The 144,179-nt window shown below is 34.7% G+C and overlaps 1 protein-coding gene across 1 annotated transcript; it reads left to right on the top strand.

Moving 5' to 3' along the window:
• Positions 1–32,923: 32,923 nt before the first annotated feature.
• On the top strand, positions 32,924–106,889 carry LOC140154483 (guanylate cyclase soluble subunit beta-2-like). Its single transcript, XM_072177051.1, has 14 exons — positions 32,924–33,025; positions 36,777–36,850; positions 65,680–65,774; positions 79,108–79,371; positions 80,015–80,166; positions 84,227–84,277; positions 90,849–91,269; positions 93,380–93,700; positions 96,081–96,229; positions 98,886–99,032; positions 100,802–100,956; positions 101,647–101,876; positions 105,245–105,376; positions 105,658–106,889. Exons 1-14 carry the CDS (start codon positions 33,023–33,025, stop codon positions 105,837–105,839), a joined length of 2,376 nt encoding a protein of 791 aa, XP_072033152.1. The 5' UTR covers positions 32,924–33,022; the 3' UTR covers positions 105,840–106,889.
• The last annotated feature ends 37,290 nt before the right edge of the window (positions 106,890–144,179 follow it).

Genomic DNA, 144,179 nt, shown 5'->3' on the forward strand with positions numbered 1-144,179 from the left:
AACGGCCCATACAAGATATGTACAATATTATGAAATAAACTTTGTCCACGAGTAACGCTGTGTATATGTTATGTACACAGCGTTATTCGTGGACTTCATTTATTTTCAACAGTTTCAAGATTTTTATTCCAATGAGCATAATAACCTTATTCTTAATATGTGGCCAATTGTTGGAAATAAGGGCCAAAAGCATGCGTTTTTAGAGTGTTTTGCGTATGCTATGATAATCAAGCCCAAAGACTTGTACTAAGACTAATTTCAGTTTTATGCATTCTAATTTTTGGAAAAGACATGTTTCGTTCTTATAACCATTCTTTCAACCATTTAATTAAAGTAACACAAAATTTAGGCATATACTCAAGATTTTGAATGCTTAGACTTGTTCCAAGTCTTTAATTTGTGTGACTCGATTGTCAGAAAACATGCCAAAAATGCATGTTTTTGGCTCTTTCTTCAAGAAACTAGTAAAATAGTGAAGTTTTTCTTTTATCTCTAGTTAGGACTAAATGAATGATTAGGATTGAGCTATGTTTCATTTGGCAGAACATGATAATATTTTATAATCACAAAAAATTAGTGCTGTATTTTTCTAGAATGGGGAGTAGGTACAAATTGCTGTCAAAAGTGGTTTAAAGGACATTGAAAGTATATGAAAGGACATGGCTTATATTTTGATTTTATCGATGTAAAAGACAAAAGTATATGTCGAGAATGTTAAAAATCAATTTAAAGTAAGTCACTCTACCCAAAATAATATCAACTATATACATTTGCTGCGTCTTTCTTTGTAAGATAAAAACAGCAAATATAAAAGAAATGGACGAAATGGTAATAGTAGTAAATAGTCCTACCTTGACCTTAACCATGACGATCAATTGTTATTTTAATGTTAAATTTTACATTCATTCCCATTGTCTATGTATTCTAGAATGCCTTGGTAATACACTATATCATGAATATATGATTGGGACACTTCGCCTTGCAACGTGCCTTTGGTGGCCATTCACGAGTTTGTAATATGAACTAAATATCATGTAAAAAAATCTTTTAACGTAAATTGGTAAATTAACTTTCTAATGCGGCTTACAAAAAGTCAAAACTGATTGTTTTATCTACTGCCGTTAGGCATGCAATCCTCTTCCTATTATTAATATAACCGAGAGTTATTTAAATCGCCTAGACGTTGATCCGGTATCCACAAGCCTCATCACACTTTACAGGTTGTCGCTGAGCACTACGGCCCCACATCATTCCATAGACATTCCACAAATAACCTTCGCAACCAGGATCAGCTCAGTTTCGTACGGGTTACAACAAGACAATTAGCATTAAGTTCCTTGTCCAGGGGACTTTCAAGTTAACTCAATTTTTCCACGAGAGCGTACTAGGCACCACCAGGGTTCGAACCCGCAACCTCTCGCACCATAGTCGTACGCCTTAACGATTTAGCTAACTTGATAAACTAAAATACCTTCAACAATAAAAAATCTAATAAAAAGAAACGAACAAAATTTTAATTTTGGTTTTATACTTTGGTTTTATACTTTGGTTTTATACGTTGGTTTTATACTTCGGTTTTATTAAAATAAAACCAAAGTATAAAAACTGTCATACTACTATAACCAACCTTACCATAATGTGTATGAGAGTTACGTAACTCAGGCTAACATGCTCAATCGTTGAAAGCAGGAAATGCACTTATTTTAATGACCTTGACAATTGTGGTTCATTACATATACCAGAATATCTCCCGTAATGCTTTTTTTATTTATGCACAATTCCGAAGTCATTCCTTGAAAGTCAAAAACAATCTTAAGTCAACAGAGGAAACCAACCAGTTTTAAACATGACAACACGTTTCCGCTTGATGCTCTTGACTTTGACAGGTTCAGATGCCCGTTAAAGGTACTTTATCTAATGTCGCTAAGCAATAACTCAGTGATTCATAATAGTTAAAGGGTGATAATGCTAAACGCGGAGTGCAATCATTATGAGAGTGAACAGTAATATCGTCCTTTTTTCGTCCTTATTTCTATGCAACAGACGATAAATTTCATATAGTAGTTAGGTTAAATCCAAAACCAAAAGAAATAGAGAAATGACATGTTATGAATAATCTGGGATTTGGAATAGCTAACACTCCGCTTAGATACAAATAAAACAGGAAATCTGAATATTATCTCCGAAAAATGGTAAAATATCGATAACAGTTTTGACCATCGTTTGGGTAAGACGCATCATCTTATTTACAAGACATTCAAGTGTGATCAATGCATCTTGTAGCGTCCATAATTGCATACGTCATTCGCTCATCGCCGTTTGAAACAGTAGTTATCATTATTACACTTATTGCGCTCATTTGTTATTTCCCATCCAATAGAGCGAAGTAATCGTAAAAATATCAAATGATATAGTATGGAAATATAAGAAGGTTAAAACGTAATATAAGCATACAATCAATCAAGTAGGTTAGAGTTCAAAAGAACGGATAATAGCAAAATATCAGTGATAATTTCCATGAAATAAGAGAAGAGGAGGCACAATATTGATTTTTAATAACCGATCAACGATGCTTCTCATCATTGCTTCTTCTTCTTCTTCTCCTCCTCCTCCTCCTCTTCTCCTCTTCTCCTTCTTCTTCTTCTTCTTCTTCTTCTTCTTCTTCTTCTTCTTCTTCTTCTTCTTCTTCTTCTTCTTCTTCTTCTTCTTCGTCTTCTTCTTCTTCGTCTTCTTCTTCTTCTTCTTCTTCTTCCTCCTCCTTCTTCTTCTTCTCGCTCTTCTTCTCGCTCTTCTTCTTCTTCTTCTTCTTCTTCTTCTTCTTCTTCTTCTTCTTCTTCTTCTTCTTCTTCTTCTTCTTCTTCTTCTTCTTCTTCTTCTTCTTCTTCTTCTTCTTCTTCTTCTTCTTCTTCTTCTTCTTCTTCTTCTTCTTCTTCTTCTTCTTCTTCTTCTTCTTCTTCTTCTTCTTCATCCACTCACCCCACCCCACGCACACAACATTACTTCAACACACCCACAATCATTGGCTATTATCAGTAACATGCCACATACAATCATTATCATAAATAATATTCTTAGCCCTCTCCTATTTTCCCCTCTTCATCTCTTCCTTCTTTCATCCGGCATAAAAAAACGCTTGTAATTATACCCAAACGACTTAAGATAATCGTAGATCCACTCTCTGCCCTCATTTTAGTGATACAATCTTATCGTAGTAATAGCCATGCTTTTAATTTTGCTCTTGTGAAAATATCGCAAGAAATATCGACTTTCAATTTTGAAATAATCATTTCCTTTATTTTAATAATAAAAAGTAAGATGGTTACTTTAAAAATGGATATCTGTAACCGAACTAAATAAAGTTATTTTCAAAGGATTATTTGGTGTCACAAACTTGCTTAATTAATAATTAATCCGTAAGTACATACATATATGAACGAAAGGAGTGAGATCACTGCTGATGAAAATATTGGTAAGTCATTAAGTTGAACTCGTTTTGTTCGAAGCATCTGTTATTTAATATGCGTACGTAAATTTCATTGATATGTATTTGCAAACATTCTGAAAAGGGTAGGTTTGTTCAATTAACAACCTAATCCCAACACCATCCACACAGTCAAAAGCCCATATTGTTTTTAATTGACCTTGTGAAATAATATTAACTAATAGCGGGGAATGAAACAATTTTGTTTTTGATTTTGTAAGGCAAATTAGTGCGGGCTCAATACATGACTGCCTCCCCTGCCCTGGATAATGTTATTCATAAGTTGCATTTTTACACAACATTACACAGGGGAGCTAATGGCGATAAGCCAGTGTTGCACTGCACCATCGATGTATCTAAAGTGGATTAACATATCACACACTACAGTAAGCCAAAGAATAAAGGTACCAGTTATGTTCACCCCAGTATATCCTAATCAAAGACATATATCGTAATTGGAAGCAGCACCCAATAGCTGCATCTTTTAGCTCGAATTTAAGACCTTATTCGTTGATTTTGTGCAAGAAATAGAGACACTGCGATCATGCTGTGATCCAAAAACCCAAGGAAGATGCAAGTTGCAGTTTGCTCCATTGCATGCCCAATTGATTAGTAAACAAAGCGTCTGTGAACAAGAGAACTAGCGCCTTGCTTCCATTGATTAGCATGTTAAAACTATTGTCGTGCTTTCATTGATTAGACTTTTGATTTTATTTCTTCATTAGGGTTTAGATCACCGTTTCTTTAATTCTCAAATAATTCCAACAATTGAGGTCTTAAATCAGAGATAATGATTACAGGTATTGCTTGCTTGTCTTAATTTTGACACATGTGTCGTTATTTAGGATATACAGGTGTGAACACAACTGGTACTTTAATTCTTTGACTTATTGTACGAAATCTTTGCACATTCTGGGCTCTTATATAAAAAGATAAATCCTCATTAGGATCGTTATCATGATTACATGAAGAATCTAGTCAAGTGAGATTCTCATAAGAAATATATCAACGACACTGACAAAGTCAACATGATTATATTTTTCTGAAACTCAGTTTTCATTGCAAATATTGGACTTTAGTGTGATTCACGTTCCGATGAATGTACACGTTAGCATATCCATGTTAACTGTGATATTATGCGTGAAGTTGAGTGACTCGAGTTTGACTAAGTGTTTTTGCTGAAGCTTTACATTATTTTGCCGCTGGGTAAAACAGGTGTGTTTTAGCGTTTATGTGGTGTTTACAAAATTGTACCCCCAAGTATATTGCTTAATGGCGTATGCAAATGGGCATTTGAACAAGAGCAAATTGATTTTGTCTGCTTGCCTAGGTTTTATGAAGTCTGCATTCTATATAAAAATGGAATAAAGTACCCTTGCAGTTTATTTCTACGTGTCGATATTTTGGTGGTAACAACTAGATTCAATATAGTCAACATTATCAATAATATCCTCCATTTAATAATAACACGGCAAAGAAATGACTATTAAAATGATGAAAGGATGGTTATTGAATAAAGCAATCAGCATTTCTAAATTGAGGAGAGGAAAAAACCTGCATTGTACAATCAAGTATGTTTTAAAGTTCAGCAGTACTAAGAATTGACAGTCATACTCATGTCATATGTTTCAGGCATCACTGCTGCTTTAGACGCAGACTCTGAAGCACAAACGGTTTGTTAACCCACGAACGTCAAGTCCAGGTCATAGAATGGTTGACAAAAGTCGATAAGCTACACAGTGCAGTCAGAAAATAATGGAAGATAAGTAAATAAAAAAACCCAAAGAATCACGCAAACTGTTTCTACTAAAAATACAAATAACAGTGGAATAAGACTGTTGTAGCAAAGATCTCAAGGTCATTTATTCAATGCTAGAATCTGGATTTATACGGTCTTCTTTGCCATAGGGTGTTCTATGAGTTGCCATCGTTGGTTTCCTTCCAACAGTAGAACAATTTGAACAGTAAACTAAATGGTTTCCATTTTATGCATGATAAAGCCAACCAAATACATTTCAGTTCTAGAAATTACTGAAAACTATTGCCCTTGTTATTGTTTTCAAGCAATTTTAGTTGCAGTAATATGGTAATGTATAACTTTTGAGAGAGATGTTTCCTTGGAATGTACATAATCTTGCTGTATATTTTTTTCTAATTTTGCTGTCTATTTTTTAAAATGCCTAATGAAAAATAAATAAATAAATATATAAATAAATAAATAAATAAATAAATAAATAAATAAATAAATAAATAAATAAATAAATAAATAAATAAATAAATAAATAAATAAATAAATAAATAAATAAATAAATAATAAAACATATTTGAAATGGCAATTAATTTACTTCGTGTTTTCCACATTCTGCAATATATATTAAGGACAATGTTGTTTTAGATTAGTCGTGTTATATGTCATAAATGCCTTTCGTATTCCATCAGAATTGTTTATATGTTTAATATAAGCCAAGAGCTGTATCACTAACACTTTTCCATCATATGTGGGCCAGTTAAAGGTTTGGGGACGAACATAACACTAATTGCGCGAGTGTTATATGCACGTTACTGTTAAAGAACATAAGGAGTGCTCAAGTGTTAAATTTCAGTTACAATATAAGGTATTGAAAATAAAATGTATGCTTTCATATTGGGCAACATAAGAAGGCCGTATAACCCGTATTTCCTTACAAGAGCAAACATTTACTTATTCCAATGCTTTTGTGTTTGGTTTACCAACATTGAACATAAATTTATATTATATATATCTCCGATTGATTGCTTTCTCTGTGACCGGTCGGTCGTGCATTTGTGCGATGCGATTTTTGCTTCTCATTGGTACGCGTACCAAATGAACGCAATTTAGAGTCAAGCGGTAGCATGACCAGCAAGTTTTAAAAAAAACGACTGATAAAGAAGAATAAACAGATGCACCGCGGGACTATATTTACACGAAACAAAACGCTATTGTTCTATGATATTTTTCGCTGGGTACAAAATATATCTAAAACCATGCTAAATCTTATTTACTGTCCAAAGTGTAATATTTTAATAACTCATTAATTCAAAAAGTTACACCAATCTTACAGTTAATCCGATTGTTTGATAATAAACAAACATTCTTGCTTCATTTTACGCGGTATTTTATAGCCAAATTTAGTGGCAAATCATAGCTAATCATACTGATATCCAGAATCTTTCGACACTGCTACAGCCATACATGGCTGCCACTGTCGCACTACATTTTGAGATTCACTTCCAAATATACCCTAGCATTTTCCTGGATACCCTCCATACAAATTCTGGATCCCATTCGCCAAAAAATCAAGTTTTTCACAATTCTTTTATTCTTTCCAGACCACAGCATACATTCATATTAATAAATACTCCACTTTTACACGTCGTTATATCGAGACGTCCCCGTGGCGAAGCGGTTAAGGCCATGGACTTCTAATCCATTTATGAGTTTTTGCTCAAGTTCGAAACTTCCCACCACTTTTTTTTCAATGATTTATTAACCAATTTATTGTCATAAATCAAGAATAACACCATTTTGAACACCGATTGCTATGGTGATATTATTTTTTTTTCATCAAACAAACAATTTATCAGTGGCTCTGTTCACAGCTCAGACTGAAATTATATTTGGAATAAATGTTATAAATAATTGTCACAAATTAAAATCACAAACCGCGAAAGATAACCAACAACTGCCGCTAAATATTGATATCCAACTAGATTTCCCCACAGGGCTATAAAGAACCACAACCCGCGAAATTTGGATATCCAACTAGATTGCCCCGCAGGGCTACAAAGAATCACACACCACGAAATATGGATATGTCCAACAAGCTTAAATTATAAATTAGCTCCCGATAGAGGGCAGGGCTTGATAAGGGAAATTCAAATCACAAACCGCGAAAGATCGCCGACAACCGCCTTTTAATAGGGATATCCAACTAGAAAGAACAACAAACCGCGAAATTTGGATATCCAACCAGATTGCCCCACGGCCCTGCAATCTTAGATCGCCTTGATAAGAGTTCGAAGCCCTGTCGTCAACAGAGGGCAGTAAACTCGAGGTAAAGAATATCCCATATCGCGCTAATGAGCTGTGCAGTAACCGTAGAAAAAGCTCGTTTCTGGCGAAAATTGACAATTAACTTGCACAAATTTCTAGATACAGTTACTATAAGGTCGTGCGATGTATTCAAACCATTTGTTAACCATTTCTTTTTAGGGAGCAATAATTATTTATCATGAATATTATTGTCATGTTGATGACATCATAGTTACTCGCATTTTGTTCATTTTTAAATTTTGAAACATTTAACGCTCAAAAGTCACACAAAATCAATCACATATATGTTTCTTTATTTCACCAGAGTGTCCTTGCCAAGATTCTAGCATCAGACCATGCGCTTTCTCAAGATACAGCCTTCATAAGTGTTAGGTCACTTCTGTACAATTCTTATAATTTGTTTTATGCATACAAATAGCGATGCACGTTTTTGTTGTGTTTTTGATAGGTTTTCATGTCCGATTTTAACGATAAAACATTATTGCTTATAGAAAAACAATATGGCAAAACATACAACAGTTTGTAACATTCTCCATGAACTTAACCATCTATGTTTGGATTGTGATGTAATTAACGTGTGTAATGAGATTTTCTCTTTCTGAATCTGACTTGTAAAATATTATTTTTCATCACAATTTCTCATCAAATTCATACATTTCTGGATCAAAAGTCAGGTAAAACACTTTGTGGTTTTGAAATTTGGTTTAGAAATAACGCTTATAAAATCATTTGGGTTGATCAAGCAGTTGCTTTTTATGATTTTCAAGGCAATATGCATAAATGATGAATCTGCATGTACACAATTTTTCACTTCAGTAAGCTCGTCTTTTGACCAACGTTCATTATTGATCACGGGTTATATTGTATGCGATGACATCAAAGAACCACATGTGTATGAGCTTGTGCATTGAATTGAATTACACAATGGTTATTCAGGTTATTGATCGCTAGATGGAAGCGAACATGATACATATTACGTAGGATTCCATGCCTGTACGGGGATTTGAACCCTAGCGACCAGAACTATGAACACTTTGAATTGTGAGCACCATGCAGGGCCGTGGCCCGTAGGCCTATCGATTATAAAGAACCACAAACCGCGAAATATGGATATCCAACAAATTAAAACCACAAACCGCGAAAGATCGCCAACAACTGCCGCTCAATATTGATATCCAACTAGATTGCCCCGCAGGGCTGTAAAGAACCACAAACCGCGAAATTTGGATATCCAACAAGCTTAAACTATAAATTAGCTCCCGATAGAGGGCAGGGCTTGGTGAAAACAACAAACCACGAAAGATCGCCGACAACCGCCGCTTAATAGGAATATTAAACTAGATTGCCCCGCAGGGCTATAAAGAACCACAAACCGCGAAATTTGGATATCCAACCAGATTGCCCGTAGGCCTATCGTTTATAAAGAACCACAACCCGCGAAATATGGATATCCAACAAATTAAGACCACAAACCGCGAAAGATCGCCAACAACTGCCGCTCAATATTGATATCCAACAAGCTTAAACTATAAATTAGCTCCCAATAGAGGGCAGGGCTTGATGAGGTAAATTAAAACCACAAATCACAAAAGATCGCCGCCGATAACCGCCGCTTAATAGGGATATCCAACTAGATTGCCCCGCAGGGCTACAAAGAACCACAAACCGCGAAATTTGGATATCCAACTAGATTGCCCGCAGGCCTATCGATTATAACGAAGCACAAGCCGTGAAATATGGATATCCAACAAATTATGACCACAAACCGCGAAAGATCAACAACAACTGATGCTCAATATTGATATCCAACTAGATTGCCCCGCAGGGATACAAAGAACCACAAACCGCGAAATTTGGATATCCAACAAGCTTAAACTATAAATTAGCTCCCGATAGAGGGCAGGGCTTGGTGAAAACAACAAACCACGAAAGATCGCCGCCAACCGCCGCTTAATAGGAATATCCAACTATGTTGCGCCGAAGGTCTATACAAAGAACCACAAACCGCGAAATTCGGATAGCCAAGTAAATTGCCCCGCAGGGCTACAAAGAACCACTAACATTAAAACACGATTATCTTGCCTAGTCGGGGGATTTAGCCGCTTCCGTAGTATAGGCTTAAATATATGCGCATTAACCAGTTCCGACTTGAAGTAGGCCTAAATCGGACTTACTCTCTCTGTCTATCTGGCATTGTCTAAATTGGGTGTGTGTTGTTCATATTTACATTTTCTTTACATATTTACGTTGCCTTGAATAATTAAAGTGTATTAAAATGTATCTTAACATTACAGTCACGCGTGACGAGCCAGTTTTAAAATAAACGACTGATAAAGTTTTGTTAATTTATCTTTTATTGTCATGAATCAAGAATAGCAATCTCAAACATCTATTTTTCGTTATATTATTCGTTTTATGGAGCACTTCGTAACCTGATGACTTTCCAAGCTTGGAGCTGATTGGCTACATTCATAAAAAGAAAAGAAATCTACCAAAAAACGTTGACAACGTAAAGAAATCAGCAAGTTTAAAAAACCCACCTCGGCTCACTTTTTGAAACTTGGTCCCATTTTGAACACCAACAGCAAATCAGTGTTTTTATTTTATTTCAACAGAATACAGCGTTTCCAACAAGATTACAAGCCTACTTGTTATTTGTTTAATTCAATCATGAATCATGATTATTATAAAACAAAACACAATAGGATATTGGTTTACCATGCACGAACAAGATAATAATTAACCATGCACGAACAAGATAATAATTAACCTTTTAGGTCGTTTCAGAAAGCTTACAAATTAATATCGCATTTTGCTTCTTTTATCTTTTTGGTTTCCTGAAGTTGCTAACATTGTTAATTATACTTAGTTTTCTGTGTTAATAGGATGAATAAATTTTAATCTTCCCCCGAGTAGCCAGCGCACATACCCAGCAAACACACAAACGTTTTAAAAACGTTTTGAATAAGTTATATTTTGGCTTTTGGTTTAGGTAAAAACGTTTTAATAACATTAAAATGTCGGGTTATATAAAGGTCATGAGAACGTTTTAAAACGTTTTGTATGAAAACACACTACATCAATATTTTTTAATGTTTTCATAAAATGTTATTGTAGACTATTTTTGCAAACATTTTTGCCAAATAGTGTGTCAATACTTAAATAACATTATGTTAAAATATTTGAAGCCAGCAAACACAGAAATGTTCTGAAAATGTTTTTTTCAAAACGTTTTAATAACATTTAAATGTCGGGTTATATAAAGGGCATGAAAACGTTTTTAAAACGTTATTGAAAATATTTTGGGCAAACATTTTTCGCAAAATATTTTTTCAACCCCAAAATAACATTCTGTTTAGAATGTTTTGTATCAAGTATATATCAAGTATATTACCCGACATTTAAATGTTTTATGTAAAACATTTTTGCTTGCTGAGCAGTAGATCATCAAAAATTGTTTTTTAAGGTTATGAAAACGTTTTATACTCTTAATATACCCTCTATATAACCCGACATTTAAACGTTTTCTGACAACCTTTTATGGCCTTTTGCGAATGATGTCGAAAACCTTTTGTGTTTGCTGGGTAGTGACATACACTTCAGTGACACACACAAACACTCCCCTCTCGCCTCTATCTCGAGCTCTCCTCCCCTTCCCTTTTCACCTCCAATGCACTCTCCCATCTGTTTCTCTTTCCCATCTGTTACCCCCTCCCCCCCCACACACACCCTCCCCCACACACACTCTCTTTCCCCCTCTATCTTCTAATTGTTTTCCAGTAAAAATTGCTTCAGTATATTATTGGAAGTCATATAATGGCCTTCCATCGATTCTGGCACATGGGATTAAGGACATGAATCGATTTTGTTTGTAACACCTGGTCGCCCCTCTTGTAATGTCGAATGCAAATATTTCGATGGTCTATATTTTTTCACAGCTAAAATAGCCATAGCTTATTGGGTTTTCTAAACCACGTTCTTCAATGTAGATCGACATGCGAAATTTAAACATTTTTTAGATCTGGTAACTTCAAACCAAATGATTTCTTCTTCACACCATTATATAAGAAACTGAAATGAAAATCGAATCTCCGTCATACAAATTTAAGTTTTTAACAAAAGTAGAAACAACAATATCAATATCTTGTGAGTCAAGAGGTTAGGCAGGATAATAGGAAACCACGTGACCAAAACCAAAACCAAAACTAAAACTAAATATTTGAAATGAGGCAATGTATGAACTCCCATGAACCAGTATTTGATTGACAAATACAAATGAACTTAATACAACATACCTGTGCTGATTATCAAATAATTTATCGCAATTAGAATAGGAAGTCAAATGACTGTCATTCGTTATGATAGGAACTGACATTCTTTAATCAACATCGTAATGATATCAACCTTCACATTGGAATAGGAAATAGTAAAGATATATCGTGAAAGTGCAGTAACATTGAATACATACAATATTGTGTACACAGGTTTCAGCCCGTCATCAAGGATGCAAAAATCGATTTATAAAAGGTAGCTGACAAAACATCAACTTTTCATTCATTCAATTATTTTGTAAGGTCGTTCATGGAATTCAGAACAAAATGCACGTTTTCTTATTAAAATGAAACATAACGTGTGAATTACATCACGTTTTTACAATAGTTACAACAGAATGTTTGTGTCCGTTAGCAAAGAACACAACAGAAGAGGCATACTGCTCATCATTACTTAAGCAGAAATGACAACATTTTCAGCAACAGTCAACATAACCAGCAAAGATATGACAAAAAGTAGAATATTCTTTTTATTAGTAACATTAAGGTTTTGTGTGTGCTGGTGTAACGGGATATGCGTGCACGAGATTGGAGGGATGAGGTGTGGAGTGTATGTTCAATGTGTGCGTAGGGGCGAGTGGGGGTGCGTGCGTGTGGGTGGTGGTGGTAGGGTGGGGTGGGGGTGGGTATATTGGTGCGTGTGGGGGATTTGTTTTATCGATGCCCATTTATCTGTGTCTTAAAATCCTTGAAATAAATCGCAATTCGATGACATCCGGTATTTAGAAAATGCACACTAGTAGCAAGTTTGTTGTTTCCTTACTTGGCAAAGATAAACTTATTATTGAAATATTATGTTTCATAACCATCCTCTGGGTGCTTGCATGCTTGTGAAAAGGGCCTTGTCCGAAAACCAGCCTTTGCAGAGCGGGATCATGGGGGGAGTATTAATGAAATACCGATAACCACATGTTTAGTGGTTCTACTAAAAATCTCAGCAGCTTGCATCGATACTTGTCCATGGCTGGTACTTTTTAATTTAAAATAGTGCAAGAGTGGTATTTTTAATCTTGCATATTGTACCAGAGGTTGCTTAAAAACATTCCATAACCCAATTGGGTTTCTAACCTTGGTATGTCTGGCTTTTGTACACATGTGGTACAGTTGATCATACCTTGCATTGGGATAGTGTGCAAATATCTGGTGTTTTCATCCTTTTATTTAAAAGGGCATTTCGTGATCCATAGCATCATCCCCCCACTTTTCTCAAAAAAAAGTTGAGATTTTTATATCACTGGAAACCTTTGGCTACATAATGTTTATGTACAAAAAATTTCTTGCAAATTAATTCGTTTAGCAAAGATATCGTGAAATTTGAATTTCGTTCTGGTATACCAGTTCGTGGATATCTACTGAAAAATGAGGATGCTAGGATCACGAAATACCCCTTTAAAATTCAAAACATTGAGACTTATGAATACAATTTAATTCAGTGGGACAATATGAATGTGTCCTGTAAGAAAGTCAAATATAAGTTATAAATCTCAACTATTAGCTCGTTGGCTGCAGTTTTGAAATGACCATTTTTGTGTGTGTGGCAATGGGGACTTTGCCTTTAAAATTAGGTTATATTGATCAAATTTCCCAATCATAGTGCATTGTAGGAATGCCTTTAAGCCTCCTCTGATATTGTACTAAAAAGATTCAAACATTCTGCATATGTTTGCATTTTACTATAAATGAATGTTTACTATATGAATGAATAACAAAAATTTACCAACATATTAATGTATAAAAGCCTTATTCATCAACCTACATGGAGGAATGTGCATTAGGAAACCCTATTTAAAAAAATGTATAATGTATAACATTACTTTTAAATTCATCATAAACTGTTCTTATGTATGATTTGAAATTGCTTGGAAAATAAAAATGTAATATTTTAGTGCACATGATGAATATTTTGCATTGTTTGAATATTGACTAAATCACTTATTCCATTTCCTTTCATTACTATTAAAATGATGTTTTCTTTTTTCATAAAATAGAGTGCCTCAAAATATTTAATACGGAAGGCCACATTTTTTTTGAAGCTTTCATCAGCACAGATATATGATTGCACAATTGTTTCAGAAGTAGATTAATTTAGCTTCAGAAATTCAAACATGGGTGTATAAGCAAAACATTCAGCATATGACACATAAATTGTATAGTATTACTTATAAATTTTCAAACTGTTTTGTCGTCACTATATGAAATTATATTAAACCATGTGAACCAAGCAGGCCCGTACGCAGGATTTTTTTTGGGGGGGTGCTGATTTTGAAAAAGTGGACTTTTTTCCAAAGGGGGGGCGATTTTGTGAGAAGTGGACTTTTCCCCCCAAATGTGGACCTTTTTTGACCAAAAAACGTAAAAAACCTGATTTTTGTGCTCGCTATAGTCGCTACGCTCGCAAATTCTTACATTTTGGGACTTTTTTTTATACTTTTGCAAATTTGGGGAGGTGCGGTCGCACCCCCCGCACCCCCCCTGCGTACGGGCCTGGAACCAAGGTGGTGTACTCACAAACAAGCACCAAGGTGCCCCCACGAGGTGAACCCCTACAAACACGATGTTCCATGTACATTTTCCCTGAATGATGTTTGCTTACATAACGAAATTGCGTACTTGTTACCATAGGTTACCCATTTGGATAAAACTCATGAATTGTAATGTCTTTTGGCGGGCTAACAGTAACAGGATTAGGAATATTGGGGGCAAATTGTTTCTATGTGGTTGGTCAATGTTCCATTCACCTGCCCCAGCTGCTCACGATCTATTCTTTAATACTGCGAATTATACTTTGTGAGCTCATTGTCGCCCCTTTCGCGGTGATCATGACGTGATAAGAATGGGAATATGTAGGTTAGAGGTTTTCAAGTCTCTGCCCATTCTATCGACACTGTGTATGTACGTCGTATGTACGTCGGTGGAGTTGGATAAATATATCCACCAAGTCCCGTATTTGTCATTTATATATTCCTACGAACGATTCTGTGTATACTTCTGATTAAATATTTTGATTGGCTGCTTTCATTGATACACTTTTGGAGCATAATAAGATTTATCGGCGTCATACCAACAGACAATTATCCCAACAAGATATTTGAAATTCAATGTTTGATGCAATAAGAGAAGAAAAAAGTCCTTTATGGCGTAGAAGAAATGCCAGTGTTGGAATCTCAATGTCAGAACGGTAGTTACTGCTAAGAATATTTACACGATCCTAGTTAAAATATAATTCATTCATAATCATGTTAAAACATTTATAGAATAAATGTAAAATAAGTTGAATTAGCACCCCGTAAAAACCTATTACATAAGATTATGTGGCTCTATGTTTTTAATATACTCAATGACCAAATTGCATGATCAGTTTGATGTTATATATTATGACAATAAATAATTACAAAAGACGTTTACCTGAAGAAATCTTGAAGTAGATTGTGGTCATGGTCATGGGCTGTCACATTAATCTGGCAAATAAGCAATTGTTTTTAAATCAGAGTGGTCATACAATTTCGTCATAGGCTTCATACAAATGTCAACGTAAGAAATGAGATGTCCAGAGCATTATTGAAATGTAATAGCTATTGGTAAATCGCTGTGGCTGCGCTCGATTTGTGCAAAACGTCTATTATTACACATTTCAGTGATGTTTATGTTGGAGACATTCTGAAAGCAGTAAAAGGTTAGACCATTAACAGCCTAATCCATCGGCACAGTAGAAAGCCACAAATATTGTTTTCATTGATAAAATGAAATATTAGCGAGGCATGATTTTTTGTGTGTAAAATGTGTCTAAATTGGAGGGTGAGGGAGCCTCTTGAATCAAAAGAGATATTTTTATGGAAGTATCATGTCTCTGTATCTCCGTTTCTGTTTTTCCTCTCCTCTTTTTTCAGGTCCATGGTTGCCATTTTCTTAGGCTATTGGTACATATATTGTCTTGTGTTCTTGATAGATCTGGATCAGCAAAGGATCTATTCAAGTGGTATCTGCTATTGAAAATGAAATATTTTAATGATTTAATCATCAACATGATTATATTTTTCTGAAACTCAGTTTAGAAAGAACTAAATTGGACTTGGATATTAGTGGCGTAGATTTCTTTTTGACATGGGGGGGGGGATTCTTTGAAGTATAGTGAATTCTGCACCTTTTGGCGACATAAGAAGCTTACGGTAGAAATGCGCGCAGAAAATTTTGCCATTTCGAAGCTAAATTGTAGAAATATGGTGGGAAATGGAATAAATTCGCACGAAGCACGAAAAATGTTTGCACTTTTGGGCTAAAATGGCCAAATATAAAGTTAATTTGGTCAGAAACCCACATACAGGCGTCAACATTGGGGGATGATTGTATGGACCACCCCCTGGCAAAATATTGGGGGGATTTATCCCCCAATCCCCGAGATCTACGCCTATGTGTGATATTATGCGTGCATGCATTTGCAATTGAGATTTTCATTGATTTCACTCGAGTTTGTCTAAGTGTTTTTGCTGAAGCATTACACTATTTTACCGCTGGGTAAAACAGGTGTGTTTGAGCGTTTATGCGGTGTTTACAAAATTATACCCCGAAGTCTCTTGCTCAATGGTGTATGCAAATGGGACTTTGAACAAGAACAAATTGATTTTGTCTGCGTGTCTAGGTTGTGTTAAGTCTGTATTCGAGAAGAAATGGAATACATTACCCTTGTATAGTTTATTTCGCAGTGTCCATATTTTGGTGGTAGCCTCTAGATTCACCATAGTCAACATTATCAATAATATCCTCCACTTATTAACAAAATACTGACATTTAAAAGAATGATTAATATTATTTAAACAACATCAAATCATATTCATTCCTACAATTGAGAAGAGTTAAAACTCCGCGCAGTACAATCAAGTATGCTTTTAAAGATCAACAGTACTAAGCATTGACAGTCATACTCATGTCATATTTTTCCGGCATCACTGCTGCTTTAGACTCAAACTCTGAAGCACAAAGAGTTAATTTAACCCACAAATGTCAAGTCCAGCTGACAGAATGATTGCCCAAACCCTTAGGTTGATAGGCTGCATCAATGATGTGCTATTGCTATATTAGACACCGCAGTCAGAAACTGTTTGAAACCCGGTATACTATTGTATTTGGTTTAACAATTCTAATTCTCTGTTAAATATAAGATGTATTTTAATATCAGATTGGTTTCTGGTTTTCACTTTATAATAGACAAGATTAAAGAATGCACTGTCTTTGTTTGTAATGATACTAATAAATAAGAATCGCAAAATCGCATAACATGTGTCCATTAGAATTGTGTCATTTTTTGTCAGAATAAACTTCAAACACAACTGATATTGATTGCAGATGATAGATAGTGTAGAATATTATATTCTGACCAAATTAACAGCACATTTGGACGTAAGAAGAAATCAGCTGTCTCATTGGTCAATCACTATTGGTTACAGCTCTTAGCTGTAAAACCAGTTTCAGAATATTTTCTGAATGCCTCTTTAGTATGCTCTGGACTGTGTAATATCACGTTACCAATACTATATTTTGATAATTTCATTTATTTCTGCAATCTTGTTAAGACTGTTTTTTTTCAATTATAATTTTTTTTGGATAATGTTTATTTGACAATATCGCCGAAACCGGTGGGATAAGTTTGCTGGTATTGGTATCTTAGGTAATGTAATTCCAAAAGTATTCCAACGTTCTCATTATTATACGAGTGGATATTCATACGCAGTGGTAGATAAAATGAATTAAAATTTTAACTACACTATTTTTCACTCACCTGGTACGTTTTCACTAGTCCGACTAGCGTCTTCACCATCTGCTGAAGACGCTAGTCGGACTAGTGAAAACGTACCAGGTGAGTGAAAAATAGTGTAGTTTTGAAGTTAAAACTTTAATTCGTTCTCATTATTGTTGATGTCGGAGCAATTTTCAGGATGATAACCTTTTATATTTTGACTCGTGATCGATCTGAGTACCAAAGTCAAACTCCAAGATAGCAAGGTATCAGTTTGGAGTGGAAACTTTGTCATCCATTTGTTTCTGAATAAAGTAAGAAGTTAAGCATCAGTTGATGCCGATTGACAAGCAGAAGACAAGGGTTGTATTTATAACCAAGTTGCTCTTTGTGTTTAATCAACTTTATGACCAACCAAGTTGTGTTGTCAATTAGGAATAGGTCTTCTTAACATGTAGACATGTTTAATCAATTAACTGTTCTAGCTGAAGTTGAATAACATGAAGCACATTGCTGACCTTCGTTTCCGAAGATTGATTTTGAATAAATCAACTGTATTGGCCGAAGTTGTTACACGAATCAACTTGCTGTCTCATGTTATAATCAGTTTATGGAAGTTTAAGTAATTTAGAAAACGTTATATAATTGAGCTAACTTGAAACTCCCTGGGCAAGGAAGTAACTGCTTATTGTCTCAGCAGGGGAGCTGATCATTTGGGATGATAGAGTCAAAGCAGTGATTTCTTTGAATATTCAGCAAAATATTTCTCTGAACATGGTTCACACAGCAAAGACAACTTTGTAATTATGATTGTCAAGCTTTGTATTAATTTATTTCGTTGTACATGTAGTGTACTGCAAATATTTGATTTAATGATTAAAGTATGTCTATATGTGATTTTCTTAATATAATAATGTTAATGTTTATAATAAAGACTTATGCCTGACAACTCGTCAAAAATACACTAGAAAAAATTCCCGATAGGTTGTTCAATTTGCTAACAATGTATTAAGAATTTTTAATGCCAATATCGCTTATTCGATGTTTTTCATGTCATTTAGGCCACCGAATTGAGTTACAAGCAAATAATATGCGCCTTATCAATTGTCACCACGGTAATGCTCAAAGTCTGATGTCTAAATCCATTCCATGTGATTAATTGATTAGTTTGAGATCATTTGCTTTCCCAAAGCAACGAATCAATGAAATGGAGTGTTTAACTTCGCTAAATTAAGTGAACACATACTTGTTTAGCAATAAAATTGATTACTGTAAAGGTGACTCAGCAAAAATATGTGGAAAACTTTGTTTGAGCTCTTGCAAAATGATAAATCAGCTTGTTCCATCAATTCAGTCCAAGATGAAAATGGTGAGGGTTTTATTGAGCCGAAAGATATTGCTGACAGTTTTAACTAATTTATATTTGTACAACAGGTGGATGGGGTTTTTCAACGCTTGTGTTTACACCCAAATGACTTTAGGTAATCGTAGAACCATGTAGCGAAATTTGTTTTTACGATGGATTGAGTTTTGGGAGATTACATGAAATTTCAAATTTCAAAGTGTAATTTTAAAGAAAATTAATGAAACCTGAGTCAAGTCAGTTGAGTTCAATAATTTCTATTGTCTCTCTCGTCTCAAGTTCAGAGTAACGCCATGTTGGATTTCGCAGTGGCAGATTGGATTGCGCGCGCTAACACACGAGTAGAAGGGCGATTTGATCGCAGCCGCGTAAAGGCACAGATTCGAATCTGCACTGCAAAATCCAACATGGAGTTACTCTCAACTTGAGATGAGACATGTTATACAAGTATAATCTTCGGTTGTCCCCCACTTTAAAGAATGTACATGTATCTGGTAGAAGAAACAACTTGTATGTAGAAGAAAAAATGAAATAAAACAACATGTATAAAATAATATTCCATAACCTTCATGTAAAAGGGTTTTTTGGGACTTATATTTTATAAATATTTGACATGATAATGAATGAATTCTATTTTAACTAGGATCGTGTAAATATTATTATTAGCAACTGCCGTTCTGTCATTGAGATTCCCTCACTGATATTTCTACTACGCCACAAAGGATTGTCTTCTTCTCTTATTTCGTTAACCATTAAATTATTTTAAATCTTGCCTGTTGGTTGGTAAGTATGACATCGATGAATCTTACTATGCTCCAACAGTGTACCAATCAAAGCAGCTAATCATCAGAAGGTCTACAGAATCATTTGCAGGTATATTCAAATTGAAAAATTCGAGACTTCGAGTATGTATTTATGCAGATCTACCGACCTTACAACTAGATACATACTGTCGATAGAATGGGCAGAGACTTGAAAACCTCTAACCTACATATTCCGATTCTTATCACGTCATGATCACCGCGAAAGGGGCGACAATAATCTCACAAAGTATATTCGAAGTATTAAAGAATAGACCGTGAGCAGCTGGGGCAGGTCCAAATATCTCTAATCCTGTTACTGTTTAGCCCACTAAAAGACATTAATTCTCACTATATAAGTCTCATCTAAAAGGGTGCGTCCTAAGTGCACAATACTGTTAACCATGTAAGGAAATATATTTATACTATTATAATACAAACTTAACATGCAACTTATCGTGACTTTCTTATCGTGGGTCTGTTGTTGAAGATATCGCCATTACTGCTTTCCCAGCAAACACAAAACGTTTTTAAAACGTTTATAACAACTTATATTTCCGAATTTTGGTTTTGGTAAAATCGTTTTAATAACATTAAAGGTCGGGTTATACAGGGTGTATCAAAATTAAGTATACAGTTTGAAAAATGCCGCTAGATTAAAAAGTATGAGGTCTTTGGTCAAAATTCTGTAGTTGCTAACTTCATCAACATCATGTCCTCCTACAGCTTGAAAATCACTGGCGTGTGACCATTAATAAGGATTTGGTGGCTACTTTTGTGAGCCGAGTACAAAGAGCAGTTGCGCGAAGTCAATTGGGTTTAAATGCTCGTTAGGGTTCCATTCCTGTGCATGTGTGAGTTACATAACACGTGACTTTGGGTAAATCTGGGCAACTATCTCCTTACATATTCTAGGTTTTACTTGACAAGGAGAATAGCAACATTAAAATGGATACTCCACAGTACACGCCTGAGCAAAGGAGCTTCCTTGTTGCAGTGTACCATCGCACCCAGAGTCCAGCAGAAGTGCTTCGTAGATTCCATCAGCAGTACCCAAATACACGTCCCCCTTCACGTGGCGCTATTTACAAAAATGTTGCGAAGTATCAGATAACTGGAACGAGTCGTAATCTGAACAGAGAACATTGTGGTCGCACCCGAGCTGGAAGATCTGCTGCTAATATCCTAGCAGTCCGTAACACTCTGCAGGAGGTCAAATTAGCCGCCGTCGAAATGGACTTGGAATACCATCTGCAACCTTTGACAGAATAACTCGTTTATGACTTGCGATTTCATCCCTATCAGACGACAAGGAGACATCAACTTCAGCAACCAGATCACCAACGTCGCACTGTGTTCTGTCAGTGGCTTCTTGCCCGTCCCCTACGTTTCCTGGAAGATTTCATAATTGGCGATGAAGCAGAGTTTGCATTAAATGTTTTCACAAGTCCTCCTGCAGACCTTGATGAACTTCAGAGACGCATAATTGCACAAGTTGACATTCTCAGGCAGAACAGACCTCTCATTAGACGTGGTGTGAACGCCATGTTGAGATGAGCCGAAATCTGCATACAGAAGAATTGAGGGCATGTGGAAGATCAAGACTAAAACTGTCAATAACTGTAAACAGTAAAGAAAGTGGTGAGACTTTTTTGTGATTTGTATGTTGTTTTGATTTTTATTGATTTCGCGCAACTGCTCTTTGTACTCGGTTCACCAAAGTAGCCACCAAATCCTTATTATTGGTCACACACCAGTGATTTTTCAGCTATAGGAGGACAAGATGTTGATTAAGTTATCAATTAGAGAATTTTGACCACAGACCTCACACTTTTTAATCTAGCGGCATTTTTCAAACTGTATACTTAATTTTGATACACCCTGTATAAAGGTCATGTAAACGTTTTAAAACGTTTTGTATGAAAACACGCTACAAAAATATTGTTAAAATGTTTTCAAAATGTTATTGTAAAAATATAATATTTGCAGTAAGTCATCAAAAACGTTTTTAAATGTTATGAAAACGTTTTATTCCCTTTTGCGAATGATGTCGAAAATGTTTTGTGTTTGCTGGGAAAGGAACGTTTCTCTTAACGTAAGTCACACGTAATATCATACGTTTCACTTTAATAGCAAAACGTGCAATTTGTTATAAATTCATGAACGACCTTACAAGATAATTGAACGAATGAATAAGTATGTCAGCTACCTTTATGAATCGATTTTTGTAACCTAAAGGATACTTGGCCATCAATTTCATTCAGGGGCGTGTTTGAAAAGCCGTAGTAAAAAGAATAAAAAACAGCACCTTCACATCAGGATTCGAACCACTGCTAACCGTACGACGACATGTTTCGTTTAAATAAATGTGAACAAAAACGTAGTGATTTGTGGTTACCACATCGGAAGTGCATGTATTATCCTATGGTCATTGTTGCACACATTTCTGCTTCTCATATCAAAACCGCTGCAGCAATGCAACTGAAAATTTGGAAACATATTGCTTTAATGGTAGGCCTCAATCTAAGATAGAAAACAGAACATGAAAAATGATGAACTAAAACATGTGTACATAATATTGTCTGCATTCAATGTTACTGCAGTATCACTATTGATATATACCATAGTTACTGTTCCTATACCCAAGTGGAGGTTGATATCTAATGACAATCTTTTCACATCCTCTTTTAGTTGCTATAAATGTTTGGATATAAATCATTACATGTTATATGTTCTTATCAGACTTGGTTTCCGGATGTTGCTACCGTTGGTGGCGTGTTAAAAGCTGATTAAAAATATTTGGTAAGACATAATTTCCTTCATCTCTGTTCATGGTATTTTTCCAAGACCTACATTGGCGATATGTCACTTTTATTTGGTACGCGTTTCAAGGATCACCGAGAGTGACCAAGACGAAGCGGGAAAGCATCGCAATCAGCAATCACACACCATGTTGTGGAAATCTATCCTGTCATAGGCTGGTAGGAAGCAAGTATCCAACAGGAATAATTTACCCAAAATAGAGAGCAGACCCTGACATGTAATTCAATTCTGTTATAATGAAAACTTGTTAGAAAAATAATATGAATTAATAAGTGATTGTAAACCAAAATATGGTTCAGAATAGCCAACAGCGCCCCCACATGCCAGTTATTGGGGCTGACGACGTCCAAGAGAATTCTGGATGAAAGCTTCCTTTCGGTAAGCAATCATAGTTTGTGAGAAATAAGAAGTTAATCAATAGTGCAAAAATATTAAGTGATGGTAAACCAAACACAAAAGTTTTTTTATGCTACCATAACACATATATTCACATATATTTTTACAATGCCGTAGAATATAGGTAATAATGTTTTAAGCGGTCATATCAAAAGAAATATTGGCATGAAATACTATATAGGTTTGGAGTCAAGTTCAATCAACCAAAGTTAAAATATCATATGATAAAATCTGAATATCCTCCTTAAGATCGTTATCATGATACATTAACATTGTAATCAAGTAATATTTGCTACTTAAATGACAAAAAAGAAGAAGAACGTTTTCCTTTAAACGCATTATTTAACTGGGGTAAAATCAGTTTAGAAATAACGTAACATGCCGAAATGAATTGTGATACAAGTTCCGATGAATGTTCACTTTAGCATATCCCATGTTATGTGTGATATTATGCGCGCAGTTAAGAATTCCATTTATTTGACGCAAGTATTTTTGCTGAAGCATTACTCTATTTTACCGCTGGGTAAAACACGCCTGTTTTAGCGTTTATGCGGTGTTTACAAAATGATACCCCGAAGTCTATTGCTCAATGACGTATGCAAATTGGCCTTTGAACAAGAACAAATTGATTTTGTCTTCTTGCATAGGTTATACATGTTATACGAAGTCAGCATTCTAAGGAGAAATGGAATACAGAAAGTATCCTTGAAGTTTATATCATCGCGTCAATATTTTGGTGGAGTCCACATTATCAATAATACCCAACATTTAATACCGAATATGTTCAAACGGTAAAGACAGGATCCTGTAATATGATTTAAAAAACATTAAATTACTTAAGTTGAATGAATTAAGAAGCGATGCACCCTACAGTCAAGTATGCTTTAAAGATCAACACTTCCAAGAATTGACAGCCATACCCATATCATGTATTTATCGCATCATTGCTGCTTTTAAGACTCAGATTCTGAAGCACAAAAGGTTTATTAACCCACAAACGTCAAGGCCAGCTATTAGAATGGTTGACAAACTCCCCTATTTGATAAGCTGCATCAATGATGTGCTGTATTTATCCCGCTATTTTTCGTATTGCAGTCATAAATTGGTTGAAACCCGGTATACTATTGTATGTAGTTCAATGTGTTTTCTGGTTTTTACTGAGTCAAAATTAAAGAATTCACTGTTCCCATAAGAACACCATCTACAATATCTTAGTGTGTCTGTATTTTGGTTTTAACCTTTGTTTGCGTTTATTGAAGTATCAATATGATACTAATAATAACATCGCATAATCGCATAACATTATGATTCTATTAAAATATTATATAAAAACAGGGAAAATCTGTTCCAACTGACCAGCAGGGAACCAAAGGATGGATCCAAAAGGATACAGCAGTGTCACACTAGCAATGGATAAAATTAAAACAGGGAAAATATGACACAACATCCAATGGGGGAGTAACACAAAATATATAAACAGAGTTAAAAACCCGACGTTTCGAAAAGACAAAACTTTTCTTTTTCAAGGAGTAAAAAAGGAGACCTGCTCTCAATATAGTGGAGACCAGCTTTAATCATAAAAACAAGAAGATAAAAAGCTGCATTGACTCAAACATTGATTAAGCAGCAGAATTTATATATTTTGTGTTACTCCCCCATTGGATGTTGTGTCATATTTTCCCTGTTTTTAATATTAGAATATTGTCAGAAAACTTTCTGCCCATTTCCGCAAATGGAGAGATTTGATTGGTCATTTTGATGTATTTTTTTTAAATTATTGATGGCTGCATAATCTATTAGTATTTTTTTTCATCATTTCTTAATGGATAGTATCATTGTTTTATTTGTGCAATATTCCAATGTAATTCTTTTTTGTGTGATTTCTTGTAAAAATTATTAAAAAAAACCACTGAAATATAAAAAAAGAATATTGTCAGAATAAACCTAAGATGCAAATGACAGTGAGGTGAGTACAGACGATAGTGTAAAGTATTGAAATCAAATTATCTGCTTTACATTTGGATGTTAGAATTAATCATCTGTCGTAGTGGTCGGTGGTCATTTGCTATTGGTTATACCTTTTGGCTGTTCAGGCAGTTTCAGAATATCATCTTTATCCCTAATCATTATGCGTAGTGTAATATCACAATATTAATCCCTGTATTGTGTTTTGATAACATCATTAAATACGTTCCTGCAATCTAAAGCTGACATTGCCCATCGTTGCACGACATCAGGTTGGGATGGTATTGGAGAATAGAAAGAGGTATATCATATACAGATATAGATTAAAAAATTATCCCCAGCTGAACTTGTTACCTTAGTCATGACTGTGCACCGTTTTAATTCGGGATGGACGAACGAATTTTGTTGAGTTAATCGCATTTTGTCAACATGTTGGGGCTCAACCAGCCATAAATATCCGCGTCCTTTTGATATCATTTCCGATTGATACCAAAATTGACGATTATTATTATCAGGGTGTGGCAATATATTACAGTCACATAGTTTATTTGGATATTCAGCTCTGCAACTTTATACAATGTGTCTGAACCAAACAAGTTGACTATTGCATAGTGAGACAGTTTGCACACATTTTGGAATTTTGAAAGCTGACTAATTTGTTCTGTAAATTTAAAACTTTTAAATCACGCCTACGGATTCAAAATAGCAGTCAATGATGTACCTGAAGTTTCAAGTACTGGGTATTGACTGCCGTTGCATTGGTTCGATGCACTTTATTTTTGACTCGTGGACTGGATTAAAAATGAGGTGTGGTTTCAATATTGTTATAATTCCAGATCGGATGGGTCAATTGTGAGCTATTGTGTATTGTAAAAAAAATATCACGGAATGGCATACACTATGCAGTTCTGTTTCGATGTGACATTAAAATAATCAAAAATCGAAATTTCTTGCGCTCTGTAGGAACCATTTGTAACAGTAAGGCATTTTTTGGAACTCGAACATGTCGAAGGAATACACATATTAAAGGCATGTTATTCATCAGCTAGTAATTACATTTCACTTAATCTCGAACTAGCGGTTCTCGTTTGCTGTTCTCTAAGTGAAACCAAATTTAATTTCACTATCTGGGAAATCTGGTGTTTGTTGCAACTAATTCTTCTTAATTTTGATAATTGGGTAGAAGATCGAGGACCTTGACCTGCTCTTTTATAAGTTATACATTACGAATTCCACGTAATAGCCATCTATATGATGTATTTAGGCGGCAATGTACAAGATGAGGAATATCATTTAAAATAGTTGGTTAACATCCATATTACTTTGGTAGGGTTATCAGGGATTAATTGCATTTTAGGATTGACCTCATGCTGCGTATTACGTTAAATTTGAACACAATTGTTTACTTTAGAAATTGTTACTTCCCAGCAAACACAAAAATGTTTTAAAACGTTTTAAACAAGTTAGATTTTGTTTTTGGTCTAAGTAAAACGTTTTAATAACATAAAATGTCGGGTTATATAAAGGTCATGATAACGTTTTAAACGTTTTGTATGAAAACACACTACAACAATATTTTTAAAATGTTTTCAAAATGTTATTGTAAACTATTTTTGCAAACTTTTTGACAAATATTTTGTCAACACTTAAATAACATTATGTTAAAATACTTGCACCAGCAAACACAGAAATTTCCTTATGTTTTTTCAAAACGTTTTAATAACATTTAAATGTCGGGTTATATAAAGGTCATGAAAACGTTTTAAAACGTTTCGTATGAAAACACACTGCAACAATATTTTTAAAATCTGTTCAAAATGTTATTGTAAACCATTTTTGCAAACTTTTTTGACAAATATTTTGTCAACACTTAAATAACATTATGTTAAAATATTTGCACCCAGCAAGCACAGAAATGTACTTAAAATGTTTTTTTTTTCAAAATGGTTTAATAACATTAAAATGTCGGGTTATATAAAGGTCATGAAAACGTTTTTAAAACGTTATTGCAAAATGTTTTGGGCAAACATTTTTCGCAAACTATTCTTTCAACTCCAAAATAACATTCTGTTTAGAATGTTTTGTATCAAGATTTCAAAAAAAAAAATTTTTGGAATCATACTGCAGTTACTGTCCGTTTTCCTTACACAATACACAGTGCTCTCACCATTGACGTGTGACCTCAACAAATGATGTATATATGTTGGGAGAATGGACACTTGCCTAGTTAACATCACTGTGTGAAAATAACCAGCCAATATTTTATTTATTCTCCAAAACTTCTAGCAAATATATTTCTCTAACATGACCTAAAATTACAGCTAGGTTAGATGTTCAGAAATGGTCGCACTTTTGTAAAATATGAGGGAGAGCAAAGCATAGCAAGCCAACTCACAGAGTTAATTGAATGGAGATTTGACCGAAAATATTGGTATCGGACCGCTCACTTCTGAAGGATGTCACAAAAAAAAAACGGTAAAAGCTACATTTAAATTATTCTAAATAGGTTCTAGAAAATAAAGTTTTGTAACATGTCCTAAATTTTTAGCTAATTTAGATGTTTGGAGAGGGTCGCACTTTTGTGTTTTAGGAAGGATATGTAAACGACAGATAACACCAAAAATATGAAGAAATTATTTCCAAACCGTGTTAAGTCAACAATCATTATGTTGCTCATTTTGAAGAATGCTGGTTAACAAAAAGCAGGTCTTTGTCTCATTTCGTGAACAATGGTACACATACCATTGTTTCCTTTCGTTTCCTTTATAATCGGTTACCCAACTGAAGCTGTAATACCAGCTTTATTGCGATGTCGCACATTGAAAACAGACACTTGTACACAACCAGAGAAGATCTGATTTAATCAGTTGAGCTGCTTCAATGAGTGTTATCTTGGTTTAATAGCTTTTAATGGGGTTTAAGTCCTGCAAAGGTCGAGATGAATTCTACTGTAGACATGACTGCATCATGTGTTATTAAAACGTTTTTATACCCTTTATATAACCCGATATTTAAACGTTTTCTGTTAAACATTTTGGGCAGTAGATTATAAAAAAAAATGTTTTTAATTTTATGAAAACGTTTTATACCCTTAATATACCCTGTATATAACCCGACATTTAAACGTTTTCTGACAACCTATACTATAACCTTTTGCGAATGATGTCGAAAACGTTTTGTGTTTGCTGATTTGTTACTTAGGCGACCAAACTAGCCTGCAAGAGTAATATTAGACACAAATGATCAATTAGTTGCATAAAGTGTCCGTTTTTAGTTACTATTGTTCATCATTTGACAGTCTGATAACCTGTTACTGTGTGGTAAAATCATTTATTACCGGCGATTTGACTCTAAACACTGGTGAAAAGGCCCAACTTTACAAAACAATTTTACGCAATGACCTTGAAATTGAGAGAAACCCAAAGGTTCCCTTTGAAGGTTTTCCTTCTGATATTTGAAGGTATGATTAAGTCTGAGCGTGACACTGTACATGCGGGGGCGGGGTTCGTCGACAATTTTTTTGTACGGAATGCTGATTTTCTTTTTGTGTGTTTTAATTTTCTGTTTTTGTAAATCATCAGTAAACTAATTTTAACGGTACTTTTTCGCACCTATTGGTCCTTGATGAAAACCTACCCATCGATATACTGAAAGCGCTGAAAATGTACCCCAAAACCGTGGCGCATCCCCGTACACCTTCAACCAGGGAGAACCCTTGTACTTCTATAATAATTATGGTATGGCGATGACCACTTGTGAATTTCTGACTCTACCAAAGAAGGCGAGTCTTATGTAGTGATGGGTAAAATGATAATTCATGAACAATGAAAGTTAAACTTTTAATCCAAACACAAGAAATTATTCCTACCTTGGAATTTTCCGAAGACTCTCCATCTTGCATCTCTCTGATCTCTCTGAGTGAGATTCTGATGTGCATCATCAGGTCGTGACCTTTTTGACCTTAGACTTGATCACAGTCTTGTAGACTCCTGCCCACGTCTTTGCTGACAGGTGGCTGGTTAACTTTGATTTGCATTGCCTCTTTGAATCCTCGTTCAACCATCTGTGGTATCTATCCAAGATTCTTGACCTGTCTAAGTTCACAAAATGTTAACATGGTTAAGGTGAATCAAAATGAATGTGGTTAGAGACTGTATTTTAGATACACAAGAATGTGCCTCTGTGCGTGGGTTGGCCTAAAATGGATATCCATGTTTTATTAGCGAGAGTGACTGTGATCACCTGGTCAACAAAGACGGTGGCGGGTACAAATTTCCAGGAATCTACGAGACTGTGATCAAGTCTAAGTTCAAAGAGGACACGACCTGATTATAGATTCTTAACAACTTCCTTCAATATATCAACACCAGATGAACTTTAATGAATGAATGTGTTTTCGAGTCTAAATAAGTGTCACTGTGATCAAGTATTTTTGCAAAAATCGTCAGGTGTTTTAATAATAAAGAATCTTTTCATTGGGAAACGTAGCTTTAATAGAGATGGGTAGATCTTCAACAAAATTCCACAGGCACATACCTGTCAAAATATAAATCCCATCCCTGGAAGAGACTGTTGTAACTCAATATATCTCAAGGTCATTTATCCAATGCTGTATACGGTTGTCTTTGGAGTAGACATTATATTTGTAAAAGCTGTCATCTTTGGTTTCCTTCTAGCTATAGAACAATTTGAACAGTACTAGTAGACTCAACACTTTCATAAGAACTGGTTCTTGCTTATACATACTATAGACGAATCCAAAGAGCCAAGTGATGACCGCGTCATTGCACATTTCAGGTAGGATAGACCCGAAGAGGAGACCCAGCTATGGCTGCCATTGAGGTGTAGGAATGTGTGAAATTGGATTCGTCTATAGCCAAACAGATGTAACTTATTATCAGTATTATTTTATTTCTTACTTGTTACCCTTGTAATCGCTTTCAAGAGTAAGAGCCTCAGGGGCCCATGGACAAGGAGCTGTGCGGGGCACTTTTAACATCTCGTTTATCACCCCTTTCATTTTTGCTTTTGCCTGCATGATTCTGAAAGTCAATGTTGTCGCTCAGCACCGCTCTGCGCTCTCATTGGCCATCGTATCCTTTTCTCATAAGTCACAGCTGCACCGCTTCAGAGTTGACTTGAATCCTGTGCTTGAATTCAACTCCTAGCGTTGTGCCGCTTTGGGTAAAGCGGTGGAGTGATCGATATATTGGCATACCGCTGGTCACCGATAGCGTTTCTGTACGACTGCGCAAATTGCAGCAGAAAAGTATGAAACCAGCATTCAAATGTATTGCAAAATGCGTTCATATTCGGTAACATAAAGACTGTTATGTTTAATATACCCGGGCTCCCTTACAATGACGAAAAGTAAAACTCCAACGCATTTGTGTTTGGTTTAACATCACAAAAATTAAATTTCTACAATATGTTCTAATAATGACACGATTGATCTACTGGTTTCTTGACATGTGTCATAGTCGGCGCACTCTTTTGAAGGTGAAGGTAATTGTTTTCATTGATATGAAATAAATATATATAAAGAGACAAGTTCATATCGGGAGTACACATTTGTTTGATAAAATAATATTGCTGACACAATACGATATTGACAAAACAATTATGTAAACATTAATATAACATTCATATAGTATACGCTAACATTGAAACTAATTGTGTTGAGTTTATGTGATTGTTCTTACCAACAGAAACAACAACGACCTTTTCATTGCTTCTCTATGTTTTATCATTTGTTATTTTGATGAGAAGTCTTTATTTCACCGCCAATGGCATGCATACTTTATTATTATTATTATTTATAGCATTCGGCCGATGCCAGGCTAAGCCAAATAGTGCTCAGAGGCTCATATGTTATGGTCTGCTCATCTATGTGAACAGTCGCGGTAAAAAAATTATCAAGGTAAAAAATTATCAAGAAGATTGCTCTTCGGAAAAGAAAAGATAGTGTGAAGGACGAAAACAGAGAGTACAGAGGAAGACGATATATTATGAAACAATGAAAGCGATGAAGACAAAAAAGCAAACAATACTTGATCATTTGCCCAAGAGACTGTCTAATAATAATGAGCCCCAAAAGGCGTGTCAAGAATTGCTTTCCCCCTCTCGGCCTGCCAAAAATTGCTTGTCCGCCTCCCGGCTATAACCACCACGTAATAATGATAAGCGTTTGCAGTATTTGCCTGACAATGGAAATAAAAGTCAACTCACTTGCTTGATCATATATATAAGAAAGTTACACGATTGAAAAAACTTACATCGTGACGCATTTATGCCTTAATGCGCATATGCTGAGAGAGGGCAACGCTGACGTAATGAAGTGCCACAAGGACACACATTTTGAATATTTTACCGATCGTAAGTACCACGCTTTGATTCGTAACTGACGCTAATTGATTAAAATAATACTGTCAACCCTGACTAAATAAATCAAGCGTTACCTTTGTTTCAATACTACTTTATATTGCTTACGGGTGGGGTATCAATCTTAACTAATTAGATTTAGATCCCTAATGAAAGAATAAGCAACGGTGTTTACCAAAGGGCATCAGTCTGCTTATTATCAATTTATTTACACTTGCATGCAGACGGTGTTGTAGATGAGTTCTTAAATGTTATATTCCCGGTTATATTACTACTTTTCTTTAGATTATTTCTAAATTGATTTCATTGCAGGTATTCAGCATTTGTAAGTGGTTCTTGAATACGCTCGATCAATATTATATGGATATCATCCGCACCAACTCACCTGGGCGGTAATGGTAATCTGTAAATCAGTCAAATGAAGACCGTACCTGTCACTAAAATGGTACGGTCTGACGCTGTGTTAGCTACGTTGGTATCACAGAGCATTATAGTTAAGTCATACTGTTGGAGCGAACATATCTCATTAAGGTTCCACATAGTGGAATGCTCGGGGAGTTTGTGTAAGTTTGCCATGGAATTTTAGACAATAACGAATGGTGACAAAGTGAAATCTGCTGTATAATGATGTATATACCAGCAAGCCTCATCGTTTTGATTAGGACTTCTGCTACTGTCATATTATTTTTGTAAGCGAACGTTTTCATCCAGAGCAGCGTTTATGTGCTTGATACTTACTTTTGACAACATCTGAAGTTAAATTGCAGTATTTTTGATAGACTTGACAACGTTGTTATGAATATATCTAGTAATTACTTAGTTACCGGATATATATTGGATCTCACTCTTAAAAATATCTAAGCAACACTTATTGATACTCTATACCTAGGCTACATAATGGATATTAAGTATATATACTGAGAAATTGTGCCGATCAATTGGAATTTCAAGATGGTAAGTAACTGTTGCGATTATGAAAGCAAAACCTTAATTTGTTTAAAAGTGTCATAAATTAGGGGACTATTTGATTGATACACAATAATGTGTACGTAAATTGAAGGTAAATACTGAGAACTCTGTATTGGATGATTGTTATTCTATAGAGGAGTCTATGTCTTATGTTTAAAATTTCTCATAATATTATTTGGTCAAATCAAGTTCAAAGTGGCTCTAATTTCTAAACCCTCGGTAATTCGTCTCTTTCAAGCACGTCTTGTATTCATTATCTGATTCCTAGTAATAAAAGACCTATATAATATTCAGCCAGAATCTCTTAATACCAATGTAATTTTTTCAACTAAAGTCTACATTACCAATGCCACAAATCTCGTTACGAATTGTCATGATTTATACTCCAGCAAGCCTCGTCATTTTAATTTTGACTTCTGCTACTGTCATATTTTGTAAGCAAACGTTTTCATACAGAGCAGCAGCGTTTATATGCTTGATACACACATTTGACAACATCTGAAGTTAGATTGCATTATTTTTGATAGACTTGACGACGTTATATACGTTACGAATATATCTAGTAATTACTTATTTACCGGATATATATTGGATCTTACTCTTAAAAATATCTAAGCAACACTTACTGATACTCGATACCTAGGCTACATAATGAATATTAAGTATATATATACTGAGAAATTGTGCCGATCAATTGGAATTTCAAGATGGTAAGTAACTGTTGCGATTATGAACGCAAAACCTAAATTTGTTTAAAATTGTCATAAATTGGGGACTATTTTGAATGATACACAATAATGTGTACGTAATTTGACGGCGAACTCTGAGAACTTTGTATTAGTATGATTGTTATTCTATAGGAGTCTATGCCCTATGTTTAAAATTTCTCATAATATCACTTGGGCAAATCAAGTTCATAGTGGCTCTAAACACTCGATAATTCGTCGTTGAAAGGTTCTTGTTTCAGTTCAACCCCGTCTAGTATTCATTATCTGATTCATTAAATACAAGACATATATAATATTCAGCCACAATCTCTTAATACCAATGCCTTTTTTCAACTGGAGTCAACAAATTAGATTTCTACGTTAACAATGCCACAAATCCTTTTACGAATTGTCATGATTTATACACCAGCAAGCTTCATCATTTTCATTGCGACTTCTGATACTGTCATATTTTGTAAGCAAACGTTTTCATACAGAGCAGCAGCGTTTATGTGCTTGATACACACATTTGACAACATCTGAAGTTAGATTGCAATATTTTTGATAGACTTGACGACGTTATATACGTTACGAATATATCTAGTAATTACTTATTTACCGGATATATATTGGATCTCAATCTCAAAAATATCTCAGCAACACTTATTGATACTCGATACCTAGGTTACATAAAGTATATATGCTGAGAAATTGTGCCGATCAATTCGAATTACAAGATGGTAAGTAACTGTTGCGATTATGAAAGCAAAACCTAAATTTGTATAAAAGTGTCATAAATAGGGGACTATTTGAATGATACACAATAATGTGTACGTAAATGGAAGGCAAACTCTGAGAACTTTATATTTGGATGATTGTTATTCTAGAGGAGTCTATGCCCTATGTTTAAAATTTCTCATAATATTAATTTGCCCAAATCAAGTTCATAGTGGCTCTAATTTCTAAACCCTCGTAATTCGTCATTGAAAGGCCTTTCTTTCAGTTCAACCACGTCTATTATTTGATTCCTAGTAATACAAGACCTATATAATATTCAGTCAGAATCTCTTAATACCAATGCCCTTTTCAACTGCAGTCAACAAATTGGATTTATACATTACCAATGCCACAAATCCCTTTTACGAATGGTCATGATTTTAATTATTTTGCAGCAGCCACACAAGAGCCATTTAAAGACAATTTTAAACTGTTGGGCAGGGCTTTCTGTATTGATGTATTCATTCAGAATTGCGATATTCAAGGAAGAACTCATCTTAGTTTATTTATTTTTCAAAGTATTAAATTATACTTTTTGGATAACACGTCCCAATTTCAATCTTTGGTGTTTTATAATATATACCTTCTGTTAAAATTATTTCAGATATATGTATAATATATTTTCAAATCCGTACCATTACCATTCGTCAAAGAATCCTGCCATTGCAGTGACATAGCCAGTAGTGGGTGGGGGATAGGGCAAAGCCAAATTTGCGTCCCCTTCTGTACATTTCTTGTCTTATTTTTGGTCATTTTAATCTTTGCCATCTCCATTATATCCCTACAAATTGTCGAGGGGAATTCCCCCCGGCTCTTACAGGCTACACCACTGCCTGCCAATGTCGTCATTTTTAATAGGGACACCGTATTTGACACATTGATGGTGCATTATCATTCTGTTTCACGAGACATAATTCCACCAACCTCTCAGCTGGCCCGTGTGACTTCAACACTACCTTCATGTCCTGTTAGTGTTCATTTACTACGTCTCATAATGGCAGTGGCCTCATGAGAGAACAGTTGGTTTATTGAAAAAAAAAACTAAAATAAGTCTTAAAGGGGCATTTCGTGATCCACAGCCTCATCCCCCACTTTTCTCAAAAAAATTGAGATTTTATATCACTGAAAACCTCTGGCTACATAATGTTTATGTACAAAATATTTCTTGCAGATTAATTCGTTTAGCAAAGATATGTGTAATACACATAATCATGCATAACTCGCGAACGCAAAATCGGAATCAACTGAAATTTTGGGAATAGGTTTTTTCGTGGATATCTAATGAAAAATGACATAAATAGAGGATGCTAGGATCACGAAATACTCCTTTAACATAAACGATGCAAGAGTGTGATGTCAATATCAATTCTATTTCACTGAACATTTGTTTACATACAAGATACGCTTAATCTCTCTCATGAATTGCACATCACTGACGAATGTTATAAAGGTATGCTTGAAAGAGCGGCACTGAAATTAAATAACATTGTTTTTACTACAGATAATTTACTTTGATCATTGCATGAGGCGACTCGTATATTAATTACATCGTTGAAGCTAGGGTAGATACACAATTGTAACACGGTTAATCATTCACTAAGTTCTAAGTGTATTTATTTTATAAACTTCTAATATTGAATCGGCTTAACGTAAAACAAATATAAGAATTGATGTACATTATCGAACAATGTATTCTGCTTATTGCACAAACGCAATAATGAATGGTTTTATATTGTGGTGTATTATTTTGCTACGTAAGTGGAACTAATGTTTTTGACATCCTTACACCTCAAATGATAAAAGTAGGATTGGTTCCATTTTTGATATGCCCACTATGGTTCCCAGGAGGCAAAAGGTCTTAATTGGGCCAAAACTTAAAAATGAACTTAACAATGTAATGCAATTTGACAATGGACTTTTTTGTATCCCTAGCGATGAGAGAAACAATTTGAGATATAATTGCGGCCCATTATGGCCTTTGATCCCTCGTGGGAAACATCGAAGGATGTCAAAAACATTGATTTCACTAATGTAGCAAAAGACAAAGTGCTCATTCAAATAGTACAACACAATAACACAACACCACGTACTATTAAATCTGGTAAACAAAATAATATCTCGTATAATAGCTTCCGTTCGAGCAGGTAATTGGGTACTTACATTATGTTTCACTTAAATTAATTTCTAATAATGTATTATATCAACTCAAGCGTCACAAGTAAGAGTGAAAAAATGCAAACGAGCGAAAAAAAAAATGCTCGTAATTCATCATTGCTGCGATTGAAATTCTTAAAAATGAAGTAAGCACTGTAGTGCAATCTGACAATGGACTTTCTGTTATCTCTAGCTATGAGAGAAACAATTTGAGATATATTACAACATGAACCATTTTTAAATTATGGAATTTGATCCCTCGTGGGAAACATCGAAGGATGCCAAAAACATTGGTTTCACTAATGTAGCAAGACAAAGTGCTCATTCAAATAGTACAACACAGCACCTTGTACTATCTGGTAAACAAAATATTGTCTCGTTTAATAGCTTTCGTTCGAGCAGGTAATTGGGTACTTACATTATTTTGCACTTAGATTAATTTCTAATTGTGTGCTATAATGTATATTTCAACTCAGGCGTCACAAGTTAAGAGTGAAAAAATGAAAACGAGTGAAAAAGAAATTGCTCGTAATTCATCATTGCTGCGATGGAAATTCACATTCTCCCAATTGAATTTGGTATATTCTACCTATTAAAAACATAAAGTTATGGAAGGATCCGTAATATTGTTGGTTGTACTATTCTATTATAATCGCCGGCGGACTTTTCATATTACAAAGTACTCATGTGTAGAATTATAGAGGTGGTATCAAATATGATATCAATATTTATAAGCAAGTTCGTTTATTGTGTCATATTCCGATATTTGTTTTTTATTCGATCTACGTCATTATTTAATCGACACTTTTCTTATATTTTTCAGTATGGCTTTATCAATATATGTGTGAAGGCTTTGGTGATGGAAAAATTTGGCGAAGATGCTTGGAAAAAGATTTGGTAAATATTATTAATGTTATCTTGATGTTGATTATTCATCCAGAAGTTTAAGACATTATTTCTTAAATTGATCTAAACTGGAGCTAAAATTTGCAACTCACTTTGCTACTAATATTATTAATGTTATTAATAATTATTAAATATTATTAATGTTATCACTTATGTCAAAACAGTGGATTCATTTCAAGTCTTTGGTAATACTTCTCATTAAATAAGGAAGCTTTACAAAATGTATTCCGTGTCCCTGAAAAGGGTTAGCCTAAGTGATATATAGGCACGATTTCGTTGGCCCGGCCAGCAAAAGACCCATGGATAAGTTTCGGCGACCTAGTGATTGGCATGCGAGGGGTCTCGGGTCGAATCTCACCCAGAGCAAACAACTTCTTTGTTCTCTATCTTTGTTTCTTCCTTCTTTCCCTACCAGTTGTCGATAAAGCCCTTCGGGTGTTTGGGTTAAGATAATCCGAGTTCACAATAGAGCTGTTAATGAAATTCGGCATTTAACAGAAGGAGTTACAACATAATTATACTTCCCTAAATTGACATCCAATCAATTCGATGAACCTGTCTAGTAAACGGAACTTAACAATAGGAGTTGTTTTCTGATGGGCTAAGCGATAACAAAATATAAGACATTTTAAAATCGATCTGGATGGCACAGACGAGATAATAATTCATCTTATCACCATAAATTGGTTTATAGACCAAGCCTAAAGTAATGAAACTGTCTGCATGTTTAAACTTCCGTAAATATATATAAACACATTCAATTTCTTTTTGCAAAAACGTTGACATAGGTACATCAAGTGCTTTCATCTAAATTTCTTTCATATTCAGTGTCGTAAAGTATAGTTTCAAGCGACATATCGTATGCCAGTTGTACAAAATCTGAACTGTAGCTAATAGAATTGATTTAAATCTCTTCCAAATATGGAACGTAAAGAAGATATTATTCTCTTAGGCTTACATATTGAATGCTTTGAAAGTAAACATTCCTGGAGTCGGATCAGATGAAGTTCATATTCGTAGTCAGTTCACTGCTCGATAGGTAAGGAAAATGGTTCAGTAAGCGCATGACATACTACACTTCGATACTATCAATACAATAGGATGGGCACTATCTGAAGTGGTGATTTGCTACTTTGCAGGCGCAAGGAAAATGTATTAAGTTAAACATCAAAAGCTGACAAGGAAGAGTCATGTATATACCTGTACAAGGAGGTCTCCAGAGGTTTTTGAAATCTTCGAATCCTGCGGAATAATGTGTATTGTTGGTTGTAGAGTGTAACAGCTCTTATCAAAATAAATGCATCTGCAGTAGCGATATAATTTGTGCTTACAATAAGTGTTCGAAAGGTGTTGTATAAATTATAATTTTTTGCGTTTTTTATGATTTTCATTTCATTTTTTACGAGTTTCATGATTTTCTTGAAAAACAAACCCGATTTTTGGGTTTCTTTCGTTAAAAGACATAAATAAATATCAATATAAGTCTTAAAAATATAACAAATCAATTTAAGTAAATCATCAAAAATGGAAACAAATTCATCAAGAATAATGATATACATGTACAGCGTTAGAGGTTGACTTTGAATACGATTACCTTCTCAGTCATATGAGCTGCCTGTAGGAGGTATTACTCAATGGATATCATCGGTTAAAAAGAGTGAGAACAGATTTAACTTGTGCGCGACTGATGACAACAGATAACTCGAATTGTTATGAAAAGTGCTGCAATATTCCCAGCAAACACAAAACGTTTTCGACATCATTCGCAAAAGGTTATAAAAGGTTGCCAGAAAACGTTTAAATGTCGGGTTATATAAAGGGTATATTAAGGGTATAAAACGTTTTAATAACTTTTGATAATCTACTGCCCAACAAACACAAAATGTTTAACAGAAAACGTTTAAATGGTTTTATAAAGGGTATAAAACGTTTTAATAACATTCGAAAAAACATTTTTGAAATCGTTGAATTTGGAATCTCACTTTGGGTTTGAAAAAATATTTTGCAAAAATGTTTGCCCAAAATATTTGCAATAACGTGTTAAAACGTTTTCATGACCTTTATATAACCCGACATTTATATGTTATTAAAACGTTTTGAAAAAAAAACCCATTTCTTTGTTTGCTGGGTGCAAATATTTTAACATAATATTATTTAAGTATTGACAAAATACTTGGCAAAAATGTTTACAAAAATAGTTAACAACAACATTTTGAAAACATTTGAAATATTGTTGAAGTGTGTTTTCATACAACACCGAAACCCAAAATATGACTTATCTAAAACAAAAACGTTTTTGTGTTTGCTGGGATAGCAATAGTAGTAATATTACTATATATTACAACAATAATTGGAACAGTAATGGAAACATAAATTTTTCACCAAGAAATTTGAGGTTTTGATCATATTTTAAGAAAATTTAAGTTTTTAACTGCTAGTATATCAAAGGTTGAGTTCCTAATCAGAATAGGAAGGAAGATATCAAATAGAACAGTTTGCCAATACAATACAATATAATACAATACAATACATTACGATACAATACAATACAATACAATACAATACAATACAATATAATATAATAAAATACAATACATTACGATACAATACAATACAATAACACAATACAATACAATACAAAGAGCATCCGCGCCATTTCCAAGACTCAGAGTGGTTACAAAATAAAAAAGTACATCTTAAAATATAAATTACACCATGTACACCAGACAAGGCAAATAATAAAATGGTGATATATGGAGTAGAGGCCAGTAAATTCAGAAGAGTTAAAAAAAGGTGCATTTTAAAATATAAATATACGATGCAAATTAAATCAGGTTAAGGGAACAAATAAGTTTTAAGATCTTTTTTGAAAATATTTGTAGATAAAGATTGTCTAATATAGACAGGTGGCTTATTCCACTTTTTTGAATGCAGAAACTGTGAAAGTTGCGAACCGTATTGTCCGTATAGAAGGGTATAAAACCAGCAATGGAACAAATATAAAACCAAAGGGGGCAAATAGACAAAAGTAAACAAAAGACAGGATATTACACAATAATTTGTCTGGCTACAACCCTACTTACATAACAAATTGGTATTACTTGGAATTTACCAATCACCCGTAGTTGTGGTAACCATGCTACAATGAATTACACGATTTATAATTAAGGTGTCTCTACGTCAAACGTTTGTAAATAACACAGGTTTGTAAAGTTAAATTGAATTTTTGAATTGAGCTCTTTTATACTCATGTAAATACAGTTTTCTGAACACAATTTGCCACATATAGTTAAAACTAGTAAATAAGGTTTCCTTGACATAATATCAAGGTTTAGATAATGAAATAATTCAAGGTTTCCTTGAATTTACGAATATTCACAATCATCCATGTATTTAATTATAGTTATACTAAATAATAAATCTTTTCAACCCGACTTACAGTTTTTGTTTACTACAGTATCACGTCATATTCATGAGGCATCATCTGGCCAAGTGATGTTGAATTAGCTGTGTTATTGAACTAAGGTATGAGCGACGTCACACTAGAGTCGCTAATGAATTTTCCTCTAACCCGTACCCATCACCACGAGGAATTTTTCTGATGGTGTGTTCGAGGAAGTGTCGTCACAGTTCTATAACAAAAAGTCAATTCAACATCACAAGGCCAGCCTGATGGTGCGTCAGTAAATCCAGTTGAAAAGATGTATAATTTAATCTAACTATAAGGTTTCCTTGACTTTAATACAATAAAAAACAAAACATATGAATTATGAATTACAAATCAGGAAACATTTTTCTTAACACAACTCCAAATACCACAAAAGACCACTGGCTGGCTACCTCCCTTTTAACGGGGCGGGCGGGATATAAACATAGCACCTCAAAACATCACAGCACACTTCGATAAATCTCCCGGATGCTGGATGTTATCCTTCGCCAGACACTTTCTATAGTCATCAAAAAGTTGGAGTTGGCAGGAGACTCGTCGTGGCATGATGCTTGAGTCTTGTGTCTGTTACGCGAAAGACTTGGGTTCTATCCCAGGCGGCAATCCGACGTGAAATGTGTGTTCGTGGGTGAGGGAGGGGGGGGGGAACAACCGGCCACAGTTGTTAAAAAGTGACTGAAAAGACCGCAGGCCCGCCTGGGTAGGTGAAGCGCATTTCCTCCATCCACTAATTAAAGTAACCCTAACACCAGTGAATACCACATATTACTACAGGCTAGGTGCCCCCCTTCAGCGTGATGAAAGGAAAGACACAGGGCACCCCCGACCAAAATGGTGTTGGGGTTAAGCTAATTTCCCAATATAAATGTATCAATAATACAATTAACATTTGTATCAAGATTATAATACTTTTAAAATGAAATATGTGTGTACGTTATTGTTGTTGTGCAATATGACGGTATGGTGTTAAGCGATCTTCTTCATTTGAAATATTCAAAAATGTCTCGCTCTTATGCAGCTGAAATGCCTACAGCAAAGCATCATGTCTTGAGGATGTGATGACTGTAAGTTGCGCTAAATATTCAAGGGGTTTAAATGGGGATTTATCTATTTTGGTTCTTAGTGATGATGTTATTGACCTGAGATTAAAAAAACACCGAAATCTTACAATATTACATATGTGACCATCCAGCACAACTAAAGTTAGTTTTCACTTTTTAGATTACGTACCCTTTTGAGCCGAAGTAATGACAAAAATGAAAGATAATTTCATTCCAGATCGTGAATGCGTGTATCAGTTAGTCGATTGTTTATCGATAGGCTCAAAATATTATTCACTTAATTTCATCATAAGCTATCTTTCATATGTGGCCACTCAATTATGATTTATGAAAGTTTAATTCCAACAGTTCAGCAGTTTCTAAACAAATTCTAATCAGGTTATTTCTACCTATTTAAGCAATAAACCAACTAGAGTCGCAGCTAAATCAGCCATCGGGTTTCTAAACAAATTCTAATCAGGTTATTTCTACTAATTAATCAATAAACCAACTTGAGTCGCAGCTAAATCATCCACATTGATCGATAACATTTACACACATTCCTAACAATAAACTCACTCCAGGCCTCTTTTTTTAAACCATATCACTGGTATAAAAGTTCAATTGTATTTCCCTTTGTCAAGTTCATTCGGACACACCTTCCTGTTATTGTAGAAACACATATATAGGGTGTTCCATAATAATTTATACCGTGTTTGTATAAAATATATAGTCAACAGTGTCTCTAATTTTAATAAGTGCAATATAGTGCTTACAATGTTGAATAATTCTTGATATGTGATTTTTTATTTGATTTTTACCATAATTTTTACCCACAAATGTTATTATTACAGAGGATGTAACTCCCTCAAAGATCCTCCGCAGTTAGTTTTAATCTTCTCCATTACGTAGCTGTGGGTTTGCCAATATACCGTGGACATAAATACATGCTGTGATACTACATGTAAGGACCAACCTTCTCTGTACTTTTATGATATATCCATCTCTGCCGCCATTTCAAATGTTGAAACTCACACACCGCAAATTGTCTTCAAAACTGCCGCCAAAGAAAGAATAGTTTAAGGTCACTCAAGCGTAAAAATCCATTTTTTCCATACAAGAATTGCTTTGTAATATCATAAATAATCGATAGATATCGACTATTCAAGTTAGTAGAAGTAAGAAGAGGACACAACAAATATACTGCATGACATTTCCCAAATAACTTGAACGGTTGGTAGTTTTACAGGTTTCAAAATAGGTAGTCTGGTCAAAACTTGGAATTCACCATTTTTACGCAATAGCCTGTAACTTCTATTAGAAACGTCGTATATCTAAAATACGACGTTGAATAGAAACGTCGTATATCTAAATATATGTAAACTTTAGCATTTAAAACAATACTACCAATAGTAATGCTCTTCATGTCTAAAAAATATTTCCCGGTATAAATCATTCTGGTACACCCTGTAGTTGTAAGAAAATGTTTAGGCACGAGAGCAGAAATTGGCTGCGCTTCAGCACGGCCGCCCTGCTATGGCTGCGTTCTATTCTGAGCGGAGCCTGGCGATGCCAACTCAAGGTTGGCCCTGGTACTTAGAGTGTGTTGCTGTGCATGTTCTTACCATTGTCAGCAATTAGTGGCAAGCAATACCTGTTTTACATTTAACCTGTTTCGCGTATCCAAGCGCTTCAAGGAACTGTCTAGCAACTATGGAACATAATAATCGAAGTTACGAAATTCGTTACAAAACACTATCAATCGTTTTGCAATACGAAATATTTGAATGATTAACAAATATAATCATTTAAAAATCTATCTAGTCGGCATTGAAGAAGATTAATTCAGCAATGAAACATTATGTTTAAACTTCCGCAAGTTGATATTAAACACATCAAATTTTCCTGTTACAAAGACGTTGACAAAGGTATATTACATTATCAATACATCAGGTGCTTTCATCGAAATTTCTTTCATATTCAATCTCGTAAAGTATAGTTCAAATGAAATATCGTATTATTTTGTAAATTAAATACTGGAACTACTGGATGAATAACCTACACCAAGACTTGAAATATCGTATGTTACTTCTGCAAACTCTGAACTGTAGCTAATAGAATTGATTTAAAACTCTTCTAAATATGGAAAGCAAAGATATTATTCTCTTGAGGCGTACATATTGAATGCTTTGAAAGTAAACATTCCTGAAGCTTAAAGTCAGTCTGAACAGATGGAGTTCATACTCATAGCCAGTTCACTGCTCGATAGGTAAGGGAAATGGTTTAGTGAGCGCATGACATACTACACTTCGACTTTATCAATACAGTAGGATGGGCACTTTCTGAAGTGGTAATTTGTTGCTTTTCAGACGCGGGGAAAATGAATTAAGTTAAATATGAAGAGCTGGCAAGGAAGAGTCATGTATAAACCTGTAGAAGAATGTCTGCAGAGGTTTTTTAAATACCATATAAAGTGAAAAAGTTAAAGTTGTCTTTCTTCGTATCTAAACTATCAAACACATTTCCTGTTCTGAAAAGGATATATAGTCGAAGATTCAAACTAGATCTTTCATAATATTAAGAATTTCACGATTTCCTTGTCTACCTGGACATACCAAATGCCCAAAAATAAATTGCAACAACTGTAGAGGTTCTTGCGTTAAAAGATATGAACCCGTATGATAAGGCATAAGATCTATGTAAATACATGATCAAATATGGAACGAAATTCACTTAGAATAATGATTGACAGTGTGGACATGTTAACAGGTTGACTTTGATACAATTAGCGTATCAATCATATGGGTGGCGGCCTATAGGAGATGCCATCAATTAATCATTGTACTACGATGGTGGAGGGCAGGTTGTAACATCCGGTATAGATACTCGCGTATGTACGGCCAAACGGCTTGAGCTATATCGTAGTTCCATTCTTTGCGCTCATTTTAGTAATTAAACTGTTGTCCCATGATTTTCATTTTGCTCTTATAAAATTATTCCAAGAGACACAATATTAAATAATAATTTGCCTTGCAGCAACACTATACTTTATAATGAAATTACTTGGTAACCATGATACAACGAAACTAGAACTATTATTAGACGGTTTGTAATCATAGTCCACATACAATGTTTGTAAACAGCAAAAATGTGTAATTATACGAATTGAAATTTAGTTAGTCGCTCTTATAGTTACCAGTAGTAAATGAGGTTTCTTTGAATTCAATACAATGTGTCCCTGTTACATCAAAAAAAAATATAATTATGAATTATAAAACAGAAAAAATTAAAATCCCCATTCGTAACATTTTCGCTATTAATTGAAAAACAAACCGACCAAATATATTGCGTATTTGTGTAAGTTATTGCTGTTGTTCAATATTATACGGTAAGAAGTTTACGAGTGAAGCAATCTTATTAATTTAAAATATTCAAATATGACGTTTCTCTTATGCAGCTGAATTGCCTTCAGCCAAGCATCATGTAAGTTCATGTACGTGAGGCTAAATATTCAAAGGGTTTAAAGTGGATTGGAATTTTTTTGGTTCTTAGTGATGTTATTGACCTGAAAGAAAAAACGACCGAAAGTTATAACTTATTTTAATGCAATATTGTAAGATTTCAGAATTTTCCAATATTTTGTCCCAAAAGATATTTAAATTTAGTGAGAGGCTAATGACAAAAACTAAAATACAACAACGTATGCTATTTTATTCCAGTTTTATATAAGGCGGAAAAAATAAGACTCATAACATCGTGTATTGATATAGAATGGCATGCACGCGGTTGGGCGCAATGCTTACGCTAGTTGTGCGTTACGTAATGCGTGACCTGCGCACGCTTATGTGAATTTACACCTGCGTGAGTTGGGACTTTATTGACGTGCGCAGTAACAAAAGCCGATTAATTTCCGCCTAATAAAAGCCGAACAAACTTAAGATTGCGAATGCGTTTATCAGTCAGTCAATCGTTAATGAGGTCGATCCGTTGAATGTGTTATGTGCATCTCGTAGATTCAAACCCGCAACGAGACATTTCAGTCATACGCAAGTTTAACTAATATTATAAAAGTCCGCTAGTTGCCAATGTAATGTTTCTACTATGTTCCAGTGTACGATGCGTAAGCATCTTCCCATGTTTGACATCAATAGTTAATTGACTTGCACAAAGATGTGGTGTGTTTTGACATGGTTTTATCTGTATCAAAAGTGATATTTAAGTTCTTGACTGTGGAAGATATTAGTTCCGGTTCTTTTGAATTAAAGATAGGTATTGTGAATATAAAGTCCGCTAGTTGGCAATGTTTGAATGTTTCTGAATGTTTGAATGTTCCATTGTACGATGCGTAATCGCCTTTAGTTACGGAAGTACAACAGTTGTATTTTCCCCCTGTCAAATTCATTTCGACGCCCCTTCACGTTACTGTAACTTGTTATTGTTAGTTGTAAGAAAATGTTTACAAGTTGTCAGAATTTGCTTGAAGGGTTCTGCTGTATCATGTTTTAACCATTTACAGCGCTTTAATAGCGGTAACACCTGGTTTGCCACCCAACATTTGCAATACTAAGCACAATTTACCGAATTTAATATTTTGGTCAAGTACGGGTCTGAAGCATTATTTATACACACCTTCAGCATTCAGCTGTCAATGAGTGACGTCAGGAACAGGGTACATTAGAAACCTGAAGAAGGAAATATTAAGTAAAAATAAACTAAAAAAATGGAACACTTATTGCGTCCGCCAAATCGATTTCGCGATTGTGTATTCTTATGTCGAATACTAGTATATTGGACTTGTATGTTTTGGTTTAGAGATGTTTTGATCTATAGGTTCAAGTTTATGTAATTTAACACGGATAAATAAAGTAGAACGTAATTGCATAGGAACGTTGATTTTACCATATTTTACTCAACAGCTCAAAAAGTTTCGAATCGTTTGCGACTACTGAATTAGTTAATAGTTGATCTCTATTTTGTTCGCTAGGACGCTCGTGAAGGAGGAGGTTGGGGGTAGCGACCAATTAATTGGTTTGCCCCTCCCACTTTTTAGAACCTTAAGCGCACTGGGCAAAAAAAAATGATGTCAGCAATTAACAACTTCTGTCGGCAAAATATTTCCATCATTACATTATCAAGTGTGTGCCCAATCCCTCTCCCCCCGGTTCCGAAAACCTGGCTACGCCATTGTCGGTCAATCATATTCCGCAGAAGACAATATTTCAATAAGGAAGATAATATCTGGTTTGTAATACAAGTGCAACAAGTATTGGTTAATACAAGATTGCACCAATCAATCATGAAGTCCAAAGAGCTGCATACTGCATTACGTGAAGTAGTCTGTTAATAAGGTTAGTAACGGAAAATCTGCCCACTGTAAACACTTGTATACGGTTATTACTTATGAGCAACCTTTTATGATGCAGAACATACCGACAGTAACTACGAGTCTTTAATGCCCAAGATGTATCATTTTGCTTAAAGCTTATTTTTCTATACTTAGATTTTCAAGTTTGCAAAGTTACTCTGAAAGGTTGTTATTTGACTGTTAAAGAAATGATAAATGATATCGATTATAAAGTTAACAATTGCTTCACATAACACTGGGGAAAGGACCTGTTACGGTGTTTTCTAAGTGGCTTCATGCCAAAGCATTTGAAAGTTCTCTTACTGATATGAAACATCTCTCTGCTCTGAAATCAATAAGAAACAACTTGCTGGTAAATACAATAGTTCATCACAGAAAATGCACATGGCTTTACAAAATTACTATTTCAAATTACGTAAAGGCACCCAATAAGGCATCTCAATAAGGATAAGTCACCAAAATAATCATTAGGAATTTTTTTCATATCAGGAATGTGATGCCTTGAAGCATATGATTATCTTGGGCTGGTATCTGATGTCATCCAAGGGAAGATGAGCTCCTTAAAGTGCCAGCAATCTTTTTATTTGAGTTATTTTGCTAGGAAACAATGACGCTGCCTCATCGCAAGCTTTATTCTTCTCTTTTTTAAAAATATTAATCGTTGGCCGATCTTAGATTCGAAGTATTCACTTTACCTGTACTTGAAATAACCTTCCTAGTGTTCCTTTATTCTTTTGATGAATGTTTGGAGATAAACATCATTGATCTTTTAATATTTAAGTTCGAGTTAAGTAGAAGGTGGATGTGTCCACAAACATTGCGTGATACTCAATAGCAGCAAGTCATTCATCATATCAATGTACTTACCGGACTCGTGATCTATTCGCGATTGTGTATTCAACAATCGCATCCAAAATTGAATAAGCGACATTACAGCTGTTCGTGTAGTGCAGTGACATTTTCAAGTGTTAGAGTGAATACACACCGTATGTGTAAATAGTGCTAGTAAAGGTATAGGTTCCTGCCTGTATTCAAAGGCAGGAGCAATATGGGGCCAGAATCGTCCGTTTATGAGTCTTTTACATTACCAGCAAAAGTCGGTACACATTAATACCCCTGGGTAAAGTAAAACAAACAGGATCAAGTGTCTTGTTTAAGGGCCCAATACATTGACAGCGATATGATTTAAACCCACAGCCTTTTGATTAGCTAACCACTATGGAGACATTGTGCTTATGTGGATGGGGGCGGTGACGTGGGTGCGAGGGTTGAAAGGCTGTACGAGCAATGTATATTAAATTACAGATAATATATCGTTTTTATTACAAATACGTACAATGCTGCATATTTGAATCTGTTTAAACCAACCTTTGTGATGATGTTTAGCATCATTACTATTGGTTTATACTGTTAAAATAGTTTGACATTTTGACTAACTGAATCCCACAACATTGAAGCAAAACAAAATAAAATAAAGTTAAACAAAAGGAACACACACACAAATGAAGTAAATTGGTTGTCATTCAAGGTTATATACGAATAGATATTGCATTATCCAAATAAAATACTCATTTGAACATTTCAATTTCTTAAATGGCAAAACGTGAACATCTATCTCACTATTATGTTTACATTATTATCTATTTTGACATTCGGGCACACTTGTTCAATTGCCGACATATGTCTTTCAAATATCTTCAAATTATTTCAATATCATCAATTAAAGTCTGTTGGAAGAGATTGACTTAGAATATTGATGGACAGCGTGGACATGTTAAAAGGGTGACTTTATACAATTACCTTATCAATCATATGAGGCTGTTTGTAGGAGACGCTACTCAACGATTATATGTCATCGCTTAAATAAAGTGCTAATAGTTTTAAGAAATGAAGATATTGACGATTTGTAATCAAATGTAGAAAATTAAAAGCCTTAATTGTTCGTAACTGTGTCTCACCTATGCCATTGAAAAAAGATGTTATTTCTGATCAAATATCAAAGTACCATGTAGTAAAATTTAAAGTACAGTGTATACTTTTGATTGATATGTCTTACAATCACAGTAGTTGTGGTAACCATGGTACAAATGTATAGAGCTAGTAGTGGGTGAGTTCAATGTTTTGATTTTCTATTTTCTATTTACACAGGCCAGTTAATTTTTTTGAACACAATGTACAGAAATTAGTCTCTTTAGTTACCAGTAGTGAATAAGGTTTCTTCACTCATTGTATCAATGGTTATTATTAAAATACTTATGAGTTCAATGATTTGTTTTTCTATTTTCTATATTCGTATTTTCTATTTTACACAGGTCAGTTTATTTTTTGAGCACAATGTACAGCAATAAGTCTCTTTAGTTACCAGTAGTGAATAAGGTTTCTTCACACATTGTATCAATGGTTATTGTTAATATACTTATGAAAACGTTTTCGCGATTTATATAGAAACAATATAGTAATATAAATACTTATGTATGTTATTGTTATTGTGAAATATGACGGTATGAGGTGTAGAAATGGTTATGAAATTTGATTCAAAGATGTCCTTGTAATGAAATGTCAAAGATGTAATTTAATTCAAAGATGTCCTTTTATTAATGTTGTTGAGCAATAAAAAAAAGTAAATCGTTTGTTTGTTTACATGTAAACCAATCAGATGGGACACATTCATTACTGTTAAAAATATGTTTAGCCTCGGGGTGAGACCACATCCTTTCCACCATTCTCCCAGGTCCAATTGACCGCACTTTTAGCTGCGGACCTCTCTTTCCGTGGGACCTGGTTGCAGGATGAGGTAAATCATCACTAGAGAATACATCAAAATCTTCTCCCCCACGTATCCTGTACAAAAAATTCCACAGCGTCTTTGCTTGTATTTATAAAAATATTACGAAGTAATAAAGAAAAAAGTTCAATTCCTCGAAAGGAACAACGTCGAGAGTATTCACATTAATGTCGAGAGATTTTTTTAAATGAAATACAGTTAGGCCAATGTAAGGATTAACACTGTCCTATTTGTAATTTGTAATATGTGAACACATAATAATATATTCTTGTAAAATGCCTAAAAAACTTTGTTCGGAAAAAAGAACGATGATAAATCTATATTATGCTTTAGCCTATATGATGTTGTCCCTATTCGAAAAAAAAACCCACCCGTACTGATCATGCTCAAACTATTATGCGGTGCCTTGAAGCATATATGACAGCTAGTTATCCTGTAGTATCTGATGCCATTCAAGGGATGACGAGCTCCTTAAAGTGCCAGCAATCTTTTTGGCTAGGAAACAATGACGCTTCCTGATCGCAAGCTATATGCTTCTCTTTTTATAATCGTTGGCCAATCATAGATTCGAAGTATTCATTTGACTTGTATTTGGAAAAATGGTTAATCGTTCTCATAACCTTTCTAGTGTTCCTTTATTCTTTTGATGAATGTTTGTAGATAAACATCATTGATCTTTTAATATTTAAGTTCGAGTTAAGTAGAAGATAGATTTGTCCACGAACATTGCGTGATACTCAATAACAGCAAGTCATTCATCATATCAATGTACTTATCGGACTCGTGATCTATTCTCGATTGTGTATTCAACAATCTCATCCAAAATTGAATAAGCGACATTACAGCTGTTCGTGTAGTGCAGTGACATTTTCAAGTGTTAGAGTGAATACACACCGTATGTGTAAATAGTGCTAGTAAAGGTATAGGTTCCTGTCTGTATTCAAAGGCAGGAACAATTTGGGGCCAGAATCGTCCGCTTGTGAGTCTTATATATTACCAGCAAAAGTCGGTACACATTTACCCCTGGGTAAAATGAAGCAAACAGGATCAAGTGTCTTGTTTAAGGGCCCAATACATTGACAGCGATATGATTTAAACCCACAGCCTTTTGATTAGCTAACCACTATGGAGACATTGTGCTTATGTGGATGGGGGCGGTGACGTGGGTGCGAGGGTTGAAAGGCTGTACGAGCAATGTATATTAAATTACAGATAATATATCGTTTTTATTACAAATACGTGCAACGCTGCATATTTGAATCTGTTTAAACCAACCTTTGTGATGATGTTTAGCATCATTACTATTGGTTATACTGTTAAAATATTTGACATTTTGAATAATTGAATCCCACAACATTGAAGCAAAACAAAATAAAAGAAAGTTGAACAAAAGGAACACACACAAATGAAGTACATTGGTTGTCATTCAAGGTTATATACGAATAGATATTGCATTATCCAAATACATTAAATACTCATTTGAACATTTCAATTTCTTAAATGGCAAAACGTGAACATTTATCTCACTATTATGTTTACATTATTATCTATTTTGGCATTGGGGCACACTTGTTCAATTGCCGACATATGTCTTTCAAATATCTTCAAAATATTTCAATATCATCAATTCAAGTCTGTTGGAAGAAATTGACTTAGAATAATGATGGACAGCGTGGACATGTTAAAAGGGTGACTTTATACAATTACCTTATCAATCATATGAGGCTGTTTGTAGGAGACGCTACTCAACGATTATATGTCATCGCTTAAAAAGTGCTTATACAAATGAGGATATTGATGATTTGTAAGCAAATGTAGAAAACTAAAAGCCTTAATTGTTCGTAACTGTATCTCACCTATGCAATTGAAAAAAAATCCAAGAGACGTTATTTTCTATCAAATATCAAAGTACGATGTGCATACTTTTGATTGATATGCTTACAATCACAGTAGTTGTGGTAACCATGGTACAAATGTATAGAGCCAGTAGTGGGTGAGTTAAATGTTTTTATTTTTTTATTTTCTATATTCGTATTTTACACAGGTCGATTTATATAGAAACAATATAGTAATAGAAATATTTGTGTATGTTATTGTGAAATATGACGGTATGAAGTGTAGAAATGGTTATGAAATTTAATTCAAAGATGTCCTTGAAGTGAAATTTCAAAGACGTAATTTAATTCATAGATGTCCTTTTGTTAATGTTGTTGAGCAATAAAAAGTAAATCGGGTTTTTTTTTTTACATGTAAACCAATCAAATAGGACACATTCGTTTGTCCTTCCTTCAGGTACATCAAATATAAAAGAAATATTAAATTACAGATTGAGAATGATATAATACCTTTGAAATAAAAGTTAAATGATCGTGGTACTACATACATGCTTCGAGCTTTTCCACTTTATTTACGGTAAGGACATCATGTTATCAGATAAATTAAAACAAATATCATATTAAACAAATCTTGTTCCTCTAACAGCTTACAAGTAGCTCACTTTTGGGTAGCTTCCTGTCTGCAATTCGCTAGACTTTCTTCAGCCCTAATAAACACGTGGGGGCGCTGGTAAAACAATTATCTGTTGGACGGTATTTCCTACAAGTGATAAAACCATCGGTCAATCACATTCTTCAGAGGAAACTGTAAGAGAAAACTTCAGGCTGTCTGATAATTAAAAACAATTATCGGTATTTCCTAGACAAATAATAAAACAATCGGTCAATCACATTCATCTGAGGCAAATGTTTCAAATAGAAAAAAAAGTAGCGTATTGGATAATGATACAATCTGGCGTCAATCACATCACGAAGTCAAAGAGCTGCAAACTGCATTACGTGATGCACGTTGCTAATGATGTTAGTAACGGAAATCTGCCCACTGTAAACACTCTTACGGTTAACTTATTAAGTGCGACCTTTCTAAGATTCAGAAAATCCCGGCAGCAACTAAGTGTCTTAGTGTATAAGATGTATCATTTTGCCAATAGCTTATTTCACAAATGATATCGATTAATAACGTTAACAATTGCATCATATACCACAGGGGAAAAGAACTGTTAAGGTGCCTTTTCTAAGTAGCTTGATACGGCATTTAACTGAAGATGTTTTAAATCTATTTTATTGATATTAAGATGAAACAGTCCTTCGTAGAAGGAACAATTAATTGGCTGGGACATATGCTGGTGGAAACATTGTATGAATACAACAACAAGGTTCATTTCTGTTGGGCATTTCAACTTCTTCGATTGCAAAATGTGTATATTTATCTTAAATTACTGACATCAACCTTGTAGAATGATGGTGGTCCGATGATGGTCCAATCAACTTTTTCCAACTTTTCTACATGAAATTTCATTGAGGTTTTGGGAATTTGGTATCAATGGAAAGTTCATTGACACTGGGAAACATTAGGGCTAAAAGATGTTTGTTTGGGTTCTAATATCAAAAGGGAATAAAATACCGTGATGAAACGACAAGGTCATGTCGGTATGAGTTTGGGTCAAGAGCATTTAAGTTGGCAATGACATGTGATGAAATCAAACCATCCTCCTAACACCATCACATGGAAATGTTAATATTAGAATATTTAAAATTTACGTAAGTTGGTAGTAAATGCATCACAACGAGACTTTTAAGCGAATCTGACTCCACAATAGAGCTGTCAATCAAGTTAGGAATTCAACCAAATATAATAAATATGAGAACATCCTTCCGTAACGGATAAATAAAAACAATTTTCGGTATTTTATAGACAATAAAACAATTGGCCAATCACATTCATCTGAGGCAAATGCTTCAACAAGAGAAGTGGTTTGTATTATAGAGCAACAAAATATTGGTTAATGATGCAATCTTACACCAAGCCCGTAGTTTAAAGAGCTGCATACTGCATTGCGAGAAGTAGGCTGCTTATAATGCTAGTAATGGAAAATCTGCCTATAAACACTCTTACGGTTATTATGTGCGATCTTTCTAGATTCAGAAAATCCCGACAGCGACTAAGCTTCTTAGTGCACAAGATGTATCATTTTGCCAAAAGCTATCTTCCTATATTTAGCTTTTACAAGTATACAAAGTGTTACTCTGAAACTGTTGTTATTTGGCTGTTAAGGAAATGATAAATGACATCGATTAATAACGTTAACAATTGCATCACATACCACAGGGGAAAAGAGATGTTAGGTGTTTGAGAAATAGGGAATTTAACTGAATGATATTTGAAATGTCTGTTATTGATGTTATGATGTAACAGGCAGTGATCAAAAAAGCAACAATTAGCTGGGGCATTTGATAAGCGAAAGATTGCATGAATACAACAATAACAACAATGAACGGTCCGTGGGTTGTCCATGGTCAAAAGGCTAGGTGCGCTAGGAAATGCAAATTTTATCACCTATATTTTCTTATTTTTAAATATATGTATTAAAATATGTAAATACAGGGGAACGTGTTTAGAATGATGTACTATGGGAACTGTTACATTAGTGACTCGAACCGGGATCACCTCACACGCAAGCACTCAACTTAGTCGAGCGCCTAGCAGAGTGACATTATTTAACCCACCTTTTAAAAATCCCATAGGATTTTTCCTTGTGTTTTTTCATTTTACCCACTAAACTTTTGTTTTTCTAGGATATACTTGCACTTAATTATAATTGTGCAAGATAATTATGGGAATTAATTCCACAATTTTGTATGCGTGAGCGGTGAGTGTAATATATATTTCTATTCATTGTGTGTAACGCGTTTGACCGGGAGGAATAATCTCTCATGCTACAGAAATATGATGTAAGGCCAAATAATCAGTTTTTTGCCGTCAATGACGTTCAGAATGTTCAGAATTATTCAGCGTTTTTTGCGCTACATGCGAATTTGATACACTTCCTATGGTTTCTCCAATATATTGCACAGTAGGCATAAGTCATCCATGTGATATAAAATAAGTAGTTGACATGTTTGCCAGTATATTTCATGTATCAAAATTAAATACACTGTTGATTATATATTTTTAATATTTTTTAAACACGATATACACGGTATAGACCACCAGGAGTTAGAAACTGACTAATCATAATGATCATTAGCCTTTTCGAGATATGGCAGATACAATAGGCCGGCGCTGCACGAAGTGGGTAAAGTCTTTTGAATTTGCCGGGTTGTATCCAGATTGAAGACTGACCTCCTTTTGTGTACGTCATACTTCGAAAAGGCTAATTGCCTGAACTATCAGCATCAATATTTACTTTGTAGCTGTTGTTGTTTTGTTTCCAAGGTGATAATGTGGTGATGGTGCATCTTTACCACTTTTTCTCACTCAACATTTGCTAATGCTAACATTTACTAATAAAGCTTCTCAGAACAAAATAACTTAACATTACACAAAATGCACTTCATCTTAGTAAGTAGGGACACGCTTGGCTAATTCTTCTCCCATAGACGGTAAACCTAATTAAAATAAGTGATACTACATTTTACATTACGCTACTTTCAGTTTTCGGTTTATAGAAGTAAAAGAGTCATTATAAGTATTGTTAAGGAATGCACAGAGTTTTGGTATATGTTTTGATGACAACACTTCATCCAAATGTGGATGGCAACTGACGCCATTTGTGATGGTCATTGATAGATAGAAGGTTGAAAGTTGTGCCATTTTCTTCACATAAGATGTCAAAATATGTTTTTAATGACTTTTAACCTGTACATTACAAATGGCAGCCATTTTGAATATTTTAAGGTCAAGTGATAAGACATTGACAGAAATTAATAAATTTGGGTATTTAGTTTACATCTGGATATATTTTAGGCGAAAATTGAGGCATTTGCTTCACAAAAAGATGCCAAAACAAGTTTTTATAATGATTTTTTGCACACTTGGTGATTTTGGGCGCCATCTTGGATTTAAGGAAAAAACGAGGTGACATCTGGGCTTATTTTGTTTGTATTATCCCAAGTAACATATGTGCCAAGTTTTGTTCTGGTAGGAAATTGCAGTAGTTTTTTCATGTGATGTACCTGTCTATTTGGCTTGTGATTATTTGTTAACAAAATAATGTTTCTCATGACTCTGTTGAGTATGTGGTGTGGTCCAAAGAGAATTTTTTTGACATGTATGCATTACACAATCAATACATTAGGTGCTTCTAATCTAAATTAATTTGATTTTCAAGGTTGTCAAGTATAAACTGTATCTAATAGACTTGATTTTATGATCAAAATATGGAAGGCAAAGATATTATTCTCAGAGGCGTACACATTAAATGCTTTGAAAGTAAACATTCCTAGAGTTAAGTGAGTCTGAACGCTGAGCAGGTGGAGTATACATACTCCTTGCCAGTTCAATGATTGATAGCTAATGAAAATGGTTTAGTGAGGGCATGAAATACTACACTATCGAGTTCATCAATAAGATGGGCACTTTCGGAAGTGGTGATTTGCTACTTTTCATTGATGTCATTAAAAGAAACAAAGTTTCTATTCTTGGCAGACTTGCCTATGCTACAAACAAAATCGGTTGTTAAAAAACACATGTCTTCCATTCTGTCTAGGGATGATAAAATTGGCGATGCGACTTTAAAATCTGGCACGTCATCCTGTCATACTTTGATTATTTTGAGAACGTTGCATGCACACGAAATAAAACACACCTCGTGGTTGGCGTATCTTATTATAAATCATAGCCATTTTGGTATTACTTACAAGATATATACTAAAGCCAGTTGTTGTGGTAACCGTGATTTAACGAGACAAATGTAGAGCGACTGCAGTAGTAATGTCTTAATTTTCTAAAGCGTAGTTTACACAAATACAGTTTTTTAAACACAATTTAATTAGGTGCCTTAGTTACCACTGAGCTCCACTGGTACTTAATGTTTCTTTTACAATGTCTCCCGCCCACATCAAGATATTTCAACGATCCATTAAAAATTGTAAATGCATTATACCATTGGTAAATGCGATTTTATCTCATTATCGGTATACATTTTCACATCTACTTTTTTCCAAATCATAAACTATTAGTTTTTATTAAAATCAGAATATGTGTTACTGATGCTGTAGCATACTTACGGCATGTCACTTCTCTTTATATACAACTGTGCTGCCTTTTTAAAGTATCATATCTTGAGGTTGAAATAACTGTACGTCGCCCTATAGGAGTTTATAGAGCTAGAGGACTTAAATATTTTGGTTATTAGTGATAATGTTATTGTCCTGAGGGAAAACGGACGCGAAAGTTACACTTATTTGTAAGTACCATTTGCAAAGCTTATATACATAAAGTATTACTGGTTAATACATGAAGATAAAAATCTTTTAAGATGGTTATGATACTCGTATTAAAATACGAGTATCATAACTCATTTTACCCACTAGAACCTGAATCAAAATGTGATGACGATTCACGTAAGTCACATTATCGATATACCGTAAACGTTCGCATAATGGCGCACATATGGGCATCTTTGACTTGGGATAAATTCATGTACAAATAGAGAGCTCCCTCAACTGAAAATCAAGGGTACGTGTTCTTATTTGCTGTTGGAATTTTTACTAAAGGGCACTTTTAGATTGCACCTAAAATTCCAGTCATGTCAAACGTCTACTGTAAAGAGACGAATCTTTACAGTAGACGTTTTAGGTTGCGGTGAAATATTGTACTTTAACATGCGCAGTGATACAAAATAGCTGCATTTGCCAGATGCACCTTTCTGTTATCGTTAAAAAAATAAGTTCAAAGAAAATGTTTTATAAAATCTCCAATCCAACTGTATTATGTTACAAAGTAAAATCTCAATCAACTCTGACAATGCATAGTTTTATGTTTAAAGGCTTACGTATAGGCCCTGTGTAATGTTTTCGTCAGGTACCGTTCTGTATCATTTTTCTTGTCATGTTTATTTACCTCTTTTATTCTAGGTGGATTTAACCCTCAACCGTCAATAATTTTTTATCTTTGTCTTGAGATATATGTGAATAAAGCATATTCTTGAATCTTATAGATCAACATTCCCCCGTAAGGCAAAAAAAAAGTTGTTTGCTTGCCCTCGTCCGACCGACCGTCTCGGCAGTCCCGACCGTAGTTTTTTTAATTTTTTTAAAAAGTTTGGTTTTTTTGCGATTTTCCCAAAAATGGCATGTATTTTTCGTCTGAAAAACCGATGATTTAAAAGAAACGTTGTAAAATACCATATCCTGCATGTTTACGTGTCCGGCTGTACCTGACTGTCGGGTTCCGCAATTTCGTATACCACCTCAGCGTCTAAGCTCCAATACAATTTGCTATCCACCTGCACATTTCGGACGGCGCATCTAGGGATGAGTTTATTTACAGGCAAAATATAACCGTGCATATCGTGCAAGAATGGATACAATATAGCAGATGTTAAAATATGGTAAAAGTAGATAAAATTTGAAAACAGTTGTACCAGATATTCATTTCTTGTTTATAAATATTTAGATTCATGGTATTTGTTCGTATCGACTAGGAAGTAACATTGCACTATTTTTTTCAACATATTTGTTGGGGCTACTTTTATTAAGAGCACAAATCGCTCGGTATAAATATGATTTCACTTTAAACATGGCGGACACAACACGAGTAGCGCTAGCTGTACAGGTGAAGCAAGGGACCGAACACGCTGATTAATATGATAGTTTTGAAAAGCAGAAAACACTACATGTAGGAGAATTGTACACTTCATTAAACGTAGGCCTACATGTAGAAGAGCTACAATTGTTTAAGGTGCAAGTGGCGAGCACAGCTGCTGGACCATGGCGTGATGTTGCTGCTACGGAAATGCTTGAACCATTAATTGCATTCGCCGATTCGGTATTCGCCATGTCTGTTTCTGAGAAACGGAAAAAAAAAAAAATTCCCGACCGACCGACCCAATTTTTAAAATCCATATCAAAAGTTTCAATTTTGTTTGCACTGACACCTAACAAATGATAAATTATTAGACCATATTGGACCCAAAATGTTACATCTTGCAACGGCAAATACGTCACCAAAACTTGAATGAAAAAAAATATTTTTTATTTAATACCAGAAAAGACATTCAATATTAATAAACTTGTGGTGCAATAAACTGCAGATACTTTGTCTGTATTAATATCATAGCCTTGTAATCCGGTCAACTGAAACAATTTCGTCAGGTACGACGAATATAAAAAATATTAAATTACAATTTCAGCATGCAATATACCCTAGCTTCACAAAAAAGTGAAATGATCGTGGTACTACATACATGCTTGGAGCTTTTCCACTTTATTATTTCAGTAAGGAAATCCTTCAGGTTATCTGATAAATTAAAAACAATTATCTGTTGGTCGGTATTTCCTATATAAATAATAAAACCATCGGTCAATCACATTTGTAAGAGGAAAAAGATTCAACAAGGAAGAGAAAGGTGGTTCTTATTACAAGTGCGACATGTATTGGTTTTAACCTAATCTTGCATCAGTCAAAAGAGCTGCAAACTGCATTGAAGTGCGCTGCGAGTATGGTTAGTAACGGAAAATCTGTCCACTGTAAACACTCTTACGGTTGACTTGGTATGTGCGACCTTTCTAAGATTTAGCAAATCCCAGCAGCAACTAAGTGTCTTTAGTGCACAAGATGCATCGTTTTGCCAAAAGCTTATTTCCTATACTTAGCTTTTACAAGTGTACAAAGTCTTAACTTTTTATTTGACTGTAAAGGGAGTGGTAAGTGATATCGATTAATAATACTATAGGGAAGAACATGAGTGACTGATTGAGTATGGTAGAATGTTGTAACTTGTTTTACTGATAAAAAGAAACGAGAAGACTGTTGTAGAAATCAATAAGCAACACTTTGATGGTAAATTTACTGTGCAAAAAACAAAAAATTATAAGCCAGCAAACATATATCTGGTAAAATGTTGGTAGGTGATATGTTGTAGCTCCGATAAATCGTCACAAAAATTGAAATGAATCCGTCTTCTTACCAAAATGACTACTTGGTGGAATCAATTTGGTTCGAGAGAGTGGTGAAATGTCAGTTTTGTTTATTGCACAATTTATCTGTCGTAGCTTAATGTATTACTTGGTTTGCAGGTATTTTTTACACACAATGTGGGTCCCCATTATTTTAATGAAGTACCGTTTAAGGCATTGTTTTCGGCAATTTGTATTTTATCATGAAGTATGGGTGAATATGCTTGTATGAATAACGCTCTGAGAGCGCAAGACTTTGAAGCAAATACTTGATAAATGATTTACTTGTTTAGAAACAGAATGGTGATATATCTATATCATCTTGTGACGAGAGAACGGCTTTAAAGAATCTAAGACAAATTTCATATAATATTGTTCAGTTGTTAATCTAGCCATCAAGAACTGCTTCCGTAAGTTCTGAAATGTATGTTATATTTTCCGGAATTTTTTAAACAAAAGATATCGTCGTATTTCAGGTGATCAGTATGATATGAGAGTGCACGCGTATGGGTGATGCTCAACTCGTAAGCCATGCCATGATGCATTAGCTATGACAGTTATCTTGTATATTCTTTCATTAAAGGTAAAATGAGCTCTCAAAAAGCCGGTAATCCTTTTATGTTGAAAAGTACCTAAGTCACTGCCTCATCTCAAGCGATGCTTTTTATGTTTTTGTTATCAGGAATCGTAAATTCGAAGCGTGTAATTCCCTGTAAATTAGCTTATATACTCGGAATCAAATATCTAAGCTTTAGTAATGTTCCTTTATTCTTCTAATGGATGTTCTGTAGATAAACATCATTGATCTTTTAATATTTATGTTCGAGTTATGTAGAAGATTGGTTTGTTCCTGATCTGTGTGTTATACTCAAGAGTAGTAAGTCATACATCTTATCAATGTACATATCGGGCTGATGATCTGTTCACGACTGTGTATTAACGATTTCATCTAACCTCAAATTAGTGATATAACGACTGTTCGCGTATTGACATTTTCAAGTGAACTCGTATCGTACGTAAAAGAGCAGAGTAATTACAAAGACTAGAACAATGCATTTTATTCAGATGCTTCATGCCTTTTATTTTCAGTAAATAGATGCAAAAAAACAACCTTTGAAACGATGTTAATATGTTGACACATGACAATGAATAAATACGTTTTGCATTATTATAAAACACAAAATAATATTAATTTTGTTGTAATGAATATATTTGATAAGAAAATCAATGACAAAATAATTACCAAACTTTATTTTGGAACATTTTCAATGTGTCAATGTTGGCATGTATTGTGCCACACTTGCTCAGTTGCCGACAACTTTAAGCTTATAGTCACATTGTGTGTACATTAATTACTGTAAATAAGTCATAATAAGAACAACTACTGAACTTTAAATGTTACGTTCATTAGTACAGCTGTCGTAACATCTATTCCCTAATTGTAATCGATAGCAGCAAATGAATATTTTTGTCACTCTTATCAAGAAAAGACATTCAATATTAATAATCTTGCGGTGCAACAAACAGAAGATACTTTGTCGGTATTAATATATTAACCCGGTAAACCGGAAAATTTCAATGTGTCAATGTTGGCATGTATTGTGCCAGTTCATCCCTACAATTTTTACCTTGTATCATTCAACAATGTCTTAAATTTGAACTATTTTTTATTACACGACAAATGTTTGATATTGCAATTGAATGTGAGACATTGGTCTTGAAGTTGAGAGGAATTAGTGGATACCTGGGATCCGGAGATGTGCTGTAAACTTATTGTATGGTTTTGTGTGTAATATACTCAACTGTTTCACCGTAGATTATTTATTATGTTAGTGGGTTTATATGTCAAATTTGGTGTCCAAAAATTGCAAGAGTTTTCTCTATCCAACGGTACCTTTATTTTTGTTGTCCTTGCTGTATACTAGAATGTTTGAAATGGTATCGAAACTTTTGGGACACCTTGTATTTTGTCGGTATTAAACAGGTCAATTGAAACAATTTCGTCAGGTACGACGAATGTAAAAAATATTAAATTACAATTTCAGCATGCCACATACCCTAGCTTCACATAAAAGTGAAATGATCGTGGTACTACATACATGCTTGGAGCTTTTCCACTTTATTATTTCAGTAAGGAAATCCTTCAGGTTATCTGATAAATTAAAAACAATTATCTGTTGGTTGTTATTTCCTATACAAATAATAAAACCATCGGTCAATCACATTCGTAAGAGGAAACAGATTCAACAAGGAAGAGAAAAGTAGTTTTTATTACAAGTGCAACAAGTATTGGTTTAACCTAATCTTGCACCAGTCAAAAGAGCTGCACACTGCATTGAAGTGCGCTGCGAGTATGGTTAGTAACGGAAAATCTGTCCACTGTAAACACTCTTACGGTTGACTTGGTATGTGCGACCTTTCTAAGATTTAGCAAATCCCAGCAGCAACTAAGTGTCTTTAGTGCACAAGATGCATCGTTTTGCCAAAAGCTTATTTCCTATACTTAGCTTTTACAAGTGTACAAAGTGTTAACTTTTTATTTGACTGTAAAGGGAGTGGTAAGTGATATCGATTAATAATACTATAGGGAAGAACATGAGTGACTGATTGAGTATGGTAGAATGTTGTAACTTGTTTTACTGATAAAAAGAAACGAGAAGACTGTTGTAGAAATCAATAAGCAACACTTTGATGGTAAATTTACTGTGCAAAAAACAAAAAATTATAAGCCAGCAAACATATATCTGGTAAAATGTTGGTAGGTGATATGTTGTAGCTCCGATAAATCGTCACGAAAATTGAAATGAATCCGTCTTCTTACCAAAATGACTACTTGGTGGAATCAATTTGGTTCGAGAGAGTGGTGAAATGTCAGTTTTGTTTATTGCACAATTTATCTGTCGCAGCTTAATGTATTACTTGGTTTGCAGGTATTTTTTACACACAATGTGGGTCCCATTATTTTAATGAAGTACCGTTTAAGGCATTGTTTTCGGCAATTTGTATTTTATCATGAAGTATGGGTGAATATGCTTGTATGAATAACGCTCTGAGAGCGCAAGACTTTGAAGCAAATACTTGATAAATGATTTACTTGTTTAGAAACAGAATGGTGATATATCTATATCATCTTGTGACGAGAGAACGGCTTTAAAGAATCTAAGACAAATTTCATATAATATTGTTCAGTTGTTAATCTAGCCATCAAGAACTGCTTCCGTAAGTTCTGAAATGTATGTTATATTTTCCGGAATTTTTTTAAACAAAAGATATCGTCGTATTTCAGGTGATCAGTATGATATGAGAGTGCACGCGTATGGGTGATGCTCAACTCGTAAGCCATGCCATGATGCATTAGCTATGACAGTTATCTTGTATATTCTTTCATTCAAGGTAAAATGAGCTCTCAAAAAGCCGGTAATCCTTTTATGTTGAAAAGTACCTAAGTCACTGCCTCATCTCAAGCGATGCTTTTTATGTTTTTGTTATCAGGAATCGTAAATTCGAAGCGTGTAATTCCCTGTAAATTAACTTATATACTCGGAATCAAATATCTAAGCTTTAGTAATGTTCCTTTATTCTTCTAATGGATGTTCTATAGATAAACATCATTGATCTTTTAATATTTATATTCGAGTTATGTAGAAGATTGGTTTGTTGCTGATCTGTGTGTTATACTCAAGAGTAGTAAGTCATATATCATATCGGACTGATGATCTGTTCGCGACTGTGTTTTTAACGATTTCATCTAACCTCAAATTAGTGATATAACGACTGTTCGCGTATTGACATTTCCAAGTGAGCTCGTATTGTACGTAAAAGATCAGAGCAATTACAAAAACTTTAATCATGCATTTTATTCAGATGTTTTATGCATTTTAAAGAGACGCAAAAGACCAACCTTTGAAACGATGTTAATTATGTTGACACATGATAATGAATAATTACGTTTGGCAATATTATAAAACACTAAATAATATTAATTTTTGTTGGAATGAATATTTTTGATAAGAAAATCAATGACAAAATAATTACCAACCATTATTTTGGAACATTTTCAACGTGTCAATGTTGGCATGTATTGTGCCACACTTGTTCAGTTGCCGACATCAACTTTAAGCTTATAGTCACATTGTGTTCACATTAATTACAGTCAATAAGTCATAATAAAAACAACTGCAGAGCTCTAAATGTTACATTCATTAGTACAGCTGTCGTAACATCTATTCACTAATTGTAATCTATAGCAGCAAATGAAACTTGTCAATCGTATTAAGGTATCACTTCTTCATGTTGTATCAAAATGATCGGTACCTATCAGTGATTATGGATAAGACTGCTACATCAAAATGGAACATTAGATCCATCTCATTTGTAGATAAACGTTATTAAGAGTCATTTCAAAGAAAACATACCTATAGATATCAAAACTGACGGGTACCAGACATTTTGATACAGCTTGTACAAGGCTGATTCAAAAAGAACTCTATCATGATCGTGGAAATCAATAAGAAATCCACTGTAAATGAAAATATTATTGTAAAGAACGGATTCTGAACGTCTGATAAAAACAATGTTGCATTTGCTTACATCAAACCGAATATACTCATGTGAAAAAACACTCAGTCTTGCAGCTGCAAACGATTTCACTTCAAATACACAATTTTTTCGATAACGATGCTGCAGTTTTTACGGATACCACCTTGTATAACCATGATAGCTCTTATAACGTGTCATGTCTTCAGGACGGTCCGACTAAACCTTGCTTGGGAAATGTAGCAAAGGTGGTTGCATCTTGAGCTTATCTTTGGATTTACTTTGCAACGCCTGCATAACTCTAGCAACGTTCATATGATCTGGCAATTCTGGTGGTATCCCTGAAGCTTCAGACTGGTTGTTCATTTTAATATTGCTGCCTTAATTGGAATCTGATACGCTGTGAGAGATTTAAAGCAAAAGAGACGATGAACTTCAATGAGAACCTTAGTTTCATAAAACTTCGTATTTAATGTGCACTCTCGTGTGCGATAATTGAGATGCATATTGTACTTGGTCCGTCACTTTGGGTTCAGTGCAATAAAGCAAAATTGATTTGGCCTTAATGAAGCACAGTACTGATTGAAACCACACCTGCCATACCACATTAATTTGCATTTTAATATCGCTCCATACCAATCAAAACAATAATGGAAGTGAAACAATGTACAGGTATAAACATGAATGGCTTTACAATAATGATAATAATGCGGATATAGTTAAAGCAAATACTAGTGCATCATTGTTTTAATTTAGAAAAAAGAATGGTGATATATCTATATCATCATTGTCTTTCAAATTCATGACGGATTCCTGATAGATTTCGTACAAATGCACCACAAGCATGAGTTTACTTAATTTGGACTCAGCCTGTACAGTGCTGAACATAAATCACGTACCAGTTCCTTTTCAATAATTTGAATTTTATATCAAAATATCAAGAAAGTACACAATTGCTTGCCTATTCTCTAACCGTCAATTTGAAAGTTTGCTTATTGAGACTGATTATATGAAATACCACAGGTGAAACCATTGTCATTTCAGCAAATGAAAATTTTCAGGTTTTCCAATGAAATGTTCGTAAGTAAAACGTGCACAAAATACCACTTTCATGTGGCTAAAGACAATTCCACATGTATAACAATAAATATGAACAATGTTAAGGTAAATTTGTAGTTTTCTTATTCATATCGCTACAATGTTGCACCTTGTGTCATTCAACAATGTATTAAATTGATGATGGAAGAATGGAGCTCAATTGTCTATTTTCAGTTCTGTTATTTAATTACGCAGTTACCAAAATTCGACTTTTTCCAAAAGAATATTGATTAGGAACTGGTACCTTATTTCTTTTGAGCACTGTACAGTAAATAGCTTGGAACATCAAGACACCTTTTATTCTATTAGAGAAACTGCCTTAAGTTTTCAATGTTTTTGGAATTTAATTATTATTATTGGTCAATCCGTCGGGAAGGAAAATATAATCAATAGTAATGAAATTGTAAATTTTCAAGTAAAAATAACAGCACTCTTTAGCCTTTCATAATATCACGGGTTCAATGACAATGTTATTTTAGTATAGGTGAGGAGGCACCTTGTTATCCATATTATGCAAAAATAGCACACCCCTAAGGGTTCGTGGTATAATTACTAATAAGTCTTATTATTCTCTTTTATTGATTTTATTCAGTAACAAAGCCGACGTGGATGATAGTTTTATATCTCATGGAACCTATGACGACGTCGTCACTCTGAGGCTCGTGCAAGCCGCTAGCGATGTTTCAGGTAAGATTGTACCCTCCTCTCTTTATCATTTTGATATTTATTACCATCATACTTTGTTCTATTTAATCATATGGATCAATTGGCTCTAATATTCATTATAGAAAGGTGTCACGTTATAATCTATCCGCGAAATGCATTATGGGATTAAGTGAATACTATTTACGAATAAATCGCGATTAGGAAAAGATAGCAAATTGCAGTTGAGAGTGTGCTTATAAATGCCATCGGATGTGCATAAACTGATTAACTATTTCACGGTAATGCAATGGATCATGGAACACACACTAGTAGCAAGAAACTAATGCTTTCAGTTGATATCCTAACTTCTATCGGTGAATTCATCTAAGAAAGGATATGGTGATTACATTGTATGTGAAATTAAACAGGTCCAATAAGTTAATTATATATATCAAAATTTTAAACAAGCAGGTAGCTTTTACCCATTAAATTGACTAGATTTAATGAAACATGTTTACCATCGCCTTCGGGAGAATCATCTGTGTCAATTTGGAAGTACATTTACTCTACGACAAATAAGGTCTATCGCCTTCATCCGTTACATTTCTAATGATTACAGACAGTTTGTAATATAGTGTCTTGTTAATGGGCTACTCCATTTAAAACCCACACTATCCCTGAGGAAGATTTTTAGAAATATCTGGGTCATTCTTCGGTAAGGTGCTTATTTGAAGGTTTGGAAAATAAACATTTCAAAATGATTTTTCGGCTTTTCTCCATCACGGCCGTCATCGCCGTCACAATTGCACCAAAGTTCAACTATAGCAAAAAATTAATGTGTTGCACATTGAACACTTGTTTTTTACCTACGGAGGAAAGGAATATAAACAAAGTTATGCAACATATCATAACAATTCCATTTGACCAGTTTTAAGATCCATACAGGGCATTATCTGTAGAGTGGCGGAGATGATGTCAATGAATGAAGATGCTGTGTATCATCTCTGTCATGTGGCGGAATGATTCTTTTGCCATGCCTTGCCATGAAATATGTGTTATAATAACTTTTTCCACAATAGACAACAAATAATTTGTAATTCCTATATATCAACATCAAAAGTTTTGAAGACCCCAATCGGGATATTGGATTAAGGGAGATGTGACACCCTGTACAAGCAATTTTCTCGAAAATAACAACTTCTTTCAATATTTTGATGTTTTAAGATATAAAATTAATGTCAATATTCAACTACTGCGAAAAAGAAAATTCGAAATCTCGGTACGTATTAAATAAAGTTATGACCTTTGAAAGTGGCGGGACTGCAAATAGGCATCTTACCGAAGAATGCCCCATCTACCACAGGGGGAATATGAATTTCAAATGAAATGAAAACGTTAAGCAGCTCCATTTGAATTTCATATAGCGTCTGAGACAGATTCATCCTGAATCTTCCACATAGAGAGGGTGAGTTTCAAATAGAGCTGCCTAATGTGTTCATTCCACATGAAGTTCATACTCTCCCTGTGGAAGATATTCACCAAGGGTAGTAGTGTGGATTTAAATGGAATGAAGATATTAGGTAGTTCCATTGGAATTTCATAGCCTCTAAGAAAGAATCATCCTGAATCTTTCACAGAGGAAGGGTGAGTTTCAAATAGAGCTGCCTAATGTGTTCATTCCACACGAAGTTCATACTCTCCCTGTGGAAGATATTTCCCAAAATCTTCCACCAAAGTAATATGTGAATTTTAAATGGCATAGCCCACTGCATTCTAATGTTCGTGTCCAACAAGAGACTTTTTTATGTAAATTAGCAATGTGACTTTGAGAGTAACGTCCTTAATTCATCACGAGAAGCGTATTTCCTAATGAAGACAGTTCTTGGATATGTACATGAATATAATACTATGCCGACGAAATCAGTGTCTAGCCCAAGGGAAATACGGTGCGCTAATGACAAAAATCTATAAACAGTCAGCTATACTATTATGTTTGCTTCTGCGTGCTTATGAAACGGTTTCATGTTTGGAAATTTACAGAAAATTTAAAGGTGAGGAATTGCTTTTTTAAAGCTGTGTCACTGTTCAGCTCTAAATGAAAAGGTAATGCTTTATGCTACAAAACAATTTCAATTTGTTATGACGTATGGTGCTCATAATAATATGGAAGGCATGCAGTGCTCTCTTTAACGATTTCGTAGGAAAGATGTTTCAAATGTTAATAATAACAATGGAGGGTTCTTAGTAGGCGCACAATCTTCAAAATAACTGAAGGCGTACAAACAATAAAGATAAACAAGTTACATCAATTCCAGGGGAGTATGAATTTGATGTGGAATGAAGACATTAGGCAGCTCAATTGAAATTTCAAAGCCTCTGAGAAAGATTCAGCCTGAATCTTCCACAGAGCAATGGTGAGTTTCAAATGGAGCTGCCTAATGTGTTCATTCCACTAAAAGTTAATCATGTGGAAGATATTTCCAAATATTTTCCACCAAGGCAGTGTGGATTTTAAATGGAATAGCCCACTGCATTTTATGATTCTAATGTTCGTGTCCAACAAGAGACTTTTTATGTAAATTAACAATGTGACTTTGAGAGTAACGTCCTGAATTTATCACGAGAAGCGTATTTCCTAATGAAGACAGTTCTTGGATATGTACTTGAATATAATACCATGCCGACAAAATCAGTGTCTAGCCCAAGGGAAATACGGTGCGCTAATGACAAAAAATCTATAAACAGTCAGCTATATATTATTATGTTTGCTTCTGCGTGCTTATAAAATGGTTTCATGTTTGGAAATTTACAGAAAAGGTGAGGAATTGATTTTTAAAGCTGTGTTCCGCTCTATATAAAAGGTAATACTCTATGCTACAAAACAATTTCAATTTGTTATAACGTATGGTGCTCATCGGTGCTCTATTTAACGATATCGTAGGAAAGATGTTTCAAATGGACAAATCATATATCAAAATGTTCCAGAAGAGTCAGGGAAATCTTTTCTTCTATGTTGCCAACTTTGTAACACACGCGTTCTATTCCGTTTTCATGTCAAAGATCACGCTATTTAAAATTTTTTCTATTTTTTTACCCAAAATGTCACATTTGAACTAAATGGATGCAAATAACTAAGTAGAATACATTGCCGACAGTTTGTGGATAGTTCATGATTATTAAACAAGCAAAGTACACATTGTACAAATGTTATCACGAACAGTAAAGACATTTATCAAATGGGCATGAGGTAACTTCAAAAGCTATATGCAATTACGCCGAAAGAAAGTCCTAGGCTTTCATTACACACGCCTTACACTTCTCCGATTTAATTAAACTCCTTCAACGCTGATTGTCCCATACGAGTAAAAACCAATGCCACGTACAGTTTGTTACAGATGTTTTGAATTTCAAATGATGAATTTCACAGAACCTTGCAACCTGAGAAAATAACCTTAATCATAGTGTTCACTACCAGTTTCCTGTTGCTGCCACCCCAGAGGTGCACTGCTGCCCAGCTACTCCATCGGTACGCACATTGAAATCACACGTAACAGTACACACTAGCACTGGACATGCTGGATTGGTACTGCACCGGTACTCTAGTGTATTCACAAAGTATCTAACCAGTATTGTACCTCTGGGATTGGCAGCAAAAGGAATCTGGTAGTGAACGTACCATCACATTCATATTCAGCTGGGTTTTTTTACGAACAACGGTTATAATGACGTAGATGAAGAGATAAAGAATGAATTATTTATATTTATTATTTTTATTATTATTTTTTTTATTATTATTATTATTATTATTATTATTATTTTACTAGTTAGTACAACTAAGATTATTGTTGTTGTTGTTAACTGCTTCTGAATCAATGAACGAATATGTTATTTTCAATAAATAAATATTTATCAAGTAGGCGTCATTTTTGAAGCGTATAACGTTATGTATACAAACTGCAAGAATAATGATATTAGCAAGATCAATTAGCTGACCATCATAAAAAAATGCTAAATAATAATTGCATGACCATTAGGTCCACATTGTCATTAAGGACAAATGCTTTTAATTCGCACGAATAGGTTAATCGATATAAATGGACTTTAAATATCATTATGACCTTCAAGTTATTGTCTATAAATATAGAGATTGTGCGTGAAATTATTGATTGGCTGAAAACAAAGGATTTGAACCGGTGTCCTTCACCATAATCACGGCGCAGTGCAGTCCATTCAATCAACCTATTTGATCGCAGTGCATTTGTTATGTGTGTGAGACGAACTGTCGCGGTAGAATGCAATCATGCTTTTGTTGAATGCATTTGAGTAGTCCGCCATATTTACGGTATGTTACGTCATATGCACATTGTGCATTGCACAACCTCTATTACAAACTGTGGCGTATTACAATTCCGTTTAATTCTTTTCTACCATAGGAACCATAGTCCCTTGAAGCAGTGTCTATGCTAAAACAGATCACCACCCAACTTTATATACTTGTGGTACAAGCTAACCCACGTGTGTATTCGGTTAGCAAACAATAAAAGGCCTTTACTATGCTCTGAATTTTGAGCCTTTAAACTATTTTCTGCATTTTATAAACGAACCCACGTGTATTTTGTTTACAAACAAACTGTAAGATATTGAGCTATTGTGTAACATATCCTTTTATTCATAATTTGGCCCACGTAAAAGGAGAGGAATAACTAGAAATAACAGGATTTTTTAATCAGATTCAGCAGTCGGATGCATAGATATCCTATTATACCCTTGTTTATATTCTATTTCGTACAATAATTAAAAATAATAATATAGTAATAATAAAATAAACAAATAAAAACAAGCCAATACAATACTCTCGCGCTGTTGTTGTTGGCAGCCACATGTGTGATATATGCTAGTAGTAATTTAGCCCAATGTGATACAAGCTTCCTAATTGAGACATACGTTGCTTGTGGGTTACTTATTAGGAAAATAAAAATCGTTAGACAAATAAAAATCCAAGATGGCCGCCATTTTTCGAGATGGCTGCCACTAAATGGCAACTTATCAATGTTACCAAGGATCAAATGGTCATACCAACATTTGTAGTTACTGATGGCGACACCTTCATTTTGGATCATTTTGAAAAAATGGTGGCCATCTTGAATTTGTAAAGTGGCAGATGTTGTTTACCTAATAAGTGAGGCCAATTGCATATATTTATGCTTGATCATTTGATACTCTAATATTTGTTATTTGGGGCAACATCTTGAAAAATGTCAGTCATGTGGATATTTAATTGGCTAACTTTGTTTCCTAATAAGCATTCAACGGGAGGGTATCTACAACTTTCGGTGCTTGCTTGACCACTTGCAAAGATTAATATTAAGCATAAGGGTGGCTATCTTGGTTTTTGAATCGCCTAATCTGAAGCACGACAGTGGTAGCGGAATACCAAAATGCGCTAAAATGCCGACATTTATTGTATTTATCATTTCATGATTTTCGGTAAGCTTTGTGTGTTAGTGATCCACTTGTATTTCTGTTGTTTTGTATAAAACCGGGTGTAGCTTAAAGCCATATTGTATTGTATTGTATTGTATTGTATTTTGGGAAATCCCGCCTATTTTCAGGCGCACCACTGAGTAAGCAGTGTACTTTTTAACATCTATCTATATCACCATTTCACAACATTACTATTAACACAACTAATCTACTACAGTCACTGTAATCACAACTACTACTGCCCTGGGACCAAGGGAGGGTGCAGGTAACAAGCCCGGGGATGATCCCCCTACTCTTTTTCATAAGGCCTGCAACTTTTTACGTGCTCAGGTTTAACTCGTCTGACACACGGAACCGCCATTTTACGTGACCATTCGAACCACGAGACGCTGGGCACCCACCGTGTACACCTGCACATTCTACACGGTGGATGGGAACGAGGAGAAATATTACAATTATATTCTACTAGACTGAAAGAGCTTATGATTATGATATTTCCGACCTATTGGAACTATTTTAGAGTGAGCAACAAGGATCGGGCAGGATGGGGTTTCGAACCACGGACCCCTCGCTCAACTCTCCCTAATGGTCCAGCGCCTTAGACCACTAGGCCACCTCGCCCTCATATTGTAACATTAGCTGAGGAGGACGCCCTCAATATTTTGCAAATTTCTGTTTTTTAAACCATTCTAATGTACTTTATGAAAATAACATACCCTGCACAAATCATGACTAAATGTGCTGTAGTTTTGTCAAAATCCGAGATTCATTTATTACGATGGAAATATTAGTCGAACGTGTACGCGATGTTCATAACACAGTACGTATGTGGCGTGTGGGACGGTGATACATATATCAAAGAACCGACGGAGTGACATGCATAATTGATATCAGTTGTTCGGCTCAGAATCAAAAGGGGATATATCTAACAGTAAAAGCTAACATTTTATGGAAAAGAACTACTAATCTATTTTTATGGAAATGTTACAATATGGCTTTAATTTGTAGTTAGTAAATGTATAGTTTCCATTTCAACGGGACACCGTACCCCTGACTACATATGCGCCTCTGATCATTATAATACCATCCTCCCATTCTACTCCATTGACGAGGCCCAAAACACTACAGGGGATAGATATATCAGTTTGAATTGATAATAAGAGGAAACCAGGATTCTTTTGAGGTGACGGGTATTATTAAATTGTAAATATTGTAATTCAATATAATCTATGACGAAATGTCATTTCGCATTTGACGCTGTGAATGCAAAGAGACATGCTACTTCATACTATTCTTGCTTTCTGACACTGCGTTGTACTTAGGTTGGTTTGTGTTAGACCAAAGAGTCAATGCTGCAAACCTTAGACATCTAAGATTTGCCAAAGGTGTCGGAGGGTGTAACAAAATAACTTCATTATCGGGCGTTCAAAATTGAACTATTCCCTGGATATTTGCTGTAAATGTGATTGTGTTAGAAATTTTGACAGTCTACAAATATTAACTGTCTAAGAGTGTATTGGTTGAAGTAAAATCACGAGGTGAAATATGGATTGTTCCCAATCTCGAGCTGGTACCGCGAGTAAAATGGAACTAGCCATCTTACACCGGCTGGTTATATTTCTACCATTAAGCGAATTTAAGACAGCTGATATTTGTTTTATATCGCTCATCCAAAAATTTCTCAAAAACATTTTCTAATTTTGTACTCGTTTGTCAATACAGCACCAAGTTTTGCCATTACATGGTTTTCCAATATGGACTTTTTATGAACTTTGGTTGGTGTTATAATCTAGTCTAGAAAGGACGTTTAGATTCTAAACTTTCCTGGCAATATTTAAATTTAGTTGTTTTGTTTTCTATTAAACACCTAATATTTAAGAAATATTTTGATAAAGATATATTGACTTGTTACAAATCAGCACCTATAAACCGTATAAAGTCTTGCAATGAGGGAATTTAACTAAAATAACCACTCATGAGCAACGCCATCTGTTTAACCAATGTAAAATTGGTAAATGCTTTGTCATTCAATTAGGGACGCACTATTAGACTTCAAGGGGGGGTGGAGGAAGTTGGGGTCGGGGCAAGATTTTTTTTTTTGCTCATGTAGTGGGGGAAGTTTTTTTTCCAAAACTTCCTCCCACCCCCCTATGAAGTCTAATGGTGCGTCCCTTAGATCCATATACACAAATCCGTTTACTGTATTTGGCCCTCTATTGACCGAAACACAGATGTACCAGAGCGGTAGATTTAATTTGTAATTCAATACAATGATTGTGCATTGAAAATCACTGTTGTGTACAATTCCCGGGTACAATTCAGCACACAATAAATAATGGATGGAACCCCCGAACACCGCAGTTTTACATCGGGGATACCGCAGTAATGGCGAAGTCGGATCAGTGTATAGATGAATCCAACGAGCCAAGTGATGGTCAGAATTCATTCGGCCATTACTGGGTCCCCTCCGCACCAAATTTCCCAATTTGGTGGATTAAAACCGCTTAAAATCGATGTTGTATTGTGTTATAAACGTTCATCAATCTTTTGTCTATGTGCAACACGGGTGATGGAATGTAGTTTAAAATCCCCGCTAAGGGCGCTTCATTTCACATTTTAGGTGGGGTGGAGCCAACGGGGACCCAGCTATGGCTGCCATTGAGGTGTAGGAATGCGTAAAATTGGATTCGTCTATACTCAATGCGGGAAGTATGGCCGTGATGATGCCACATTTACCTGACAGTGTTTGGAAATGGCGCCTCCCATAATTGAACATTTTTAATAATTTTGATTTTTAATACAGTTTTATTAAAACAAAATTTAGGGAAAAAGAAGTTTACATATGGTGATTACTACGGGAGGCGAAATCATGTTGATGGATACCTTTAATCTTCTATTTTGACTTTTATATAAAAAAAAAGGAAAGGGAACAACCTTGTACTAAATCAAATTGAAACTGCCAAACATTGCTTCAAGGCATTTTAGGATTGTATGTCACGCAATAAATTCCTGTCAATCTGACACATAATATCAATACTGGTTACAATTCGTTTAAACTCAGAGCACAAACTTTTTATACACACAATTTAAAAATTTGGTAGTAAGATTTGTATTTTGAACTTATAAACACTTTACCTTGAATGATCACAACGCAACAAACACAAAATATTCTTTAAACCGTTAAAATTGTTGAATATCGATACCGGTTACAAATTGTTACTTGGAACACTACTGTCTATACAGCTTAAAAGTTGCATGATTTGGTTAAGACTTATATCTTGAACTTATGCCCACCTTACCTTGAATGATGAACTACCCAGCAAACACCAAATATCCTTTAAATCGTTTATTGTGAAGTTATTTGTGGCAAACATTTACCAGCCAAATTGTTTGCCAACACCTTTAATTAACATTCTGTTGACTGTTAAAATGTTTTGTAGCCACTTTTAATAATGTTTCGCCTTTTAATGGTTTTCTGACAACCATGGAAACTTTTTGAAAATGTTAAGGTTAAATAGCTGAATAGCACTATTAACGTGATTAAAGTAGTAAGCCTACACATATCATGCGATTACAGCATTACAGCTGCACAGTTAAATCATTATACTCTGTCCTATCATGAATTAAAACGAATGAAGACAAAAGAACCATAACAATCAAACGAATTTTAATTTTATCTTGTACGATTTGGAACATTAGACATTCAATATAGTCCAGCTCACGGCGAAAGCACACAAGTTAATTGTGTTCTAGTATTAACTTAGACGCAGGTTATAACAGGTTATATTGAAACTCGAAAGCTCTCTTGAAAACATGTTTTCGTATCCTTGAATATGAATTCAACAACTCTTCCTATACCTTAGTACAGTAGCCAAACGTTAATCGGTGATAAATGCACACTTTTACAGAACTGGAACTCTTTTACATGTTGAAAGATCAGGCTTATCAATGGGATGGAAGGTGTCACCTGTGGTGACCTCTTGTGCATATTCCAGTGCTTGGAAATCCGTTTGAAACGAAGAATCATGCTTTCGGTCACCAAATGGCTTAATTTTTCGAAGGTATCAAGAAAATGGTTACGGAAGAAGATTGCACAGAACTGGTGCTGGGACGGAAATAACAGTGTAAGATGGCCAACGTCTTGCAAGAATTGATGGACTCCTACAGTCACGTGGTTACTGTATTATAAGACAAAATTGAGAGACGGCAATCAATACCAAGGTACAAGATACCAGTGAATCAAGTCACAAACGCAACGCATGCTGTCTTATTCGGAGAGGGTTAGGAAGACCATGAAATCCTTTGGCATTAAACTCATCGTTCAAGCCCATCAACACCCTACGCGGCACTCAATGAACACACAATACAATGTTTTGGTGTGGTTCAGCCCTTGTCTTATGGGGTAGCCAGGAGACATTTCTTTTTTCCGAGTCCCCCAGACCCTGAAACCCTTTGCCTTCTAAGGCTGGTAATTTCTAGAAACACCAGTACTAGAGTGAACAAGATTCCTGGTAGGAATTGAAATATTTCAAAGTGAGTAGTATCATTTTATTGGATCTGAAAAAGAACCTTTATCAATCAAATATATTAATTTTTGAAGACCGTTCCTTATTAGACCGTTCCTTATTACGAGACCGACATTACAATAGAGATTACCTGTACATCCCATGCAAGCACAACTGACTTCAAAAGTGTTTTTCACACCCGACTCATATAAAGTAAATTCAAGGTGTAAAATAATGTTCCTTGAATAATAAACAAATAAGGTGTATTATAATCAATATTAAAATTATATGGTTACACAAAACATGTTAAAATATTTTCTCTCTTTTGACATGTTTAAAATGTTAAAAACATTCTTGGAAACAATCATAAAAGTCGCAGAATTCAATGTTTACTCATAATGGTCCCAATGAGGTATGCGGGTAGATATTTGTATGCCTCGAGTAAGACAATAATTGTCTACCCCGACACAGTTGGCAAAACAATCCTCAAGCCTAAGGTACAACATTCAGATATTCATCAGACGAAGACTAAATTAAATATTACATCCCGGGTATTGGAGCAGAAATGTCGGTTGTTTTGTGCAAATATCTGCGGTTAAGCTTAAGTACCTCTCGTTTGTGATACAGTTTTGAAACTCTAATATATTGTTAAATAGAGATGGCCAATCTGATGTAGTGCGAAAACAAAAGGAAAGCATCATTAAAAAATTAATAATGAAAAAAACAAACAAATTCTTTAGTAGCTCAGATTCAAAATGAGTTGACAGTTAGATGATCATGGATGGTCAGTGACCGTGGTGCAATTCATAGAAAAATTACGAAAATCCAGTGAAATTACCCCTTCTCAAAAAAAGCTCACCAACCGGGAAGAAAGTTGCTACCCGGCTCGAATTGCCGGAATTAAATTGACCTTGATTAAGTTGCAATGTATTGTAATTGTAATCCAAATGAACTTCCCGCGCATTTGTCAAGATAGTCATTTGGTGTAGATTATTCATCCAGTTGGTAAAACTCAAAGTTGGAACTTACGTTTCGTTAACACGACGTTTTGTTCGATACCATCGGCTATCATCAAGTGACTGATTCAAGTCAATCATTTACGTGAGAGACGGCGATCAATACTAAGGTACAGGGACCGGTGAATCAAGTCACAAACTCAACAACCGCTGTCTCATTCGGAGAGGGTTAGGAAGACCAGGAAATCCTTTGGCATTAAACACATCGTTCAAGGCCACCAACACCCTGCGCGGCAAATTACTTAAGGATACGATACATTATTTACCGACAAGTGACTCATTTCGGAATGCGATCATGAATTTTGAAAAAAAAAAGTTTCCACAGTCTTCGTTGGGATTCGAACTAGCGATTCGGAACTTCCTTTGATTACGCGTCTAGCGCTTTACCGCTCGTCCACGGTGGCAGTTAAGTGGAGGTGTGTAATGATAAATGATAAATCTCATAATGCCATATTTAGCCTTTTGTTTACTAAATAAAGAGCACGAACGTTTGGGAAAGGTTTCAAACAAATAATAAAGACACTGATATGATGATGAAATTGCGTAAGTCGGGAAATATCTGCGTCGCAATGTTTTGTTTTGGTTTTAGGAATGTGACCTTAAAATTTACGACTCCATGACATTATCATTCGAAATCAACAAAAGATATTTAAACAGTATACGGCCTCATTCTTTCTCTAGAATGTTTTGTACATGTATGTGAAATAGCTTCAACAATGGTTCGCTGCATAATGGTAAAAACAGCCTTGACCTAAAAAAAAGGGCGAGAGGTACCATATTTACCGATTCAGGCTAAATTTAAAATTGATATAAAACGTTTGTTTTTTGATCGATTACAAAAATTAATTTTTGTCATATAAAGAAATTGTGTCTGGCGTGAATTACACTACCGTTTTTTATTCTTAGGGCTCTTTAACTTCTTCAAACAAGTTTTTTAATGATAGAGTGAATCCCCTGGCCCTCTATAATTACGCACAAAAGATCGAGTCCCCTTAAGGTCAAAGACAACCTCCAAAGGACAAACACAGTAACATCATTAATGGTATAGCATATGCGGAAAAAAACTGTAAAGACTTATAGAGGAGCAACCAAACGATCTCTTAGAGTAAGGATCGGCTTACTCGAATGAGGTCCAGAACTTGATTGAATTCAGAAGGCGTCATCATTCTTGACAAGGAGGAACGCTGGTTTGAAAGAGGTGTGCACGAAGCCGTCTGGATCAGACACTGAAAAGTATTAATGGCCATCTTTCACGTGACCAATCGACCTAAATCATTCACTTGATGATGTCCGATGTTATCGGAAGAAATGTCGTGTTATCGAATACGGAAAATCCATTTAAGGTCGCGAAAGTCCTGCCGTCTGCTGAGCCCACCACAAAATTCAAAGCCTGAACTGTTCTTTATTTGTGTTAGTTTTAAATTGTAACAAAGCTTCTTCTTCCCCCATCTATACTTTATTCAGTGTGATCAACAAAGAATTGCCTAAAAAATACCAAGTCGTTTCAAAATTAAAACTGTATGTACATTTTTGAAATATGAAATGCTAGCAAGCAGTGAACCATCATACTTTATTCTGAAGGAAAAAAAATCTGCATTATCTTTACCCCTTCTTATATATTTTACATTAGCACTCTTGAATTTCAAAGTTGTTAAATCATTTTATGAATCTCAACTTCGGAAACATAACACACTTGACCTGATATATAATACTGCTTCGATGCATACACTAACTGTAACATTCGTGCATGCAACATTTGGTTTGTGTGATACTTTCCCCTATATAGTCAATATAGAACCTTTCAACCTATCCTAATATTGAAAAATAGTCCGCTTGATTTGGCGAAGTTACGAGAAATAAAACACCTCTGCAGATTCCGATAAAATAACGCTACAATTTGGTATAGAGGTTATCATATAAATAGAACTCTTCGTAGGTAAATTATTGATAAGGAATATACAGTTTCATCACCTTATGGTATCATCTTTTTTGTCTATCGTTTTAATCAGTACTATCATCGTTAATGTCAAACCCACTTACACCAAATACTCAATTTCATGATATTTCTTATCTTATCTACAAACTCGTTAATAAAGAGGATCCCTTCGAACATAAAAACAGAATTGATGTAAATTGCCATTGATAGCTAGGTGGTGAAGTATTTATGAAAATATCTGATTGCTTAGAGGCAGGTGTCAGGTGATCATATATTTGGAATATAGGCTAAGTCAGTAACAATATTTTCTTGCGTCATTGGCGACAATATATCGCAACAATTCACTCCAATTCAATTACGTCTGTCATGATTCATTCCTACCCTTACTATGTGGAAGTCTATAACTTTCTGTCATTTTATTTTGTATATTACAGGTATCGAAATTAGCGTAATATTGGAACTGTTTGGAGAGTTTTTCTTCACCTTCTGCCAAAAAGCTGGTTATGATGAGATGCTGCAGGCACTCGGTGGTAATCTGAAAAGTTTTCTAGAGAATCTTGATTCGTTACATTCTTATCTAAGTTTTTCCTACAAGTCAATGGAAGCTCCTTCGTTTAGATGTGAGAGACGAGAAACTGATCACGCACTTATTCTGCATTACTATTCACATCGGAAAGGTCTTCACCCGATTGTTGTTGGTACGTTTAATATATACTATAATGTACCTAATTGACAGAACTTAACAATGTCCTTTAGTGACCCATTGCCTTTCCATTAGCAATTATATATGCCTCTCCTTATTTGGAAGGCTTTGTTTACATATTATTGCCAGTATTACGGAGTTAATAGCAGGTCAAAAATGACCAGGTAATATTCGACATTTTTAGCTAATTATGTGTTTCTTTGTATATGCATATTTGCTACTCGGCAGAGATAATTGTCAATTAATCGCTATAAAATCGTCGAATATATGGTAATTTTCACGACTAACTAACTAACAACACAAAAAACTACACGCAAGAGTTAAAGGCCCATTCAATATTTTGCTCAGCCGGATGATCGTTAAAATCATCAAAATTCAGATTTGCATAGATGTGCTAACATAGCCTGCTAGTTGTTCAGCTGGAAGCTGTGTATTTAAGATAAAATAAGGCATTTACATGAATATGTAGTTTATATACTGACAAAAATCATGCACATGAGACGAAAATGAATGACCCATCTTATGAAGTCTTAGGATCTCCTTTGGGGATGAGGCTGTGGATCACGAAGTGCCCTTTTAAACGTTTGAATCTTGTGTATTATTAAGGCAAATATTTTGTTTATATGTGTATAATGTAGGGATTGTGCGGGCGGTAGCCAGAGAGCTGTACAACAGCGAAATCAAAATGGAAATACTAGCTGAGGAACATGAAGAGGAAAGAAACGGCAAAAAGGAGCATGTAACATTTGCAATATTTCAAAGAAAAATCACTCAACAGCTGAACAATCAGGTAACATAAATAATCATAACTCAGCATGATACACAATGTATTTAGTTATTTCCCTGTTGTTTTACATTCGTTAATCAAACAAATATTTTTTTTATATTTTGTTAATTATATTATATTGCACTGTATTTTGAGATCTTCAATTATCTCCCCGAAATCAACAAAATCATGGTCTTAGCTCAGTAATATTATTTATGTAAGTAAATCTATTTTTTTCAGCTGGCTGCAATTTTGTTTACGTTCGAGCAGTCAAAAGGAACACTACACAGAGTCTTTGATATTTGTGTCTGTATCACATTGTGTTTTTTATTAGAGCACACTTTCCTTCATACTTTTGTTTATACTTTTGACACATTGTATATCAGAATACATGGATTTCGTAATTAATTTCTGTAACCTTCTGGCTGTAAGTAATCTTTTCTTGTCCGCAACCACACACATGCTGACAGACATACATAAATTATTCATTGAGACATGTGTAAAACATAATACCAAAATGAGCACACAAATTGCAATTAATATCTTTACTAATATCTTTACTGAAAAGCGTCATTTTCATTAGTTTCCCACGTTTCATTCAACTTGGAACCTAGATTTCCATGTTTCATTCACCTTGGAATCGTATTATTATAAAACTCTTTTTTTTATAGGAATCCGTATCGATTCTAATTGATTGCTAAATTGCAATGGATATTTGCTGCTTACCATTTCATTTCATTTTATATGAGGACGGATGTAATAGCCATATAATCGTTGATACAGATTTAGATCATTTTAGATTCAGAATCTTACACATGCAGTTTTAGATATATGCATACACTATATAAAAGTGTTTCAACATTGCTGAAAAAAAGATGAATACTGCAAACTATAAGTTGAACATTAATCCAATATCTTGTCGATTTCATATGACGTACTGGATGGAAATGGTCTTTGAATGAAATAAGTAAGATTCGGCTAATAATTGGGATGGAAGATGTCACTTGTGGTGACATCATGCGCCTATTCCAGTGCTTACAATGGCGGGAAAACGGGAATCCGTTTGAATGTAGAGACGAAGACGCGTTTACAATGGTCTACAAATGGTTTAATTACTTTTGTGAGGTATCAGGAAAATGGTGGTGGGAAAATGATTCATGGATATGTGGAAGAAGTTACCAGCCTCGACAAAACCCCTTCAAGATCTAGGGAACCCAGAAGAAAGAAAGGTCACGTGGCTACCCAATACGGCACCGGATGACCTTGAATCGCACCAAAGACATTGTCTTGTGTGCTCATTACGTATTTAGATGCCAGTCCTCATTTCAAATATATAGTTTTGGTTTCTCTTTTGTTCAGAAACCAAAAATCAAGGGATTAAAAAGTAGAGCTGATCTGATCTGCAATCATAACACTATTATGCTGGGAGGACACAGTATAGGGTATATAACCAGAAGTATACAATAGCCTATTGTGCTAACATAATTATTATCATGATTGATATCGGAAATCTACCGCGGACGACAGTTGATGCTCTCTGTCGAAGGTAGGTGGCATATTACACTCACGAGTTCTAGGCCTAGAAATCATATACATGCGCGTATACTGAAGGATGGGGTGGGGTGGGGAATTTGTTTGTTTGTATGAAACATAAACGATGCATGGAGATGATTTGATTATGAATTAGTTTATTATCCCCGGGAAGCACAACCCATACCTCTTTAAGAGGGGGCTCCCCTCCCTATATAACCACCTCTTTCCTACATTACCCCTTTCCCCTCCTCCTCCACTACATTCGATATCTTCATCTCGAGCGCTCCTCACCCTTCTCTATCACTTCCAATGCTCTCTCTCATATGTTTCTCTCTCTCCCGGCCCATATCCCCTTGCCCTTCAACCCCCCCCCCACACACACACCCCCAATCTTCTCCCCTCTATCTTCTACTTTTTGCAGTAAAAATTGCTTCAGTAAAAGTCATTAGGTTATTAGAGGTCATATAATGGCCTTCCATCGATTCTGGTACATGGGATTAAGGACATGAATCGATTTTGTTTATAGCACCTATACAATTACAGTAGTGGCCCTTTTGTAATGTCGAATGCAAATATTTCGATGGTCTATATATTTTCACAGTGAAATCAGCTTAGGCTATTTCGTAGTCTCAAGCCAATGCTTTCAAACTAAATCAATGCTTTCAAATGTAGACTGTTTTGTTCGACTTCTCTGCTCGTGAATATTGCACTGCGAAATTTAAACATTTCTTTTGTATACTTAGATCAGGTAACTCGAAAATCCTGTAATTTTATTCGTCACACCACTTATAAGAAACTGAAACCAAAACCGAAACTACCTGTCACAAATGTTTAGTTTTAAACAAAAGGTAGAAACAAAGAGATCGATATCTTGTGATTCAAGTGGTTAGGCAGGACAATAGGAAACCACGTGACCAAAACCAAAACCAAAACTAAAACTATATATTTGAAATGAGGCAGTGTATCCTTTATGGAGTTACACGTGACCATAGTATTGCAATTGGAATTACCGAATACCCCAATTCTTGCAAGACGTCGGCCATCTTTGACTGTTATTTTCATCCAATCATCACTTCCGTACAACTTTTATCTGCAACCATTTTCCTGATACCTTCTGGGGTAAAGTTTATTCGTCTCTGCATTCAAATGGATCTCCATTATTTGCCATTGTATGCACTGTAATAGGCGCATGATATCAAGTGACACCTTCCATCCCATGTGTTAGCATAATCTTACTTATTTCATGCAAATAACATTTTCACCCAGTACGACATGTGAAATCGAAAGGATATTGGATCAGTGGTCATGTTACAGTTTGCCGAATTCTTCTTTTTCGGCAATGTTGCCATACTATTGTGTTGTGTGTGTACCAAGTTAAATATTACATCGTTTATGTATGATTGCACCAAAACAGTGAATGCAAATGGCCTGCATTTCAAGGCCGCGTATTAACATTTTATCGCGTTAATTTGAGTGTGTCAAAGCAATTAAATGCAATCATGAAATGCAATCATGCAGTTGGCCTGCATTTAAAGGCCGTGTATCAGCATTTTATCGCGTTAATTTGAACAAACTGTGCCAAAGCAAGTTAGTAGTCGTAGTAATGCCATTCGTCAGTTCGCAAAAACAGCAAAAAAACAACAACAACAACAACAAAAAACAGCAAAAAAAACAACAAAAAACAGCCAAGCAAAACTTTTCATAAAAACAGACATAAATGTTGACGGAATTGTGTTTGCTGGTATAACATTGTTGGTTTAAGATGTTGTGGAAAACGTTTCATGCGAACCTTTGTCTCATGGTTCTTTAAATTCGCAAATTTGCTCCTATAATCTGAATTGGTTTCCAGTAATCATTTATACCTTGCGTAATTATTAAATATGGGCTCCCAAAACGTTTTTGGTGTATTTTGAAAATCGATGGTCCATTTCTATTAAGACTTCTTCGAAAATGGTCCAATGATATTAGATGCATTTATTTGTTTTACGGACTCTTTTTGGTATGGTTAGCATGATTGCACGCCTTTTCTATTTTATTAATTATTGTATATTGTATTAAAATCGTCCAATAATTTTATAAAAGCTATTTATTTTTATTGACTCTTTATCATGGTATGGTAAGCATGATTGCATGCCTGTTCTCTTTTAATATGCATTAATAAAATAAATTGTATATTATATACTACTTATATAAACAAAATATTGTTGTTCATATGGCCTTTTTAGTATTGTATCATGTCTCGCCGGCCCCGAGTCACATCAGGAATCTGTTGACGCTCGACGACCTTTAACATTTTTTGATGACAAAATAAAACATTAGGCCCCCTAACATACGGTTGGCATATCATTTTATAGTATCTTTATAATAAATTGTTTGTAAAACCGCGTTAATAAATTCATAAAAACATTACTAAATTTGCATGCTATACTTTATAATTTGTTACTCCTGTTACTCTATCTTTTCCTTTGCATTCTTCGTTTTCTTCGTGACCCAACATCTTTTAACCCTTGACCTTGTAACCATGATTATGTAACCTCATGTGGTAACATAGCAACATGAAAATAACAACCAATCAACAGACGAATGGGAAACTTACAAATGGGTAAGTTACCTCATCGCATGTGCATGTTGGAACCTCTTTTGATTTTCAAATTGATTACAATATTTATTTTGTGTACCTTATTGCCGTACTTACGCTTGTTTGTGTACTCATTTTATGAGCCCAATTACGTAAAATATCTAAGTATATTGTTCATTTAGAGAACGAGAATACAACAATGAATATTACCACATTGTCAAAAACAATAAGAGAAGTATTGAATACCTTACCCAATGCTGGTTAAAGTACAGATTTCATATTTATTAAGTTATGGCCATTCCACATACGTAAAATATTCAAGTATATTTTGTTTACGAGAAGACAACAATCCTGACAATGAATATAACCACACTAAGAGAAGTATTAAATACCTTACCCAATGCTGGTTAAAGTACAGATATCATATTTATTAAGCTACGGCCATTCCACATACACGGTCAATACAAATTTTTCCAACCACATGGCCCTGCAACCTCGGATAATACGTGTCTAGCATAGCATTCAGAAATCCTAGGTTTAACAATCTCTAAATTCTAAACACTAACTGCTCTTTCAAACTCTTCCGGCACGTCTTTACTTAACCTATGAAGACGAATCAGTCAATAGAAGTTACTGTTTTGTCTGTTATCAGTCAATAGAACTGTTTTGTCTGTTTTTTTGTCTTTAAGTAAAGATGTGACGGAAGTAAGAGTTTGAAAGAGCAATCACTGGGTTGAATTTTAATTAAATAAGGATGGTTGAACCCAGGACCTCAGTAATGCTAGACACGTATTGTCAAGTCTGAGGTTGTAGGGACATGTGGTGAGAAGTATTTTTCTTGTCCGTGTATGCGGAACGGGTATAGCTTACTTAAAATATCTGTACTTTAATTGGCATTGGGCAAGGTGTGACTAAGTGACTTCCATTAATGTTGTTGACAATGTGGATGTATCTGATCTTCTTTGGATTTGATGGCGGTAATATTTTAAACATAATGTAGACTTAATTGTAGTTTGAATATGTCAGAACACGTCAAATAACCCTTTTCAACCGAAGGAGTGTACTGTTTGTTTCAATCATTTGGTTTATATCTTACATTTAATGTTAATATTAAAGTAAACTACCAAAATACTTTGGCTAATCGTGGGTCACCTTCTACGCTCAATTGCGGTTACGAAGCGAGTATATCTGGATTTTCTGTGACCTTTAAATGTTTTTAAGCGACATGGAATTAATAATTTGATTGTTAAGCTCAATGTTGGTAAATATATCAATTGATTTTTGCTCGGGTTTCACAACCGTGGATAACCCGCGAAAGCCTCGCCCGAAGCTTTTTTGCTGCGGGACGGATTGGGAATAGTCAGTGGTTAACACCCTATTCTTTTGTACTTATTAAAATACATGTACAAGTATGGCTCACTGTACACGGGACCAACGGCTTAACGTCCCCTGCGAAGGACGAAGTACTTTCATGATTCATTTACCAAATTCTAAATGAACCATGGGGGAGATGTTGCAAATTATTAATTTCAGATTTTCACCAACCCAAGTCAATATCCCGGTAAATCTAAATCGCCGGGAATGATATCGGGGACCTCATGCACCAAGTATCCTAATTCATAACCATCAGGCCACGATCTACCTGGTATTGTTTAAGTTTTTTTAAACAATGATTCAGATTTGACTGTATACTGATTAAACAATTTTAATAATCACAAATTAAATGCCTTACATTTCTCTCGTTTGTTCTTTCCTTTTGTCTTTTGCTCTCAATCAAGGAGGCTAACGTAAGTACTAATTGTTCTTATTCTCATAACAAATTTGCTTCTTAGCTGACATTTTGAATGCAATGCTTTAAGAGCGCAACGTTTGCTTTAAACATTTTAAATGTTTATACAACATATCATATATGCTGAGTAAATTGCCTTAAGCCACAGGTAGTCTTTTACCATATTAGCAGGTCAACTGGTCTCTGCAAAGACAATTATAGTTCTAAACAAGCTACTGCCGGTCATCGGTATTTTCTATGCATTTTATCTTATATAACGACGTTTAAATGGTAACAAAACACTATAAAATAAAGTGAAAAAAGTGAAACTTACGTAAATACAAATATTAATCGCGTTTCCATCGAACACAATGGGATCTTTTAAGTGAGTAAGACGCCATAATGTCTGCAAGCTCAGCATTAAGTTGAAACCTCATTATTGACACATTTAATGCGTATATTTTTAAAGAGCTTTGTATTATTATATTTTTGGCACACAAAGAACTCTTTTCAACAGCTCAAAAAGGTAGTTACTTTGATGCCTACGTATTATTTAGTTCATATACGAGTTTACTTTAACACACACACATGGATAGAGGCTGTGCAATAATTATGCCCTGCAAGGTGAATTTTTATATTGGGGTGGGGTGGGGAGCCCAAGGATGGTGGTAGTGGTGGTGAGGGTTGGGGGGTTGGAGGGCAAACCATTTTCGGCAAGCAATATTTGGCACACATCAATTACATGGTACACCTTTTAATTAAAACGCTCTAAAATGATTAGGAAAACAGTACGGAAACGTTTAAATATGCAAAATTGTGATCCCAAAAAGCTGGCATGTGTAGGGGGGGAAGGATTTTGGGAGGCCGGGGGGAAAGGCAGGGCATTTATGGCATGCCGCTTGGAAATTTTACCTCGCCCAGGGCTCATAATAATTGCACAGCCTCTAACACAACGTTTATGAAAACATTCATGATTTGTTAATATAAAAATCTTCTATTACAGAACTTAGAAGCTGTATAGAAATTTCAAATTTTGATTGATTAAAGTACTTAACAAATAATTGGTTCTTTAAATGGACTGAAATTATTTCTCTAGGGTAAGTACTTTTATATCAGTTGTGACAAGTTTTGCGTCTAAATGGCATGCTGAAATCCATCAAACATCCATTAAACGTCATTAGTGCAAAAATTCACTTTGCCTATTGATCATGTTGGTGAGGTTATTGCTCTAGATGCATAAAATATAGAATCAAGGTTTTATAATACAAAAATGATAGTTAATTAATTTTGCTGATCCGCTTAATACGACTGTTTTTACAAGACGTGTGATGATTAATGTTTTTTTTCATATTCTTGATCAATTAATGACGAATAATGCACGACACAATATGTAATTACTAGGCACGAATACAACGCACACTTATGCTATAGCCTAAGTATTACCATTATATACTACCTCTACTGAAATCATAGTACATATAATTCAATTTATACATTGTGGAGGTTGTTTTAGCTCTTCGTTTTTTAAGTTGATTCTCTTACATATCGTAGTGTCGCCAAGAAAATCGGGTATTTGATTGCTAAATTGTATCAAAAGTAATATGTACTAGCACTAAATTCTTTGACCACAATTCTCTGGACGTTCAGCAACATACTATAGAGTACATATACCATCTTTTTACATGAGAATGGTGATTTTGTTCTTGTAGAACTTACGCCCTTTCTGATCGTAACGATTTATTAAGGAAGCTGATTTGTCGTGGGTTGTCAGACAAAATCATTTTTTTTATTTAGTTTCCACATTGTACCTATCATTTTTCAACTGCGTGTCTACCAATGGAACTAAATAATATTGTTGCCCATGGTTATTGGCATACAAGCAAAAAGATAATTGTTGTTTAAATCAAGCGGCACGCATAAGGACGTTCTAACTCGGTTTGGGATAATACTGTCACGTATTCGTGTTTCTAATTGTGTGTAATCTCCATGGTCAGCTAGGTTGTGTGAACCTGTGTAACATCTAAAATTGAATCTATTGCAAGGCTACAGCAAGTCATGAGGGATTGTTTTGATGCAAATAGGCTTGCCGCTGTTGTAGTCTCGGATAACTCGAAACAGCTACAATTTATGTACATTATTTAACAGCAAATATATTACATTTGGTTATACATTAGCCAGCGAACGTGTGGTCTTGATGCCCTTGACTCATGAATTGTAAAATTGAAAACAGTATTTCAACATGGAAAGTAAATTATGTGATGCGATCAAGGAAAATCAGTCGGAACTCGGAAATGTTGATTTTGAGATATAGCCAAACATAATTCCTTTTGATTCCTCCTTTTTTGCAAAGTCTTTAATTGCTTATATCTTTGGAACTGGTAGTTCAATTTCAATGGGGTTTTCTGCAAAATGCAGCTTTGTAAATGTTTGTTACTATCATATAAGAAACTGAAAATTTAATATTTCCGAGTTCCGACTGATTTTGCTTGATCGCATCACATTCTGAAGAACACGAAATACGACACCTGTACACACACTACACACACACCTGGTTGAAAAATCTGTAAGCCAACACAGATTTTTTTCAACATATGACGGATTTTGCCTCTCTTTGCACGAGGAGAAAATATAAGCAGCTCATTTTATGGAACAACCAATCAATTTCAATGAAGTTATGTTTCAAGCTTTTATGGCACAGCACAATAAATTGACGATAACCTAATTAACGGTAATATGAATAGCCAGAGCCATTAGTAGGATAATAGGCCGCGACTATAGATTGTTTTACTAAAGGTGTGCATTGTCTGTTGCAATCGTTGGAGTTAAATGATACATCCATACGCTATAGTGTTTTTAAGTAAAGTACCCAAATCCCAAATACGCGTGGCTAATTGTGGGGCCACCTTCTGCGATCAAGAAAATATGCACAGGAAAAGGCTAACAACAAAGCGAGCGTATGTGGATTTTCTGTTGTGTCCTTTAAATGTTGTAAGTGATATGGCTTTCAAATATGATTATTAAAGCCACAGCTAGAAACAGATGTGGAAATGAGAGTATAAACTGACCAGTAGACACCAGTTGTAGTTACAATTTATGTACATTATTCTATCATTGTTAACAGAAAATATGTTACATTTTTTATACATTAGCCAGTGAACGTGTGTTCTTGATGCCCTTGACTCATGAATTGCAAAACTGAAAACAGTATTTCAACATCGAAAGTAAAATATGAAGAACATGAAATACGACACCTGTACACACACTAGGAAACACTTTTCTGTGAAAAATCTGTGACTGGTTGAAAAATCCGTGTGAAAAATCTGTGTTGGATCACAGATTTTTCACGGATTTTTCAACATATCACGGATTTTGTCTGTCTTTGCACGAGGAGAAAACATAAGCAGCTCATTTTATGGAACAACCAATCAATTTCAATGAAGTTACGTATCAAGCTTTTATGGCACAGCACAATAAATTGACGATAACCCAATTACCGTAAATGGGTATCTGAATAGCCAGATCCATTAGTAGGAGAATAGACCGCGACTATAGATTGTTTTACTAAAGGTGTGTATTGTCTGTTGCAATCGTTGGAGTTTTATCATACATCAGTACGATATAGTGTTTTTAAGTAAAGTACCCAAATACTCGTGGCTAATTGTGGGGCCACCTTCTACGATCAAGAAGATTATATGTATAGAAAAAGGCTAACAACAAAGCGAGGGTATCTGGATTTTCGTGTCCTTTAAATGTTTAAAGTGATATGTCTTTCAAATATTATTATTTTAAAGCCACAGCTAGAAAAAGGTGTGGAAATGAGACCATAAACTGACTAGTAGACCAGCAGTTGTAGCCCTATGCTAATTCATGGGATGGTCCATGGGGAAATTAAGTTAGCCATATAATTATTTGCAAGACTATACATGCCTACTCATGCATGTTACCCTCTGGCCATAATTATATGGTCTTGCCTGCTGTTTGAGCTTTCCCTTTTATTAAGCTCAAGGTGTTATTATATTTCACATTTATGTTTTCATTTATCATGTTTCAATCAAGATTTATGATACGGGTGTGATGCAGCAGATCCTTTGTTACTTAAATTGCAAAATATTCAATGGTATACACAATGGCAAAACAAGGAATTATATAATATAAAGTTTGTCCAGAAAGTAGCAAAATTGTGATGTGATGAAGCAAAATTAGTCAGAAGTTGGAAATATTGATTTTGAGATATAATCAAACAAAAGAAATAATTTCTTCTCTTTTCTATTGTTTTGGGAACCCTTCAACTTTTATATAGCTTTGCAAATGCTTTATACATCAAAGTAGAAAAATGAAAATTGAATATGCCCGACTTCAGACTGATTTTGTTTGATCACAACGCAATTATTTTTGCAATGTTTTTAAAACATACCGTTTGCACTATATACACGATCTGGTTTTATTTGGATTATTTTCGTTGTAGAGTGATTAGATTACAGTGGGTAGAGATATTATTATTCAAGACACTTTATATGACGGTTTCGGCCGATGTAACATGATCATAAGTCTTACCAGTCAGTATGCATTTTTAGATCAAATAATGTGTAGGCAAAAGTTAAAGACGCATGCAAAAAGAGTTTTACAACTAACTTTGTTTTTGTTTAAAGATAAAAATATGGAAATGGAAAGAAAAGAAGCAACACACACACACACACCCCCACACACAAAGAAAGAAACAATTTTATACTTTATTCGACCAAATACGACTTAATACGTTTTTTGTGTTACTTTTTCACAATTCACAATTTAATTTATCTGTAAATATTTTTCTTTTTTATGTTACAGGAAATGACGTCTATACTAAAGACTATTGTCGATCAACCAACATTAACACCTTCAAAAGGGGGTTGCCCTGTGCCTCATTCACGCCCATCATCAGCAAAAATTGTTAGAACGTTTGCACCTGTATACCCAGAGAAGATGTGGATAACTCAGCAAATGTTCTGCCAATATTTTCCTTTTCATCTTATCTTCGATACCGATCTTCGAATACTTCAAGCAGGTGTGCATATTCAAAGGGTGTTACCAAGTCTAGGGAGTTACGAGAAGAATTCAATACTGGACTTCTTTGAGTTACTACATCCGCAAGTTGACTGGCATATAAAGAGCATCAGAAAGTTCATTAACATGCAATTCGTGCTTCAGACTAAGAGAGATGTGATTACAAGCGACTGGGAAAAGGACCAACCTATGCTGCAGTTGAGGGGTAGGTTAGATAGGTACATCGTGAGGTGAAAATTAAGATGACTGCTTATTTAGTTACCGAATTAGAGCTGTTTGTCTTTAATGCCTGCATAAACTTGAAAGTGAAAAACTGTATGGGTTGAACGCCTTTGAAATACGAAAGAGAGAAGGAGAGAAGTGTTTAAAGGAGATTCAAGTTACATTTATAATGTTGAACAGATTTCAGGTACAATTCCAAGTACAAATATTTAAAAATTATTTGAAAAAGAAACAGGAAGGTATTTTTCATTTACATCAAAACAAATCACGGATATTCATAAATATTTAAAAAAAATTGCTTAAAATGTATTTTTAAATTAAAACGAATTATGCGTAATATATGTTAATCATAATTCTCATAATTATATTAAATATTTGATATTATGGAGTTTATGATTTTAATATTATAAGGCACATTAGTCTCGCATGGGAAAGCTCATGAATATAAAACAATAATAATACTACTACTAATTACTACTACTACTACTACTAGGCATGTCCACTAAAAATTGAAGTACTTTTAAATTGATTCAGACCTAACTTATTGGATGGGAATTGATGAAAGAAACATTTTGGCGTTTAAATAATCTTAATCGGACGTTTCATTCCAGAAATATGGCCTTTCGAGTGTCACGGTTTTATATAGGGCTGCTAGAACATGTTAAAAAGTTAAAGTCCAAAAAGGAATACTAACAGAAAGTGCAACTTTAAGGTACTTTTTCTTAATGTATTTATTAACTATCTTATCTGGAACATTATATTTGCTTATAACAACATGAAAATAAGATCATCCTGAAAATTTAATCGATTTTGTTGACATACAACAAAAACTATAAGACCTCAAAACCCATGGTTTGTTTGTTGAAACCTCAAGCATGATCATAGATGGCCGCCATGGAAAATATCTCCATAGAGGAGATGAACAATAAGTGCATTATTTCAAATGAAAAGCGGTAGTCTTAAACATTGTTCAATCTTTTAAGGTCAGCACATTTTATCTTCAAAAATTATTATATTTCATCATGGCATAAGTTTGGTAACATTAATCACTACCAATTTTGAGAAATTTGCTCCAACTCAAAGGTTATCTTTACTACATTGAGCAATACACTGTGTGCATGGAAGCCATGATGGTCCCCGGTTTTATACTCCCTATGAAATGGACATGGTAGTGAGAAGTGCACGGGGAAGTGCATGATTTGAGATGGGCCGCAGTAGGCTTAAACATTCTTAAATTTCTTAACATCCTACACATTTTGTCTTCATAAATAGTTAAATTTTATGAGTATGTAAGTTTGCTTGTCTGATTCACTCCAAATTCGGAGATAATTGCGTTTGAACACCTGATGCACGGAATGGTGTCACTTCAACCTGTTGTAGTTCTCATCTCATTAAATTTTTCATTAAAAAAGTTGATCTCTTCATGCAGGAAGGTCCTCTCTATTTACTGACCAAACAGGAAAAAGTTTGGTGAATGTTTTCTGGTGGAATCAGGAATTTCTTGAAACACCCTGATATAGGCCTACATTTGGATCAAAACAAGTATGTACGCCATTTAACATGCCTGGGATTTCTTGTATCGATCAGTTTCTCCATAGACAATACGTGTGTGAGTGCACGCACACAGTAAATGAAAAATCGTTCTAGTGGAAACTGTATTGAGAGTGGGCATCCCTACTACTACTACTACTACTACTACTACTACTACTACTACTACTACTACTACTACTACTACTACTACTACTAATATAATAATAATAATAATAATAATAATAATAATACTAATAATAATAACAACAACAACAACAACAACAACAACAACAACAACAACAACAACAACAACAACAACAACCAATAATAATAATAATAATAATAATAATAATAATAATAATAACACTAATAATAATAATAATAATAAATAATAACAATAATAATAATAACAATAATAATAATAATAATAATAATAAAAATAATAATAATAATAATAATATCTATCATCTCTGGCAGAAATGACTGCTGCAAGAAGCAAAATTTTTGTTAGTACTTTGAAGGATATTAATTTGCGTCTTGTTTTTGCTGTCACTTTTCTATAGGTCAAATGGTGTGGATAGAGCAACACGATGTTATGGCCTATATCTGTTCCCCACGTGTTGCCAGTCTTGAAGAACTAGAACAGAGAAATCTTCATTTATCGGACATTCCATTTCATGACGTCACACGTGATCTCATCTTATTTAATCATCAGCGATTGGCTGAGATAGAACTGGGTAAACAATTAGAACAAAAGAAAGAGGAACTAAGGGGAGCATTGCAAGAATTGGAAAACGAAAAGATGAAGACGGATATGTTATTACATTCCATGTTACCAAGACAGGTGGCAGATCAACTCAGGGAAGGAAAACGTGTCGAAGCAGGTGAGCGCAAGATTAGGCAATGATTTCGGTCACTTGTTTTTCTTTTAATCACAAAAGCACAGCGAGCTCTTTTAAATACGCACCGACGTTAACTCTTTCAAGCTTGGAAGGTGCCATTTAATACGCTTTTTGATCATTTGTGATATAGTTTTACCAAACGCATTAACAACGTTTTTAAACACTATTTCAATCAAATATTTTTCTTTCAGCATGAAGCATTTCTGTGAATGAATATGCTTCCAATTTCATTCAAGCACAGGCTGCTCTTTTAAATACGCACCGACGTAGAAAATTTCAAGGTTGAATAGTGTCATTTATTACGCTTATTGATCATTTAAATAAATTTACCAAAAGCATTATCATTTACTACGGGAAGATCATTTAATGCAAGAACACAAACGATGCTTTAAATTAAAAATAATTTTCAATTTCACATAGCCTGCAAAGTGCTTCACAGATCATATTTATATAATCCCAAACACGGTGACCGTATTATAAGATATTCGGAAATCTGTCGACTGTACTCTTATTATTTTTACGCTGGGTTGCATTAAAACCATTTGATACAGGCTCAGTTGTTTATACCTTGTCAATTTCATGTCTAAAGGCCCAGGGTATTAGCCCCAACATTGAAAGAGGTATTTAGTTATGCTTTTAAAATGTATATCTACGTATGCGATTTTTGCCTCTTACTTTACGAGTGTGAACATTTTTAGTAAGATATATGTATAATAATTATGAACAACCTAGAGAGCAAAGTATGACAATTTTGCTATTGTTATTTACTATCAAAACAACCCTACATTATTCCCCACAGGTATTTGTTGCACTTGAAGACCTGAGCGCAAAAAGGCCGTAAGTCCACTTGGCCCATCAACATGTATACAATAAAGTTTGGTAATGTTATATATGTTCAGGGGCCAAATCAAATCTTTCACAACCTTTCATGATGTTTTCACCCTGGAACATGTATTAAACATTATTAAACCCTAAGAAACTATGCGTAACTTTAGTGTACACACGTTGAGGGGCCAAGTGGACTTACGGTCTTCTTGCGCTCAGGTCTTCACTTTCAGAATATTTACTAATGTAGCTAACCTTTACAACAGTACAATGAATAAGCCAGACACTGCGTGTTATTTGTCAAAAGAGACAAATCTTAATTCTTTATGCCCGAGCATACGGAACTCTGTGCAAATCCAATAGGGCATACGATCTCAAAGACTGGTGTTTCCTTACGGTTTTCTTCTCATGCTTTGCCGAGATTTTTGAAAAAAAAAGTTATTTTCTCAATATATTTTAAAGCGACTTCAGAATATTTAAAAAAATTTGTTGGTCTTCAACGAATCTCTAGTTTGATGACGATGAAGTGCAATACATTCGCCGTAGCACAATGTGAGCACTCCCTTGCAATTTTGGGAAATTGATTTTCGGCTTAAAGTTCTACGAATATTCTACGAACATTCTATGAATTTCACCGAATTTTCTCATAAATATAAAGGAATAACTATTTCAACCTAACTAAGAAGTAAAAAGTTAGAAGCTCTTGGGATAATTTTACAAGAGTGAAATGAAAATCATGGATTTTACTATAAAAACCAATGGTGGGCTTCACCAACTCCCCTCTATGGTCATTTTTAATGGCCGGTTCTACCCCAGGTAAGGTAAGGTGCTGGATAAAAATGAGCGCAAAGGATGGACCTGCGATTAGCTTAGGTCGTTTGGGCGCAAATACGCGCGTTCAGAATATTTCACGAAATTTGAGTTTTTGCACCTGTTAAATGAGTTGAATCTTAATTATGAAAGACAATTACGATAGACAGTTCAAACGTCACTTTAAAATACACGAAGTAAGATTTTTTTCTCTCATTGCTGATAATAAATGACATGTATTGGTAGAATGTCAAATGCCGACTCGTCAACAGACGAATTGCTTTTCGGTATTCTGCCAAAACCATAACGATGTGATTGACAAGATACTTAGTTTCTACGATGTTATAAAATACTTAGTAGATACAATATCCTTACAATATTATACGTCGCTGTATGTTGCAATATATAAACCGTCTGTATATGGGGGGGGGTGGGGTGTGGGGAGGTTTGGGGGAGGTGTGTCTGTGTGGGGTGTTGGGTGGAAATGTGTAACTCTAACGGTGTATTGAACTTGTGTCTGTGTCGAACTTACGGGTGAATAACCGGGGTGCTTATAAGATGATGATACCGACAATACTAACGCAAGTAAAAATGTGAAATATCTGTTTTGAGTGCATTCTGGTTTTCATTTGCGTAAGCTCCAACTTGGGTTAGTGATGTCAACTACCGCCACAAGAAAGTTTGTTTCTAATGCAAATATGATATATCATTTATTTGCATTTGACAGGTGAATTCGAAATAGTGACAATTCTCTTCAGTGACATTGTTTCCTTTACAAATATATGTGCCGAATGTCGTCCGATAGATATAGTCAATATGCTCAACTCATTGTACACACGATTTGACATGCTGACATCTGTTCATGACGTTTATAAGGTATGAATGATATCGACAATTTGACAAATCTTAAAACTCATATTTTTTGAAAAAAAAGCACACAGAAGTATTGCATGTTTATCACGTAGTAATGTAAGAAAATAATGGTAGCGATATAATACACTTCGCAAAAAAAGTTTCTTTATGGTTAGGACATTTACCCACTATTAAAATCTAGCGACTAATTTTGTACGTTTGCTAAATAATCGCATGTGGGGGATTGTCTTGCGCATTTTGACACCTCAATCACTACCCTACGACACTCCTGAGAAAAGATATGAATGTTAGTAACACGAGGTCGAAAAATAAAAATTGCAAAGGGACTATTCAAGTTTTCAACATAAAAGAATACAAAAAACAACAAACATGCAGATAACATTTTTTGTTTATTTGCTGAGCACATTTCAGGCATCATACTGCCGCTTCTAACTTCACTTGAGATTAATTAATCTCTTTCTTTTCCAGTCTTTCAGTACGTTTTGTGTCCAGTCTGTGGTGTTGTGTTGTCTTGCATCAGGTAAAATCCCTCACCAATGGCTGCTGCATATGGGACTACAACAGGTTGCAGGACTTATCCAACATGCATCAAGGAAAATGCTTTAATTCAAATTGAAAAGGCGGGAATAATGAAACCGTCTTGGATCAGTGAATCAGCTCTAAAAGCATTGAATAGGCTTCTTTGCAATTTTCATTTGTCGACCTCTTGGTACTTGGTACATCCATATCCTTTCTCAGGAGTGTCGTAGGGTAGTGATTGAGGTGTCAAAATGCGCAGGGCAATCCCCCGCATGCGATTATTTAGCAAACGTACAAGATTATAATAGAGGATACATTTCCTAACCATAAAGAAACTTTTTTTGCGTAGTTTATATAAGGCATGGAAAGTTGAACGAAATAAGATTGGAGTTCCTGAAATAGCATTTACCTCCACGGAGCAGTATTTCGTTGCCAATTTTAAACTGTCCGTTGTTTTTTTTGTATAAAGTGTATTTGCCCTTTATGAGAATAAAAGCGGAAATCCAAGAACTTTTATACACGAGGAGATTTGTGTCTTAGCATAAATTCCACACACATATTTCACTATTTCCCTTCAATTAATATATAATATATATCTTTATAATGCTAAAAAATTGTGTTGCTCTATCTAAGGATTGTTTTTAAACAGATTATATTGCTTCCCACTTCATTTTCTTTCAAAGTTGAAAATTAAAATCGAGTTGAGGTTCGTATTGCAGTATATATTTCACATTGAACGGGGATATAACATCGCAGTTTAATTGCTATCTATGTATAAACTTACTCTTGACGGTTTAGATTTGCTTGGCAAAGGGCATCTCTGGCTATTGATCCTCTCCTGTTGAACGTATTTCGACAGTAAAGTGTGACAAGCATGTCATCAGAGTCCAGGCACAAGAAGTCAGTGTTAAGGGGTCGGTCACCCACCGTTTCAAAGTATTTGTGGGGCCCGAGAGCAATTGCATTCTGAATACTAGGAATGTCATTCTTATATCAAATAATTTAGATTTTTTTTTAAATCGCGATCGATATAATGCAAATTTCACGGCAAATTATATATATTAAAAGTTAATATTTTCTACATTTTTGATATTTAACAGTCCTCGAAGTAATCTTTATAAATCTAATGATATGTACTTAAAGTGTATGTAGCTGGGATGAAAAGCCGTATCATATGAAAACTTTGAAACTTTGACCTATGTATTGAAGATATAATTTTTCCCCAAAACACCTAAAAATTTCAGATCTTTTGGGGAAAAAATTCAAGGTCAAAATGTTCATATGATGGACGGCTTTTCATCCCAGCTACAAACACTTTTAGCACTTTTTAGATTTGTAAAACTATTTCGAGGACTATTAAATATAAAAAAAAAGTTTTAATAATTTGTCATAAAATTTGTATCATATGGCGAATTTCAAAAAAAAAATCTAAATTATTTGATATCAGAAAGTTATTCCGCGTATTCAGAATGCAATTTGGTGTGTCTGATGTGCTCTCAGGTCCCACAAAAATACTGTGCAAACGTCGCTATCCGAGCCTTAAGTGATCGGTCAAAAATAGCTAGCTGAAACAGATCATAGAGAACAAAAATTAAATTAGACTGAAATGATACAAACAATAGACGCGGAAATACTAATGACAGGCACACTTATATAATCCATTAGATTTTAAGATGATCAAAATGGGGACCACATGTCAGTGGCGAAATATTGAGAAATCTCACTGCTGCTTTATTGTCACATATAGTATGACAAATAAAAGGTTATCGCTTAGGTGCTGTTTTTTTGGAAAACTAAACAACGGATTCTGTAATTTACCCCAATAAGCTTTTAAAACTCGCGCCAAATCAGATGTGGCGCCAATAAGACTACAGAACTATCCCGGGGAATTATATTGAAGTGATAATAATATTCAAGTGTATCAATAGAGTCAAGTTGCTAACCATTGTTTATGATCATTGCTGTCGCCGCATTTACTGCGCACAAAAAGTTTCCGAACACTTAAAATAAAAGCCATTTCTTACAGACACTTAAACTACATTACAAAATAAAGTGTCTTTTGTTTTAAGTGTCCGGAAATTTTTGTGCATAGTATAATAAATGCTAATAATAATTGTTCATTTCCCATTACATTTATTAGGTAGAAACAATAGGTGATGCATACATGGTTGTCGGTGGCCTTCCTGTTCCTGCAAGTACACATGCTGCACGAATATCAAACATGGCTCTTGGTATGATGGTTCTATGCAGAGAAGTCATCTCACCAGTATCCAGAGAACCGATTGGGGTACGTAATATTTCGCCCAACATGAAAAGACACTTAAACTAAAGACTGGTCTTAACCCTGGAATTATGGAAATGTTTTGGCCTCTTAACTGCTAAACTGTTGGTCTAAAGTATACATATTTAGAATGGCGCAGACTTGACGAAACCATCTGGGAGGTCATATTTGGGCATTTGTGTTGATTGAAATTCACAAAAGTAAAAAAAGCCGTCCTAGATGTTTATGACTAGTTTTTAAAACTTAATAATATTTTTTACTTCAGATTATTTTTGCACAAGCACTGCGGGGCAACCTTGAACACTGTTATTTTTGAGCGCTTTTTGTTACGGCCGACACCTCCACAGGCCACAACTTTCCACATACCCCGTTGAGGCATTTTACTTACCAAATTAATAATTATTTTATATTCTATGGTATCAAAATATCTTCAAAACGTAAAATAAACTTATTGGATTTATTTCATAAAAACAGAGGCGCTATCTTTTAAGATGTCTTAAACTGGCATATATGATTAAGATCATTTGTAAACTGAACTATACGGTTTAGTGGTTTAGTTGGGGGTACCAGGTTGCAACAATACATTCAAACCTCAAAGGCGGCTTGTATTTCAAGAAACTCCGGCTGTTCCATACAAAACAGATTTGGATTTGTGGATACACCATGACATGACTTGCAAAAATTACTCATAATAGATGTAGATCGAAAGATGGTTATTAGTTTATAATCATATCAAAAACTGGAAATAAAACTCACAATGACCTTGTGTTCGGAAATACCGTACCGCTTCAGGCATCCGACTGATGGTGACATTATCTAAAATTATTTATTAATTTGTAATTAAATCAAAAACTGGAACTACCTTGCGTCCGGAAACACCATTCCGAATAGCCAAAATTATAGGAGCGACTGGAGCAGTTAAGAAATGTACAGTGGAACTTCACTTTCAACTGTTACATGCATCCGGACCCGGTCTCGTATGACCAACCACTCTTAAAATAACCGGAATTTAAATGGTCTTACACGTCGACCATTACGTCACTATCAGTCACATATGTGATGCGATCAAGCAAAATCAGCGGGAACTCGGAAATATTGATTATGAGATATAGCCAAACAAAGTAAATATTTCCTTTTGTTTCCTGTTGTTTTGGAAACTCTTCAATTGCTTATATCTTTGTAACTGGGTGTTCAATTTCAATAGGGTTAGCAAAATGCAGCTTTGTAAATGAATTCTACTTTCCTATAAGAAACTGAAAATTTACTTTTTCCGAGTTCCGACTGATTTTGCTTGATCGCAAGAAGTCGGATGTTTCCGGACGCACTGTTAGTTATTGCAAATGTTATTTCCAGTGTTTGGTTAACTACTGGATAAATAATCGACACTAGTATTGTAAAGATGAAGTGACAAATGATGTAATGTTGTTAATATCAGTGCTGTAGTTCAGTAGCAGGCAAGAAGCGGAGTAACACATGGTACATGTAATACAAAATCTCTTTTCTAGTTTTGTTGAAAAATAAAAGATAACCTTTATTATTTTTGACATATGATGACCAATACTTTGATTTGTTTATGTGCTATTAATGCATTGTTTTGCTTTCAAGCGCTTTAAAAGAATGAGAAAAAATTAGGCAAAAGCAGGGTAGAAAAATACTGCCGCCAAGATACTCAACATTTCATTTTACTATTTTTGCAAAACAATAGAGGTCGCAAATAGAAAATTGATACAAATGTCATTTATACAAGCTTATACTTTGCTTTATTCTTTGTATAGATACGAGTTGGTATCCATTCAGGGCCTGTGGTAGCTGGAGTTGTTGGAGAAAAGATGCCTCGCTACTGTTTATTTGGTGACACTGTTAATACTGCTTCTAGGATGGAAAGTCATGGCTTGCCAAATAAAATCCACATGAGTAAATCTTCATATGAGTAAGGAAACATGTATATTTACTTGTTTGTTTGTTTGTTTGTTTGTTTGTTAACTTGCTTGTTTAAAGTTCACCATCTGTGGAGAAATACTTTAAAAATTCCCAAAACATTCCCAAGAGCATTGATCATAATTATTACAAAAGCATACCGGCATATATGTAAGGAAATGAAAGAATTAGAATTGAAGATACAGATTAAGAACAAATGCATTTATTCCATTATGACTTATGTGAAAAGCTCTAACATTCATAGCAGAAGTAAGCTTTAAAATGAGTCAGATGTAAACTGCGAACAACAAGTATCGTTAATTTTTTTAAAAGAATGTAATACTCAATGACATACTGCCGGTAGTGATAGTGACATGCCAATGATGAATGCATAGCGCAAATATTTTTAAATATTGCGGGAAAGCGCTTAGAAGTAGCGAATAGCCAGATTTATCAATTTTTGAAATCTCGCCTTTTTTTGAATTTCAACATGTCGCTCACATCAAGTCATGAGAGAGGTATCAAAATGTTCAAAATAATATCCCCATCCATTGAGCTTTTTCAGTGTTAATTCATAAGAAATATCCTCCAATTTTTAAAAGTGTAATGATACTTTTTGTGAGTAGTATAATTGAAAAATTGTCTTTTGCATATAAGATCAGCATTATCAGTTACTAATTATTCATCTGCCTCCATGTTACAGTTGCGTAAAGAGTAGAGGATTTAGACTAGAAGAACGAGGGGAGATCATGGTAAAAGGCAAAGGCACTATGCATACATACTTCCTGGAAAGCAATGATATAGCAACCATTGATGAGATTATTGGCAAAGGTAAACCAGGATCAGGGGATAAGCGTCGTATCACGCCACCGGAAAAGACGGACATGATTAAAAGTCCACCAGATACTCCAAATAGATTCTTCTTTCAACGAGGTAAAATCGCTACCAGACTCTTTTTTTTTTTGCCCTGAGGAAACAGAGACTTATTATTTCCATTTCTCAATCCTGGAGGAAATACATGAGGAAATACATATCACAATCCATTAAAGGGGGTATTTCGTGATTCTAGCATCCTCTTTTTAGGTATGGTTCAATACCCAAAAAAATTCTAAAATTTCAGTTGCTTCAGGCTATTGAATTTTCCAGTTACGCACAAGCTTTAATACCACTAATTCTCTATAACACAGTTTTGATTTGAAAATTAGGTAATTTCAAATACGATTTTCTCATATATGGAACTCTCACAACGAAAAGACGTTATTATGAATTAAGAGTAGAAGGTTCAACCCCCAAATGACCAAAATTTCAACATAATATTATGATGACATGAGACTTTTGTTTATAGCACGGATGTGTAAATGACTACAGTTTTACAGCGCGCCCACCTTTTTTCAGGAGCACACCGGCTGATGTGCAGTTATCATTTCTGAATCTTAATCTGAAATCTTCAAATTTTTGGCTGTATAACTTGGTATTTTCAGTGATTTTTAAGCACCTTTTCAGATGCCATGCAAGAAAATAGTTCCTCTCTTTTTTAACCACATGTGCATGTATTATGGTGCCCCGCCGTGCAATTTCTGTATGTCGACAAATACTAATTTGACGATGCCGTTGCAAGAAAGATTATGTTGCATAGTCCTTGGTTTCTGATGGTATAAAATACTTTTTGGAGTAAGTTCATTGCACGAGGCTGTGGACCACTCAATACCTCTTTATCTACATTATTTGTGCATGCCATTGGTCGGCTACAGATTGTCAATACAATGTTGTAGATCAGAATCATCTTAATGCAAATCATGTTTAGGAAATAGCAAATCAGTGCACATGGCCATTATCCTAAATATTAATATTTTCCATTCCTCGTGAAAGTTATTGTTCCTTTGAAAGTATCAAACGCAATAGTTATCTGTGTCAGTGGCGTTACTGGAACAAAACGGCCCAGTAAGTATTAGTTCGGTCTAATTTTACCTGGATATCTGCTCGCGCAAAAGTGAAAGTTGATACACATTGGGCTCATTTCGCGCAAAAATTACGCTATCACACCAATTTACACTATTTATACCCAAATCAAGGTGTTTACCGAATGTGTGCGCATTTAAACAGTACCAAGAACTAGGAATATATCTTCTCCTTTTTTGTCAGGGTCCTAGTCAGGGATGCTGCTGATCTGTGTAAGGATATGCCTCTTACTTCAGAACAGAGATTTTCCCGTTGAATATAATGTCCGTTAATAAATTAATGCATGTTTAAACACAAATTACCCAGCAAACACAAAACGTTTTAAAAACGTTTTAAATAAGTTATATTTTGGCTTTTGGTTTAGGTAAAAACGTTTTAATAACATTAAAATGTCGGGTTATATAAAGGTCATGATAACGTTTTAAAATGTTTTGTATGAAAACAACCTAAAACAATATTTTTAAATGTTTTCAAAAAATGTTATTGTAAACTATTTTTGCAAACATTTTTGCCAAATATTTTGTCAATACTTAAATAACATTATGTTAAAATATTTGAACCCAGCAAGCACAGAAATGTTCTTAAAATGTTTTTTTCAAAACATTTTAAGAACATTTAAATGTCGGGTTATATAAAGGTCATGAAAACGTTTTTAAAACGTTATTGAAAATATTTTGGGCAAACATTTTTCGCAAAATATTTTTTCAACCCCAAAATAATATTCTGTTTATAATATTTTGTATCAAGTTTTCAAGAATGTTTTTGGAATGTTATTAAAACGTTTTTATACCCTTTATATAACCCGATATTTAAACGTTTTTTGTAAAACATTTTTGTTTCCTGAGCAGTAGATTATCAAAAAATGTTTTTTAAGGTTATGAAACCGTTTTATACTCTTAATATACCCTTTATATAACCCAACATTTAAACGTTTTCTGACAACCTTTTATAACCTTTTGCAAATGATGTCGATAACGTTTTGTGTTTGCTGGGTATACATTATGTGTGTCATAACAGAAGTTAGAAAGAAATTATATTTTTGTTTTAAAAACAAAGGTGATATCGAGATCGAAAGAAGAAGTAAGTTTTCATAAAATTTTCCTTCTGCACTCTATTGTTTTAATATACTCCCAATTCCAGACGTTTGCACAAATAATCATCCAGAATTAAAAATAAAATCAAAATATGAAATAAAATTTGTCCACATGTTGTCATACATCTCTTTTAAGAGTTTCAAAAGCTAGTGAGCTTAAAGTGCATTAGATGAATTTCTAAGAGCGTTTCATACTACTAATGAGAATTTTGAATGATATCTTAAAATCCTCTCAAACATATGGTTACCTTTAAAAACAATAAATTACCCTTGCATAAAACTGCATGGGGACGACACTTTTTCAGTCCAAAGTTCCAAATCTTTTTATTATGTTTTACTTAAAGAGTTACATTTTTGGAGTTGGGAGTATGCTTCATGGTATTGAACTTGATCAGACCAATACTCAGACCAATACTCAGGTCAAGCTGACAATATAGATCGTATTTTAACAAAAGGGTTGATATTGTTATAAAGTTGTGACATCGATTTTCCCAAATTTGCTCTTTGAGTCAGTCCTGGTCAAGTCCTGGAATACCTATTTTACGTTAGCATTGTGGTTCATAAGGGAACAATATTGTGCAAACATAACTGTGTCACATTGTTCTACACATAACAGCATTGTTATAAATTCAAGGATGCACTTGACGATCATTTTTATATTTTATATTGCTTTTTTCTGATTTATGTTTCGAAATACGGTATACTTGTAATTATGTATTGTCTGTTTAGCTGTTAAAACAGGCACAATGATACATTATTTCGCACGAGCTGTAAAATTATTCTGATGTTGTATTAAAAATACATTAATATGACTTAATATGTTTGGGGTCAAATTTGCACTGACATGGCATGAAAATCACAAATCTTAAACACAACATTTTGTGCACTACATTCAGAAAGATCTCATGCAGGTCAATCCTATTTATGCCAAACTTGACAAAAGTCTCAGCTATAATTAAATCATTCTGTCACATTCACCATATTTTCGCCACAGGCATTTTCCACTTCCTGATGCAATACAATAACATTGAGTCTTATGGGAATTCCCAAGATATTAATAAATCTGTAGCAACTCTTGCATGATCACTTTAAAGAGTGTTCTCATCTCTCATGAAAGAGCTTTAAATTGTAAACAAGGTTAAGTGATCAGATTAAATTACTCAAGGCACATCACACTTAAAATTACTACAAAACGTAAATTTGATCAATAAATATTATTGTACGTTTCCTTAATTGTGGTTTCTTAAAGGGCAACAAATACGTGAGGAAGTTGGGCTTGTTCCTATGAAATATCACGAAGAGGGCGCTACGCCTGGATTCAGACAAGCATCGCATGGTGGATCAGCAAGTAACGAGTTTGGAGAACAAAACGACACCGAAGGTAAAATATGACACGATTTTATATGATATCATCTCATTTACGTTGGTCATAAACAATAATAAAGTTCCTTTTTATGTTAAGTGAAGAAAATTTAGAAAATATGAACGGAGCTTTTTAATCTAGCAACTAAATATCGGAGCACACCAATAAGGAGGACACAATAACGCAGGTTGTGTACTTTTACCGCACTCTGGTTTTCCAGAAGGTTCCCTTTTACATAGGACGGAATTTGTTTCATCATTATCATCTCATTTCCTTCTGTCACTTTTTTCCTCCTTCAGATGACTTGGTAGTTTCTAACAGCAAATCAAATCTAGAGAAAGGGAGGATGCCACCGGTGGTTGAAGAAGTTGAAGGTGCTACAGCGCCGCCAAATGGTGAAGGGATATCGTCTTCAAGAAGTGGATTAGCGCCACCCGGTGGTGGAGATCAAAGAGCATCTAAAACATGTAATATATTATAGCTATTACACAATAAAAAACAGACATTTGCCTTGTAGTATACGTTGTTTAATAGTTAAAGCTTCAAATGGAGCCTTATTTTAACTAGAAAAACAAAAAAGTCATAAAAAATCAAATACGGAACAGTGTTTTGTATCATGGTATTATTCTGTGATCACCAATAGGCGTGATAAGTCAATTTTGTCACGTGTTACTTTTCGCCATATAAGTCGACATTTTTTCTTTCCAACATTCTTGGACAAAATTGTCTTTTAAATTTCAACAGACATTCTTAGACAGGGACAGTTTTTAAATTTCAAGACACATTCTCACTCCGGATTCTCACACTTTGACAATTTTTGGACGTGTATTCTAAAGCAGACATATGGAAATATTTCAGGTGTACTCAGAATGATCAGTTTAAAAAATAAAATTGTGGCATGTAACATATTTATATAGCATGTACAACCTTGAGGGCATTTTTGAACAACTTATAATAAGATGAAAACATGATTCACCTTTAGCATTTTTAGATGCTCCAAAATGAAGCATAAGATACATATCATATCAACCAGCATGCAGTGCAGGCATTGCGTGGCTGAACATACTTTATTATATAGAGAGTTAACGTGGTTTATTGTTTTCAAGATGTTGTCAAGCTTTATATAGATAATAAACAAGCTTTATGTACTAAGCCAAGCGATTTCTGTCTTGTCTTTTTTGTCAAACAGCTTCAGTATGACTGCAAGGAATTAAGGTGCATGCATTTAAATAGCCTACTCAGTTGTAATGATTTACTTGGTCAAGATTTGAGAAGCCTCGAATTTGATAGTTGGTCATGTTTTTTGAGGTGGAAACCAATAATTTATGTCACATCTTGCAATTTGTCCAAAATCAACTCCTTTTTTGCATTTCTGATTATATTTCAAAACAATTTCACCCAAACTATGCAAAAGTATACATTTTTTAGAAACCATATTATATTGTCAGAATTTCAAATCTGTAAAGTTTGAATGGATACAGTGTGCCAAAAATATACAGGGTGATTCCAATGACAAATACCTAAAAAATTACATTTTTGTACCACAATGTACACAATTAGTCCTTTCATTAAATATATAGTTTGCACTATATTTGTTAAGCCCATTGTTTAATGTTTAATTTATTTAAAAAAACCCATCAAATGTACTTTAAATTTGGAAAATATATCCAAATAGTTTAAAGAATCACTATCACATATAAATATATATTTCACATAATTATAGGGTGTTCCAAAAATCTGAATTTGAATCTGAATATACATGCACAACCTGGATTTATGTCACAACAATGTAATGTACATAGTGATTACAGAGAAATACATGACATGACAGACAAAGAAGCCAACAACCACCAGAAGTGAACTTCTTACAATAATGAAGTGGAAGATATCAAAGTAAACAATCTTAAGTCAACAACAACAATGTAAATACACAGGGTGTCACATAAAATATTCGCGAACATGGGGTGTTCAGAACGCCATTATTAGATCATTTTCATGTCCCATTATATTATACAAATAGCTTCCTTTTAACCTATTTAAATTAAAAACCTAATAGATATTTCAAACAATTTAAAAGATCTACACCAGGCACAAAAAGAAACTCGTCAGTTATAATTTTAGATTATTCTGAAATATACATTTTGTTAATTGGACTTTTCTTTCTCATTTGACACCCTGGTCATGAACATTGAGCAAGAATTGACCAAGATATGCACCTCCAAACTCTCAAACCCCAAAATGAAAAGTTGCAATTTTAACAATTCAGTTGTGCCTGTTACACTGTGTGTTTTATTGATTGGCCCGTGGTGCTTGTGTTCAATACAACGATGCGTTCCCATTGAAAATCGTTGAAAATGCAACTTTTGATTTTGGGGTTTGAGGCTTTGGAGGCGCATATCTTGGTCAATTCTTGTTCGTTTTTCACAAACAGGGTGTCAAATGAGAGAGCAAAGTCCAATTAACAACATGTATATAATCCAAAATTATCAAGTTATTGAACAGCAAGGATGACTACAACTGACGAGTTTCTTTTTGTGCCTGGTGTATATATCTATGAAAACCTATATTGCTGCTTTCTGAATCCCAAAACGACGTTGCATAGCAGAATAATTCACTCTCATGTTAATTAAAAATAAATAATTAAAATGGTGAATAATTGACTTTATTATGTACTTTGAACATAAAACAAAAACAATTTTACATTAAATCACATGGTGTTTATTTATCACACTAGAGTTTTCCTCTTTTCATTTCTGTTTTTAAAAACTGAAATCCCATTGGATTGTATGACACACATATTTCACTGCATTAATTGAATCCTTAATTATGCTAACGTTTATTGAGATTAACTATTAGGCAATATAGTTAGAAACTTAAAAAATAAGATGAACACCATGCAAATGTATTTTTACTTCTACTAGGCACCGAAGTGCATAAATTTTATTAATGCGTACCAACTTTCCATTGGAATTACACAGAGCTCTTCTGCATCCGCCTCCTCCGCTTCCGGCTGACTAATTAACTTAATTAAGCTGTTGTAATTAATTAATACATTTGTTCAACTGTATGTGTTATTAAATAATTATATTACCTATGATTTCTCTTCAAAATAAGACAAAAACCGTTTGTTCATGATGGATTTTAGGAAAAATATAGGAATAAGAAGACAAAATGTGACAGCTCCGTCCTTTTTTTGGTGTCCACCATAAAAACATGACCATTTGTTGTTGCTCCTGGCGTCTTTTTTTTTCTCCTTCTTCCGCCACTTAACGCATGTTTTGTGTGTTGCTCAAGATTTACACAACTTAAAGCCATATTGTAACATTACCATATGAAATAGAATTGTAATTTTAATCACAAAATGTTAGTGTTCAATGTCAGACATGTCCTCATTTAATGTTGCCCAAATACAAAGAAAATCGGTATTTAATACCAGCTGAAGTACATTACAATCGTGTAAAAAATTGAAAAACATTATGTTACAGTATGGCTTTAAGCACTATAAACGTCCCCTTCAATGGTTTCATGAAGAAAAAAAGGGGGGGGGGGGGATCGTAATTATATACATAAACATTTATGGTTATTTATATTTAGACAAAATATGGTTATTATGTAGACAAAATAATTTTAACATATCTTTGGATCTGCTACGATCTCTGCAAGTAAAGTTGTAAGGATTTGAATAGGCGAAGGTAGAATTTTAAAAACGACAAAGTGGCCTTTACAAAGGGTCAAAATGTCAACAAGCAGAAAAAATCTTTATTGAATCAGTCAATCTTTATTGAAACAGTATGTTTTTGTTTTCTTCTCTGTACTTTTTTCAGTTTCCTTGGTTCCTTTACTTCAGTTCCTTTGTTGCAGTTGTTTTTCTTAGGTCTTTTGTTTAATTCTGTTTTATTTATTTCAATTCCTTTATTTAGTGTGCCTAACGTTTCCTCTTTGAACGTTTCCTATTTATGTAAGCCAGTTTGTCGATTTTTAAAATACAACCTTCGCTTTTGCAAGTTTGAAATTGATCTAGGCCATACTTGTATAATGAGCTCTGACACAGAAACTGAACATTGTATAGCATATCTTAAGATAAGATATCATTCTCATTGAATTATTTGGTTTCCTTTTTGTTCCTTTTACATGTCATGTATGTTAGAAATGTAATAAAGTACTAGCTTGTACAACTTTTATGCATTGTGCTTTTTATTCAGAAGTGATTCTCTTTTACTTAAACAAAATGTTAAAATGCAAACTAAAAAACTGTTTTTATGTATTGATACAAACAAGGCGCTACACGACGTTTGGACTGTTTGAACTAAATTTTTAACAGTTGTATTGTGGAGATCATATGTTGCTCTATAATTTCATTTCATTTCATTTTATTTGCTAGAAAAAGCATATAAATTAATACAAAATAATACAAAATAAAATTCTTACAATATAAAAGTACAATACAATCATGATAAAATACATTAAAAAGGGGAATAAAAAAAAGTTTTTTATTTTAAATAATTATTAAATTCAATTAAACAATAAATTGACATTCCTACCAATAAAATGTCAACAACATAAAAAGAAAAAAAAAAAAAAGGGGGGGGAGCATTTGGGTGAGGTGTGTAGATGAACAGGATGCAAGTCAAGACACACAAGAGGACACAGGGACGAACAAGAACGAGAGTGTCCTGGCAGGGAAGACCAAATAGTAGCAGAATGCTACTTTCGAAGTTGAATGTATTTATGACATCACTTGCACAATTGTTTAATACAATTATCAGGATTCACAATACGATTCGCCACCAGCGGTTGCTCTTCTATTCCGTTTTCCGTTTTTGACCTCTAGAATCGACATGAGAAATCCCGTCATCATTGGATTTACAAGCAAGTAGTCATGGTGCTGATATTTAAAGTTGGTCCTAACCCTGAAATTATGAAAACAATTACTACTAAAAATGGTCTAACGTAAATAAATATGTACTTATTGGTTTTTTAAATTTTGACAATTTTGAAAATATTCACCAAAAATAACAATATAGAGTCAAATTTAGCGCTTAATTGATTTCCGGGATTGAGCAGAATACCACAATTCAATTACGGTATCAGGTGTTATGGTTGGGATGTCCAGGTGCAACAACAAGCACGCTTCGTAATTTTTAATGGACGATGTTTTACCTCCTTAGTATAACCCTTTTCTAATATAATCCGTCTACAAGCCATGTAAATTATCGGTAACGGTGCTCAATTGGTATTTGTGATGAAAATGTTATCAAATTCTTAAGAAGCAGACGATACCAAATCTAGTCTGCCCTCTCATGAAATCTATTTCCTGTGAATATTAATACAGCTCACGAACTTCAGACAGATTTATGGGGACTTGTTTTGGCGCATTGGCGGTGCGGGGTTAAACTATTGTAGGCCTTCTCGGATATAGATAATAATAATAATAGTAATAATAATAATAATAATAATAATAATAATAATAATAATAATAATAATAATAATAATAATAATAATAATAATAATAATAATAATAATAATAATAATAATAATAATAATAATAATAATAATAGTAATAATAATAATGATAATGATAATAATAATGATGATGATGATAATAATAATAATAATAATAATAATAATAATAGCAACAAGGCACATATCCACTCAATTAAGAGGGCTCAAGAATTACAGAACACAGTTACATTTTAGCAGTAATATAAATAGCCACTTCATTCCATAGACGTGGAGCTGCAATTGCAAAAATGGTCTGTCACCCCAACGGTTGGATTTTTTTTCTTGAAGACGTTGCATATTTCCAGTTCGAAGCGTACGGGTGGGTACATAATGTGAAAGAAGTTCAGATAAATATGGCGGAGCAATATCATTAATACATTTATATACAATCATCATAGGTTTAAAAACAATTCTTTGTCTACCAATCTTGAAGCCAATGCAGTTCCTTTAGGATTTGCGTGATATGGCAAGATTTTCTGGTGAAAGTAAGAATTCGAGCGGCAGTGTTTTGAATTTTCTGAAGGCGATAGAGTTGGTTTGCTGGTAATCCATAAAGAAGTGCATTGTTGTTATCCAAACGAGAAGAGGTGAATGAGTAGATAATTCGCTAAACAGCGAATGAAATTAGAGATATGTGGTTGCGTGGTCATGTGAATAGAATGAAACATTAACGATTTATTTATATGTGACGTGGTATATCGAAGGAACAACAGCCTGGACAGGAATTGCAGGAGACAGGAGAAATTGGCAGAATTTGGGAGAGGCTTTTACCCAGCAGTGGGATAATATGGGCTGATGATGATGATGATGATGATATCGAAAGGAGACACTTTTAATAATGTTTAAAATATTGTCTGATAGTTTCAGACCGGAATATAACTGGCATCTTGTATTTTTTTCCAAACCTTTTCAATATCTTCCCTTAGGAATGTCCGATTTTATTGAGGAAAACGGCGTTGTGGAGAAGTGTCTCTTTTTGTCATACCACGTCACATATATAATATAAATGAGAGATATGATAGATGATTTTGATCCTTTGATGTAAGAATTCTTCCCGAGAATATATGTAATTGTGAAAGCTATAAAATATATGTCACTTTATTTGTATACTTCATGCCTTTATGTGTTCTATGTTGTCGCCCTCTATCTCAGTAAGAGGCGTTTTACTTACCAATTGGAAAAATACTCCTTTCAGACGCTAGAGTTTGCAATAACGATGTATGCAATGTCTTAGTTCAGATCAAGAAGAAGTTGGACTCATCCCTAGTCCGTAAACGTTTAAAATGATTCTGAAAGGTACAATTAATTTTTCCGGGATACCATCAAAAACAGTTGGCACACTTTGACAATATTCTTCATTGGGCAATGCTATTTCAATAGTATAACTTTGTATGATAAGAGGTACAAACCTTCCCTTTCACCTTCCCTCCCCCATTCTCCTCAATCAATGCTGCGTTGCCTGGAGAGCCCAATGTTCTAAGAATTGGGGGAGAGAGATGGCGATTTATATATACTGCTCCAAGAAAGTATCATTACACTTGGAAAAATAATCACAATTTCAAAACTGAACTATATTGGGGTAACTTTGCTTTTTTAATAGATGCACTGTTTGATCCGGCACATTTTGACACCACATTGAATCCAATGTGACTTCAAAAAGCAAAGTTACAAGCATTTGATTAGACGAGGTCCAGTTTTAAAAGTGACACACTGGCCTATTCAAAACTCCAAGGACTATAGACATTTGGTTTGAGAGTGGTAAATGGCTAATTTGTGTGTGCCTTTAATTTAAAACAAAAGGAACAAAAGAAAACTGAAACAAAAGAGCTGACAAATAAAGTGCAAGTTTTGAAAAGTACAAAGAAGTAAAAACTGAAATGAATACTGCTTTAAATTAGGCTTCATTGAAGAAACTGCATGTGTCTCTTTGTTGCGCTTGTTGGAATCTTTTTTGTATAGGCCAATTTGTCACTTTTAAAACTGGACCTTCGTCTATTCAATTGCTTGTAACTTTACTTCTTGAGGTCATATTGGATTCAATGTGGTGTCATAATATGCAGGATTAACCAACATGGTTCAGTTTTGAAATTGTGATTATTTTTCCAAGTGTAAGGATACTTTCTTGGCGCAGTATAGTATTCCAGAGTGTCCTAGAGATTATTCCCTTGATTAGCAGATGTCGGTGACCTTAACTTAAAAATATTTGCAGCTCATGGTGTTAATCTGCTTTGGCATCTGAAATCTTCAAATATACAGAGATGGCCTCATATACTCTATAATTCAAATCTAGCGAAGAGTACGCGGCTATCTATAAGCTTGGACATCCATTACTTTCACAAGGAGGCGGACAGGGATTATAGGTTGTTAACCTGAAGAGATATACCTAAGAGCGATTTCGATATTATCTATCCAGTAAGCTTTTCATTTTGTAACACAGGAGTGTGATGATCCCAAGAGAACCGCTGCGGTAATAGATTCAAATCCGTTTCCCTAAAGAGGCTTTAAATTGTCAGCAAAACAATTAGTATGACGGTTGTTCTAATCACAATTCACATTGTCCATTAATGAGAAAAGAAGCTCTTGAACCAATGGGTTGGAAAATTCAATTAAGTAGACACCAAAACAGCTCAACACAGTGTGATTATGATGTAAAGTGGTGGAAATCATATATATAAATGTCTTAAGGCGCGTAATTGCTTTTAACGTCAGTTATCTCTTTGGAAGATATCGGCCTCAGTCTTTTCCAACACATGTTATGTTGTGTTTTAAATTGAAACCCGCCAATAGAAAAGTATTTTGGGTTCATTTCAAGACGAAGGTAGCGCCAAAACATATGGCATAATTTCGTGTGTGAACTTTGTTTTGCATGCAGTGAGAAAAATGTCAGCTGCCTTTTTTTCCTACCAAGTGGTGTTTGGGGTATTAAACATTTCCTTCCTTTTTTTAAATAATTTATATGTTTTTTCATTGTTTCATATCAAAATAATATTGATCATGATCATGCATCATGTAGTAGTCAAATGTGTCTGAATGTTGGAAGAATATTACATTTGAAGACCTATGTCGGTAATTGTGGTTGTGATTGATAAAAAGTATAAACTGTGTCACATAAAGTCGAGGTATGGCATAACGGTGGTTATTCCGAATAACGGATCTTTCTTGGCTATAATTTGTTCCCTATTGACCGTCTGGTATAAAATGAGATTGAGGTGGGTAAATTACTACCCTTCGACAACCCCAGAATATCAAGGTCACATCAAAAACAGCGTTTAATTCAAAACTGTTCATACTTGGTTAAAACAAAACACATTCCAAGATGAATTATTTGCTCAATGGTCCAATTTATTTGCACAACCAGCTATGTATTCCATATTTATAAATTCGAATTTATGAATTCACCATGGGGGACATTAGCCATTACCCAGCATCCCATCAGCAATACGAAGTCACTCCATACAAATGAAGAGGAAATACGATGTCGATATTCATGTGATAATAGTCAAATATAATATACGTCCTATTCTTATTAATACAGGGTGTCCATGAAAGAGCTGTATCGTCGGGAACTGAATGTTTTGGGTATTTTAAGGCATAATTCTAACATAGCTAAATAACCTAAATCAGCGAAATAGAAGAAGCTCATGAATTACCTCAGTTGCAATCGGTTCCACGGAGTCAGATCATCGATTGATTTTAATTTGTGGAAAGGTTTGAAAATGATGGAGTTTCGTAAAATTAGTGTATTTCAAGAACATTGTAGTCAATTGTCAAAATTCATAAAGTATATGATAGTTGATTTTTTCCTCAACCACACTAGTAATTAGTTATGTTTAGTTGTGGCGTTAAAATACCCAAATAATTACGTTTCCGACGATACAATTGAATACATGAATACAAAACCCACCCAAGTCCATGGGAAGTGATTTTGAGAGAAAAACATGTGTATCATTTTAATTCCGTCAGTTAGATTTACCTGGTCAATATGGTAAGTTTTACGTGCAAATGAGTGGATTAACCTGTATTAGGTATGACGATTAGCATTTCAGGGACTTCGTGGGGTTCATTTTAAATTTTGGACTTGGGTGGCTTTTTGAATCATATACAAAGACAACAATGTTAGAATGAGATTACCACTAGTAAGATAATACAAAATAAAGCACACAGGTATGTATAATGTTGATAAGCATTCTGCCATGTAATATAAACCACACACTTTCCTTAATCAAACCCTTTTTTTTTCTTCAAAAGTCACTCTCTAGCAATGAATGTGTTACAAGTGAACTTTTATACATACTGGATTTCAATCAATGTGTTACAAGACTCAAATCATGGAATTGGGTGATTCTTTCATACATGTTATTTTTCACATGCTCAATAGACACAGAGAATGAATTTGAGTTGTTCTTTCATACATATGACAGGCCTATGTATAGCAACAATTTCCCATGCTTAAGGGAGGTGTAATGAGCGTGAACCTGGTTTGGATGCGGAGGGAGTGTGCCTGTAACAGACACAGCCACCAGAAAAGGACCAGCTCAGATCGCGCGCCAAATAAGTTTGCAGTCCAGAAATTTCATTTTTTCTCAGCCTTGCAAAAAATAGGCAGAGGTGGGAATCGAACCCGGGACCTCAGTGTTGTAAAACCTACTGCGTTACCACTGAGCCAACTTACAATCAGCTATGAGAAGTTTGATAGTAATCCTTGATATTGCTGAATAGAATAAATCAATACTGATAGGTCTATTTATCTAATGTACGATGTTATTCAAATTGGCCTATAAACTAGGAATATAATGTGAAATGACTATCAATCGATCAATCAATCACGTTGTCAAGTTATCAACAATCAATAATAAACCGACGTAGGCCTATCATGGAATATTACTAACTAGGCCTACTAACTAATATACCAAATAAATAAAATAAATAAATAAGTCAGTAAATAAATAAATAGGCATAGGCCTAAATGAATAAATAAATACATAATGCAGAATGCAGTTAGTATTTTAGTTGCAAAATTCCAAACATTCTATTCACACATTCTATTATAATTTTCTGCTATACACGCAAAGGACCTGTGCCTTTAATATGTCCGCGCCTAATCAATAATGAGTCTTTCACCATGCTCACACACCATGTTAAACTATTGTATCCCTGCAAGTATAGTACTGACCAAGTCCTAACACCTCAATGAAATGGATGCTATAACGTACCCAATCAAGCGAACATATCAAGGTCATATCAGGGCGTTATACAAAGAATGGTCAAAGGTCAACGTTTCCAAAGAAGTATAGTAATAGATGTAGACACAAGCTTTCGTGCGGGAAACATAAACACATAGTCGTCAGTCGTGTGGTTTTTATGAGATTTGATACGGCGCTGAAGAGTCTATTGGCTGTCCCAAAATCAGTACCAGACCCGGTTTCCAGACGGCAATGTGTGTGTTGTTACAAGGAATGCAAACTCATTTTATCAATGAGTGAACCACATAGAGGAATACGACATCTATCGTGAGCCAATCTGCATTCTGTTGCCTGCAAAAGCCGACGATCAGGTAAAATTTCTAAAAGCAGCGTGACTAGATATTTGCGTTAATTTCATGATACGTGTAAAACGCATTGAAAACGCCAAATTGCAGTCATAAAATATATAATATTAGTAAATCACCCAATCGAATGTTAACGTAGGTATGTGGAAAAGAACTGCAATAACAATAACAAACTATGTGCCCAAAGAGTTGTCTTTGGCATGTCGCTTTTTGAAATATGACCAAAAATATCAAATTTTGGAAAAACGCCCCAAAATTTAAAACAAACACGAACCTTCCAAAATAAATATATATTAGCACTCGGCGGCCCAGTCACTACCTGCCGCTGTGATTTGGGGTAACTCATTGCTTCCCCTCTCCAGATACCGGAACTTCAAGGTCGCTCATACCCCAGCCCTTAACTCAATTTGGCCAAAGTATGGACTTGGGTGGGTTTTGTATTCATATATTCAATTCTTTTAAGGATGCCCTGTATGTATTTGTGTCTATTACAAGACAAGACGTAGTATTGTACTATTTTATAATATTTCAGATCATTTGTTTGCTCGCTATTGACTTCTGAGATGTCTTTAAGTTCTGTAACAATACATCCTACAATTTTCTGAACCCGTGGAGAAAAAATAAAACAGGGGGATTTAGTTTCTGTTTGAAACTTGAAGCAGTTTTTTATTTTGATACACGTGCATACAATTTGACCTTGAAATTCTTGAAATGCCGAAGAGTGAAAACTCTAGACCCACATTTAAATCGTTTGCAAAACAAAATATCAATAAGTAGAGCCCGGAAGTAGACGTAGGTACCGAGGAGAATGTCTATACATGGGGAAAATGTTTCAGATAAATCTTGATGTTTATTTCATCGCTTGGGTTCATCTAATCATTTATTTATTTCAATTTGGGGAACGCCAGTACACAAGGCCGACAATAGGACAATGTAAGTTTTGGTAGTTTAAATGGAAAATTGATGACCATGGTTTTGAATCAGATATATGTATCCAGGCAACATCGCCAATCATCGTCATTAAATTAAGATGAAAAGAGAAGTTTATCGCTACTTTCGTCATTAGGCACCAGAATCAAATTTGTTCGATCTTTGGATCGACTTTCGATACTGTTTTGATGCTTGTGATTAACGCACTATCAACAAATTAATCAGAACTACTAGTAATTTTGTATTGGGCAATATCATTACATGTACAGACTCATATGTGACGTGTCATGTCAAAAGGAGACACTTTTGGGCAGGATCGTAAATGGAGAAATAGCAAAAAATCTACCCGGGGGTGATTTTTTCACAATTTGTGTTTGTTGCGAATTTGTGATGTTATTAATTTTAAAAATATTGTCTGGTAGTTTCAGACGGGAATATAACTGGCATCTAGTATTTTTCGAGACATTTTTCAAGGTAATTCCTACTGTCAACATTGTCAATGATATTTTTAAAGGTCAATATCTCAATTTCCAATTTTATAATACCATAACTTACAAACTCAATATCTTCGCTTAGGAATGTTTGATTTCATTGGGGAAAACGGCATTGTGGAGCAACATATCTCTATATTTTAGATATGTAAAAACCTCAAAATTGATAACCTGCCCAAAAGTGTCTCCTTTTGACATGATACGTCACATATGTATTCACAATTAACAAGAGTCAAAACGATTGATTTATAAATAATAAAAATCGATGGTCGATCGAAAGACTAATTTGGTTCTATTGCATTCTCAATTACCCTAAACTATAGAATTGATACAGTACAACATGGTTAGAATGATGTTCACGTGCTATCCACCAAATCATGTTACATCACACTTCAATATTGATTCTGCAATAGAGATATTGCACTTCTAAAATGCTAAAGGTCAGAATCAACTGCACTTCCATATTGATCACTTACCTAACAGCTTCACATTCTAACAAGGAAAGTAAAAACATCGTAGCAAACAAATGTGTATCAATAATTTAAACAAAACAAAAAGAACATAAAGATCCGAAGCAGACTGACGCATTGTTACATCAATTCAGTTTTGTCCGGGGGTGTCGAAAATATGTATGTAAATAGTAGAAATGTACTTTTACCTTCCTTTCCTTTTAAAGATTGCGTTTTCAAAGAATTGAGTTGATTTTAAATTCTGTTTACGATAAGCATATCAAATAGTTAAGATGAACGCAGTTTCAAATCACCAATCTGAAAGTCCAAAGAATCTGTATACTGGTATCTGTACTACAAAGCGATTCCCTTGTACTAATTAACATGATTAAATACGTAAAGAGAAGAATACACTTTGTTGAAGTATTTGACATCCATGAATAACAGGCCAATTGAGCGTGGCAGATAAATATTTGTCGATAAAGCATTATTGACACGGGTGAACAGGATAAACATATAAAGATCAGAACGCGATTCAAATACATAATTTCCACATCGTTTTTGTAAAGACTCGGTAGTGTTGACAAGAAACAATTAACCGGTAATATAATCATAATCAAGGTGATTGTTGTTACTAAACTCGTGCACTACGGTTACCAATCCTTCCTCAAATCCATCCTCGATGTGCTGGGTAAGGTTGAGAATTTGGCTGGTTGTTGACTTGCCAGGACGGAAACCTGCTTGTTCTGGGATGAGTTGCTCGTCTACTACAGGTGCCACAGGTGATTATGAATTAACCAAAGGTTTACCCAATATCATCATTATGCCTTTGTTTATATGCAAATGTTATCAACTGATCTATCGATGTGCTTCTACCATTCACAGTCTTATTGTCCTTAATCTGACGTGGTGTCAGCAATTTGCCAGGCAATATGCATCTCGGGGCAAAGATAGAATGGGAGTAGTCGGTGGAAGTAAATGAGGACAAATGAAGCAATCAAATAAGGTAAAATGAGGACAGGAAGACAAAAAGAGGAAAAGAAAAAGACGAGAAGAGACGAGAATGTGGAAAAAGAAAAAAGGAACATCAAAAGTGAAAACAGGGGACAAGAGAAGAGGAAGAAGAAGAAGTGGATAGGTGTGGGTTCCGAAGAGAAGAGGATGAGGGTGGATATTTACGTGATCTCGCCCACCTTGGGCTAATGAGGTTGGCTACTCACCCGGCAAAGAGCAATGTTATGACGTCATATACCACCTCATCTATCCTCTATGAATATTAATTATATGTAAATTATGCGCTATTGATCTAGCAGACAAAAAGTGAGAACAATCTTAATACTAAGCCAAGTAAGTATTTTGTTCTAAAAAAATTCTTACTTATGCATATGCATAATGTTTTAAAATGTAGGATCGAAATGTGTATAGTTATTGACTATTTTACTTGTGGAGGCATAAAGGGAGATTTCTTGCTAAAAAATAAAAATAAAAATGCAAGAATAAAAACAAAACAAAACAAAACAAATAAAAAAAAACCACCCAAAAACCTCAATTTTAAATTAAGATATATATTTGTGCATATATTTGTCATATGATTTTTAATAGTTACTTTGCTACTTTAATACCTTAATTATTAATTGGGACATCTAATTCGTATTTCACATTATTGTCATATTTACAGGGCACTTATTTTTGAAAGCAATCACAAAAGCTTTTTAAAAGCTTTACTGGAGTAATACTCCAGTCGCCAACTACTATTGATTGGTCCTTAGCTAACGAGGTTGATCGTTCTCTTCAAACTACATTCAAGTCTCATTGCTCAGATTTACTGATAAATAATGTCCGATTAAGGGATCGGATAGCAACGTTTACACAGTATTTTTTGTGGGACATGAGAGCACATCAGACACAATTGCATTCTGCATACGATATCAAATCAATTTGATGTTTTAAAATCGCTATATAATGCAAATTTTATGGCATTTTATTAAAACTGATCTTTAATATATTTTGATATTTAACAGTCCTCGAACGTTATAAATCTAATGATATATACTTAAAGTATATGTAGCTGGGAGGAAAGCCCGTCCATCATTTGAAAATTTTGACCTTTCGTATTGAAGATGTAAAAAAGACCTAAAATATTAGTGTGTGGTGTGGTGTGTCAGATGTGCTCTCAGAAAAAAATCCTGTGCAAACGTTGCTATCCAATTATTCCTTAAAGTTTTACAAAATTAAGCGGCAATTTCAGGAATGGTAAAGGCCAGTGTAAATATCGACATTTTGATGCCGGTACAATACCGCAAAGAATGTTTGATGCATTTATGCATCATACTTTCAGCGGCGACAATAGTTTAACTACAAGCCCTAGTATTGTGGACGCGATAGAGTGCAACATTTGTATATTGGTTTGCCAGTACCGCCTAATTCCCTTTTGTCCATTCAAAGTATGAGTGACCCCATTAAAATGATATTAAAAACGAAAGAGTGTGGAATACGTGAATGTGACATATCCATGGCAACGTCAACAACATGACGTTAGCCTAATGCCGAAATAATTGCTGAACATTGAAGAATACAATGATAGTTGAATTGAGCATATTGTGTGTTTCACGTAATGTCAACTGATATTTGTTCATAACATTTTGAACATTCGATTAAGGTCCTTTAAAGGGACGTTGTCCATGTTCTCTTTTCTATCTTACATTGGGGCCTACCATTAAAACAATTATGTTCCCAAATTTTGAGTTGTATTGCTCCAGCGGAATCGATATGAGAAATAAAAACGTGTATAACAATGCCTCATAGGATAGTACATGCACTTCCGATGTGGTAACCACAATTCACTACGTTTTTTGTTCACACCATCTAATGGACCAATAACCAATAACGTTAAATTTCAATGTGGTCACAGATCAACTTTCATTACATACTGACCAACCTATCGGATCACGAACAACAGGTAATAATAAGATTATAGGAATGGTTTAAGATAGAAACGTTGGCATGTCCCACTGTTAGTGCCTTTAAAGCCAGTTTAAAAACCCACTTGTACTAGTTGTTTTTCATTGCATATGTTTCACTTTTTCTGCATTACTGTTATGTAGTCATTTCGTTTCTCATTTATTTACTTTTTTGTTGCATGTAAAGCGCATTGCTCATTGGATATGCGTTATATTAAGGGTGGTTTGTATATATGTTTTTTGTATGTATTTCTAGAAAAGACAAATTGGGAACACTTTTTAGAGGGGACGTATCATGATACTAAGGCAATAACGTTGATTTTTAACCGCACACATTCTACGTGTCTGCTGGGAATTTGGGGTAAATTACTTCATTCCATGAAACTAAAAAGTGCGGACTTGATTAAGCAGACATAAATGCCGTTTGTTTGTTTCCAATTTATGTCTAACAATCAGAAAACTCCACATTAGCCGTGTCCAGCAGGAACGGGGAACGCGGCATCTGACCCCCGGATCTGCCCCATCACACTCATCAAGAGCACGTCACGGAGGCTCTGTGTATGAAATATGTAGTGAATCTAAGAAGAAAGTTGATAGTATATTAGATGACGTATGCAACTCGAGGAATCGATCAGCCAAATCTAATCCCGTTCTCGTTGTGTAGTAATTGACCTCGACTTTTCGATTGGCGCCTTTGGCTTTCTCAGCCAATGACCAAGAGCAAACGTGAGGAAAAACGGTTTAGAAAAGTACAGTATCCAGTGGAATTTCCGCGATCCTTGTAAAGCCCAATGAAATCAAAATGTGACATCTATAGAAGTACTGTACATTTGCTGCTAAACCTAGGTTGTTTATTTTGCATTTAGTAACCTATTTTGTTACAATATTTACCATAGGAGCCTAATGACTCCTGCTTAAATATTGGGTTTCATTTGGAGTTTCACCGAATGTTAGAAATAAATTAACGAATTTTTTAACATTTCCCCTGTTTTACAATGTCTACAAAAGGTACCATTTCATGTACAGTAAAGTTGTGCATTGAAAAAGAAAGTTGCAATCTATACATGTATTTAGAACGGGTGGGTCGGGGTGGTTGTACTCACAAATATTTTTGTGTGATGCACTAAAATGGCTACATAAGACAAAATGACAAAAGTCCACCCTTTCCGCTCATTTGACGAAACCAATGCGTCATTCTAAGTGATATTGAGCTGATATTAAGAACAATGATTTCCATCATAATGTAGCTAAAACTATGTTTGTACAAGGTATATTTTTAGCCAAAAATTCATTTTGTGGCCTGTGTTTTGAACATAACCAGAATTTCCTAATTTTGCAAGGGCGCACTAACATTAAAGCCATATTGTAACATTTGCTGAGGAGGACGCCCTCCATATTTTTGCAAAACTGTGTTTTTACACAATTGTAATGTACTTTAACAAAAATAACATACTCTACAAAAATAAAGACTTTTGGTGCTGTAGTTTTGTCAAAATCCGATATTCTGAATAAACCGTCTGAACATTACGATAGAAATATTAGTTGAACGCGTACGCGATGTTTATATACATATATATATTGTTTTCGCCTCAACTTTATCCAACTAATTCATAACAAATAGGAAATTTAAAATGCTGCTCTTTTTTTTACATTAAATTAAATGTTATGCCTGGCTTGCTAACTTTGTTTAGTTCTATAAGATTTATAGTTATTACTATGCTAATAAGTTATTAACAGACAGGGCTGGCCGGATATAGACCTTCTGTTTGTTGTTGTCAATTTAAGTTTGTATCTTAAATTTAAATTTGTATGCTCTCAAAAAGCGTGGGCTCTCTAGAATCCTAGACAACGTGTGATAAATCTGGTCCTGTTAGCAGTACTTGTTAGTTTAGTTTTTTGTGTACGTGTAAAAAAAATGACGCATTGATTTTTATCGGTTGACTTATTGACCTTATTATGATGAAATTTAAGATGTATTATTTATATTATTATCATCAACTTGTATCAAGAATAAATTAACGTAAAGCATAAAAACCGATACAATTTGATAAATTCTTGAATCTTTTCGGATTATCCTTGAGTGCATTATTCTACTGATACAGCAAGAGCCAATTGAAAACGGTTTCTAAAAATACTCCTGAAAATAGCAACACGTCTCGTAGGTATTGGATGGATGGGAGATGAAATGTGAACGATTGGATGGTAGTTCCCCCAGTGGGCACATTTTATTGTTTCCGCCACCGCTGCCTCCTACCTGCTTTTGACTTCAGCAAGAAAATCAAATTCACATGACATGTAAATATAATTTTAAAGCAGTTTGCAAAGTGAAATATTGTATTTTAGATGTTTGTAATCACACTTATGTTGTAGTTAGTAATTAACGAAGATTGTTTAAGAATATAGCTTAGATTCTAGATGATGTCAAACGAATGTATCTAAGGTAGTTAAGGTCGGTGTAGAGTATCAACATATCAATTGTATGGGAGTGGACGTGTTAGTCAATTCAACAATTTCAACAATGCCTAGTTACCTTCATGTTAGATGAATATAATATTGGGTAAACAAATATTCAACATTGTGACAGTGTCTTCATTAAACATCATCTCAACTGTATGAATTACATCATTTTGTAGTTCAGGTCTCGAATGTAGTATGGGGTCAAGGTAAGCAGGCTATAGCCTACATCGAAATGTGTGTCATGTTCTATTAATACATTTACTCACTTAACATCACGTTCGCTTACATTGTTTACCAATACGACCAGATGAGACTGATTTCGCTAAATGCAAATGGAGGTAGTAGGAAGAAATATGCAGATTGGATGTAACTGGTCGACATTTTGTTTTTCCAAAAATCACACAACTTTACATCTGCATTTATGTCTTGATAAAACACGCTAAATTGTATGTTAATTTTGCGGCACTTATCACTTACATAGATATTTCAAGAATTTTCAGTTTACACCAAAAATGCAATCTTTGACCTCTTTGAAAGAGTAACGTATGTCTCCTCTACAGTGTTCCATGATAAAGTCAATGAATACCTTTATCTTCTCCTGTGTTCGTATAGGTTAGGGTTATGACACGGGGTAAGGGTTAGGGTTAGGATAAGTGTTAAAGAGGAAGGTATGATTGCCCAGGACAACTCTGGGGAAGTATAGCCAGTATCTACCAGCAACTACTAAATGTTACTAGAATTTGAGCAGGTGACCTTGTCTTACATATACCACTATGTTCTTTGATATTAGTCAGGATGGCGCAGCGATGAATGGAGAAGACATCATACCAGAAAACGAAGGCAGATCAAACAATGACAATTTGAATTCTTAATCATATACTATCATCAATTAACAAAAAGGGTTAAGTTGCCATTGTCCGTCTCCTCGCATATCATTTATCGGCATACAATACAGATTAAAACCATCAGTGAAGAAACTTCTGCATGAACACGTTGTTTCAGGAAAGGATGCTATAGGATGCTGCTGATGCTACACACCAGTGATCTATTTGTTTCAGGCCACGTACTGCTATCCAGGAGTGTGTGTTTGTATATATGTGTCCCGGATAGGTGTAAATGTGTTGCACCAATGAAGTTGATACCCTCAAGTAGTCTACTTCACACTCATAGCTCTTGTTTGATTATGTCACTTTTATAGCACACAGGAAGTACAAGAATCACGTAATGGTGTAAAACTCGCGCAATCCCGTCCTGTAACCCCATGCAAGCAACCAGCAGTTTTCCCTCTTACACAATCCCGATGTTGTAATATTTCGTGCGATTGTGCTCAAACCATAGTATATAATATTTTGCGCGTGTAAGAGACAAAACTATGTCCCTGATAAGTTTGGGTGTTTGTTTGTTTAAAGATCGCTCCATGCGGAAACACGCTTGGGTGCTGATGAGCCCAGGCGCAAACGACGTGAACAGGTCAGGATGAAAAAGCCTATGCTAGCCTATACGGACAGAATGTGAGGGTAAAGATCAAAGAAAAATCAACGATCAACAAATTAAGTAAATAATTTTACTGTCAGTCAGTCAATTTTTTCTAATCTCACGTGCCTCTGAGGATTTAGCTTAATATGTCATTATTCTGACAAAATACTACTTTTTAATGCGTCATTGTTGTTGTAACCCTTCAGTATTGCTGTAAGATTCAAAGAATATAATTATTTTCTGTGATATCATTATTATGAAAATTTTTATTAAAGGTGTTCAAAAATGTTAGGATTCATCGCAACTTAAAGGAGTATCTCGTGATCATAGCATTTTCTTTTTATGACATGTTTCAGCAGATGTCCACGAAAAAATCTTATTCCCAAAATTTCAGTTGATTCCGATTTTGCGTTTGCGAGTTATGCATGATTACGTGTATTCCTGATGCATAGACAATGTGTTTCTTTTGTACATAAACATTATGTAGCCAGAGGATTCAAGTGGTATAAAAATCTCAACTTTTTTTGGAGAAAAGTAGGGCGTTGATGATGTGGATTACAAATGCCCTTTTAAGCCCTAGGATACATAACTATTCACTCCTCATTCCGGACGGGCTCTTACTTTGTGTATTATGAAATATTGTTTTCCATTTAGAGTATGTTTTCGTACATTTTGGGAAAGCAGCGGGCCTGGATATGATATTCCCTGATTCAATAATTGCCGACTCAACAATCTGTATTATTGTGTTTTTCCATTCATAGTTCGACTAAGTGAACAGAACTTACTTGTAATGTTAAATTCTAGTGGCATTCTGACCCTTATCCACACCCACCCACGTTACTACTATTTTTTATCTGATATATCAAAACTTGATACTGCATTGATCATATTCATAATTACTATTCTCGTCGGTGATACGGTGCATTTCCGCCCATTTGGTGAATAAAGGGTCAACGCCTGTTGAGTTGCTGCAGGTATTCCAGGTAAAGTTCAATACGTGTTTTGCCCCTTCTCAATTACTTTGCAATATGGCACGCATTGATTTATTGATACTTTCTCTCTCACAGATTGTCACATAATGTGCAAATTTATGTTCTTTTAATTAGCACAAAAGTTGTGACAAAACGACTTCATTAATCTCACGAAAAAATACTCAACTTAATTACAGTTGAATAATATTATGCTCAAATACCGAGGGCTTGTGCGTTTGTTTCAAATAAGGTTAATTAATTCATCACCATTTATTTCTCAGCATTTAAATAAATCCACGCGGGATGAAACATTTACACGTGAGATTAACGCACCGTTCTTTTTTTTACTATTGGTTCTTAATATTGCTGATGTAATGTTAAGATGTGTATATTCCCCTTATTACCCAGGCACTTGTCATAATGGTGTATGAATAGCTAGCAATCTTTATTCATGGGATGTGAGGACAAAAAAGCAACCGTATCGGCTTCGAAGCACGTAAGAATACATCTAGGTTGTAGAGCCAGAAAGCTTTAACTCACAAAGGATTCCTTTGTGAGTTGAGGTATTTCTGGTCCTCAATCCGCGACATTTAGTATACATTCTAGTTACATTGCTTGTTTCTTGCATCTGGGGCCTTTCAGTTTGCAAGTCTGACTGTAATCTACGAGTGAGCAAGTTGAAATGTAAACAGTTATTTGTGTAGTTGTAATCTTTATTCAAAGTAATATTTCAAGATTTGAACAAGAGGACATCTCAATTTGTTTTAAAAAATCTGATTCGTACAGGATTGTATAATGAAATTGAATGAAAAATACTCTGCGGCGGCCTAATGCGATATGTTTGTGAAACTTCTAAATATCGGACTTTGAACAAAATCACGGGATTCCGGGATTTAATTAGCCAACCAAACCGTCCGATACACACTTCCAAGATATAAGACCTGGAATGAAATTATAATTGTTTTCTCATTTAGAAAAAGTCTGCTTTAGTGTTTTACAACTGTCTAGATTTGGCATGCTATAAAGTATCATAGTAAGCTGACAGAATAATATGCTCACAACAACCATAATTAGTAAACATCAAAACAACTACTGGGAACAATTTCAAGGATTTATCCTTTTTTCGCAGTCTTACGAAAGATGAAACAAAATAATTGCAAAGGAAGCCTCATCAGTATGTTAACCATCAACACCAGAATTTTCCCGATTTTTTGTATTGTTGTTACTCGTACAATCGATCTGTTTTACAAAGAAAAGTAAGTTATGATTTGTATTCGAGGCACATGATCTATTTTCAGAATAAAATGGGTTGACCTTCAACGCCAGTGGGTAAAGTCAAGTACTTTTGGATTTCATAATGGAACTGTAATGGATACCACTCCGCCCCTTGTGCATTATTTAACACGCAGCCTTTCGATTGTTCTTTTCATGGAAAGCAGACTTGTTACAAACAGTGACGTAAAAAGTACTTTTTTTGTCTTTGTTAGCTAAAATAAAAGTATTTTCTTTATAAATAGCAAAGGCTTTTAATACTAAAAATTGATCTTTTCAGCTAATGTTTTTTAAATGAAAGACGAAATTTAAAGAAAATGGCCCAAATCTTAACACCATTTCACCATTTTTTTTTACAATCTAGGTTAAATTAAGGTCAAACTATCATGACGCGTTTGACGTCATCTACATCTGTGACGTCATTGGAGGTGTATCATCAACAACACTAGCAACAACAAATCTTCAGAACAATAACATCCGCTGAAGATGTATATTTTTGCTTTGGGAAAAATATTTGCCAAATATTTGGTCAAAACTTGAATAATATTGTGTTAGAATATTTGTAGAAAGTTATCAAAAAACGCTTTTGATGTTATGAAAACGTGTTATACCCTTTATATACCCCGACATTTAAACGTTTTCCGGCAAGTTTGTTTACCATTTGCAAATGAATTGTGTTTGCTGGGCCACCATCTGCCAATGCTGTATTCTAACCTATAGTAAATTTTGATTTAGACTTATCTAACAATACAAAGCAAGGTCACTGAGGTACATGATGCCGACTCACTCAACCAAAAACACGCCCATCATACACATTCACTTACAGACACACCCCACCTGTACACCCCCACACACACCCAACGACCACACCCACCCCTTTCCCCCACACACTTTCAACACTGCTTTCATTCAGCACACTCTGTTCTCCTGTAAGTCAAAACGTGAAACTAATGATCCCGGATTGCCTGGCAAAAAATTGCATTCATTGAATGTACTTTAAAATATCATTGTATATCAAGAACACCACTTCACCCACACACACCCCACCTCACCCATACAACCCCACCCCACACATCCGTCTACCTCTACAATAAGCATACCCTCTTCTCACATTATTTGTCCTCACACACATAAGTATGTATTTATTCCTGTATGTGTTATAGGTTTTCATATTAAGAGGTGTATCTTCAGCCCCAGGTTTGCTGCAACATTGAAATAAATAACACAGCCCAGAGCATTATAGCATTTTATGAGTTTGTCAGGAAGAGTTAGAACTGTACTTGCATTGTATCGTCATTGATCCGAATATGAATATGATCCAACTACTTAATACACCAACAAAATTTGTTTGAAATAAGATATATTGATCATATACACAGAGAAACACTGAATAGTGCTGCATTACCTCTCTCATTGTGCTAATATATTATTGAAGTTTTTGGTAACTTAAAAAATGGAGCAATATATCAGATAATTGAGGTTTTGATTTACACAAATGGGCTGTGGTTGCGAGACAATTTTGTTAGTATCGGCAGGCTAACTCGTCAACGATTAGAAGTATATTGACAGTTTCGAAATACACAGCGATGCGTTGCAGAAATCTGATATTATTTTTGTTGCGTTACTTCTAAGCAGGTGTGGAAACATTTATTTCTGATGAATGAATATCAAAGTAACACTATATAGACTAAACGCATGGAATACGTAATATTCTGATCAAAAAGTTTTAATATACAATTGGATCTACAAAGCAACAACAATCATGTACATTGTTCACTAAATAATACCAACTTATAGTCTTGAAATTACAATTATTAGTTTTGCTTGAAGTGATTTAATAAACAAAACTAACGATGTAGTTTATGCTCTACATGGGAAATGGCAACTGTGCAGTAATTGATATGCCAAATAAAGAATTAAGGTTGAATAAAGCATAATGATAATGTTACGAGCCGTAATGACTCAAGGCCAAAATCACATTTTCACAGTTCTCACATGAATGCACATCAATACTTTGATTAAGTTAACAAAATCTAAAAGTATAATATGATTGACAGTGATTTTGCATATGAACGTAATACACTAAATCACTTAGAATCAATAAAACACACGATTTAGGACTATACATTATCCAACAGCCTTCTTGTTGTTGTTGATTACAAAGTTATGTTGCACACAACTTTTTGGACGACTGATGTATACCCTGATTCACTTGTCCACCGTTGACATGGATTTATATATCATTTGGGTATAAAATCATCGCACAGATGACAATCACCAAAATGGTTCTGCTTTCACCAATCACTCCTTTATCCAGGAAACAGGATTTTTCATGTATTGATCCAGTCTATTGACAGATGTGGTGTCTCGTTAACCAGACTCCAGCAAGTCGAGAGAAGAATATTTATCCCATTGGAAGGAGGTGCAATTTTGTGTACTCAAAATCTTATATTTTCTGTATTAATAGCACATTATTGGCTATGCAAAATAATTGGTTCACAGAAAACCTCTCTTTAACGCACATAGACCACCAACACATTAAAGAGTCTACAATAACTCTCGTCATAAAATCTGCCACGAGAAACCATTGCCTTTACATTTGATACCAAAGTAGTAAAACTGGAAATTCCTCAGCTATAATTAATTCTCTCTGTCACTTTTACTTTATTACATCCAAGGGGACTTTCCCAAACCATGTAATACAATGATCACATGGAGCCATATGGGGGTGTTCAAGATCCAAATATAGATTGAAATGGGTTTTTTGATCAAAACGCGATTTCCCCATTTATGTCTTTGTACACAAACTCTTGCAAGATTACTTGACAGGGGGTTCCCATCTCTCATATCTCTCATAAAATAGCTTTAAATTGTAAAACAAAGGTAAATGATCAAATTAAATTAATCGGGGCATATCACAATAGAACTTCAGTTGTAATGGAAAGGCAGAAACTCTGGAACATTATCCGGAAAGAAATTTAAAGCTGTCAAGACACTTGTGTGCATTTACACAAGTTTTAAAATACTGGACGAGCGTCGTCTCGTCCAATATTTTTTACTCAAATCTCGACTTAAGAAATAAAGGGCGCAGCATGATCCTTTACACGAAAATAATGTGTCCGAGGCAGTAAAAACGTAAATAATGGGTGAGGCGCAGCCGAACCCATTATTTAAACGTTGTTACTGCCGAGGACACATTATTTGCGTGTAAAGGATAATGCAGCACCCTTTATTTCTATTCTATTACCACAAAATAATGTGATTTAAAGAGAAAATATCAATTTTTTTGCCCAAATATTTCAAGTTGTTTACCTCAAGGTGGAGCGCATACGCGTAGCCAAAGCGTATGCACGTTCCAATAACACAACCTAACATTCCATTCTCCCCTATAAGCAGGTATGCACATACAATAACACACCCATGACATTCCATTCTCCCCTACATAACCAGGTGTGCTGTGCGCTCTGCTGTGCGCTGTGATGATAAAAGAACATGAAGTTCGTTGCCCTTGACACTTTATCGCTAATTAATGGTCTGTCACGTGACGCGTTTCAACAAATCACAGTGCGGGATTTTGAACAATGGGTCCTGGGGTTAATAGAATAATAAATATGGGGTCAACCAATCAAATTTATATCATAGCAACAAACAGGAGGAAAGCAACGACCTATATCCTATGAAAAGGTTGAAGAAACAAAAGATAACGGCATCACCGGGAGTATACATCTTATCTTCTTGAAAGGAAAACTGTGAGTATCCTTACGCAAGGCTTAATGTTTACCTGTGCATTTTGAGGTAACCAAACGTTTCAATTTGTCTCCTGTCATTTAAGATCAACCACATCGACTCCAGGGTTAATATAAGATGACACGCTACTCGCCTCTCCATGCTTGTCGCCTGAAGGAGTAAAAGGAAAGCAAATCATACATTATTACTTACTCCAATTTAGTTTACTGTTTTATCAATTTCGGTGGCCAATCTAACACGTAGCATTTATCTAGGTTGCTGAAAAATTTGTCTTGATACAAGGCAAGATTGGATGAAATTGATAGACGTACGTGTTTCTTTGTTTGTTGTAAACATAATTGAGAAATTCCTACGTTTATTGCCCTTTGTCAACAGTCATCATGGTCATCACAGACCCTGGTCACAACATGCAATCTCATACAGGAGTCCGATAACATCATGTTTTGTCAAAATAAAAAACAAATATCGTAAATCTTGCAATTACAATTATAGTTCCTTTTGTTTTATATTTATATTATTAGCTTCTTAGAACAAAATACATTGTGAGCTGAAGCTTTGAAATTGGAGGGTTTTTGCCAGGGGTATAATATTGACAACCAATCCCCTACCATCACATTAGGAGTAAACCAATGGATGTTCCATGTACAATGTTGCAGCTAAGTAACGCGTCTCGTTTCCAACTAAGATACATCTTTTAATGCAATAAAGACGTGAGTTTAGCTTTTATAACACACTATCCATAGTGATAAATCGATAGGAAAAGACTTTCAATCTAGATGAAATTAACAACAAGTCTGAGTGCATATTTTTACAGTATAATGACCCACTTCATTTGACACGGACATGAAATTACATCGTTTTTAAATATCATAGATAAAGTAGTACTTTCAAAATGGATCTATTTTTGTGATGATGCCAATCACTTGCGATTGTTGTGTAACTTGTACAATACACACCGTTTTGAAGAAATCGACGATATGCACCATGGGTGTGGCAAATATAGGTAACGTTAAATCGCATACTGGAAATATATAGAATTGAAATGTACATGTTTGTTTGTTTACCCAGGTTTGTGTACCCAGGTTGGTCCGTATGACATGCTACAGATGCGTCCGGACTTCATCAGGCATCTGATTGGTTGCATGAAAAACAACGGGGAAGATTTTTGCAAAGCTTGGTCCTAAAGAGTGTGATATATCTGACAACAATTTATGTCCAGTATTTTGGTTTAACCATACCTATATATTGTTTACTGGATGACTAACCTACACATATGCTCCTATCAGTTTATGATAACTCTTTATGACTGGCCAACAAAAATCCCTATACATAATCGTGTCTCCCTTATCCGAAAAAAAGGTCAAAAGCTCACAAAGACATCCATTAATAGTTTACACGTGTATCTCAAATTAACTTCACGAAATGGTGATACACCAGTATATGGTTACGTCAATAATTATTAATCTTTGTAATTTTCCTCTGTATGGCGTAATCTAATCTAGTTATATTGCCTTGTGGTTTGCTGATTGACTAACAAAGAAAAGTAGTATGTTTATTTTCTTTAAAGAATATTGATTAATATTCATTTGGCATTGACTGTGTGCATTATCTTTAATAGAACTAGTTATGCATAAGGATCTAGGGAGAGAACATTATGTTAGAATATTTGCAATAGGTTATCAACGCATGTTTTTGAATGTTATGAAAACGTGTTAAACCCTTTATATGTCCTTTATATAACCCGACATTTAAACGTTTTCTGACAATAATATCGAAAACATTTTGTGTTTGCTGGGTTGCTTTTTTTACTGGACGTTATCCAAGTCGGTATTTTCTTTTAGGAATCAATGATGGACCCTTTTATTCCGTTCCATTCCATTCTATTCTATTCTATTCTATTCTATTCTATTCTATTCTATTCTATTCTATTCTATTCTATTCTATTCTATTCTATTCTATTCTATTTGTTCTATTCTATTTTAATCTATTTATATTGTCATGATTATGGCTTTCTCTACCTTTGATCCCAAAACGGCAGTATGGTAAATCGACTTGATAAATTTACTCGTATAGCATTTAAATCAATATCAATGAAGATTGACGATTCTCACGAGACTTGACAAGGAAAGTCTTCTCACCGATTCAACCAATACCAATGTCAAGGGATTGACTGTGGTTGTCAAATGGCTCGATTATTATTCAGTTACAAAATGTCACATTAACTGGCTAGAATTTTCTGTTGAAGGAAATCCATCTGTATCATGCTGCATCGCGCATATTGAATTAGAAGCAAACTACATCATAAAACAGCTATCAACTTGTTTATGGCACAATACTCCCTTATTATTGGTAAATTGGTGGTGGTGGGGGGTGGTGGCGAGCCGGGGGGCAAGTGATTTTTGCCACACATTCATGTGGCACCTTTGAAATAAATCGTTCTAAAAAGGCAGTACGGAAATGCTTTAATATGCAAATTTGCTTGCTTGCTGCGCTCGCAACATATATCTAGACAATTCAAGGTTTGCAAATTGGGATCCCAAACATTTGCATGTGTAAGGGGGGGCAAAGATTTTTTAGCGGGCAGAGAGGGGGGAGGGCAAGCGATTTCTGGCAGGCCGAGAGGGGGCACATTTTTATAAATTCAATACGTATATTAAATTGCATTCATATTGACACTAATATTTATATATGACTAAATATTAAGTAACACAATTTACATCAATGTTTATCCTGGAGAGAGGCATGAATCGAATGTGTGCCAGTTCAAATAGGTGCTTAAATTCCATGTAGCAAGTTCGAAAGAGTTCGCACTCAGCTGAATGTTTTAGATTTAACACTAACCAGCAGGTCCTTAACACACTCATTTCTAATCTCAGGACAGTGTTAACATAACCTATTGCAGTTCATTGTAGTCCAACAGCAGTGTACATGGTTAAGGCCAGACTACAGTCCGACGTCTCGCGAACATAGGCGTAGATCCCGGGGGATGAGGGGGATATATCCCCAATATTTTCATAGGGGGTGGCAGGGGCTATTTTAACGTGCCTCACTGTCACGTACGTGACGAGATAAAATATTCGTGCAGTGACAATTAACAATCCGAGTAGATATGCTTTAATAGTAAACAATGGTAGAGCCTTTCTTATGGTCACATTCAGGTATAAATGTCAATTTTTTTATTTTTGAAACGCACTCTACTTCATCAACACTTTTATCTCATTGCACGATCGTGACAGTGAGGCACGTTAAAATAGCCCCTGGGGGTGGTCCATACAATCATCCCCCAATGTTGATGCCTGCGTGTGGGTTTCTGACCAAATTAACCTCATACTTGGCCATTTTAACCTAAAACCTTTAACCTTCACGCGAATTTATTTCCCTTTTGTACCATATTTCACCAGTTTAGCTTCAATATGGCAAAATTTTTGTGCGCGTCACGCAAATTTATTTTCCTTTTGTATCATATTTCAACAGTTTAGCTTCAATATGTCAATTTTTTTCGCGCGCTTCTCGCGCATTTGTACCATCAACTTAATTTTACGCCAAAATATGCTAGATTCACTATACACATTTCCATCCACCCATATCTATGCCACTGCTCGCGGGCATTCTTTGCAACAGAATCAGTGGATAATTTTCCGCCAGCGGCTAAAATGTCGACAAGGATTCAGCGGATAAAATGTCGACAGGGACCGCAATGTCCTGAACTAAGCTAATTACTTGAACCACAGTGCTTGAACGGAATGAAGCCCAAGACCTGAAAGTCGTTGCGAAGAACTGAAATTTCGACATTGTTTCAACAGGAAATGTATATTGTGGCTTTTATAGTCTGCCAGTCTGTATCTACAGTATTCCTGCCTGCTTATGCATAAACCGTTGAGGCTGATTCAAGTGACGTCTACAGCTACTTAATATAAACGACTTGTAACATGTGTAATGATAGATGCAACAGAAATATCCCGAGTATAATTCTGCTCATCCTCCTATTCCGTAAAGTTTCATTCAACCAAATCGCGACTGTGGCATAATGAATTCAAGGATATTATAAGTCAATTCACTCTAAATACAACAAGTGTCATAGAAATCCTAAGTGGAACACATTAGCTACACAAACTCATAACACACCCTGACGCATTAATTTATTGTAATGGCATAATTTGTGATAAGATGTTAACGTTGAACGTTTAATGTACAAGATAATATATACGGAAAGATTGGATGTGTAAAATGATTATATAGGTAAATCACTGTAAAGCTGATATAGGATCAGGGATATATTATAACAATTGCCTTTTTATTTTTGCCGCGCTCAATAAAACAAGGAATAATGAAAAACAAACTGAGTTAAGGTAAATACACAGATATACATCTTATTTGTTTAAAAGGTATAAGTTACTATCAGTTTATGCCTTGGTTTGTTTTCTCCTTTGATCATGTTGATCCCAGAACGCCGGTATGGGAATAAAAAGACTTTACTCGTATTGCATTTAAATCAACATCAATGAAGATGGAAGAATCTCGTGAGACTTGTCAAGGAACGTCTCCTCAACGAATACACCAATACCAATGTCAAGGGATTGACTATGGTTGCAAATGGCTCGATTATTACTCACTTTCAAACTGTTACAGTAACTGGCTAGATTTTTCTGTGGTTGAATACCATTGAACGGAAATATCATCGTCTATCACCATATTGAATTGCAAGCAAATGACATTGTAAAACACCTACTAGATGTAACTTCGAAAATGATTATATCAATGAAATTATTTTGGTAAAAGAGAATCCTTCCCACATTTTCATCTGGCATGTTAATTTTTGCTTAACTGGAAGCATAACCTAAACTTTTTTCTAATTCACACTATTCATATCAAATACATTACAATGTACTAAAAAATCGTATTTTAGAATCGTTTCTATTGTGAATATAACTTTCCCAAACACAACTCTTTCAATAATACATAAGCATAAGAAAAAGAAAAAGAGTATTCTTTAATATATTCAATTGCATTCACATCGACGCTATACTAATTTGCATGAGTAAATATTAGGTGACAAATTCTGTAAAAGGAAAGTGGCAAAGTAATTTACATCAATGTCATCCGGGAGAAACGATTGAATCGAATGTGTGCCAGTTCAAAATGTTTAATAGCTGCTTAAATTTCATGTGCCAAGTTCAAAAGAGTTGCGCTCAAAATATGTTAGATTTTTAACAGTAATTTGTTATAATTTTACATTGCCATGATATTCTTTTGCATACTAATAATTGGAGTTATCAAAATAAATTATTCTATAAAATGATAAATTGTTACTCCTAGATGCCTACTTCTCAGAGAACATGTTTTAATAACTAATTCACATGAACCTTTTTGGTGATTTGTCTATTTCACTAAGTGCAGGACACAGCTGTGATGTGGGTGCGATGGTATCATTTACCGATGGTGTGAAAAACTAGCACAATATTTGATCATGAGCAAAACAAATTGACTATAGCTTCATTGACACATTAGACGTCCTTGTCCTTTATACACGTTCAATTCTAGGCAATATCAAATGTTTGTGAAATGGCCCTATATGCAGTTAGCAGCCTGCACAACCGATTCTTTTGTTTGGCAAGGCTCACTCAGTCATTTAATGAGGCAATACAAACGATCGAATTTGGTGTTGAAATGAGCTAAATTTTTAGTTACACCTTTTCGATGTAAAATTAATTTTCTCGGCCAAATGAAAAGCAATCATTTTCATTTTTTCAGTAAATGTCAGGAAAAATTGTAGTGCTTGATACTGTATTTTTTTTTCAAATTCTAGTGTTAAACTTAGGCGTGAAATTTAGTCATTTAGTGTAAGATTTTCGATTTTGATAGGCTTAAACTCTGTCCGCGAGCCTTTTTTGGATCAACCTTTTAGCTTTTCAAAGTAAGATAGTTCGCTAATGAAGGATTTTTCCCAACTTTCTAACGCACATCACCGTGAGCGATATATCATAGTTTTGTCAGAATTTGCGTTTTCATTTCACTATTTTAACTGCCGGCTGACCATTTTTCAAAATCAACGAGTGAAATCTAAGGCTAATACTAGCATTGTGGATCGATATCCCTGGGTTTAATAGGAATACCGGCATGGCTACAGTGTTGCTAGAACTTCAATATAGCAAAGAAATTCCCAGGCCTATAGCGCTCCTACTGATCATGTTTAACCAGAACACTCAATTGGGGATTTGGGCTACCAAATCGCTGGTCGGGCAATTTGCTTTCAATGGAAAATTGACCTGGATAAACAACAAAGGAAATATCGACTATTTCTGTTGGTTGCTCTCGAGATAAAAGTACTGAGTTAGACATTTTCGGAGATGAAGGGAAAAGGGTAAAATAAAACGGAAATTCTAACAAAACTATAATATATAGACCCACACGATGTGCTTTACAGAGGTGGGAAATATCTTTCTTTAGCAAACTATATTAGTTTGAGACGCTAAAAATGAATTCCGTAAAAAGCTCGCGTGCGAACTGAAGGCCTATAAAATCAAAAATATCACACTAAAAGACACAATTTGATGCTTAATTTTAACACCAGGATTTGTAAAAAATGTATATCCAAGCACCAAGTTTTTAACTGACATTACTGAAGAAAAAAAAATATTGCTTTATATTTGACCGAGAAAATAAATTTCATAGCAACAAGGTATATCTCTGAATTGTGCTGATTTTAACATGTATCGATTGACTTTCAGCGCGACTAAGCATTTCTAAAGAATCGGTTGTGCAGGCTGCTAACTGTATGTGATAATTCTCGCTATTCGCAATAAGGGCGCCGCCAGCGGTTTGCGATGTAATCGTGATGTATCATGGGAAAATCGTGATGTATCATGGGAAAAGGTCGACATCAAGTCCGCGCAATACGAATATTACCATGCTATTACATAGGAACACGTGACAATATTTTTAGTTTGTCAATATAACGGTATTACACGCAAATCGATAGAGAAAAAATTAATTGTGCACATTTCAAATCACATTATTAAGTATTATTGAGTATCGATTCGCGTGTAACACCTTTATTTTGACAAACTAAAAAATATTGTCACGTGTTCCTATGTAATAGCATGGTAATATTCGTATTGCGCGGACTGGATGTCGACCTTTTCCCATGATATCACGATTACATCGCAAACCGCTGGCGGCGCCCTTATTGCGAATAGCGAGAATTGTGAAAGTTATTATAGATACATGAACACGTGGATACATGAAACAGATTAGATTTATATAGATAAATATATTCTACAAACAATTATGTCCCAGCTGAATATGCCAATCTCAAACCACGTCAAAACAGACAACTTCAAATGAGATACGAAGTATTGAAAACCAAAGTCACCAAGATTTTTTTGTAATTGTCTTGGTTCTGAAATGCGGTCGTTTGTTAAATTTGCCGTATTTTTTTCAAATTGTTTTTAACTGTTATACTAAGTAAATCGTTTTATTTGGTTGCTAAATAAATAAAGCGGTGCAGCACAGCAAATTTGAGTCATATAATAGGGTCGAATTCTGCAATTTACCGTAAAAGCACCAAATTTGGCACAGTGGTAGAGTTTAGTGAGCTGAACATTTTAGGGAGACATTAAAAATACGCCCGAATATCGGTACACAGCACCCCTATAGTTTTGATGAATTAACTTTACACTGTATCCAATATAAAGCCAGTTTACAATAACTCAATTGCATCAAATTTGGCACAGTGATAGAGTTAAGTGAGCTGAACAGTTCAGACTAGGAAAACATAAAAATACGCCCCTATCTTTTCACAACGCCCTCAAGTGTACATTGCATAAAATGTGATACAGTGATGGTACTTCTAGTGCATGCCTGAGAGCAGAGCATAGTCGAGGACTGTTGTGAATAGAAATGGTACAAGTGTCCCCCTGCAGTACTCTAGCCCCAATTATGACGTCGTCAATAATTCCATCTGGTGTAGTAGTAACGTGGGCAACAGCACAGTGTTCTCATAGGTGCTTCCAACATCACGACCTACCTACCTTAATATTTTGTTATGTTACGCCAATCAAACAGTTTTTTAGGCCTAAGTATTTACCACTATGGATGATCAGCAAACCTCTTTGAGATCACCACTCTTTGGATCATCACTCTTTGAAATTGCAATGAGAGTGAGGAATGATCACTGCTCGGGCTTACTACTATGTAGCAAAGCCTATTACAAAAATGGAGTATGATATCATCAAGGTTGAATTTCTTCTGCATCCACTTCTGGTGGGATTTCATCGTCATCCGAGCTTTTCCTTTCATTCGTTTACTTTCTTTGCTGCCTCATACTCTTCCCGATCGAGGGCATCTGTACGAAGGCATTTTTCATTACATTTGCAAGTCACAGATAAGTAGGACATAAGTGCCGGAGTTCTGTCATATTCATTTCTTGTCAGCTCCTTCCTGATTGTATTCTTTTTTATTTACATCCTGACCATCCCCAATATTGGCACAGTAGCAATTTGACAGTGCATCTGCATGCAATGAATATTATTACGATTTTTAATGCGTATTTGGTTTAAATGTTTGAACATCTGTAGCAAATAACCAGATGTCTGCTCTACTTGTTATTGATGTCAGTTATTAAAGTAGAAACAATCAAGTTCATTATTTGAAGCCGCAAACGTAACATGCCCGGAGCCAACTCAGGCCCAAACAATATTCGTAGACCTAATTTGCGTTTCCTATAATAATTGGTGTCTCCTATCGCCATTCAAAGAATAGACACGTGAGCACAGAACTTCTCCAGAATTGGAAATACCCACAGGCACCAAACCTGTTCAGTGATAAATAATTTCGCACTTTTCGAAAGGCTGAAAAGTAAAAACGTCTAGAACACAGTCAATACACTCTGGGTTCAATCACTAAATAAGGTATACAGATACCGGATGCTTTCTTTAAAAGGTAATGTCTCCCGGTAAGAAGTTGTGTAAAATTGACTCTGGAATCTTGATTAGGTGTCAAGTTCAAGTTCAAGTTTATTTGTTTTCATCTCAATTCACAACAAAGTTATAAAAAAAAAAGAAAAAAAAAGGAATACGCCCCACAGATAGCAGAGTCAGTTAGTATACATATCGAATGCCTGAACGTGCAATAGTAAAACATATAGTACGATATAAAAACATTTTGCTATTAAAGTCGAATTCGGACCAAATGGAATTTAGAACTCTTTGTTTAAAATTACAAATCTCCTGATCTTAAGCATTTGATCATATTCTGTAACATTCTCATGAAAGCTAAGACACTCATGCGTAACACTGATAGGACTGAAGCCAGTTTCAAAATTTAAGAATAATATATTACATTCTGTATTGTATTATCATGGATTTTAATAGGGTGATATTTTAAAAATGTTAGTCAAGACAAGACAAATCTTCAACGGGGAAATATTATCCCTGAATATCACCAAAGAAAATGCAAAGGAAGTTATATTATACGTTTTAAAGGTAGACTCTAGCAGACTGTTGATATGCTATTACCTTTTGTGGTGCCCTGTAAAAGTTTCAGCTAAAAGTTAAAACTGCAAACTATTGAATTAACCGAATATTTGCAATAAGATATAATGAAAGAAGGCAATACACAAAGCGACTGCTCAATGTGTAGATGCCATGTGTAGATGAGTACAACATACTGTGTGTAAATTGTCAAATACACTTACCCACTTCTGCTACTGAGCAGTCAAAAGGAGGAAATTAACAGGTAGAAAGCAACAACATATGCCTATGAAAAGCTTAAAGAAGGTCTGAATTTTTATGACACTTTATGACACTTATTATTGCATTGTCCCGCCAAGGACAATTTAGAACAAGACAAACTTGTGCTCAAAAGATAACCGCATCACCGGGAGTATACATATTATCTTTTTGAGAGGAAAACTGTGAGTATCTTTGTGCAAGGCTTAATGTTTACTTGTGCAACTTGAGGTAACCAAACGTTTCAATTTGTCTCTTGTCACTTAAGATCAACCACGTCGACTCTAGGGTTAATATGAGATGACACGCTACTCGCCTCTCCATGCTTGTCGCCTGAAGGAGTAGAAGGAAAGCAAATCATACATTATTACTTACTCCAATTTAGTATACTGTTTTATCAATTTCGGTGGCCAATCTAACACGTAGCATTTATCTAGGTTGCTGAAAAATTTGTCTTGATACAAGGCAAGATTGGATGAAATTGATAGACGTAAGTGTTTCGTTGTTTATTGTAAACATAATTGTGAAATTCCTACGTGTGTTGCACTGTGTATTCAATTTCCTAAATTAAGACGATTTAGATTCAATAAAAACTGCCCTTTGTCAACAGTCACCATAATGGTCGCAACATGCATTTTTTCAAAATAAAAAGCAAATATCATAAGTCTTGCAATTACAATTACAGTTGTTTTTGTTTTATATTTATATTACCCACTTTTTAAAACGAAATACATTGTGAGCTGAAGCTTTGAAATTGGAGCGTTTTTGCCAGGGGTATAATATTGAAAAACAGTCCCCTACCATCACATTAGGAGGAAACCAATGGATATTCCATGTACAATGTTGCAACTAAGTAACCGCTCTCGTTTCCAACTAAGATACATCTTTTAATGCAATAAAGACGTAAGTTTAGCTTTTATAACTATCCATAGTGATAAACCGATTGGTAAAGACTTTCAATCGGAATGAAATTGACAACAGGTCTGAGTGCATTTTCATAGTACATGACCCACTTTATATGACACGGACATGAAATTATAATGGTTTTAAATTACAGGGTGTCCCAAAAGTCTCAATACAATTTTGAATCATCATATGTTTCACAAGGATTGCCGAGAGGAATCAAAATAAATATTTGGAAAGAGTAAATACATGCAAGTATAAATACCAAACATATTACGTTTTCCTTCCCTAATACAACATGCAAGACCAATCAAAAGTACACCACAAACGCTCAATATCAATACTAGTAATATATTGAATCATTATAGAATATCAAATATATCATGGGTATGTATGCAAATAACACTTTCACTCCTGGCCCCGGTCATACTGATGATGAAGTACAAAATTGAAGATCAAATAAATTGAACTTTGAATCATTAGCATATGCCTAGACTTTGAAACACTTTTAATGGAAAACATGTTTCTCTTTGACGTGTACTTACAATAAGAAAACCACACTCTTGTTCAGTATTTCACAGCCACAGGTGAAGCAGTCTTGTGACAGAGCAAAGAATTGAAGGATATTTGCACAAAATTAAATGACAAGTGTACATTTCTTGGTTTTGCATGTCATCTTAATAGTCTTATTATCACAATATGAGGACTGTTTAATATTGCAATGAATTGAATGTAGAGAAATGGGAATTAGTGGATATTTGGGATCCGGAAATGTGTTGTAAAATGATTGTATGTTTAAGTTGGTATTGATGTTTATATATGTGACGTGTCGTGTCAAAAGGAGACACTTTTGGGCAGGGTCGTAAATGGAGAAATAGTCAAATATCTGCTCGTGGGTGATTTTTTCACAATTTGGGTTTGTTGCGAATTTGTGATGTTAGTAATAGTAAAAATAGTGCCTGATAGTTTCAGACCGGAATATAACTGGCATCTTGTAATTTTTGAGACATTTTTCCAGATAATTCCTACTCTCAACATTGTCAATAATATTTTTAAAAGCCGATATCTCAATTTCTAATTTTATAATACCATAACTTATGAACTCAATATCTTCGCTTAGGAATGTCTGATTTCATTGAGGAAAACGGCATTGTGGGGCAAAATATCTCTATATTTAAGATATGTTAAAACATCAAAATTGATAACCTGCCCAAAAGTGTCTCCTTTTGACATGACACGTCACATATTATGTCTGTAGGTTTGTTTGTCAAATTTGGTGTCAAACCAATTGAAGACCTGAGCGCAAGAAGACCGTAAGTCCACTTAGCCCCTCAAGATGTATACACTTAAGTTGCGTATAGTTTCGTATAGTTTGGTAATGTTTTATACATGTTCAGGGGCCAAAACAAATCTTTCACAACCTTTCATGATGTTTTCACCCTGGAACACGTATTAAACATTATAAAACACTAAGAAACTATAAAGTAACTTTAGTGTATACATGTTGAGGGGCCAAGTGGACTTACGGTCTTCTTGCGCTCAGGTCTTCAATTGAACGACTTTTTTCTATGTACAGACACCTTCATGTTTGATGTCGGTTGCTAAATACTATAGACTATAGAGATGGTATCGAGACTTTTGGCACACCCTGTATCATAGATAAAGTAGTACTTTCAAAATGGACAACACGCACATCTATTTTTGTGACGATGCCAATCAGTTGTCATTGTTGTATTACTTATACAATGCACACTGTTTCTAAGAAATCTACGATATTCACAAAGTGTGACAAACATTATTTTAATATCCCTGCTCATATCTATATTTAAGCTTCAACCAGGCCGATCGGTATTATTTTCTTTTAAATATTGATATAAGATTTAGTGTTTTTTATGAACCTCGGTGAAATTGACCTTGAAGATTACCAAAAGGCTACTTTTTATGGTGTAGTCAGAGGACAGAAGGAAGGAAGAGAACGCTTTCTTTATCTATAGGCAAGGTTAAATCGAATACTGGAAATAGAATTGAATGAACATGCTACAGATGCGTCCAGACTTTATTAGGCATCTGGGTCCCAGGAGCGTGACAACTCTGACAACAATTTACTTCCAGTATTTTGGTTTAACCTTGCCTATTATATTGTTTACTGTATGATTGATCTACACCAATAGGTTCCTACATCATTTTATATAGTACAGACTTGACATTAAGTAAGGAATATTTCTTCAAGAAGTGCCAAGACTACAATGCTGGTCAAAATGTGTTGGGACACTAAGGCCTTATTTCCGTAATTTGTTAAGTGATGAAATGGGGTTTATTTGGTGTCAAGCCTATACATTTTCCTAACAGCCCAATCTTCCCCCTTCCCCACTAATCAATGTTGGGTG

The sequence above is a fragment of the Amphiura filiformis genome, chromosome 6 (genome assembly GCF_039555335.1).
Source record: "Amphiura filiformis chromosome 6, Afil_fr2py, whole genome shotgun sequence".
In the NCBI taxonomy this organism is placed as follows: Eukaryota; Metazoa; Echinodermata; class Ophiuroidea; order Amphilepidida; family Amphiuridae; genus Amphiura; species Amphiura filiformis.

Excerpts from the sequence above, each read along its gene's own strand:
- LOC140154483 (XM_072177051.1), top strand. Across the intron at positions 79,372-80,014 it reads TCTTCACCCGATTGTTGTTG|GGATTGTGCGGGCGGTAGCC; the intron begins GTACGTTTAATA and ends TGTATAATGTAG. Across the intron at positions 93,701-96,080 it reads AGGAAAACGTGTCGAAGCAG|GTGAATTCGAAATAGTGACA; the intron begins GTGAGCGCAAGA and ends TGCATTTGACAG.